Genomic DNA, 144,179 nt, shown 5'->3' with positions numbered 1-144,179 from the left:
AACATAATACGAAAACAATTGATTTTGTGTGGTATGTCTGAGGTAAAACGTCCGTGCGCGGTACTCCCGCGGAAACAACTGACAAACTAGAGCACAATCTACAGCATAACCATGACCCCGACGAAAGCAAATATTCAGTCCAAGCGATATCAAGAATAATGGCTTGCAAATAGCTGCAAAAGAAAAGCAACAGAACAGTTGTTTGAGAAACCCGAGAAAATCATTAAATTGGAATTAGAATTAAGTAGTGGAAAGGAAACAGTCAATGAAAAAGATATCTTGAAGGTCAGGAAGAATATTTACAATGCGAGAAGAAAATCTTTGCCTCCTCTACCTAAAACTTTACTTCAAACTCAACTGGCGCTGGATAGTATAAACATTGAAACCGGCCGGGGAGAGAACTTTCTATTAGACAACGATAAGTAAAATAAAATTGTGATATTGGGAACAGAGAGAAATATAGAAATGCTAAAAGACAGCGACTTTGCTAATGGATGGAACCTTCAACTATTGCTGTGACAATTTCAAGCAGATGTTTACAATTTTTGCAGCGAAGAATGGACACTACATCCCACTTCTGTTTACCCTACTTCCTGATAAGAAGGAAACAACATATGAAGTTCTTTTTAAGAAGATTCAATCTGCAATGGGTGACCACTGTACTTACCTTTGGTTGCAGATTTCATCTGACCCAGAGTTGTTAACTTGTTTACAAATTTCCTTAATGGATCTAAAGTATTATGACCGTACCAACGGTAGTAGAACCGTAGATGCCGTGTTAACAGTTACTGTAAGTACGCGTGTATAACCTTTAATTTTGGTATCCTTAAAGGCAAAATTATTAATAACATTGATAAACACTATTGATTTTTATACCTACAAGATAATGAGTTACTATTATGATATACTCGGTATTTTGTTATAGAATATTTGTATGTGTTTACCCTTTGTGAGTGAGCTGGTGTCATTCCAAGTATGTTAAGATCAATAGTGTGAAAGACAAGCCACGGGTGAATGGAGGGAAACAGTACAGGAAGAGAAAAAACTAAGTAAACCTTGCAAGAGAACGTTATTTGAGTGGTGCGATTTCGCGGAAATACTTCGTTCAAATTGCTAAAAATTTCGCAAATTTGCGATTCGCAAAAAAATGACGGACTTCGTTCATGCTTCGTACATGTGACAAACCTTAATCATTTTCAAGAGTTGATTTTGATATTTTACCTACAACCGTTTTTTTAAATGCCGTTACAGTTCAGTTCTTAAAATTAAAAAGTTTCACATAACAGCATTGGTTACTTACATAACATCATAGTTTTAGTTAACTACTCGGGCAATGTATCAGTTTATTTTAGTTAACTACACGGGAACATTACTTGACCAATGAGGGTCAAGAATTAAGAGAAAAATTAAAATAATTTAAAAAAAGTTAAATAATTATTGTAATGCTTCGAACTTTAACTAACCATCTTTTTACCAATTGAAATGTTAACGATAGGTGTATTTAGTAATTGGTACAACGAGTCGTCGCATCTATGTCAGTGGCAATGAGAGATTATACATAAACAAAAACATAACCTCTTCTGGAAATCGGGTTTAGTGATTATTAGTAATTAAAAACCGGTCGTAGGTAAAGTATTCCAAGAAACTCGAGTAAATAGTATTATTTCTATATTGATACAGTAACTAGTACGTGTTTTTAAAATGAGTTTTTATTTTTTCATTTAGTATTATTGATTATAAAGAAAGTTTAATTATTTTCAAGGGTTTATTATAATGTTTGCTTTGGAAAGTACAGTGTTGATTTTAAATGGAGAATATCGATTTTTCTATATTGTTAACTAGTATATTTTATTTTTCATAATGAACATATTTTTTATAGTGAACAATCAAATGTATGCAACAGCCAAGGGAGAACAGTTTACTCACAACCGCAAGGAAGGGATTAAGAGATTAGGTAAGGAATGGAAGAGTACAGTCAAGACAAGCATTTTGCACGACGCACTCGCTGGCGTCCCAGGTACGGGGGAGCAGCTTACCTACGCCCCGTTGTATAGTAGTATAGTTCGTTGGGTACGGAAGTGGTACGGCGCAGTCCCATCAGTTCAGGAGAATGCTCATGTGAAAATCTGTTAGCCTTCTAATGGTGGCAGGCTTCAGACGGAGTCACCGACCCTGATACAAAGTATAGATCACTGACCTGGTCTAATTAAGGCTAGCATGTCCCAGAGTCCATTTATATAGTTTGCACTAGGCCTGAATAAATCAAAAGAGCGCAAAACATTATCTTTACCTGCAGTCAGCGACCACATTTTTACAAAGTTGTTCTCGCATAGGCTAGCTTAATAAACATGGTTTTTTTGGAGAATAGCAACATGATCTCACATGAATAAAAATGCATGAATGTGCTTGCTTACTGTTCACAAGGTAAAGGACAAACAAAATTGATTTTTAAAAAGGTCATTCTCTTGGCTAGGCTACTAGAATTGATCAGAGCAAATATTTAGGCTAGCAAAATAGTTACTAGCACATACAAAGTTAAAACTACTTTAGAAACTTTTAACATGATTGGGTCCATTCCAGCTCACAATAAAACACAAAAATTACACAAATGACTCAAAATGACACAGAAATAATATTAACGCTTTACTAACTTGATATTTTAACCTCAAACATGAAAATAGGCTCACCTTAAAATATTACTTGTAAGTTACTGACAAAGTTAACTTAACGAGGAATGCACATTGTGTTATCTAGATGGACTCGAAACTCTCAGAAAACAGTTCAATTGACATTAATACAACTCTGGAAAACATTTCTGAACAATAGTGAAACAGGAAAAATGAAACAAATGAAATAAGCGAGGACTTGGCCTGGCGAACTCAACTTACCCGTGGATGATGAAACTCTAGCCAAAAACACACTCCATTCTTGTGCTTGGTGAAAACGGCCTACGAAGAAAATCGGTAGGGTTCTCAAAAGGAAAACTCAGCCGGAAATTGAACCCCATATTTGGGAAACTCTCAAACCCCGAAAATATTGAGAAACGGTTGACACAAAAATGTTACTAGACGAAACGTCCGGCAGACGCAGCCAGTGAGTACCAACTTCCCAACAACTAAAACTGTGCCGTTGAGCGTTGAGCACGTACACACGGCACAAGACCTATGGCAATAGCTACTTCCCTATAGGTAAATCCGCTAAAATTATAACTAATAATAACAAACAACATCTTGAAGACGCCACTATTAAAAAAAATCTTGTTGGTGCTCATGCTAAATGCCACACTAATAAAAATTAAATTTAAATTTCTTTCCCAGTGGTAAGAATTAAACATTTAATTTTCGTCATTTCGCTTTAAAAACCACAAATGCGTTGAGATTCAAAATTTATTAGTTTAGTCTTTGGATGATAAAATATGTTTGATGATCGTTATCGTACTAGGTAGTACTAAAAAGATCGTTCTTGATGATACTTCTGATTTGAGGTCATCATAAATCAATTACAATTTATTCGATTACAAATAATTGCAACATGCATTGTTATTATCGAAACATTCATTGTTGTATTGTTAGTGATTGTTATTAGTTCTGCGTTTCCCGTACACCGCTGGTGAGTGTCACGATGGGCGAAGTTTATTTATTTATTTATTTATTCACGGTAACACCATTTATACAATAGTAGTTAGCATAATCAATTACAAGATGGCATAATTTGCAACGACACTACATTACTAATACAATTATATCAAACAAAACTGAACTTGAAAAAAAAACGTTGGTTAAGTATGATATTCAATAAAAACAACAGACAATAATAACAGGCAATGCAGACAAAAAAAAAAAAAAAAAAACAATCAATACAGGCAATGAAAGACTAAATACCCCCGCCGCAGCAAACCTGCCGACTAAGCGAATTTTCATTTGTCTGAATTGATTTTAAATTAAGCGCGCGTACAGATTGGCCAATGGTTCGAGGGTCTTTTCTAACATACAGATTGACCAAAGGTCCAAATGAGCAGGGTCAAAAAATGGGGGAGGAGCTTACAGCAGTGATGTGTGTGGGGGAGGAGCTAGTCTATTCAAGTAAACTGTTTGTTAACGTTTTCTAATCTTACCAGATACAGAGGTGGTCTCTTTAATGCTATTGAATATCGTAGAACCTACTTGTGTAGTTGAAAAAGCTGACATCATTTTTTAATTCATTTTAAATATGAATACTCATAAGGTTAACATGGGAAACTATGGAGCCATTGGGGCAGAGCCCGAAATGATTTTTGTAATAAGAATATGTCTAGATATGTTAATCGGGAATGTGAGCTATATTCATACTAAATTTTCAACCCGATCCGACCAGTAGTTAATGCGTGATTGGATATCAAACAAACGAACAAACTCACAAAATTTCTCAATATTAGTACTACGATATATTGTAGTTTTTAAGGGTGAAAACATGATGTCTCATCATATTTCTATTATATTCATTGCGTGCGCGATCTCTTCAAGGCAACTTAGAAAGATTAACTAATGACACATACTATGAAAACACAAAATCTAACGTAAACCATTTTCTTCTTTACATTTTATACAAAATAATACAACATTTTCTTGATTTAACTTAAACATCACCGACTTACAGATAACCCAATTTTCGTATGGATGAAAACAAAATTGTACTATGGACATATGTTTTGATGTAAACAAAATTGCATTGTAAACTTGAAAAAGTTCAAATGATTGACAACAGAATTCAGCACAAACTTTGCAATTTTAAAAGCTAATAATGACGAGGTTATATGCTTTCACGGGATATCATCCAAACGGAATAATGCCTCCAATTTGGAGTTATTATTTTCTTTTAGCGGCAACTGAAAATGTAGCTGACTGAATATTAATAACAAATTATTATTTATTTCAGGATTTTAAGGCAAGATGTTAAGAATTATTTGAAGTTTAGAATTTTAATTTTTGGTTCACGTAAATGTTGAATAAGTGAGTAGATTTTTATACTCTGTGGTAGAACATTTTATTCGGGTTATTTCACTTCCAATGGAATATCTTTTTCCTTTTTTTAACTTTTGTTAAAATACTACTCCTATAATGAATATTGCTAGATTGGTTTTGTGAACTTAAAAATGAACATCGTGTGCGAAATACTAAGTCAGATATTCAAGGTAATTTTCAAACAATGTGTATACACATAAAAACGAGAATGCTTATGCTTTGAATCTTGAAAAAACACTTCAGGTCTTTTAAATGGTAACATTATCCTAATTGCTATAACTAAGTCAAACAAACTAACAATTTCGTAACCAACTCGACCTCCCAAAAAATGTACTTTGTGTACTTGAAAAGAAATTGATAGTGAGTTTATAAGCAACTAGCTGTACCCGCGGGCTTTGCCCCGTTTAACTTCATATGTGAGCTCGTTCGCATGGCTCAATCACGTCCTGGTTGAAGTTCGTTCGCTGCGCTCACACGTCCTGGTTGAAGTTCGTTCGCTGCGCTCGCACGTCCTGGTTGAAGTTCGTTCGCTACGCTCACTCACCTTTACGGTTGGAGCTCGTTCGATGCGCTCACTTGCCTTCAGGTTAGCTCGTTCGCTACGCTAACTCGCCTCCGGATTAAAGTTTGTTCGCTACGCTCACTCACCTTTTGGTTTCAAATTAGCTGTTGTCAAATAAAAAAAAAAATAATAGTGCTGCACTCTGTTGGTAATCCTTGTAGCTTTAATGCTATTGAACATCATAGAACAGAATCAACTTGTTTAATTGAAACAGCTGTTAAGATTCATTAATAATATTTAAATATGAGTACTAATTAGGTTAACATGGGATACTCCAGAGCCACTGAGGTGGAGCCCGAGAGTCCGATCAGAATAAAAACCACTTAGTTTTCCTATTTAATGCCTAAAGAATCAGTGTACCAAATTTCAGCCTCCTACGGAAGTGGGAAGTGGGAGAATTAGTGATGAGTGAGTGAGTCAGTCAGTGAGTCAGTGAGGGCTTTGCCTTTTATATATATAGATTAGTTAGATTTTATAGCCTATTATTTGTATTAGAATACCGCACTGTTTTGTTTAAGCTACAGTTGAATGTAAAAACCTTATTTGTTTACTTAACAGTTTACATTAAACTTAGTGTTTTAAAAAGTAAAATTCGTCTCCTGAGTTTGGCCACCTCTGTGACTGGTAAGATTAGAAAAAGTTAACAAACACTTGACTTGAATAGACAAGCTCCTCCCCCACGGGACATCGCTGCTGTAAGCTCCTCCCCTATTTTTTGCCCCTGCTCATTAGGACCTTTGGTCAATCTGTATGTTAGAAACGACCCTTAAACCATTGGCCAATCTGTATGTGGCCTAAATTAAATATATTTAAATAACATTAGGTTTAACGAGTACCTAGGTTTGCTGCTACAAGGAAACTAATAATGTGTGTTTTTAGTGAGTTATTGATAGCTTAGTATAAAATAAATAAATTTGCCAAGTTTGATCAAATATCCGTAAACAAGCAAACTGCAACATTTTACAATATTTTCCATAAGAATAACATGGGAATTTTAAATTTACAATTTTTTAAATTTTCTCCTTTACCAATAATTGAACAAAAATACTTTTATATACTAAATTATTTGTTTTTTTAAGCTCATTAAAAAGGTCCAAAGAGAAATTGGGAAATTTTGTTGTTTGGGGTAGAAAAACCATTTTTTACCCCATAAAACCCCCCGTAAAGCCCCGTTCCCATGGTACGATCATGCTGGTTCGCGAACTCATTCAAGTTTATCCCACTTTACACCTTTAAACCAAATTTCATTAAAATCGGACAAAAATTACTTAAGTTATCGCCTTCACAGACGTATATATATATATATATATAAATATAAATTTGAACAAATGGTGTTTTTGGCCTCTGGGGACATCAAAATGAAAAAGTAAATCGGTCCCGGGTCTAAGTCTTACCGTGCCACCTACGGTAATAGCTACTTCCCTATAGGGAAATTCGCTAATACATGCTATAAATACAAGCTATAAATACGTCAAGCAATAACAGGCAATGAAAGGCTATAATGACAGGTTATAAATAACAGGCTATAATACGAGCTATAAATACTGAAAACAATAACAGGCAATAAAGTACATGCAAAAAATAACAGACAATAAAAATACAGAAGCAATAGAACAACAGGCAATAAAATACAGAGGCAATAGAATAACAGGCAATAAAAAAACGCTCAATAGAATTCAGACAATAACGTGCAATAAATAAATACGGACAATAATACAGGCAGTGGATGCAGTTAACGATGGTGTCCTTTCAGATTTATGTAGATTTTTTGGCGGTCATAACTGAGATGTTCCAAAGGTCGACGTGAGGGGACAGGAGGTTCCCAATCCTATGGAGACGGGGGATCACACTGTTGTGCTCATAATTGTTGGCATAGGCTTGAATAGCGAAGAGGTTCCTTGAGCGAGTTCCTACCGGAACTCGAAAGTTGATCCGACCAAGTAGCTCAAGGCACATCACCATTTAGAAGATTTACGAGAAAAGAAACATCAGCTAATTCTCTTCTCAAATGTAGAGATTGTAGTCCCAATTGAATTTCGATGTCGCTGATGGGAATTGTTGCGTAGTTATAACCCATCTTGAGTCCAACAACTCGAAGAAACCTTCTTTGGATTTTCTGTAGGTGGCCGATTTGTCCAAGTGCATATGGAGCCCACACAATGCTGCAATATTCAAGTACTGAGCGAACAAGGCAGATGAAGAGATACCTCAGCGCTGTGATGCTGAGACCATGTCTAGAGGTTCGAATAATAAAGCCCAGTGCCCTTGATGCCTTGCCACAAACCAACTCCATATGGTCAAGAAATGTAAGGTTTGATGAGAACACCACCCCGAGGTCACGAACTGAGGTCCTCCTAGGAATATCACTGCCATTGATGGTATAGTTGAAGATAATAGGCCTCTTGCTACGGCTAAAGGTGATTGCAATACATTTCTTGATGTTGAGACTCATATCGTTTGAAACACACCAGTCGCATATCCTCCTGAAGCAGTTCTGGAGTGTTGTACAGTCTTCAATGGAAGAAATGGCCGTAACAATCTTAATATCATCAGCAAATAACAGTTTATCCACATCAATGAGTTCTATGATGTCATTAAGATATAATGAGAACAGAAATGGACCCATGTGTGAGCCTTGAGGGACGCCAGATGTTGCAGTGAAGGGCTTAGACATTGATTGTTGAAACTTAACAATAAGTTCCCGGTTATTCAAGTATGAGCGGAACCATTTCAAGAGTTGTCCAGTGACTCCATAACCAGCCATTTTGGAAAGTAGTATCTGGTGGTTAACACGATCAAAAGCCTTCTGGAAATCCAAGTAAATGCTGTCAACCTGAAGTCCCATCGACATATTGGAAAGAAATTCTGGTAGATTACTAGGTTGGACGAGGTTGACCTGCCAGTCGAGAACCCATGCTGGTGAGTTGAGAGGAGGTTGTCAAAAAGGGCTTTAATTGGTCTAAAACGAGACTCTCAAATACCTTCCCCACGGTGGGTTGAATGACAATCGGCCTGAAGTCACTTACATCGGAAGAGTTTTGGACTTTGGGAATGGGGACGACAAAGCTGGTTTTTAATGTATTCGGAAAGATTCCTTCTTGAAGTAAAAGATTGAAGATGTGCGTCAATTGAGGAGCCAGTAGCATATTACAGTACTTCAGTACAGATAGAGAATTAGGTCAGGCCCCGTTCCCTTGTAAGGATCGAGAGATGCCAGCTTCTTTTGAGCATCATTACAACTTAGTCTGCAGGAGTTCAAATTCAGTTGAGTTTTGAAATCGTAAACTGGAGGAGTCACTGCTGGCTGCTGGTAAACTGATGAAAACTAAACTCCAAAAAGGTTGGAAATATCTTCAGGACGTTCGGCCTTCTCATCGTGGTAGTTGAAACAATCAAAGCTGCTAATATTTGATTTAAGGCTGTTTACAAAGCCAAAAAAGACCTTATGTTAAGTGGAATAGAGTTATTAACTCGATCAATGTATTGTGCATAGCAATCTCTGCTTAAGGTCTTACAAAGGCGACGAACACGGGAAAACTCTTCGTAGTCATGCAGTGATTGAGAGGCTTTAAATTTGGAATGCATGGCCTTCTTCATGATTGTGAGCTGTTTCAATTGGCTATCGAACCAGCAAGGAAATTTTGATGGACAAAGTATCTTCATAGGTGTATGCCTTAGGATGATTTCACGGATAGTGGAGACAAATGAGTCAAAGAAGCTGTTTATATCAATAATATTGTAGTAAGTGGTTCCAAGCTCTCTACTGAGTTCAATGTAGACAGCCTCGACATCACACCGCCTGAAGTCCGGGACGAAACCAGAAACATTGTGAGTACTATCCATGCATTTGTTGACTACAAAAGTAAAAGGAGGGTGAGCCTCTTCAACAGGAAGTAAAATGTCTTAAGCAGCCTTAACAGTTGAGTTGGACGACGAGGTGAGCACCAAATCAAGCAGCACGCCCCTGGAGTTCAGGATGGTATTAGTTTGTTTCAGCTGATAAGATGTCATAAGATCTATGAGTTATTGATGGGATCTGCTAGGATTAACAATTGAACCCTCCGGGGACCATTTGGCATCCGGAAGGTTCAAGTCACCCATAAGGTATAGAGAAGAGAGATCGTTGGAGACAGATAACATGACTTCCTCAACTTCCTCGCAACATCCCAGGTAAAGATCTTTTAACGATTCGTATCGAAATATAATAGAAATAGCCCAAGAAATTCAAGGATGTTTATTCGAACCACAATGATTGGCTCGAAGTGATCTACTCAACAACCGATAGTTATGAATGAACCGAAGCTATGCATGTGCAACAAGGTGAAAGATATATTTGAGGTTATAAAGACACAGAACGTTAATTTTACTTTTGTTTTGATTTAAACCTTAAGCTTTTTGGCAGTATGACGGAAAATATCACTTGGATCAAAAGTGTCTTTTATACTGACTGATTTCCCAGCCTCAGCTTCGCCTCAGCAGATAAACTGGAGCTCGTATTAAATAGCTTATTTCCTAAATGGGAAATACGCTAAAAGATCCACTTTTGATCTTAGTGATAAAATGTACTACCTATTATATTATTATGAAAGAAAAAATACTGAAAAACAAGACAACCTAAAATAACTTAACATCATCTCTACTAAAAGTAGTAAGAACAGAGGTTCATAATAAGTCATACTAAAAATTGCATAAACTAGTTTTGGACCCAAATTGGTTGGTGTGTCTCCGTCCTAAAATCATCCCTCCCTGCCAATAAATATCAAATAGAGAATAAGTTTAAGTGTTATCTAAGCTAAAGGATGCTGTGTACGGAATATTATACCCATGAGGCTGTCCGAGCAGATATTCTGAGTGCATTTAAAGTGTTTTTGATCAGGGTTGAGAGCTTCCTCAATAATGCATAAACGTCTTCGAGTCTTCTACCACAATATTTGAGTCAATATATTACAGAAAAGGTGATGTCTCAATAGAACTTGACATCTTGTGATAAATATTGGTACCATGGGATTATTTTATTGTCTTTAATAAAAAAGGCTAATATTAAGGTACTTAATAGTTTTCCATTTTCTGGTTGTAATTAATTACCAATAGTTATTTAAGATGTCAAGTTCAAGTTGACCAAGTTGGCAGCCGGCACTTTCGTTGGCCAATGGGATATTAGTAGGGATGCCATAATAACTTATTGTCATTCAATTATCGGATCAATTGATGATTGGAGTGTCTATAGTCCTTGCTACCCTAACTTGAGGCAGCCCAAGGCTGCACGCCGTATATCTAGTGCAGCCTTGGGCTGCCTCAAGTTATTTACCGTCTTTTAAATGTATTTACCATCTTGTGAGTTAAGTCTTGTAAGTATTAATACGTTTCAAGAGTGTCATTAAACGAATTTTAGTTACTTTCTTTTTAAGTTCTCATCAAACCAATTCACATAAATAATTATTTAATACAAACGGTTACAAAATGTCTTCTTTTTTAATTGCTCAACTAGATTATGCCTAAACTGAAACCTAGTGAAAGATGTTTTCCTAGAATGATTATATACACAATGATATCTCAACTTGAATAAATTAAAAGTCACCATAATAGTATATCATAAGTCCTTGAGTTCAAAATAGATGTACTCTTTCGCAATTTAGAAAATTACGAGATTTCCAAGCTGAAACAAATTTTTCCATGAATAATTAATATAGAAAAAGAGAGAAGTATTTGATTTATATAAAAAAAATTATGTAAATGCGTAATCGTTTCTGTGACTTAGTGTATCCGTTCGGGTTTTCCATTAATCACAGCAGCTGACTGTTTTCTACAAACAACTCAACATTGAGTAGGCAATGTGGAATTTCTTGGTGGATCTTTAATTCCTAAATTATTTTAAATTTATGACTTTGTCTCGTACTCAGTATTCTTCTATGAATTTTCAGTTGATCAATTATTATGGTGGGGATGCCACCTAGGTGTACTTTCTAACCCAAACATGAGTGAAGGATGCGTGTAGAATGTTGTGAGATGATATGTGTAGCTTTGTTACTGACTTAAGAGTGAGTGTTTTCATCAGTCCGGATCATTTATTCAAATTCCAATGATCAGGAATAGCTGGGTCCAGTTATGAACCATCAAAAAGCTACTGAATTTTCACTGGACTGAACCAGTGACCTTGTAATTGTTTGGCGAGCACTAAAACCACTCAACTACTCAAATTTCTTTTTATGAAATCTTTTTTTCATACAGAGTGTTAAGTAGTTAGTGTCAAAGACGTTTGGGAATTGCTACAAACTGCGGTAAAAATACGCAATTTGAAGTAAAATTAAGGGTTATTTATTCATACAGGCAATGTTAGGGCCACATGGTCCTTTCTTACTCATAGCCTGTACGTAAATGTGATACAAACAAAACAAACGGCATTTTTCAATAAGGTCTTCAGTAACAATTTTCAACTTCAGACCCCAGTGAACATATGGTATATGTTGTTTGTCTCACAACACATTCTATAAATGTATAGTTAGTTTGGGGAACCATTATTTCTATAATAGTTCAAGATTCTGGATTTGTTCATTTCAGATGACTTGAACTAATTATAACTTATATCATACGCTGCATTAAAAAATAAAAACGAGAAAACAAAGGACACAGATGCAATTACTTCTTTGAAGAACAATATTGGAAAAGCAATTTTCAAGGACCTCGGACGAATGGAAATTCACCCTTCGTATAACACGTGTAGGGCCGAGCACCCTCGCAACCTGGGATAATAAAAACACTTTAGCGTTCGGAGTTTGTTGTTTGATCAAATAAACACAATATATATATAGTGGAAATCACAGGTAAATGTTTAAGATTAAACATGATTAAAAATAAAAATTAGTTTTCAATGGTAAACTTCACAGACAGCATTTAGGCGATAAACATAATAGTCGTAAATTTTAACATGATTTTTATTATATATCAAGAAATGCTTAGTGAAATATATGGGCTTAATCTATTTCACAGTAAGCGTAAAAAAGTAACTTGAGTATTGAAAATACTAACAGTAAAACCCTTATCTATATATATAAAATCCAATGTATGTTTGTATTTATGTTTGTTTGTATGCATGTTCGTTTGTTTGTCCTTTATGGACTCCGAAACTGCTTGACAGATTGTAATGAAACTTTCAGGCATTATTAAGCATTATTCAAGGATGGTTTGTGTGAAGTTTGGTGCAGATCCGTCAAAAGGGCTCCGCCCCAGTGGCTCTGAAGTTTTCCATGTTAACCTTATGAGTACTCATAATTAAATGTAATTTAAGAATCTTAACAGCTGGTTCAATTAATCAATTTGATTCTGTGATGTTCAATAGCATTAAAAAAGTTAATAGGTTTACCTTCAGGGTGCAAATCAAATCAAATCAAATCAAATCAAAATCCTTTATTTCGTATAAAATAGACAATATTTACAAAATGTAATATATGCAATAGAAATAGGTTTTAAAATGTATAACTAAAGTAAACGAAATTAATCCCACATGGGATAACCCGTGCGTGGGAGTGAGTCTTATGATGTTTGATTGGAAAGAATTGAGAAGGTTTGATAACAAAAAACAGGTACTTATACTAATAATTAAAGTGCGGGCAAGACTCCAAAGCGCCAGCGGAGTCATGACATAGTAGATTAGGCCCACTATGTACTTTTAATCTACCATGTAGATAACAACTATCAGTGTCATAATGACCTACCCCACCCCTAACCAACCCGATCGCCCCCCCACCCTCCCCCACATACACACACACACACACACACTTGTACACACACACACACACACACACACCATCTCACACACACACACACAGCAATGTCACGCACACCTGTATCAGCTGTCAACCTATTGTCTGTATATAGAAACTAATAAACTATTAGCTCCATCCCTACCAATGAGATTAAGCCAGTGAACAATATGTTTTTTGTACGTTGAAATTGAGTGTCTGCCGTATTCTCGTAAGTCTAGTGGAAGGTTAGAATAAATGATGTGTGCAACATAATAACAGTTAGTGGTAGAAAATGTCTTTGTAAGTCTGGGTAAGCGTATACCTTGGCCTAGTGCACGTCGAGTATTATGGTCATGTTGTGGACGGTCAAAGAGCGTCTCATGGTGTTTGTAAATAAACAGTGACACTGTTCTGATGAAAAGTTGTCTTACATCAAGCACATTCATTTCAGTGAACAGAGTTTCAGAAGGGTATTGCCTACACCTGCCGAGTGCCGCTTTTATGATTGCCTTTTGTGTTACAACGAGAGGTTGTAGAATACTGCTGTAAGCACAACCCCAGGCAATTATCCCCCCCTCAAGCAGCGACTGTACATAAGCAAAATATGCATTTTTAATTTCATCTTTTTCAAGGAATTGGTGTAGTTGACGAAAAGCAAATATCAACTTTCTTAACTTTTTGTTTAAATATGACACGTGATCTGTCCATGACAGTTTCGAATCAAATACAACTCCAAGATATTTATAATTTTGAACTCTATTTATTACTGGACAAATACAGTTATTTCCGGTTTCTTGACCACATGAATGAATTTTGATTTCGTTGCGAAGTGTGTCACTTCGAGCTCTTAAGGAAATTGGAATGAATTATGTTTTGGTGACGTTTAGCATTAAAATATTCTGATCAAACCATTTTTTTTTCGATACACCTCTTTCGGCATTTGCAAAAGCTGAGTCCCAAGTTTCGCCTTGGAATTGCAGCACTATTATTTTTTTAAATAATTTATGACAACAGCTAATTTGCAACCAAAAAGTGAGTGAGCGTAGCGGACGAACTTCAACCTGGAGGCGAGTTAGCGTAGCGATTATTTTATAGTCTTTTAAGGAAAACTTAATATTTTTCCATTTTCTGGTTGTAATTAATTACCAATAGTTATTTAAGATGTCAAGTTCAAGTTGACCAAGTTGGCAGCCGGCACTTTCGTTGGCCAGTGGGATATTAGTAGGGATGCCATAATAAGTTATTGTCATTCAATTATCGGATCAATTGATGATTGGAGTGTCTATAGTCCTCGCTACCCTAACTTGAGGCAGCCCAAGGCTGCACGTCGTATATCTAGTGCAGCCTTGGGCTGCCTCAAGTTATTTACCGTCTTTTAAATGTATTTACCATCTTGTGAGTTAAGTCTTGTAAGTATTAATACTTTCAAGAGTGTCATTAAACGAATTTTAGTTACTTTCTTTTTAAGTTCTCATCAAACCAATTCACATAAATAATTATTTAATACAAACGGTTACAAAATGTCTTCTTTTTTAATTGCTCAACTAGATTGTGCCTAAACTGAAACCTAGTGAAAGATGTTTTCCTAGAATGATTATATACACAATGATATCTCAACTTGAATAAATTAAAAGTCACCATAATAGTATATCATAGGTCCTTGAGTTCAAAATAGATGTACTCTTTCACAATTTAGAATATTACGAGATTTCCAAGCTGAAACAAATCTTTCCATGAATAATTAATATAGAAAAAGAGAGAAGTATTTGATTTATTAAAAAAATTATGTAAATGCGTAATCGTTTCTGTGACTTAGTGTATCCGTTCGGGTTTTCCATTAATCACAGCAGCTGACTGTTTTCTACAAACAACTCAACATTGAGTAGGTAATGTGGAATTTCTTGGCGGATCTTTAATTCCTAAATTATTTTAAATTTATGTCTTTGTCTCGTACTCAGTATTCTTCTATGAATTTTCAGTTGATCAATTATTGAGGTGGGGATGCCTAGGTGTACTTTCTAACCCAAACATGAGTGAAGGATGCGTGTAGAATGTTGTGAGATGATCTTTGTGAGATGTAGCTTTGTTACTGACTGAACAGTGAGTGGTTTCATCAGTCCGGATCATTTATTCAAGGTCCAATGATCAGGAATAGCTGGGTCCAGTTATGAACCATCAAAAAGCTACTGAACTTTCACTGGACTGAACCAGTGACCTTTTAATTGTTTGGCGAGCACTAAAACCACTCAACTACTCAAATTTCTTTTTATGAAATCTTTTTTTCATACAGAGTGTTAAGTAGTTAGTGTCAAAGACGTTTGGGAATTGCTACAAACTGCGGTAAAAAATACGCAATTTGAAGTAAAATTAAGGGTTATTTATTCAAACAGGCAATGTTAGGGCCACATGGTCCTTTCTTACTCATAGCCTGTACGTAAATGTGATACAAACAAAACAAACGGCATTTTTCAATAAGGTCTTCAGTAACACTTTTCAACTTCAGACCCCAGTGAACATATGGTATATGTTGTTTGTCTCACAACACATTCTATAAATGTATAGTTAGTTTGGGGAACCATTATTTCTATAATAGTTCAAGATTCTGGATTTGTTCATTTCAGATGACTTGACCTAATTATAACTTATATCATACACTGCATTAAAAAAATGACAGAAAACAAAGGACACAGATGCAATTACTTCTTTGAAGAACAATATTGGAAAAGCAATTTTCAAGGACCTCGGACGAATGGAAATTCACCCTTCGTATAACACGTGTAGGGCCGAGCACCCTCGCTACCTGGTAAATTAAAAATACGTGCTTTAGCGTTCGGAGTTTGTTGTTTTATCAAATAAACACAATATATATATAGTGGAAATCACAGGTAAATGTTTAAGATTAAACATGATTAAAAATAAAAACTAGTTTTCAATGGTAAACTTCACAGACAGCATTTATGCGTTAAACATAATAGTCGTAAATTTTATCATGATTTTTATTATATATCAAGAAATGCTTAGTGAAATATGTGGGCTTAATCTATTCCACAGTGAGCGTAAAAAACTAACTTGAGTATTGAAAATACTAACAGTAAAACCCTTATATCTATATATATAAAATCCAATGTATGTTTGTATTTATGTTTGTTTGTATGCATGTTTGTTTGTTTGTCCTTTATGTACTCCGAAACCGCTCAACAGATTGTAATGAAACTTTCAGGCATTATTAAGCATTATTCAAGGATGATTTGTGTGAAGTTTGGTACAGATCCGTCAAAAGGGCTCCGCTCCAGTGGCTCTGAAGTTTCCCATGTTAACCTTATGAGTACTTATAATTAAATGTAATTTAAGAATCTTAACAGCTGGTTCAATTAGTCAATTTGATTCTGTGATGTTCAATAGCATTAAAAAGTTAATAGGTTTACCTTCAGGGTGCAGCACTATTATTTTTTTAAATAATTTATGACAACAGCTAATTTGCTGGAGGCGAGTTAGCGTAGCAAACGAGCTAAGCTGTAGGCAAGTGAGCGCAGCGAACGAGCTCCAAACTAAAGGTGAGTGAGCGTAGCGAACGAACTTCAACCAGGACGTGATTGAGCCATGCGAACGAGCTCATCTTGAAAATGAACGACGTCTGACGGGCCAGCTGGTACTTAATACAAGTAACATCCTCTGTAACATCCTTTTTCATATGTTCTACTTAACTGATTTTTACGATTGTGATGTCATTTGGAAGCGCACCTGCGAATGGTAATGAAAAATGTAATTTCCTTAAGGACTTCCTCCCCTTGCTTTTGAAATTATATCTAGAGTTTATTTTCAAAGATCCCGTGTTGCTGACAAACGTTCTGACGGGATAAATATGAGTTGTAATCTAACAGCTGATCCTTTAGTTAGGTGCAACCATAGACTAACCAACACAAGTAGACTTCTCATCCCATTGTAAATTTTGAAGCTCGTTTTTCATGTCTAGTTCATGTACGCCACACTGGGCGCTAGTGTCGACGAAATTTTGTTTCTATTATTTTAGGGTTAATTTCTTGATTTGTGCTTTACTGTTTGGTTAAATAACTAGGGGACAATTTATTGTTTATGATTAGATCGTATTATTTGGTTAAACGAGGTTTTAAATGACTGTATTAACGGGAAACAAATTGTAAACAAAACACGACCTCTACATAAACCGTACAGAACTAACAATAAAATTGGCTTCAGCTGTTCCATTAGGATGAGAAATCTACTAAGGGAGTATGTTTTATGTTTTATCTATGGTGCAACACAGATTGAATCCTCCTGCAGATAATAATACATGAATGCAATACTAGACACCGTAGTTCGGCAGTAGTGTCTTTTAACGTTAAGCCAGAACTTTGTGTTTTGAGAACAGGTGTAGCTATGTATTCACCACTTGCTTACGCTCCTTTTTCATTTCTCAGTAATGAGTCACCCACTTTCTTAGCAGTAGACATACTGTAAAACTATGAATAATATTGTATACAAACCTATATAGAGTTTCTGAATCAAATTCATATGGTATGGTCTAAATATATTTTTAATTGGATTGAAAGTTGGTATATTTGAACTCGATCACTTGTAGGTCCGGACAATGTTGAATCCTCCTTGTAAATAATACATGAATATCTCCCAACTCTGTCCCTCGCTGAATTACAAATGTGTTCTAGGAGATTGATTACATCTCAAATGTTTTCACAGATCCGCACACTCCAGCGCCTTTTCATCGACTTGGTTTGAAATATTAAATAAAAACGTTTATAACCGTGCTAAAACGATCAAAAGATCCGATTTCAGATCCCAAAACGCCGTCAAAAATTGGTTTTTATTCATCATTATAAAAAATGTCCTCATCAATCCCTAAAATACCATCCATCCTCCATTACCAAAAATGCCTTCATACAATGATTTTGACTGGACCAATTAAAATTTTTGCCGTATTAGCTCACTTTATTAGACTGACTGCAATTTTTAAGGATAAAATATACCCTAACTTGTTTTATAAATTAGAACAAAAATTATGCTTGAATAAGGCAGCTGGTACTTTAGTTAAGTCCTATCGTCCATAAAATCTTGACCTGATATGAAGATTATTTATTATTATTTTTTATTTATGTGTCTTTCAGGACAAAAGTTTAGTTTGATTAGTTGCAAAACTAAGATAGAAAACGGAAATTTGGTTACTTACTGTGATGTAATAACTAGTGTAGAGATCCAGTAACTTTGTAGATCTGTTTGTTGCGCTCCCTTGGTTGTTGTAACTTTGAAGTTTGTATGACCGTCTTGGGAAGTAACTGAAGGTATCTTTAGTGGGGTAGGTTTAACTTACCTTAATCAATCAAATACTTTTTATATTTGTAGGGATCATTTTTACACAATAAAAATAAGAGGTAATAATGTATATTAAGTACTTATGACATAAATTAGGCATTGGTACCTTGGGCACTAAAATGACGAGTGTTACCCCCCCTTCCCAAATTATTTCATGAATACTGCAAAATGTCACCTGATTTTAGATAAAATGTTTCCTTTACTTGCGGTACAATTGCTTTAAACGTATTTTTTTTTCTTTTTAACAAAGTATTTAAAAGTTGAATGAAAGTGTTTCCACTTTAAAACTTATAAGGATCCGTATTGAGAGACCATATTGGACTAAGACGTATACAATTCAAAGGATAACTTATTTTATGGCTTCGTATCTTACTAGGTTTGCGTTATATTTTCATATATCGCTGAAGAAAGAAATTAATTCAAACAAAACAAATCATAAAAGAATTCACTAATTTAAATTACAGCGTTGTTATAAATGACCTGTAAAACTACACCATTAATAATTTTCACTGCGGAATTCTAATTCCAATATTTCAACATTATTGCACCAACTCATTAAAGGCAAACCGTTTATCCTGATTCTGATTCGTTACTAATTGCATTCAGGAGTTTCATAAAACAATTTCATCTATATTATTTCACCATCAAAGTTAAACTAAGTGATATTTTTTCAAGAAGGGCATAACTTAAAGTTTTGTTTCTTTAAAATCAATGACTGTATAGTATTAATTTGCTGTCACCAAAGTTTGGCAGTTACTATTTTAATGGTATATGATTATATAAAAGCTGTAATGCAAATTGGTTAATATGAAGTGTGGTAGTTGTATTTCATTTTACCATAATGTTTTGCTATTAAGTTCACTAAACATACTGATTGGTTCAATAAAGGTTTGCCAAAATACATTTACTACTGAAAGAGATCTTTAGAATATAAAATTTTTAACAACCCCTAAAACTAATCCCATGCTCTTGTTTATATGAATATACAATTCCAAAACCCTGGTAATATAATAAAATGCTGTTGAAAATGTAATTGTTTATGTTTTATTTGGCAAACATTTGTTTCGTATTGTGCGAAAAAATAAACTTTTGCATTCAAAACCTAAACTACTAATGAATCGTGTTAAAAGCAATAAAAAGTTTACACTTTTAAGAGTAAGTAAAATCATTTAAACCACGCAAAACAAAGATTTTAAAGACTTTTTTAATACAATCTTTAATAGGTTGGCATGGAACAAAATAAATGATTACGTTTAGCTTAATTAATTAGTTACCAAAGTTTTATCAATGTTTTACCTAAGCCACTAAGATAAAAAGATAATATGACTTTTAATGGGAAAAATCCACGACTTACACTTAGAAAGCGTACATTATATACTGTTAATAAACTATTTCATTATAATACTACTTAAGAAAGCTGCAGCGTACATTTTAAAATTGAACATTTACTAATAAGAAAATTCGTATTCAGGAAGGGAGCCGTTCTTTCGATGTTTAAAGAGAACAAAGTCATGCCTACTTTGTTTCAGTGATAATGTTTGAACTTTTCTCAGACAATTAGAATTTCAATTGGAATTCAAATTTCCATAAAATAAAACTTGTTTATAAAAAGTTTATTTTTCTAAGCTATTAGTTCAAAGCTAATATACAATTCGTTTTTTAAAGTTAGCAAACAAAATGGATGATATCTTGTGGGTATTTTTCATTTAAGTTTTATTTTGATCCATTAAGCTGATTGCAATTTTTTTACTTATTTCCGTTCTTACTTACGCGTACACCGTACCTCTACTTTATCGATAGAAACAACAAATAGGTTACATTTTCCCCTAAACAAAGCAAACCTTTAAAACAGAAAAAACTTCATATACAGAGTTTAGTTTTAAATTTATTTCCATACATACATTTATTTATCATATAGCCTGCTTATTCTATTTTTATTTCTACAAGTTCTATGATTCTTCTATCAATAGATCGCTTTACTGCTTATAAAAAAGCATACCATTCAATCGACGAACCCGTTTTGTTTTAATGTTCATGAAATCAATAAGTGACGAGCAGTTCTAAATGCTACACGAAGAACACCAAATTATCCTTAATACAATGAAGTTTTTTTTATAAAAGTCGTAAAATAAGAGCTCATACACACGAGAGGATTGTCAATACGCAGTGGAAAGAAGATATTTTATGGGAGAGGGTATCCAAAATAAATGGAGTTGTCGAAGTGTATAGGGCAAGTCAATTTCTTATCTTCTTCTGCAGCTCGGTTTCCACGACTTCACCTCAATATCCAGACGTGTAAGTCTACCTTAACATTCTAAAAGCGTATGTTAAGTTTTACAAAGAGTATAAAAGCAAATGGGGCTTACCTTGGTTATACCTAATCGCTTATCATAAAAATTACATGTTTCTCTCGGTTTCTAAGGCATAAAATGTTATGCAATTTCTTTCAAATACTGATATTACTTTCTTATACGTACGACGTACGATGATTAAGCAACGTTTGCTAAAGCAAAGTAATACAGTACAATGTGCGAGATATAAAATAAATACTTGTAATATAGAATTGAGTTGTTTGTTTATTTGATAGTTATTAATTCATTGAATTGAATACACTTTATTATTTTCTAAATTATAACATTTTAACGCATTCTAAAAAACTAATTTTCAAAGGGATATCTAAATCCAAACGAATTTAATTCTGATTTGAAATAGCATTTTGACTACCTGAAACAAGTAAATATGAATTTTTGAAAATTCGTAAAAAATAGTTCTCTGTAGCTTTGGTATGGTTACACATTTCATAGTGTAACAAATAGTCCAATAAATACAGGAAATTAAGTCTTATCATATGCTCCAAACAAACTGAATCTTAACATATGATTTTTGGAAATCCATAAACGAATTTTAGGTCATTCGTCCAGAACTCTCATTTAATAGATACGTCAAGTTATCTCGTCTGGCTTATATGACGTCATAAACCAAAGACGTGATGTTTGGCCCATACCTTAGCATCAACATGGCTGAAGTCTGTGTTCGTGTTAGTATTAAAATTATGAATTCTATCCACCATGACTTCCCCTATCTTAAGACTCAATTATAAAAATGTAATACAATTTATTATTATTATTATTATTTATTTTTATTACAAAATATATAAGACTAGCTGTAACCCGCGGGCTTTGCCCCGTTTAACTTCTTAATTTTCAAGATGATCTCGTTCGCATGGCTCAATCACGTCCTGGTTGAAGTTCGTTCGCTACGCTCACTCACCTTTAGGTTGGAGCTCGTTCGCTGCGCTCACTTGCCTTCAGGTTAGCTCGTTCGCTACGCTCACTTGCCTTCAGGTTAGCTCGTTCGCTACGCTCACTTGCCTTCAGGTTAGCTCGTTCGCTACGCTAACTCGCCTCCAGGTTGAAGTTCGTTCGCTACGCTCACTCACCTTTTGGTTGCAAATTAGCTGTTGTCATAAATGTAAAAGAAATAATAGTGCTGCACCCTGTTGGTAATCCTTGTAACTTTAATGCTATTGAACATCATAGAACAGAACCAACTTGTTTAATTGAAACAGCTGTTAAGATTCATTAATTCCATTTCTCATAAGGTTAACATGGGAAACTCCAAAGCCACTGGGGCGGAGCCGATTGGACGGATCACGAAATTGATGGTGTATAAACCTATTCCATGAAATTCTACACGTATGTACCAAGTTTCGTGGCAATCGGTTCAGCGGTGTCTGAGTTTATCACTGCCAAACAAACAAATATATAAATATATATACAAACATCCTCTTTTATACTTATAGATATTCATAGAATTAATTGATTACAAAAACACTACTAACAGCCAGTTATTGGTTTTACCTACTCCTTTAAAAAAACCGTCGAACGTTAGTTGTTTTGAAAAGAGATTTACTAATAGACTTTAGCAAAAAGGATGTTTGGATGAAAGTGTACAATTAAAAAAGTGAAATTTAACCTAGTATTATCATTGACAATTGAATACTGAAGTATACATTCTATCTATAAGGACCAGCTTTCACCAAGTTTTATTGAATAAGGACATAGTTGTGTGAGTCAGCCACAGAATGCACTATTGTCTGAAATTCGATTTTGTATCTTTTATTTTGTTCTTGACGTAGTTTGTGAGTCATAACAGTTTGCTAACAAGAGTTGCTCCACCTTTCCGACTTGGTAAACAGGTTTTTGTATTGAAATTATATTAGTAATTTTAGATCAGTGCAATCTGTCTGTGGCTCACATAAACTACATGAACTACGATTTTGATCAAAACAACTGCCAACAACTTTAATATGAGGATGGGATGTCCAGTATTGTAGTATCAATACTCGAAAGTACTACATACACAGGTATTTGATCATTGAATGTCTAAAACTCCAACTCAAATGTCAAAGGTCTTGAAAAGTTTATTTTCATGCAGTAATCGTTATAAAAGATTCAGCAAAACATTTTGTCGAACAAATAGCTTTTAATCTGTAAGGTTTAAAATATTACTTTGTTTGTTGTGCGACACACTTTTCTCGCACTCGAAAAAAATATTAAGTGGTAATTTGGTTAGCTAATATAGCTTACATAATTTTCAGTGCTCCTTATACAGTTTGTGTGACTTAAATTGACCAATGAAGTAGTTATTTGTGTTGTTGATCGTTTTATTCCTACATGTAAATACTATTCCCGAAAACAATAGTATTTATATATTTTGTACTTTCTTTTTTACCTATGTGACAAATAAGAAAATGGGAAACACATTATGACATTTCATAACATTAATAAAGTAAAATTATTAAAATACAGATTTTTTGTAAACATGTTTTTTAATTTTTTTAGAAGATGGTGTACTTTATATCCACACAAATAAATTACTTAGTTGTTACAATTTTATATTTTGAATATCATGAACAAGAGCGCTCAAAAACCTTATTCATGACAGATAAAAATCAAACTAAACCTCAACTTGGTAAATACATTTCGTATCGTTTGTCAATTTTTATTCATTATTCTAAGAGGAAACAAAATGTCACCGTTTTTGTTTTATTTATAACAAACCTTCAAATCACTGGCGCTAATGCCCAAACATTGAAAACCGATTAGGCAAATATAATCAGATTTTATGTGAAATCTGATATTGACAGCAAGCAAAAAGATTTGATGGTGCTAGGATTGTTTTGTATTTCGCTGACAGAAACTGATTTAAATTTTCAAAAGAAATAATGTGTGAAATAGTTGAGAGATATAAAAAAAGAATTATTTTTGCATGGATTTCATATACTATCTTAAATGTCAATGTAACTAAATGATCATACTTAAAGATTACACTGTAAATAAATATATTTTTACGTAAATTTGTACAGTAATTCCTCTTGTTTTGCAAGAGATGTGTCGTGTGTGTATCAATATGCGCATATTTAGGGTAGGCATATAGCTCCCATGTGCTGCAGTGTATCTATTGAATATATGACACAGGCTGGCTTTGTTTTGTATTCATTTTCTGCCAAATATTCTGGATGGAATCATAAATAAATCTTTGGTGGAAGTATATTATTCTAAGAATAAATTTCATTGTCAGCAAGTTGAATTTATGTTCATTTTTTTACCTACACAATATTCCTAAGTGAAAACCATCAATTAATATTTGGTCTATTATATGTGTATTATTTTAAACTTTTTCTATCTTTATAATTAACAAAATTATATAATATTCGTCAAAGGCTACATTAATCAAGTGAAGATAAGGAAATTTTATCTGTTTTCACAATAAATACGTTATTGTCGTAAAATGATTTCATCATTGTTGATTTATTATTAAGATATATTGTTAAATATAGTAATTAAATTAAATTAAGGTTGTCCCTGAGTATTAAAAACTTTGATTTTCATTTAGATAACATCCAGTTCTTAATTGAATAGGGGCTATAAGGAACAAAAGTTTGAACTAAAGGTCTTGATTCTCAAAATAACATCTTTCCTTTGTCCTTTAATCTGTTCAATGTTATTGTGCTTTGTACTCTCTTGTTGTGTCTGCCCTTCATTTGCTTCTACTTTATTAAACAGTTTAAGCCTAATGAGATTTTTGAAGGTAATAGCTTATTCCCTATATGGGATATTCGCTAAGTCTGGGGCATTAGGAAATGAGACGTATACCAGCATTAAAATATCTGCCAACGACAATAATAGAGCCCATGTAGGTGCAGGATTTTCTTTTTGTTATCGAATAAAACCTTAAAATTCGAACATGGAAAAAACTGGTACCTTAAACAATTAATTTAAACTGTTATTATATATGACTTCAGTATAAATTATCTTTATGAATCTAGTGGCATGCATTTTTTACTCATATTGTTGTTTCCAAGGTCTCGGGTTAAATTTTTGCCATTTACCAATGTATTTTAGCTATAATAAAATGCATCAACCTTCTAGAAATATTCTGAAGTAATGTGTTAAACGATTTTGGGAAGTGTAGTGTTCCAGTATTCTAGGGTGGGGAAACGATTTACTATTTTTACTCTAATAAGGTATTAGGTCCATGCACCTGATTTCGTTTAATGTTTACTTTCTAACAAATTACTTCTTTAAGCTTAACTGGATGTGCTATAGCAGTATATAAAAAAAAACTAAAATCAAAGAGAGTTGTTTGTTTTATCATGAATTTGGTTTTTTAATAATAATCATCAACAAAATATGATTAATAGAAAGGATGTACTGACAATTATAACATTTTTTATCAAATCACCATTTTCAAATAATATGAGGATGTAATTTATATACTAAATGTTTGATCAAACGCGGTTAATATTAAGGGTTCTAGGATTTAGCAGGAGAACAGGAAGTTCTGGGGTAAAAGAGCTGTTATTGTAAAATAAAACAAAGATAACGTAATATTCCCATTCATCCATAAAATATTTAAAAAAATGTATAGATATGTATGAATGTATAGATTTGTATTTTGCAGAATAGTTTGTAAAAGCACCTAAAATGACCAAGTACTGTATATCTTACAATCTATATGTTTTTTTATCTATTCAAAACTTCGAAGATATCCAAGAGGGTATATTTTTATATAAGTTAGTTTAACTGTGTTTTTCTAGTTTTATTTCGTGAATTAATAATAATCAGACAATTTATTTTTTTGTTAACTAATAATTTTTTTTATCATTCTGACTCTCAACTTTCCAGCTGTATCCCAAACGTTAAATATATGAGTCTATTTATTTACAATAGTAAATTTTTTATCAGTAATAAAATATACATCAAAAATTAATCATATAAATTTATATTCCATCTGTTTGCCTGGAAATATCCACAAGTCTGAGTAGTATTTGTTACCAAATTTTAATTGCATATTATACATTTTACAAAACTCACACCATATATTTATAAACCTTAAGAATTATAAGAAATATTAACATCCTTTTAAGTTCATATTGTAAGAATATTTTATACAAATTGAAAAATTTTATTTTCTTATAAAACATTCTTGGCGATAAATGGAATAAATGTTTAACTTTGTACCTTTAAAAGTCTAGACCAAAGCATTAGGCTTGTTATTAAGAAGGTAAGGCCTAAACAAATTAAATTTCAATTCGGTAAAGTTAAGCCGAAGATGTTTATATACTACAGTTTTTTTTATTTTTGTGTGCAGCAAATCGACCCTTAATTATTTGTTTTTTTAGTCATATTGGGTATAAATTTAAAGCTCTTATCCTCTAGATGTGCCTTTTGCGGGTTTAGATGATATCTCGCGAAAACCCTTCGTCCTATAGGCAATTTAAAATATCATAGTTTGTACTGAATTCTGTTCTAAATAATGGTGTAAATACCTGCATTTATGTGATCAATGTGTTGCTAAATTGCAACCGGATTCGACTCACAAAGGAGTCATCGTCGGGCCAGTACAGATGTCTTCTTGCTTCTTTCGAAGGTCGTCAATATAATGAATTATGTTGTCAATCATCTGAACTTTTTCAATTTTACATTTGTTTACATCAAAACAGATGGCCATGATACGATTTTGTTCACATCCATACGAAAATTGGGTTATTTATAGTAGTTGGCGTTGTTTCAGGGATTAAAGCTTTTATTAATACAGCTGCAGTGTCTAATAGTCAACGATTCAAGTAAAATATTGTAATGTTATTTGTATTAAATGTAATGAAGAAAATTACATACGTTAGATATCGTGTTGTGAGAGGGTTTTGTGTTTTCTTAGTGTGTTTTATCGATCTTTTAGGTAATTCACGTAAAATATTGTAACGTTATTTGTGTAAAGTATAAAGAAGAAAATGACTTACGTTAGATTTTGTGTTTTCATTGTATGTTTATTTAGTATTTGTAATTTTTATAAGATGCCTCGAAGAGATCGCGCACGCAATGAAAATATTAGGTCTCGCAATGCAAATAATAGGGATATGATGTGACATAATAGTTTTCAACCTTATCAACTATATATCAAATATATAATGGATTTTGAAGTCATAAAGTGACACCGGTTTCTAGTTGATAATTAATGACAGAATGGACCTAAAAGGTAAGCTTGAACTGAAAATAAAAAAACTCAAAAGAAACTTAATTCAAATCTTAAAATGTGTTTCTAACTAATGCATTACCAACTCAAAATAATTGTTGATTACACAACAATCATTTTTATTTAAAGGAAGGTTATATGATCATAATATTTATCAATAAATCATTCAGTAAATTTGTTGATCATACTTACACAGATTTACTACCCTACATTTTCTTATATACGTATGGTGATTATGTTGATATGCTTTATGCAACGTTATGTTGAGATAGAATTACTTGTATTGAGGGGTTTTATTCTTATTTTTGTTATTCAAGCCCTGCTTCTGGTTTAAGTGGAAATATGAGCTAGTTTGATATTTTAGGTGTAAGGTTTAAAAGAATAGTAATATTTATAACGAGAAATACTAGGTAATCTGAAATGGATATTACACTTGTACTGTTACTAAACATAAGTTTTAATCTATTGTATAAACTTCAGGGGTTGGTAGACTTATAAAATAGAGGCTTAGTCTTACCTAGGTATTATTAATTAATGCATTAGTAATATATTAATAAATATAATTAATAAAAAAATATGTATTATAAATTATAAGAAATACATTAATAATTAACAATTAATAAAACCAGCAAGTGAGTAATGACATGGAAAGGTAATTGAAAAAATATGTAGGCCTACTTTAATTAAGAAATCTTTATAAATAATTATCTACAAAAATCGGACGTGCCAATTTCAGAAAAGGTTTGAACATTTACCAATAGAGAGACTTGAGACAAATGTTCTCGGTCAGTAAAAAAATGTGTTTCCGGACAGACTTGGATTTTCCTGAATAATACATAACGCTTTGCCCCTCTGTTGCCTGCGATATTCCGAACCCAATTCATGTGTTTTACTTTGTCTCAGATTTCACCCCTGAATTATCCTCCCCCCCCTATTTTTTCAGATAGGGAATTCATCTAATTTTATTAATTGGATTCCTGGCATAGTATTGAAAATGTTATTTTGGTAAATGTAGAGTTCTGCTACATATTACGACTTGCGAAATTATAAAAATTCAAATACTAATCAATTTATGATTCACATATTTGACATTGACTAAGAAATTCATTGTAAAAGTGCAATACCTCCATGAATTTCTTGTATCTTTCTTTTTTCTTGTTTGATGCAAACCTTAATGTCTATAGTAGAACCTACGAATACTAGAACAGAGCCAGTACATAAACCTAAACCAATGGTGTTACTGGCCCAAAATGAATATTACTGTATTTAACATCTGTTAAATGGTACTTTTAAAACTACATTTTAATGCTACAGTATTGGTATAGGACTTGAGCCAGCAACATAATTTGTTTATGTTTATTCTCCTGTGGTAGCCTCTTATGAATGATAATTTTACCGTAATAATATATTCAATGTAATATACTAACAGAAATATACGTATTTCCTTATGCAGCCTTTATATAATGTGCATTTAATGAGTTTTTTCACAATACCTGAATGCGAGGTACAACACGTTAGAATGAGTTTTTGCTACGTTTGCATAACGTGATTGAGGTTTACTACCTTTGAGGCATTTTGCAGCCCGGAAGAAATAATTTCGTAAGGTTGTGGTAGTCTCTTTACTGTCTTTAGTCAATGACAAATAAGTATACTTTGCTTCAGTTTCAATGTGAAATTTCCTTACACTCTACTTGATATTTACTATAATTAACATTACATTAATTAGGTTTAAAAAAAAACTTTTGCGTGAGCAAACCTTAGAGTCTCCCAAAAGTTTTAACAAAAGTTAGACACATTATTAGTTGTATGAACTATGCTAATCGTGTGATGAGTGCAAAACATTGTTAACACTACAAATCCTGACGTCACAACGTTGATAATTAACGAGTAAACTCTACTCTCACGAACCATTTTTACTCTAATTGTTAAATATAAGAGCCTAAACCTTTATACAAGTAGTACTAAAATGAAATGACAGTTTTAAATTCCTCAATGTCGCAAATGAATTTATAGAACAACTTATAACATTCCCAAAGATAATGACCAGGTAAATTGGGGACAGATCAAAATTACATTAAATGAAATAGTTACGTTTGGAGCTAAACTTTTACAATGTAAATCCAAACTTTACAGTTACTTTATCATTAGAAGATCTAACAAACATATTGTACAAAATCCGAACAAAATCCGATAGAAGAATTGTAAAAATTCAGTAAAAAGGAGATTTGTTCAAATATTAGACTAAGCACAAGTCTTAATTAGAAGATGATAAACATAATATCACAAGGTTTTGTTTGAGCACTATAACGAAAATCAATTCTAAACATGACGTACTTAAAATTAAAATTTCTACGATACTGAGAACAATTATAAAATCCTGCTTTATAAAAAACGTTATATGCAAATATTTAAGCACTAAAGTGCTCAAAAAAATATATATCTTAAGTGTTTTTTTATGCTTTTATATTCTAACAAAACATTCCTCGACTGGTACATTCAGGTTCTTTTATGTGGTCGTAAACGTAGAACATAAACCAACAGAGAGGAGATCGAAAACCTTAATGTTCTCTTTGTGGTTAAAGCCAACATTTCATTATAGAACTAAGTGAATTCATCATGAAGGTAGTATACGATGTACTATCAACCATATTCCCTGTTCATAAATAAATGTTTTCTAGGTGATAAACTCTTTGAAGTTTATTAAATATCAAAATGCGTATAATAAATGCTGCACACCTGTTATACAGGCATGATACCTCAATGGGTTTACATACATTGTACGCATGACCACTACTTCCATATTTTACAAATTGTTTGTTACTTGAATTTAATTTTTTGAAATACTTTAATATATTTGGAATTATTCATGCACTTAATGACCGCACAGACAGTTGCGGTCTGAGCGCCGATGAGGAAGGACCTCTTATCTCGTCGTTCCAACCTTATCTGAACGCGTGCCTAGTCCTGCTCAGTGCCTACATTACCGTCTGTTTTAGGTTATGTAAGACTTTGCAACACATGTTATTTATTTAATTATTTATCTCGTTTTTCATTTCTGTGAGTCAGCATGAGTGGCAAATGCGGAAAGTGCGACGTCTTATGTTCGTCCGGTGAGACTACCGCCAAGTGTACCGCATGCAAGTCTACGTTCCACGCCACGTGTGTGCGCGGCTTTACTAAAACTAAGACTCGTTCGTGGAAGTGCGAAGGGTGCAGTGAAGAAGCCTCGTCAGTGTCATCCCTCGACAAAGACTCAAGTGAAGATAAGTCATGGTTTCTCAGTGCCCTAGATGACCTAAAAACTAAAATCAATTGTAACACAGACGAAAGGGTATCAGCTCTTCAACAACAGCTGTCTGAGTTTAAAATTCAGTTAGACACCATAGTCCGGCGTACAGACTCCGTGGAGACGTCTCAACAGCATCTGGAAGAGAGATGTACCAAGTTTGAAGAGGAAAACGTGCGGCTTCGTGACGAGCTCCGGACGACGCGCATGCAACTCGCTGACATCGAGCAGTACACCCGTGTCAACAACCTCGAGATCACCGGCATTCCTATAACTGCGGAAGAAGACATTTACACCTGTCTAGAGATGCTAGCCAATGTCATCGGCGTTACATACAGGAGGGCGTTCATCTCCATTGCTCATCGGCTTCGTTTGTTCTCGGATAAACTCGACCACCCTCCCATCATCGTACAATTCACCTCGAGAACAGCGAAGGACGCCTGGCTGTCAGCGGCGAGGCGCAAGAAGACCATCGAGACCAGGGAGATCGCCGCAAACCTTCGTCCAGGGAAGGTGTACGTCAACGAGCATCTGACACCTCTCAACAAAACCATCCTGGGACGGGCCAGACGTCTGAAAAAGGCAGGGAAGCTGCACTACGCGGGATTCGTCAATGGCAAGATCCTCGTCAAGCTGTCCGAGGAAGCAGCCGCCATCCGGATCCAGCAGAAGGCAGACTTGGATAAATACGATGATGTTAACAGTAATTAGGTAAAACTACCATTTTTTTCATAATTTATTTTAGGCATGCATAAAATATACTACAAATCTACTACAAAATAAAAATTTATAATATTTTAATTTTATGATAAACTTATATGTTGTATTCAGTTATGTTTCTTTCTATGGTTAAAGCTAAAGTAGTTTCATTTTTATCAAAATATTTATTGATCTCAGTTCAGTTAGTTTTGCTCTTTGAATTTTTTTTTTAGAATCACTTTTTTAATGTTTCATTTAATCAAGGTCGTTGTTAATGTTATGTTTATGTCTATCACATTTTTTTTTTAAAGCATGATTATTGCAACATAAATATGTTTCATTATTCATTAACTTTTATTTATTATTTGCAAGTGTTGACTTATTTTTTTTACCAGCCTTTATCACTACTATTGAGAGAAAAACTAATTATCTAGTACTCTAAAGATCATGTGTTGAACAATTGCATGTAGTTTAATAAGTGAAATATTTCATTAAATTATTTGTTACCTCAGTTCAATCTTTGTAATAGCATGTTTCTTTGCATGTAAAATTAGTAGAATTATTTATTCAGTATTTAATTGAGATGCAAGGGATGCAAGAAAAGTCCATTAGTTACTTTATAATATTTATTACACCAAAATACCATTAATTTAATTTAAGCTATTCAATAACAATTTTATTTATTTAGTTCCAAAAGAAATTTATGTATTTAAGTGTTCTGAGGTAAAGCAATCCTAATGGTAAACTTTTCGTGTATTAACTCATATTATATCTAATTCAAGTAATTTTCGATGATTAGATTTGTATGGTTTGATTAATAATTGCATAATTTCATTTTATGTATGTAAATATTAATTTATTATTTAAGTTATCAGGATAGGCACGGGCAGGGGGGCCTATGCGGGACGATGATTGGCAACATAGATGAAAATACACCTTTTGAATACGATTCTTGCTTGGAGCTGGATAATGTTTTTGAAAGCGAAATTTTTTTTAATGAACCCCCAATAAATAGTAGTCTTAAAATATTTCACACGAACATCAGAAGTTTCTCAAAAAATTTTGACAATTTATCAGTGTATTTACAGTCTTTGAATGCTAATCTAGATATCATCGTCTTATCAGAGTGTTGGTTGAGCGGGGGGGAGGTGGGTCACATGGACTGGTTTGACTGTACAATGACAGATACACAAAACAACAAAAATGACGGAGTCATTGTTTTCATCAACAAACAACTGTCTGCTACCGTAACACAAGTAAACATCAACAGAGTTTTTGGTATTTCTTTGGAATTCAGTCTTTTTAATAAAACATTCAATCTGTTAGCTGTTTATAGGACTTTTGATTGTGAAATTGATCATTTTATATCTGGTTTGGAATGCTATTATAATCGCATAAGTAAAGATACTAACTGTATCTTTTTGGGTGATATTAACATCGACTTACACAAAACTGATGCAATAACGGATCTTTACTTAAACACTTTACTAGGCGCTGGACTAGTCCAGTGCATCGACAAGCCGACCAGAGTGACACACAACACATCTACTTGTATTGACCACATTTTTGTCCGTTTCCAAGATATGAGACGAGTCAAATCTGCTGTCATACACTCTCATATCACTGACCATTACAGCACTGCTCTTACAATCACTAACACCATTCTGACGCCTACAGGAACTGGAACTGACACTCTGCCACAGAACCAATTTCGCACCTACATTGATCACGCTACATTAACTGAACATATTACAAAAACAGACTGGAGTCCAATCATGAGCAATCACGAGGTTAATCAGTGCACAGCATGTTTTTGTTCGACACTGAGTAACTGCATCAAAGCCTCAACTAAAACAATCAAACATCACTCTACAAGATTTAAAAAAATAAAGCCTTGGATTACCGTAGATCTCATAAAATTAATTCGAAAACGAGACAAGCTAAGTAAAAAGATCAAAACCCAACCGTTTAATTTATTACTACTAGATAGATTCAGGGCCCTGCGCCTATCTTTAAATCAAAACATAAAAATTGCAAAGAAAAATTATTACAGGGGTAAAATTTCAGAATCTAACAGGGATCCAAAATTATTTTGGGGCATAGTTAGTGAAATATCAGGCAGGAATTGCACTAAGGACCATTTCCCATTTGAAAAAGTTTTACCTGGTTCTTCGAATAATGCGAACATTAAGATTAAAATAGCAAACGATTTCAATAACTTTTTTACATCAGTAGGTTCTAAATTGGCCAACTCAATAAATTCAGCTGGGGCTCCAGTCGTAAACGACGCTGACTTTTCACTTGACACGAATTTTACATTCAACACGGTCACACACGCTGACATAGAACGTTACGTCCAGGGTCTGCGCGGAGGGTCTGCGCCGGGCCATGATGGTATCTCGGCCTTTGTTCTTAAGGAAAACATCCACTCTCTATGTGCTCCTCTTCTGCACATTGTCAATATTAGCCTGACATCTGGTATATTCCCAAACGAGCTGAAATTGGCCAAGATCATTCCATTGCACAAATCTAATGATTTCACAGACATGAATAACTATCGTCCGATTTCTTTGTTAAGTGTAATTGCTAAGCTTTTAGAGAAAATTGCCAAAGACCAACTTGTTTTTTACCTCCACCAGTGCAATATTTTAAGTGAAAATCAGTATGGTTTCAGGAGTGACAAAAACATATCTGATGCTTTATTTGATATTAATAAATACATTAACGAGGCAATTTATGGCAACAAACGAAGCATGTTAATTTTCTTAGACTTGAAAAAAGCTTTTGACTCAGTGGACAGAAGTAGATTGTTGCGTAAACTTGAGCTTGTCGGGGTGCGTGGCACCTCGCTCGCTTGGTTCAGCAGCTACCTCTCTGATAGGCTACAAACTGTCGCACTTGGTGACGTGGCAAGCGATGTATTGCCAGTGGAGTATGGTGTAGTCCAGGGTTCGACCCTTGGTCCTGTTTTATTCCTCATTTATATTAATAATATTTCTAAAATTCAAACAGAAGGAAAATTAACATTATTTGCTGATGATACTCTAATATTTGTAACCGGAGCATCCTGGGAGGAGGTTAAAAACAGGGCAGAATCAGACCTCTGTTTACTAAAAAAATGGCTTGATCAAAATGTATTGTCCCTTAATATATCTAAAACAAAATTTATGCCAATTTCATTACGCAAGATAACCGAATACAAACTTGATAACCTAACTATTCATGTCTGTGGAAATCATTTCAATAACTCTTGTTTTTGTAGCAAAATTGAAAAAGTTGATTCATACAAATATCTTGGTATTGTTTTTGATTCAAAGATGAAATGGTCGGAACATGTTGAATACCTAAAAAATAAATTACGTAAATATATTTATGCATTTAGGCAACTTAGTGATATTCTCGAAGAGCAAGAAATTAAAATAGCATACTATGCATATGTTCAATCATTGTTGTCTTTTGGAATTATTGCTTTTGGTGGTGCTTACAAAACTATCTTGCAACCTGTTTTTGTAGTGCAGAAAACAATACTTAAAGTTGCTTTTAAAAAACACTTTAGATATTCAACTGACGATCTTTTTGTAGAATCGGGAGTTTTGACAGTCAGGCAGTTATTTTTAAAATTTATTTTAGTTCACATGTACAAAAACTTTGATAATATTTTTGTAAAAATTACTCATCCCCACAATACGCGCTTTTCTCGAAATGTTGGTGTAAGTGTTCCACAAACTCTCAAATCATTTTCAAATACGAATTGCTTTCACTTAACCCAAATCATTTATCGTAACATGTGTAACAGATATCAAAATGTCAACATTCTAAATTCACCCTCTCTCTCTCTATTTAAGAAGCATGTTGTGGGGTGGCTTGTTGGTCTGAGTACAGAGGACACCGAGGCCGTTATCGCGTTGGGTGGACCTGACCGTTGACCCTACACAATCACTGATACACCACTTTCACTGACTGACTAATACACTACACCCCACCTCTCCTCTTCAATCTTCACCAGATATTATAAATTACCTCTGTTTGCACAAAGAGTTTTTTTTTACCGTCAATTTATTCCAGAACACTAAAAATTCAGCTTCAAGCAAGATAAATAAAAAAAGGTTTAAATTATACGATTTTTTTTCTCCTATATATTTTTTACTTCCCATTTAAATTAATCTTTTCGCAACTCAGTCTACGCACAGGCCCTGCCTATGTAGACTTTTTCCTTTCTTATAGAATGTATTTTTTTTTTACACTTTTATTTACTTATTTCTACAGTATATAATTTTTGTTTTGTTATCTAGTTAGTAATATTTTGCTGTTTTATATTTAAGAAAAGAAAAAAAATACAATGTACTTGTCTGTAAATAATTAATGGGAAATAAAATATTATTTCATTTCATTTCATTTCATTTCATTTCATTTCATTTCATATTTCACTTGTTGCGAAACACAGTCTGTTAAAAAAATCTATAAAAATAGTAATACTATATTCATGTTAGCATTATAAAATTTTACCTAAAATTAAAGATGCTTTACTTCGGTAGTCACCTTTTGTTAGTGTATTATCAAAATTTACTATTACAATTGTTTGACCAAAAGTAAACACAATTTTCAGAAGATAAACTCAGCTTTGTTAAAGGACATCGGTGAAAATCCCTCAAATCTTTTTCCAGACCATAAATCGAACCTGGCACCACTCAAGCATAGTTTGTACGATGCAAGAAAAACAATTAGGTTTAGCCAACTAGTTGTACAAAAAAATTAAATATTCTCCTCATGAAAACACTAATGCTCATCTTTGTGCTTGATTTTATTTTAACGAGCCAAAAGATGTTTCATAAATTACTCTTTAAAAGGCACTTACACCCCTGCGTTAAGATGTGACGACCATTTGACAAGATTAAAAGAAATTCGAATCAGTGTTTTTTATTGTTCACCAAAATATTTCAATGAATAACGGTTTTCTGTAGACTACTTATTTGTTGTATTGTTAGTTTAAATATCCGGTTAGAGTAACTTATTATTTTTTTGACTTCTACCAAACCCTGAAATATACGAAATTGTTAACATATCAACTGATTAAGTTAGTGAATACTAAAAAAGTGTGATTTAACCATATAAGTAAAATTGAAAAAGCTTTAGCGTTCGATGATAAAACTGTTTTTACCAAAACAACCTGACATTAAAACATATCCAAAACGGTATAGTATCATTTTGATCGTATTTTAATCACAAACTAGCTAAATGTGTTATCTAATTGAAAATTAACAAGCTGGCAGCAGACTGCCAAATTGCTCTTAGTTAAGCTTCCTCAGCGTGATCGTACCCTGGCTGGAACTGGAAACAAATTATAAACTTTAGGGTGGATAGTTTGGCGAAGTTTATTAGGGCTGTATGTCCCTTCGGTTTCATTTTACATTATGTAACCAAACATCTACTAACTACATGTTTTTTTTTAGATATTGTTTTCAGAATAAAATATGATGTCATGTTTAAAATAGTTCTGCTTTTGTTTCAAAAATTTAAGTAACATTTTGTGATGCTGGATTATTTAATTCTTTATAAATATCTTTCAAGCTCAACAGTATTGTTGAAGGCAATTTGATAAAAGTACTTTTTTAAACATGAATTATATTTTATATGCTTTTAAAATGAGTTTTTAGACAAAACTAATACATTTCTGTCTACTTTAAAAAATTTAAAAGTGGGTTTATTCAAAAATAACAAAAAACTAATTAAATACTTCGACATTATTGACATTTTGCATAAAGCAACGATGTTTAAATAATATTTATAATTAAATTTCAAACCTAACGTTTTCACTTTTACTTAATCTTTTCATGAAAAATAAAGTTTTGGTTGAATATTTCTTGCTCACTACAGTTATTGGGTAATAAAATCGAATTATATTATCATAAATAGTTTATCGTAAATTTTATTCTGATAAATTAGTTTCTGAACTTTGTTTAGAAACAAAAAGAAATTACAAAAATACATACCAACGTATTTAAGCAACCAAAAAACTATACATCATCAACGCTTTCAAATTTTTATCGAAACTGAAACAAACTAGTTCTAAAACTCTACAAACACAAATATAATACCAAATAAATGACAGCCCTAATATACGAGTACAATTTTACTAAAGCACACTAAATTACAAAATATTCATCTTTACAAAACTTTCAAGAAGCTCTACAGGCTTGTTGAGAAAGTTACCCTTCGTTCCCTCCAAAAGTGTTTACGCGGCAACACAGGCGTTCACCCTCTATCAGCTGACAGCGAGCACGTCTCACAGGTGACACGTGACCTGATAAGCATGACACGCAGCGGCCATCTTGGAATACTGATTACACCAAACCTAGAATATATCAAACTCATTGCTGCCACTGCATGCGTTAATTAGTTTTTGGCTTTTTGACAAAATTTCGTCAAATTTGTCTAAAGTTTTTCGACTGACGAGTAAAGTATTTTATGTGGTTACTATTCTATTTGTAATTAATGTTTGGCCTTCTATAGATTCATCATCTTTTTAATATGTTTTATTACTCGGTTTGGATAAATTAAGTAGCATTGTCCAACTTGGTCTGTAAAATAGCATAATAAGTGTTATGCCGTGCTGATAACATTTTAAAATTCGCTGTTGAAGAATTTTTGAAAAGAGAAAATGTTTCTTAAGAATTCAACCATCTTGGAATAATATGATTTTAATAATTACCAGTAAACCTTCATCCAAAGAGTCTCTATTTCACTTCAATTAAATATAAGGACTATGTCTCAGCACGGATTTCCCCCAAATTTACATATCTCAAATACCAGTAGGGACATATAAATACAGTGATAGATTCGTATGTATTGTATTAACGACAGGTAAATTTATCATGACAAAACAAGAAAAAAACACTAATTGAACAAATCCAGCGCAGCTGTAGGCCTCATGTTTACGCCTAATTACCTGCCTGTCGATGTGACTTTTTCATTTCAACCCTAATTAACACATGTGTAAAACGCCATGATTATTAAATTAATATTTCCAAAAAATCCAATACTATACACTATTTATTTTTGAATTGATTACAAACTAACTAACTTCAAACAGAGCAGTTTGTGTTTTGAACTATAATCCCTCCTTATACAGGTTTTAAAAAGTTCAATAATTATAAAGTACACTCTAACACGTAACTTGAAGTTCAACCATTTAAAAAATATGAAGCAAATACCTTAAAACTGTACAAATACTTAAGTATATTTGTTATCATTGAAATATACATTTCTAACTCAGAGTATTATATATTTAAAAATGTTATTTTGAGGAAATATGCTACAAAAAAGGACCTCTACTACATTATAGTAATGACTTTAAAACAATTTTACATTATTATTTTTTTTCCATGTTTTGTGACATTTTTTACACATGACGACGTAGTGTATTTTTTAAGTTTCATTAGTATTTCACTTTTTTACTCGTTCTTTTCATCCACGTTATTTGTAACGGTAACCACAAATACGTAATCCATTTTTCTGGTTATACTTAGTGGAATGGCCACATATAAAAATATAACTATTATTACGGAAACAATGTTTTTCAGGAGTAAAAAGTACCTGCATTTTTGTATTTTATCCTTGTGCTGTAATGGCAAACAATTAATTCCAGCTCATATTACGACTTGATCAATATCACACAAATACCAATCACAGTGCTTGTACAATGTCACATAAGTAGGGAGACAATGCACGTTGATGAGGTTTACTGATGGAGCGATGACGTAGCATACTGACTAACTTCCATCCGAGTAAATCAAGGGAGAAGTAAGGGCAATTGTGTTAAATATTCCCTAAAAATGTCCAATCGTTCCTAAACATTTTAGACGTCTAAGTCTCATGAAGTATACTAAAATTTTTAGAGGTTTAGGATTTAATGTGATTGGATCCGGTTAAGGTTACCACTTTGCAGAGATTACAAGTGGGGAGGTTCCACTGCTGTAAGGATTCGACAAAAACAACCACAAAAACAATACATACAGCCATGTAATAGCTGTATATTTGACGCTTAGTTTTTATAATTGTTATTAAAATAATAATTATGTTGTTCCGAGATTGATTCAAAGACTAAAACAAGAAACTAAAAAAGAATGAGACATTAACTTGTTCAAATATACAATAACAACATCTTACGATGATTATAACTAGCACATTTGTTTTTACCTAATAATACTTACATATAGTACGCGAACTGTACGGCATAGTGCTTAAATCAACCAGAACCCGTTGTCAAGGACTTATTGCATGGAGATAACAGACGATCCCTTTCTGGTGTCACAAAAACAACAATTCCATAGTACTTTAGGCAAGCTAGTTATTTCACAAGTCTTTCCAAGACATAGACAAACCGAGAGCCTCATTAATTTTTCCTCCCCATTTGTTTCCCTCTGCCTATTCTTGTTATATTAAGAGATGAGTTGATCATAAATAACATAACATTTTACAACCGTTGTTATAAATAATACAACAGTTAGGTATAATAGAGTAGAGACCTACATTATAAAATAAACAAATGTATTAAAAGACAAGTAAATCGTTTTAAGCGCAGTAGTAATATTTGCCAAATTGTGATAATTCATACTGCATCAAAATCCACCCCTTATTGTAACTGACCATCGAGTTTTTTGGAAGAAATTAAATTAAACTGAGCAATTGATTTCCTTTTCTAAAAAAAATAATAGAAAGAGGAGTGACTCTGTTTTTTTAACAATTATTTTTACATGGATTACAAACGATTTATAAGGTCATAGGGTAATCATCTAGGTCAACAGAGTCTGTGATAGTCATCTTCTCTATTTCTAAAAAAACTCAGTTTTGCATGCCAGGTGGTGCATGGAATAATTTATCATATCGCAGATTATTTTTGTTTGCACTTAATTTGTGTCAACATTGTAATTTACACCAATTAAATTGTTTTTCTTTTTTTAGTTTCTAACACACTACTTAATAAAAGTTTCTTATTAGTCGAAGCATTAAGATGTTACTTGAAGAAATATAAAATTTGCAAATAAACCTTACTCAGATGGTAAAAGTAACATAATGTATAAAATCAGGAACTAGAATATTTAGTGTTAAAAGGATTTCGGTGAAAATATTATAGAATATGTTCTCAACCGACTGTAAATTCGATTGAACAAAATGGTTTAATTGTGCATAATTATGTTTTACTGACATCGTACATTGATATAATTAAGTAACTAAGTAAGCTACAGTATATTCAGCGCAATACGGACTCATTTTTAAAGTTTGATTAAACTTTACCAATCCCAATAAATAACTCTTTGTGATATACGGTACAGATATATATCTTTTGATGTCGATGGGAGGCAAACCACCACTAACAGAATCATTCTCTAACGTATCCCCGTTCTTCACGCTTAGCTCACATTAAACCTACACCTACACTATCCCCGCCAAGTTTAAACATCATAATTAATTTCAACGCAGTAAAACACGTCACCATCCGGTCGAGGATAAATTCTCGCTTATTTGTGCGGGAGCCGCAAATCATAATGGTATCTGCAGCAGAGCTGCGACCGCTCAGCCGTCGTGCATTGTAATTATTCAAGGGAGGCCTGAGGGTGGCTAGTGGGAGATGGGAGGTGGGAGGTGGTGGGAAACAGTGAAAGGTGGGGGAAGCAGTACCAGTTGAGGGTGAATTTTCTCCGCGTAAAGTCGCGTGAGTCGATACAATGCCGCTGTGGTTCCAGCTCACTTGATTTCCGTGGTGCAGTGTAGTGAATAGTGTTGGATAGTTTATGTGGTGAATTTTGGATATCGTAGCATAAGGAGTCTTATACAACTACCTGGTAAGAGTAAAATGATATATTTGTTGTACCGGTGTATTGTAGAATTTCCTGTGGTCAAGCTGACAGAGTGAATAGTTCTATAAAGATTTTGGTCGAGAGTTGTATTGACAGTTTATAGTTAACTTACGCAGAACAGAATAATTCCTGTGCCAGCCCGTTGTTGACACAGCTGCAATGGCGTGCATTTACAATACGGGTCGAATCGTTCATTTCATTGTAAGCAGTCCCAAATTTGATAATGGGTAAAACATTAGGAAGAATGTTCGTGTATGTGTATTTACCTCCTCATTGCACTGTGTTAAAATACTAAACACTTAGTTGTAGTATTAAATCCCGGGTACAATTTGCTGTTAGCTGCATGATTGACATGTTTCATTGGTTGACCTTAAATTAGCACCTTGCAATATTAACTACAGTTCCATTCCAAATGTATAAATAAAAACATAATAATAATATTTGGCTACTTGTACATTAATGGTGTATATAAAGACTGGTGGCCTACAATTATTTCCAATTTGTTATAAAACCAACAAGGAAATACTACGATATTATATTATATAAGTGTATGTTTCATGCTCCTAATGATCCGATTACCGTGATGCATATTTTAAGTCGTTTATAATCGTATTTTACACGAACTTGTAACACAGTACCGTTAATTTATCTGTTCCGCAAAATTAACTTATTACGTATTTAATGATAAACATTTTTTTAGGGTATTAAAAAATGTTAAACATACTTTAGTTGAATACAGATCACAAAAGTGTCTGTTGAAGTTATTATTCTATTTTTATATTTAAATCAACACCAGCTGTAATATTTCTCACAATTTTAAACAAATAATACTATAACATAGAGTGTCAGTCATAAGATTCGTAATTTCTTATCAGATAAGTGAATAAATAATAAGAGAATGTTTCATGCTGCACTTGTTTTCCATATAATTGATTAGAAAAAGGCTAAAACCGAGAAAAAAATACTTTAATACATCGTTTTCTGTATTAATTATTTAAATTTGCTACCCAAAAAAATTAATCAAGAGGAAACCATTGTATGCGATATTTTAATGTAGTCTGCCAAGTGTAAATAGATACCCAGCAGCCACCACTACCGGTTTCACAATAAATTTGTTTTAAAACATTTTGACCAAAATTTAGTAGGTCCTTTAATTTTATAGATTTAAAAATATTAAAAGCAAAGACATCGGGTCGATGAGAGCTTGGCCACGTGGAGTTGAATGGTCTCGTATTGATCTAACTTCCACCCCCAACGCCCTACCGCATGACTCATACAACTGAGGGAAGTCATACAAAGATAAACTCATCAAACAACACTGACTGTAGGCTAAACACTCTTTGGCATCATCTGATATAAACAACAAACATCGACCATCAGCGCCCTACCGCATGACTCATACAACTGAGGGAAGTCATACAAAGATAAACTCATCAAACAACACTGACTGTAGGCTAAACACTCTTTGACATCATCTGATATAAACAACAAACATCGACCATCAGCGCCCTACCGCATGACTCATACAACTGAGGGAAGTCATACAAAGATAAACCTACCAAACAACACTGACTGTAGGCTAAACACTCTTTGGCACAATATGATACAAACTACAAACATCGACCATCAGCACCCTACCGCATGACTCATACAACTGAGGGAAGTCATACAAAGATAAACTCACCAAACAACACTGACTGTAGGCTAAACACTCTTTGGCATCATCTGATATAAACAACAAACATCGACCATCAGCGCCCTACCGCATGACTCATACAACTGAGGGAAGTCATACAAAGATAAACTCATCAAACAACACTGACTGTAGGCTAAACACTCTTTGACATCATCTGATATAAACAACAAACATCGACCATCAGCGCCCTACCGCATGACGCATACAACTGAGAGAAGTCATACAAAGATAAACTCACCAAACAACACTGACTGTAGGCTAAACACTCTTTGGCACAATATGATACAAACTACAAACATCGACCATCAGCGTCCTACCGCATGACTCATACAACTGAGGAAAGTCATACAAAGATAAACTCATCAAACAACACTGACTGTAGGCTAAACACTCTTTGGCACAATATGATACAAACAACAAACATCGACCATCAGCACCCTTCCTCATGTCTCATATAACTGAGGGAAGTCATACAAAGATAAACTCATCAAACAACACTGACTGTAGGCTAAACACTCTTTGGCACAATATGATACAAACAACAAACATCGACCATCAGCACCCTACCGCATGACTCATACAACTGAGGAAAGTCATACAAAGATAAACTCATCAAACAACACTGACTGTAGGCTAAACACTCTTTGACATCATCTGATATAAACAACAAAGCTCGACCATCAGCGTCCTACCGCATGACTCATACAACTGAGGGAAGTCATACAAAGATAAACTCATCAAACAACACTGACTGTAGGCTAAACACTCTTTGGCACAATATGATACAAACTACAAACATCGACCATCAGCGTCCTACCGCATGACTCATACAACTGAGGAAAGTCATACAAAGATAAACTCATCAAACAACACTGACTGTAGGCTAAACACTCTTTGGCACAATATGATACAAACTACAAACATCGACCATCAGCGTCCTACCGCATGACTCATACAACTGAGGAAAGTCATACAACGATAAACTCATCAAACAACACTGACTGTAGGCTAAACACTCTTTGGCACAATATGATACAAACAACAAACATCGACCATCAGCGTCCTACCGCATGACTCATACAACTGAGGAAAGTCATACAAAGATAAACTCATCAAACAACACTGACTGTAGGCTAAACACTCTTTGACATCATCTGATATAAACAACAAACATCGACCATCAGCACCTTACCGCATGACTCATACAACTGAGGGAAGTCATACAAAGATAAACTCATCAAACAACACTGACTGTAGGCTAAACACTCTTTGGCACAATATGATAAAAACTACAAACATCGACCATCAGCGTCCTACCGCATGACTCATACAACTGAGGGAAGTCATACAAAGATAAACTCATCAAACAACACTGACTGTAGGCTAAACACTCTTTGGCACAATATGATACAAACAACAAACATCGACCATCAGCGTCCTACCGCATGACTCATACAACTGAGGAAAGTCATACAAAGATAAACTCATCAAACAACACTGACTGTAGGCTAAACACTCTTTGACATCATCTGATATAAACAACAAAGCTCGACCATCAGCGTCCTACCGCATGACTCATACAACTGAGGGAAGTCATACAAAGATAAACTCATCAAACAACACTGACTGTAGGCTAAACACTCTTTGGCACAATATGATACAAACTACAAACATCGACCATCAGCGTCCTACCGCATGACTCATACAACTGAGGAAAGTCATACAAAGATAAACTCATCAAACAACACTGACTGTAGGCTAAACACTCTTTGGCACAATATGATACAAACTACAAACATCGACCATCAGCGTCCTACCGCATGACTCATACAACTGAGGAAAGTCATACAACGATAAACTCATCAAACAACACTGACTGTAGGCTAAACACTCTTTGGCACAATATGATACAAACAACAAACATCGACCATCAGCGTCCTACCGCATGACTCATACAACTGAGGAAAGTCATACAAAGATAAACTCATCAAACAACACTGACTGTAGGCTAAACACTCTTTGACATCATCTGATATAAACAACAAACATCGACCATCAGCACCCTACCGCATGACTCATACAACTGAGGGAAGTCATACAAAGATAAACTCATCAAACAACACTGACTGTAGGCTAAACACTCTTTGGCACAATATGATACAAACTACAAACATCGACCATCAGCGTCCTACCGCATGACTCATACAACTGAGGGAAGTCATACAAAGATAAACTCATCAAACAACACTGACTGTAGGCTAAACACTCTTTGGCACAATATGATACAAACAACAAACATCGACCATCAGCGTCCTACCGCATGACTCATACAACTGAGGAAAGTCATACAAAGATAAACTCATCAAACAACACTGACTGTAGGCTAAACACTCTTTGGCACAATATGATACAAACAACAAACATCGACCATCAGCACCCTTCCTCATGTCTCATATAACTGAGGGAAGTCATACAAAGATAAACTCATCAAACAACACTGACTGTAGGCTAAACACTCTTTGGCACAATATGATACAAACAACAAACATCGACCATCTGCACCCTACCGCATGACTCATACAACTGAGGAAAGTCATACAAAGATAAACTCATCAAACAACACTGACTGTAGGCTAAACACTCTTTGACATTATCTGATATAAACAACAAAGCTCGACCATCAGCGCCCTACCGCATGACTCATACAACTGAGGGAAGTCATACAAAGATAAACTCATCAAACAACACTGACTGTAGGCTAAACACTCTTTGACATCATCTGATATAAACAACAAAGCTCGACCATCAGCGTCCTACCGCATGACTCATACAACTGAGGGAAGTCATACAAAGATAAACTCATCAAACAACACTGACTGTAGGCTAAACACTCTTTGGCACAATATGATACAAACAACACACATCGACCATCAGCACCCTACCGCATGACTCATACAACTGAGGGAAGTCATACAAAGATAAACTCATCAAACAACACTGACTGTAGGCTAAACACTCTTTGGCACAATATAATACAAACAACAAACATCGACCATCAGCACCCTTCCTCATGTCTCATATAACTGAGGGAAGTCATACAAAGATAAACTCATCAAACAACACTGACTGTAGGCTAAACACTCTTTGGCACAATATGATACAAACAACAAACATCGACCATCAGCACCCTACCGCATGACTCATACAACTGAGGAAAGTCATACAAAGATAAACTCATCAAACAACACTGACTGTAGGCTAAACACTCTTTGGCACAATATGATACAAACAACACACATCGACCATCAGCACCCTACCGCGTGACGCATACAACTGAGGAAAGTCATACAAAGGTAAACTCATCAACCATCATGACGGTAGGCTGAACATTTGTTTACACCTCGTATTCAAGAAGGTGTTGTGTCAAGTAAAACTTGTATTTTTCTTTCAATTTGAACAGTAAATAGAGTAAAAAAGTTCCCTGTTTTCTAGTATTCAAACTACTAAACAAACAAAAGCATATCTAAACCTCAACAGTGTAGCATATGGTGGAATAGCTTATAAAATGGCACAGTTTTTAACATATTTGGACACCTTCTTGTATACAGGGTGTAAAAAAATGCAATAGACCAATGTTATTAAATGTTTATCGAACACCATAATTTTTTTCTTTGGATCCATTTACAATGGACATTTTTCTATTGATCCTCCATCGTTTTCTATTAATCATATTCAAAGTTTAATTTTGAACACGAAAATGGTATTATCTACTCAAATACATTTATAGGTAATTGATAAATTGCTGTATTAAGTTTAAAAACATGGTTATTTTAGAAAAACTTAAAATAATTATTTGGGAAGCCAATTTTTTGAGTTGGGGCCTCTTATATGCATCATCACACTTCAATTACTTTTTACTTACACCAAAACAATTTCGTCACACTGAGTACCAATCACCCTGTATTTCATAATTTAATAGAATAAACAATCTGCAACATTATATGCATAAACTATATTTGTCAACTACTGGTAGTTTTCAGCTTCGTTACTCAAACTGGCTTGCGGCATATTTAGATTACATCTCTGGCTGTAGAAAACCATTCTTTTCAGTAGAAGGTTGTTTACTTTGAAATACATTTCTTTAAGATTTAAATTGTCATTAAAAACATTACTTTTTTCAGTCTAATGATAAATATAGCTTTTAAGTACATTTTTAGCTCATACGCTATTGTGTACTTGTAGTTAGGTCTATAGTACGTAATTATACATAATTAATGTTCTTTTGAACTCTTAAATGCCTTTAAATTATATCCTCCTTGGATTTGTTTGTTCAACAAATACAATATACCGTATAATAATTATAATTTTAATTTTAAATTTCATACTATGGGTTTCGTACTTTTTGCGAATAGAAGTAGTAATAACTTTTACTTTGCTTGATTGTTATGAAGAATTGTACCAATTTATGCAATGTTATAACAAACTTTTAAAGCTGTCAAATAGGTCGATAAAATATTGATGGAACTGCTTTTCTGATAGCAGGATGGTTACACTTTTATCCGTATTGAGAGCAAAGTATCATCCTATAGGCCATGATAATATTATATCAAAAGGAATGTAGAGTCTTTCAAGTGCATGCACTTACAAATAAAATGTTAACCATGAAAATAAAATAAATAAAGCATTTTTATTACTCACTCAAAAATTAATACATGTTAAAAAAATTATAGTCAACAAATTGTCTATAAAAAAATTTTTCTTTTATCTTCAAAAGAGCTCCGCTTTACACGGACAACGTTTGCTAGTCAGCCATCAACTAATCAAACATTTCATGCATAGGTAGATCCTTTGATACTTTGACATCGATAAACTAAAAAGGACCCCCTTTAGTCACGCTAGAATCGTGTCGGTTCCCTTCAGATATTGATTCAGGGCATGGGAAGTAATTTATAATGTGTAGTAGTTCTCTTTAGTTTATGTGTTTTCCATTAATTAAACATGCCTGAAGAGGAATTAGAGACAATTTATCACTGATGTAGGTTTTAAATGTATGACGGATATATAAGACAACTGTTTAGTAATTTATTACTATTGCCCTTATTATTTCAGAATATATGTGACAAAAATCGGCGATTGGTATTTTATTGTTCTGGAACAAAACACACTAACTGTAATGTGGTGAATCCTATATTATGCATGCTAACGTAAGTAAAAAAATGAAACATTTAGATTTTAATCTAATATAAGTTTGAAGCTTCCTTAATTATGCACGTAGGTTCATAATTATTTCCTCCCGTGGTCATTAAAACTTTGAGATTCTATTTAAAACTTGTCGTATCGTGTTTTGAGGGATCTCATCATTCAAAGTCAAGTTTATAAATTTACTTTTCTCACTCCGGCTCTAAGTCTAAAAAAATTGTTGTTATCTACAGTGAGTTAAATCTTACTCACGCTTTAAAAACTAATGTGTCCGTAACTTGTGGTTGTTTTAGGCATAAAAGTACACTTCACACGTTTAGAATATTTAAAGTCGTGTTCACTTGAGGCAAAAGTAAGTGTTATATACTTGGTGATTCCATATATTTCAGTATCATGTGCTACATTTCCTTCCAGTGATGTTTCAGTCCAGTGAGCTGAAACCCTACTGGACTGAGGATATTTTGACGAACCATATAAGTATCTGAATACGGTACATAGGATTGTTCTGGTTTGTTTGCCTTTGTCGGTGACTTCAGTTCGGTGTTTATTTTAAACGCATGTTGGACATTTATAAGAGCAGTTACTCTTGAATTAGTAATAACCTTCATATCCTACGACGGTATACTATATACTCTACTTAACCTTTTTACTGGCTAGTTATGAGTTTGATTAGTTATAAAATACATAAAACCTCTCAAGATATTCCCAGAACCCTCGATAAGACCAATACATATGCTGGAGAAAATCTTTTCTAACTAATAGATTTTAAAATGACCCATTTGTTAAGTAATTTATTCCAAGAGACTAAGGCAAGTATATTAAGAAATATTTTATAATTTTTCAAACTAAATTTCCCATAAATTTAGTTTGGTGTAATGTATTTTTTACCGTGAAAATATTGTTACTTTCACATACTTTCATTACGGTGTGCTAACATTGAATGTCCAAAATAGTTCAACTGAACATAATCTTTATCATGTACGACTTGTCCTAGAGTTCATACAAATAAAATTCATCATCGAGAAGATTGTACATCCCCTAGTCTTAAAAATAACTGTTTCAACAAAAAGAAAGGTACAAATAAAACAAACTATCTTTTGTATATATTAATTTGATATTCCGAGTTTAGATAATCATAGTGAATATAGCAAGGACATTTTCCAGGGTCAGAATCAAATCCAGTTAATCACATGTATATCTTTTTAGTTTTATCAAGTAAAATTTACTTTTGGTGACGAAGTAGCTCATAAAAAGTAAAAATGTAGGATCATCCGTTTTTCTAAAAAAAGAATAACTCCCAGGGAAAGCTCTCTTTTAAAGCAGGTCATCCTTCAATCAAATCTGGAAGATACATATTCTCAGTTTATCTTTACAATTCAACAGATTTAACGCTAAACTCTTTTAATTAAAAGTAACATCAATTCCACACGTCTCAGGCCTGTTAACAGTGATCCTATTGTATCCTATTGTTTCACCAAATACTATTCCCGAGTGGTACAACATTATCTCCTTTGTGATGACCGAGCGAATGAGATTGCCAGAACCAAACTACCCAAAGGCAGTGTTTGAGTTAGCCTTAGTGTATCTCAGTGAAGCCTGTGTTAGATTGTAATCAACTACAAGTTGTTCTAGTTAACAACAACAATTGATAGAGCAGTAAATTAATAAAAACCAGTGACATCAACAGCAACAAATGTGACACAATAAAAACTATAATAACAATAAATACTATAATGGATTTGCACTTTATGAAACCATGGTAGACCAACAAAACATGGCTGTAAGTTATTTCAAGAATGTTACTTATGTAAACCTGAGAAATTTTTGTTTGATTTTGAAATTTAATTTGAAGGTGTGAGGTGGGATAAACTTGAATGAGTTCACGAACCAGCATTATTAGACCATAGGAACGGGGTTTTATTGGGTAAAAATTGGTTTTTTACATTTTTGACCCTCAAAACATAATGTTTCCCAATTTATCTCTAGAACTTTTTAAAGAGCTTAAAAAGAAATAATTCAGTATATCAAAGTGTTTTTGTACGGTTATTGGTTACGGCGAAAACTCAAAAATTTTTAAATATAAAATTCACATGTTATTCTTAAGGAGAATATTGTAAAATGTTGTAGTTTGCTTGTTTATTCGAACGTACATTTTGATCTAACTTGGCAAATTTATTGATTTTATACTATATTTATTTTACTTAAACACACACTTTATTAGTTTCCCTGTAGCGGCAAACCTAGGTACTCGTTAAACCTAATGTTATTTCAATAGATTAATTGAAAATCTTTTCGTTCAAATGGAAATTTGCTTATTTCTAGTCAAATATTGGTGAAGCTGGTACATATAGATGGGACATCTACTTCATTATCAAACGGTCAAATGTCTTACAACGAATTCTATTTAATTTTTCAATCAGACGTCTGGCAGTGTTGGGTAAAAATTCATTTATTTTATCTTGCAGGATTTATGTAAACCAATCGATACTGTAATTATCCTAGGAGTAGTACGATTATCTTGGCCTTAGAAAGCCATTAAAAAGATGACGGAGCTTAGTACCGAAACAGGAGGGGAGCGAGCTGGCGTAGTGGTTAGATCGCGGGACTTCAGTCCCTGAGGTCCCGGGTTCGATCCCCGCCAAGTCACCAATGGATTTTATCCAAGTGATAATGCCGCAACCCCTAGGTCTAGCCTGAAGTATAGTGAAAAACAATCCCAGGCTCGTGCCTAGTGTCCCAGGACAAAAAAAAAACACACACAAAAAAAGTACCGAAACAGGATTTACAAGGAAATCCTCCCAAGAATATGTGGAACATAAAAAAAATAAAGCAATCAGATGAAAAGTCCAGTAATGCATAGGTGACATACAGACAGTAAACGTTATTTCCTGTCATAAAATTTAGTAAACTACTAAACATGATTCCCAACTACAAAAATGATTCCCCAGATATAAAATTTCCCCTTATCATTTGTTTCGCTTTATGTTGTACCTAATTTAAATATTATTTTATAGAATATTATTATACAATATTATTTTAATATTATTTAATAATATTAAATTTAATCCCAAGAAAAATATAATGTATTCTAAAAGAAAAAGCTCACACAATTTACGTTATAAAGTCTTAAGTAGCAAAACATCTACATATCCCATACTTTCCCGAGTTATATTAAAATTTTCTTTGTAAAATCGTTAATTATGCCATGAGCAAACAAGATAAAAATTAAAATATATTCTCTTTCAACCTCAGTTGTGCAACCCGCATCTTTGATGTTGAAATTTACATTTAAAGCCGTTGACAAGTCCACCCCATTTCTGCTGCCAAGCGAAGGAGCAAATGTATTCATGTACGTAATAAGGCAGTGTCTTGGATGGGGGTATAATAGGCTCCTAATTAGGGCCAATCTCAAGGGAGCACCTGACGCAATGCCTCTTGAAATATGGCCTAAGTGGTTAAGCTTAGACATTATATGCTACGGTAATGAGCTAGTTGGAAAAACCAGACATAAATCACATTCATACTTTAATAGGGTATAGTTGGTATTTATTTTAAGTATTACTGATACAAATCACTTTACTGTTTTACTATCGGTTAAGTCAATAAGGACCTTAATAGTTGAGAGGTACCTTTAAAAAGGTGAAATAGGTCAATAAAAACTGAAACGCCAGAAATATGTTTCTATAACAAAGTTTATTTCATGATTTCTTATGATTATTACTTTTAGACACATATAGCTACGTAAAGGATTTAAATGTGTTTTCGCTACACTACTTTGAAATCATCAGTTTCCGTAATATGTTTATCACCTGCAAAAAAATAGTATTATTATATTATTTACTATACTAAAAGAATGTTTCCTATGCAAAAGAAATTTTTATTATTTTTAGGGGATTTTGCCGATGTAAACAACCAAAGTAATCTATTTGCTACAACCAAAAATTTACAATCAAAGTAAATTTAAACGCTGAATCTAGAAAAAAGTCATTAGTTTTACATGTTCTTAACTGTAGTAAAGAAATATTTCAGAGTATATTTTTAACTAAAAAAAATAATTATTTGCTGTAGTATAACGAAAGGTAACGCTCAAACACAAGTGAAAGTTAGTCATTATATAGAGACCATATGTTTAATGAGCGAGATTTATGGAGCCTTTTAAATATGATCGAGACCACTGGACCGCTGGAGGTTGCTGCAGTGCATGTCGAGGAAGTATTACTAAAGCTGCCATATCTCAGTAAATAATCGCCCAATCTTAAAAAAAGGTGTCAATCAATTTGTAATTAAATGTGCCTTGAAAAAGTTACCATACACTCTTTGTAAAATCAACGGTTTTTGAGTTATTTAAGAAAAAAGAATTATAAATTGCCACCATTTTGTTTTATGAATTTGGAAAATGTTCATAATTTATTTGTAGCTTTGCCTAATTGTCATAAATGTTTGTGCTAAGTTTCAATTTCGTGTGCTTGAAAAAAAAGTTAATAAGTCAATATAACAAAATGGCAGCCGTGTGAGTAACTAAGGACTCCCGGACAATCTAAATATGATATTTAGGTATGTTTCTTACCCACGAACAATGCTCTAAAAAAATTGGTAGAGAGTTCCGGGACACCCTGTATAGTGATATGAAAATAATAGCTTAAAAAACCTTAATAAGTAAGAGTATCTTGAATATTTGGGAGAGTTACTTATTACTCCATACACCTTTTCGTTCGTTAATAGTAGTAAGAGGGAAAATGTAATCATGGATTCTCATTATTTTGTTTTCAGAATTTTTATTAAAAACGATTTTCTGTGGCCAGATGTTCTTTGTGCTCCTGATTGTGTCTTACAAAAGATTGTGGTTTACAAAAACATTGTTCATTACAAGGCAATTACCTGGGGAAGACGGCCTCAACAATGATATTGGATTTTCATTTTCTTTTTCGTTTAGTAGCTTAAAAACTACAAGAAAAAATCTTTAAAATATTTCACCTACGGTTCTTTAAAGTAACTGTTTAAGTTCAGTTCTTAGAATTGAAAAGATTCACCTAACACTATCGTTTACTTACTTAACATCATTGTTGTTTTACTTCAAAACACGGGTAACAGACCAATGAGGTTCAAGGATAGAGAGAGAAGAAGTAAAATTGTATGCTTTAAACATAAACTAATCAGCTGTTCAGACAAATAAAATTGTTGTGATACAATTAGTGTTGGTACAATGATTCGTGCACTGTCAGTTGTACTGACAGGCTGTAAACGAAAACATAACCATTAGTTATGAGTAGTGATTGATAGTAAAAAACTGTCACAGGTAATACAGTGTACGAAACTCATGTACATATTCTTAACGACACCCATAGATTTTTTAAGGCACTCGCCAATCCTTAAATTTGTACTCGTGTGGTTAACACCATCTTTAAGGGATCTTTGCATAAACTATGATTATGTACATCATTAGATTCTTAGGTCCTCTAGTAAAACATTTAGCACTGGATATTTTGAAAATAGGTAAAGAAAAATACTGTATGTTAGAGCTTAGATTTTAACCGATTTCACAAATAAAAAAATATTCAGGTCAAAAAATCCTATTTAAAATTACCTTTGCAATGATAAAACTGTTATTTTAAGTGTGGAAGTTAAACATAATATTGTTTAGTTTTTTTTCATACATGGATAATGGTTTTAAAAAGAAGACCAACACTGAAAGCTCCCTAAAATATTCCATTAATACTGTCTTTTCTCTTCTTCAACTTAATTAGTCCCAACAAAGCACCCTCCCAATTTAATCATTGAAATTATTCACTGGTTTCGTTTACATTGGCAAGATGAATTACTGTGGTTTGCCAGTGACGTTTGCCTCTGAATTTGTCTTTCAACTTGAGATGTATGATAACAATTTTTATATTAAAAATATTTTATTATTCTTGTGAACTTTACAATGGTTTAATTGCAAAAAACACATAGCTTGATTGGTTTCTAAAATCATTGTTGTCGGAATAAAAGGTTAAGTTATATTTTATTTGTTTGTTAAAACTAGGCAATATATGAAATACCTTCACTGCAGCAAACCTGCAGACTATGTGAATTTCCATTTTCCCCGGGGGATTTACACTAAAATATTCCCTTAAAACTTTCAGATTTATTACCTTTTTATATAACATTAATTTTAGTGAGTACTTAGGTTTGCTACTACGAAGAAGATATTGAGGTGTGTTTATTTATTCAAATGTTGACAGCTTTGTAAAAGATAAACAAAACTTGAAAACACAATACTGGCACTACTGTAATTCATTATTCCCATCGTTTAATTTGGGCATTTACGCTGCATTATTCTTACCCTAGGGCTATTTTTTTTACCGTTTATGGCTAGTGAAATATAAACTAAACAGCGCGTTAGTTGACAAATATCATCGATTGACACAGGTAAATAGATAACTCCTAATAAATGTAAATGGCGTCCCAAACTAACATAGATGATTGCTTTCTTAATTCATTGAACTATATAATACAATAGGAAATTTGGAATAATATAAAATTCCCAGAAACTAAATCAGTGTTGCAACTACAAAGAGTTGTATTTTGTTTTATTAAAGAAATTCTGTTGTAGCTAAAAATATAAATTAATGCCTGTACACTTATCAGCAATATTTTTATAGACATATAGGTATAAGAAAGATTTTTTTAACACCCTAATAACTCATTTGTGGTTGCTTCTTTGAATTCTCACTCAAACTGGCTTACAACATAATTTGCACTTGGAAACCCGGTCCACACTATTTTCATAACAAGTAATTGGTTATGTTTCCTACAGTGGAAAACAAACAACTCTTGTTTTGATATAATTTTAAAAGCCAACATGAAATAATTAAGCAACCTACAATGTTTTGTTACCTAGAGATCTATAAACAAGCAATGCACATAAATTATTGAGTGTACCTTTCCTAGGGAAACATTAGAGACGTGCTTTATTCAGTACTTTTACAATCTAGGTAACAGTAATCCTTGTACAGTAAATAGGTTTTAAGCTGATTTTAATGCAAACTAAAAATAATTAAAATAAAATAAGAGTTGGGTAAAAACGTACATGAAAAATATTTATTTAATAAAACGTTTAGTTATACAATGGAAATCTTGGGTTTATTAGTGCAACATTCAATTCATCAAGCTGTTTCCTACCTTGATAGAAACAACAAAAAGCTAAACATGTCCAATTGCTGACAAAACAAAAAATATTCAAATTTGTTTTTGCATTCTTTCATCTTATTTCACCCCGACAAAGGGGTAGCTTTGTTGGTCTGATGCAATCACGCTGATTGCTCTCTGGTTATGTTTACATTGGAGGGGTAGGTTCGGTTACATCTTCTCCCCCAAGCTGTATCGTCTGTTCCTCCTACTCAGATATATTTATCTCGGAAAACTGGAAATTTGGAAATTCTATATATAGTTTTTGGACCTAGATTAATTTACATGTGTTAGCTGAAATTAGCAAGTAATCTTTTGTTACGTTGGTTAATTCTTTAAACATATTGATGATCGATTTAGATTTGAGACACCCCCAGGATGAATCATATCAATTAAGGTGGTAAATACCTACGTACAATATAAACAAAATAATTATAAATCTACTTTATATCATATAAATTAATCGCGCGTAAATGATACAAAATATTTTTGAAATCAAAATATTAACATTAATGCCTAAACTCTGACTTCCTTGCTGGCTAACCTAGGCCCAAGCTTTGTGAAGAGATTGAAATATCAAATAAATTTAAATCAAGAAATATTGACTCAAAAATATATCATACCCTTAATAAATAGGTTTCATTGATAAATGTCTCTAAAATTCAAATAGTTTATGTTAAACATTAACTATTCAGTCACATGTTATATAAGTTTTTTTGTAGATTTAATAATAATCTTTCATAAGGAGTGATTCATTTTGTTTAGAGTATTAACTTTTAACCTGCTGTTAACATAATTATCTTAACATACTATCCAAAGATGAAACGTATATTCCCTTGCTTGTCTTTGAATTTCCGTTTTTTCTAATGCCATGCCTTCTTTATTCATTCTATCTTTCTTTTATTATGAACATTTATCAATAACAATTGTTAAATAACTTAAGAAAATCGAAACGTTAATGTTAATCTGATGCCAAAATATTTTAAGTCAACGAAATTAATAGACCTTCAAGTTTAAATATTTTAAAAAAACCTTCCAAAAGTAAATAATGAACTTACTCATGTCCAAGAGGGATGCGTTAGGTTGATACAATGGGATGTTATTTTAAACCTGAAGGCTTTTGTCCTCCATTAAGCAATTGTAGATCGTGAAAGAGATATTTCCCCTCCATTCTCTCTTACCCAAACCTCTCCCCTCTCACAATCACCAGCTAAAGTAATTGTTGCGAGAAGCACCAGGCATCGATCCCACATTGGGTAAACAACTTCGGCGATGATCGGGTTTAATTCTCTTTAATTTAATCAGTTTCGATGGCGTTTTACATTATCGGTCTGAAAATTATACATTATATGCCAAAACTATATGAAAATAAAGTGCATTACGTTTTGTGTTGGTAATAGGCCTAGATATAAGAAAATGGTAGTTTTTATCACTATGAGCGAAAATGGCTCTTTTTATTACGCAATCGTGTTTAACTTTGAGCTAATGTTACCTTTACGTCAATGGTATCTGTTTATCATAGGTCATTTATACATACAAGTTAACTATTGAATTAATTAGAATCGGTGAATGAATTGCGAGTTGAAAAGATATAGAAAACCCAGGAAACAGAGAGCCACGCCTCAGCATAAAGTCAATCCTCGATTATGTGCGGGATATTTCATAGCTATGTGCAATAGTTTTGTTTATGTAAAGTATATCACAATACTAGCAGCAACATACAAAATGCTAGCCTTTTTGTATGGGATTTCATTTACGAGTGTAAGAAATGTTTGCTATTTATACAATTATAACTACAGGTATGTTGGATCGAATAGGACAAAGACTACTAACATTTCATGTAGAAATGAATAAACTCGTAGGGCTATGTGGTTATGAATACCTGTGGTGATTAAACACATTTTTATTTTGAAAACAATAATTGGGTACTCGTAAGATTGTAATTAGTTATTACTATCAGGTGTAGTATGGGTTTTAAAATGTTCCCTTACATAATTTTTCAAAAGAGCCCTACTTATAAGCTAGAGTCTGAAAAATACAAATCTTCAATACCTTTTACACTTGATTTCAACCGTGTGATAAATGTCCAAATAATTCTTAAGGCATTGGTTAAATTTACTCTAAAGAGGTTCGTAGGAATATCTTTTCAAAATATATAGTACATATATTAATCGTAGAAACAACGAGATTCTAAATAGCCAGCAATTATGTAGCCTTTTTTATTAAGATTAATAGTCCAGTGATTCATTAATTTAATTGTATGTAAATGATATACTACAGCACGAAAGAGTAAAGTAGATGTCTCATTTGTGTGAATTATGAAACCGGAGGATAAGCAATTTAGAAGGATGAATTAATGAGAACGGTTTATGCGGTAGGGAGAAAAACAAAACGATTTTCAGAAGAGATGGAGTTGAAAGGGAAAAGAAGGGAAGGAGAGGAGAAGTGGTAAAAGGGGGGCAAACAATCAGATGATAATGTTCTAATTTCCAGCCTCCCAAACAGTCTCTGATTTAGAGTGAAATATCACTCTCAGCTCTCTACAAAACGATCTTACTTCTCGTTGATTGTGAGGATAGTTATTAATGGATGCAACGGTTAAAACTGCAAAACTAATGAATCTTAGGAATTAATTAGCTTACGCCAATGTTCATTCAGCTCACAGTTTAAAGCGTCACTCGCCTAACAGCAACCATGTAAATATACATCACTTTAATACAATAACTTTTGTATTGAAACACTTGGAAGTAGCAAGTCTCTCGGTTTGTTCGGAGTTTTTGTTTCACCACTGTACCAAAAGATCTTTAATCAGTATTTAAGAATTGTTCGTACAAACTTCAATTTAAAAACAATTCACACGCTTCTTATCTTAAAAGATTTCTAGCATTCATTTGAATGAACTAAAACTGAAATATTTTAACATTGGTGGTTGATCAAATCTGCTTGTACAACTTAAAATCGTTGAAAACTTAAGTTAACCTCTAATGTGTAGTAAATAGTATATTGATATTGCGTAATACAAAGTGCATTCTTGTTCAGTGAACAACAATGGTAAGATTAGGCGTATGAAAGTAAAGTAATCCCTACTTCTATTCGGTACTTCTTATTCTCGCCATTTCTATGAATGTAAGTAATATTTATATAGTTTAGTCAGTCAAGTCTCCCTAAGTTAGGTGGGTAGCACGACTAATGCTAATCGTGTTTCCATTTTCAAATAATTCCTACTTACATTTAAAAATTTAGATAATTTACAATCTGTTTATTAAGTTTACGTAACTCAGCCTTATATGGCATAACCTTTCACTTCACAATCAGCGACAAACAGTTTATGTACATAAAGAATGGAGGTAAACAATTAATATATTATCACTCTTAATAGCTTATTAAAAGATAGTCTACTTTGCTACAAGAAAATTACGTTAGTAATCAACAAGTTAGTTAGACACAGAATTACAATGGTATTAATTACAATGTATTTTAACAACTTATATAAGTCTTATTATTACATTATATACAAAGAACGACTATAAATAGCATAACTTATTATCTATACAGTTGCTTCTAAGTTCAACGATTTATGCATTACTGAAAGGGCAATGGAAAGGTCAGCAGTTTGCTCTTCATATCCCATTAGTTGATCAATGAACATCTCGTAGCTAACCTCTATATAAAGGTTATCTCGCGATCAACAATGTATTGTTTATCTATTCAAGCGTTATTTACATGAATGGAGCGATTAATAATTTTCATTGGTTTGTATGTTTGTGTAACAATATAACTTTTATATTTAAATCATTTCTACATGTTTAGATGAAATTATTGTAGCGTTTTAGTCTTGAATTCATAGCTAAACAAGCTAATAACCTCCAATAATTTTGTCCCAACATGTAGAAATTATATAACTATAAAATTTGAGTCGTTGCACAAATATAGAAACCGATGAAAATTATCAATCGCTTCAGTCATTTAATCTAAGCTTAAATAGATAAACAATAAATTTGTGATATATCAATGGGCTATTATTTATATTTGTATTACTATACTTAAATGAGTATGATCATATGATTTCTTTATGATTTTGATTTCCTTATTCCGAGATTATTTTATAATGTTCACTGTGTGCTATACATAGGTAGTTTTAAAAGGAGTGTCCCAGTACTATTGGTCGAAAAGCTTGGAGTTTGAGTGTTATTGTGCTATATATCGTTGAAATAATCGTTTATGATGTGCAGTATAAAATTAACACTTTAAAAATTGCATCAAAATACAAAGTTAAGTTGGTACAATCACAATGCGATAAATTAAAAAAAAACCTCTATTTCAAGGGATTACAAAAATAAATAAAACCATAAAATAAATGCAGAACATAATAGATATATTTTCCGACTTTTAAGACTTTACATTATGTTTTCCCACACAATTTAAAGTTGATGTACAAGACAGTGAAAATGTTTGAAATGTGTTGGATGGTGAACATTGTGGAGATAGATTTATCCAACACACTCAAGATTTGTCATATTTACTTTCCTAAATAAGTAAAATAAAACTAAATATTTTACAAACCAGAAAATTGTTCCCCAGAATCTATATAGATTTATCCAACACACTCAAGATTTGTCATATTTACTTTCCTAAATAAGTCAAATAAAACTAAAGATTTTAAAGCCCAGACAATGTTTCCCCAGAATCAATAGATATTGCAGTTTAGTAATGCAAATGTCAAACTCATTTCACAAAAGCCAAACGTTCCCCTGTTGAGTCGATAAAGGTCTGCCAAAGAGTAATGAGGCGTCGTATTGAAGAAGCGAAGCGTCCACCAGTCGAACCTGACCAGCCTTTGATGTTAAAGTCAACATTTGCATTAGAGAAGAGGTTCAAAGGTTTGATTAACACTCTTCCCTACATTTCACAAAACGCAGTCATTCAGAACGACCGTTGAGAGTTTATTTATCCATATTGGCAAACAGTATTTATTGGTTTTGAAATAGTGTATATTTCAGTCAATTTACTTTTTGTTTTTTAGGTTATCTTCCATATTATGCTTAATTATATGTTGTAGAGATCACATCTTCAACATAAAATTAAAGTTTTGTCCCACAAAAGGACTGAAAAAGAATAATTGAAGAGGATGATGTTATCGATGATTCGATGATCAATACTTTAGTACTGTATTTGGTGATTGATTAGGTAATCGATTATTGATCCATACTCATTATATTCTATTCTGCGTATTGAGGTACGCCCCTGGTATTCTTTCGTCAATGGGAAAGTCGAGCTGTTGTAAGAAAGCATAATTTCAATGACACATGGAATCTTAGTTTTGACTTAGCTTAGAATCGAACCAGCAGTCTCTAGATTTGAAAGCGAACACTATAACCTTTGGGCTACCCAGTTATCAAGGGAATCATGCTCAAAAGATCTGTGGGATTAATATAATTTAGTACCCACTCCTTAGAAAGAGCCAAGTATATAATATGTAATAACGTAACGTGTAATGCTATGTTTATGTAATAGCTGAGTACAGAGCTATGTACACAGAGAGTGTTGTGTATACAGTGTGGGTTTGTGTACATCAAGTTGTAAACACAACTCCCACCCACCACTGTTCATAGACAGAACCGTTCACGGAGGTGTTTGTGTAATACAATTTACATGTAACGTATTTGAGAGCTCCATTTGTCAGTACTGAGTGATGTATAAAAACTAAATTGCTTCTACGACCTTTACAACGGAAATAAAGCTATAGAGAGTAAAGCGTTGCATGTTTATGGTTAAATTGAAAGTGTTTGTGTACATAAAGGAAGTTGTAAAATATATTTTAGTACATGATATAATGCCACTTAATACTATAAATACTGCTTTAGCTATATTTAGCAAAGTAGACTAAATTTGTTCAATAGTATCAAACTGTAAAAGTTTAATTTGACTATTTTACAGTAATCTTTGTGGACGCACATTTTCATTATGTCCCATGTCTTGACTTTAAATTTGTCTGAATACGTTTTGTGGCTTCTCATATAATCTTGCTTAAGAATTGTTTTCTAGAAAATAAAGAATATGTTTAAAGTCGTTCATATACTCGGCTAATATTTTACTATTTACTGCATCTAAGGCTCCTATCACATATGATAGAGTAACCAAGTAACTAAAATATATGCAACTGTATTGTCTCTGATCCTATATTTTTCAAACTGAACGAAAACATTAAAAAAGGTATAACAATTAATGAAACAATTAGATAATGTATGCACATAGTACATCTTATATTAAATCAAGATTAAAAGTATATTTTTTAGTGAAATTCATCTACAAAACTGTATCATCTTTAAAAGGTTAAAGTAACAATATTATTGTTAAGTTTACGCATCAACTGAGATAAAATAACAAACAAACTCGTTGGTAAGAAGCAGAACAATTACGTAATTGCTTGGAATCATCCCCGGGCTTGGGATGATCCTTCTTTTCCATCACTAAAGGTTGCCAGAACACTGGCTTAAACTTTGCTCTTTTAACGTAACGAAGGGTATATTAGTAGCTTTAATATTTTATCAACGCGTTAGCACTGAAACCAGATGTTAATTATAATATTTAAATTAGTTAAAGTGATCTTTGAAAATTATGTATATCAAAGAAAGTGGTAGTAAACCCCAAAAAATTTGAAAAAACTTACCAAAGTCCTAAAATGACAAAAATATATTTAAAGGACGTGTCACTTGTAGTTTAGGGGTTTTCTTAAAAACATTTACCAAAATTTAGTCCACGTACTTAACTAATATCTGTGACTTATTGAAGTTTTAGGGAACCACCCTGTACAAAAATTAACAATATATTCCACATACATATGTATATATTGGTGGAGACTAATAAAATATGAACTTTTTTTCAAATAGAATCTTTGTTGTTCTAGAATGTTATTTAAGAAGACATTAGTTTGATCCCTCATATCACTAATCAGTGTCACTAATTTTTTTACCACTGTATAGTTAGGTAGTGACAAAGGTCTTTGGTTTATTCGATCAAAACTTAGCACTATATAAGCCATGCAAAACCTAGTATGCAAAAAATTGGATAAGGAGCTTTGTAGGTGTCAAAATGTCTTTTTGAATGCGTAATATATTTTTTTAAATTTTATTATTAATCCTAGCAATTAAAAATGAATATTAATCATTAATATATTACCTATTCGTTTTATATTGGTACATGTAGACCGGTCGGTCTCGATTTCACATCCACCGAGACAAACACAAGATGAATCATTCATCTCAAAAACATATAAACCCTAAATTAATGTGTCTTAGTACAGACTAGGAATTTCAATCTAATGAAGGTAAATGGGAGGCTCACAGATTTCGAGTAATCTTAAATTATGACGTGAGAGATATTGTTTAACATCAAACAATGAAATTGAGAGAATCAATTTACATCTTTCCTTTCAGACGGTATCAGGAGATTATTTGCCTCAAACAGTTCGAATACCTCTACAATCAAATTATTTCTCCCCAACCAATGTTTAAATAATCTTGGCCATTTGTAATCAAATAATTTAAGGTTTTAGTTTTTCTTTCATATTTGTGAAGCTGATTAATATTTTAATTTAAAAACTGAGAACATCAAAACACACGATTTACTTTGAAGGCATTTTGTAAAACTGCGACTTCATCAAACAAAAATGTCTTGTTGGTCTCTATAGTTTAATATTTGTTCGACTGGTTATAAAGTTATATAAATAAAAGTTAATAAATATTTCTTTGAAGAATTATTCTACACATAGGCCTATCATAGATTTTTCCTAAGGTTTTTGCTTATAAAACAAATACATTCTAGCAAATATTTGTGAAATGCAAATTTTTTGACAAAATCTTTACTGTAGCTACTCTTATGACTATCAAAAATATCTTTAAATGACGGCTATTTCCAATTACGCAGTTTTACTGTACTGTAGAATCAATGCAATTCACGCAATTGCCAAATACATATACAAAACACGTAACAGTTATTTTTTCCGTAACTCATTGATTGTGAAAACTTGAAAACACAATTTACATAAAGACTCTTATAATCATTTTCAATTTCTATGAATTGTGGTTCAGAGAGACGCACATATAATATGAAAATACGTTTCAATCATCATTTTTTTAATTCAACACCTTAGACAAAAAAGTGTTAAAGACCATTTAGAACATGGAAAGGTTTACTGATTATTTAAAAATAATCCTCCCCTCATATCGAAAATAAAATGTATTGCTATCGATTATTTAGAACTGTGGAGTTAAAAGTACAATACTTACATCATATCGCTTCGTATGGATTTGCGAGTAGTAGCCTATGTTCTCTATGTGTCAGTTCACTTCCGTGAAAGAGGCCTGTCTGTTTGATTTATACATAGTCTACTTCAAAATACAGCTATTACGAATAACCAAAAACTACAACTAAGTTACATTAGTTTTACACAAATGTAAAATTATATAATTGTCAACTTCAAGAAATGCATAACTGCAAAACGTTGAATGTTCTTCAATGAGTTCTGATTTTACATTAGGTTATTTCTTTAAAATTATATATAAATCGCTAAGGTCAGTGGACATGTTGGGCGGTAGCGTGGTAGTGAAGCGGGGAGTTGCTATGGAAGCGTTTGCCAAGTTATTGATAAGCTTCTGTGTGGTTTCGAGTGACTTTGTACATTTGTGTATAACACCAAACCCACGGTTTGCCTCTTCATACAACATTCAGTGGGTTTGGATACATGTAGCATTGCTTTTGGTGATGGGTCATTGTGGTGTGGTTGGTTCAAACAACAGAATCTTTCGTTTTATTTAAGCACTCTACTGCTTCACATGGAAATCGATGTTTGTCAGTGATCTAAAAGACTTCATTAGCCTACAAGTTTACGAAATCACAATAAAGGTTTTAGAATGTGTTTTATACAAACGTTTATGCTCATTTCTGGAATGAACAAAAATAATTTATTAATAAAAATAAACACGTCTGCCTAAAAAAAGGTTGCCAGAGAAAAATGTACACTTAAAATATTAAATGATTATAACAGCTATAAGACTGATTAAATTGTATGTTTACCATGTAAATAATTTCTCTTTATAGTCAATGAACCCCTTAATGCTTCATGTACACTAATTTTCGAAAAAGATCTGTCCAGTGTCCAAATCATATTATTTCTAAAATTTCACGAAACATTTTCATAATAAATTAGTCGTAGGTCTTGCTTATATGGTCTCCTTCATCCAAACCCTCGCCCCATTAACTACATGTCTTCTCAATGTTTAAATACAAGCTGTGTACAATGCACTTGGTAGATCAGGTAAAATACAAAATACAATCCTGAACCGGTGCTGTGACTATTTTGTAGTTATTTAAATGACTACTTGAAATGTATTTAATAAAAGTATAGCTTTCATGGATCGCTGGAAGTAGTTGACAAAGTGATCCAGTTTACAACACTGTAAACCTTTCCTGATATTTTATCACCCTTTAAAACCAATGATATGTTGTCAAAGATTATTTGAAAATGTTCAAAGTACACAAATATGAATTATCAATACAAACTGAGCATGTAGATTCCTCCTGAGTTCAACAAAATTAAAAACAACCTTCAACAAATACATTTGAGGTTCGAAGACAAAATAACTACACATTTTTGTGAGAGCCTGAATGAGTAGATGGGGCTACCGTGTCAGGTGCAAGGTAAGATGATACGGAACCACCTCGCATAGCACCTGTCTCACGGCCACCTTTGCCACCTGACGGTTCAGGCGAAGCTCGATGTCATATGCAAGGATTGGTAATTTGATACCAATAAAGCGATTCAATTTAAACCCTGATACTTAAAACGCGTTCGCTCCGACGTGGCCAATGGTGGCGCACGAATTAAATTTCAGTCCAAAGTAAATTTGTGTACAAATTACCATAGACTTACTATAAACTACCAAAATGAAAATGTGTTGATAGGAATAATTAGATATAGTTAATTATTCATCAAATGTACACTACTTGTACAGTTTAAGTGACAAAATAAGGTAATAGTTATGCTAATTAACACGTGTACCACCCGTGGTACACACCAACCTGTCATAATTTCATCATGTTGAAAACTAGTACATTCTATGAACTTGAAATAATAATTTCAGTAGAAAAAATTACTTTTTAGTTCAATTGTTTATATATAAAAGTTGTTGAATTTTTTGTTGCAATGGATAAAAACACAATTTTTATAACACGGTGTTTTATTATTAATGTACCTGAATTTGTTTCGTGTGGACTCATTTTATGTGGCTTCGACAAACACGAATACATAGTAAAAATACTCACAAAGACTCCAAAATGCCATTTTGTTGCTTTTAACAGTGTCCACCGGTGGTACATGTCAGAGTTTTCAAAAACTTAATGAATTGGAAAACAAATTATCGGAACAAACGTGTTCTCAAATCACCTATAGTATCATCATAAAAGTAAGTTAAAAATAACATTGCTTCCTAACAGTAATGTACTGAATACGACAGTAACATTTTTTTTTGTCCTAGGACGCTAGGCACGGGCCTGGGATTGTTTTTCACATTACTTCAGGCTAGACCTAGGGGTTGCGGCATTATCACTTAGATAAAATCCATTGGTGACATGGCGGGGATCGAACCCGGGACCTCAGGGACTCCCGCGCTCTAACCACTACGCCAGCTCGCTCCCCAATAAACATAAAAACATTAAATCATTAAATCATAATAATATGTGAATGCAATATTGCAATAATACGACGATATTAAGACTGTTGATATGAGTTCATATGAGCTGTTGATATGAAACTTCGTGCAAAAGTTATATTTTTATGCATGTAGTTGGTTGTTAAATAAGTGTTTTATGAAATACCCTTAGGACACCTAAAAGGAATATTAATAAATCTTTTTGTTGGTTTTGAAATTATTCTAATATTTGCCACAAATAAATCTGTCGTGGTTATAAACATTCAATTACGAATTATATCAAAGATTTTAGTTATTGGAATATATGGATGTACGCGTTTTAATAATGAACTAATTGTTACGTTCCAATAACAGGTTGTTACAGGAAATAACGAGCTCGTTTTATAAAATAATATAGTTCTTTCTAAAAATATGAAAATCAATTTTGATAACATATGAAGGGTCAGTAAACAAACAAGATGAATGGAGTTTGCCGAATTTATTTTAAGTAAAATTGCAAGAAATAGGTGTTCAATTTAGTTCTGTATTTTCATTGTTTAAGGCAAAGAAATCACAACTCGATTGCGTAAATCTTCACTGATTGTGTGTTTCTAGAATCAAAGTCAAGAGGTACAACAATTGCAATAAGCTCTTTGTGCGGCATCGGGTAAATGTAGTTTTACATTTTCATGAACTTATCTCCTGAAAGAATTCTCTAAAACACACAGTTTGGAAGGATGTAGGAAAGATTATTACAATTTGTGAATTTAGCATAATCTTTTGCTTCTTTGGTTTTAAATTTTATCTTATTAGGTATGGTTTTTAGACACATTTTTTATGTTTTTATTACGTACCATAGGTTACGTTCCTTAGGCATTATACACCTTAGATAGTGAAATATGATGTAAACAATTGTTAAATTTTATAAGGCAATTTTAATCTTTTGAACTTTTGGTCAACGCACAATTTTCTCAATAAAATTTTACTAGAGTCTAAAGTTGAATGGGATGTAAACTTTTGTTTTGCTATATAAAAAATGTATTTTTCTTTTACATTTTTCAAATTCCAATCCATGATGTCACAAATTACAATAAAAAATTTCTTTAACAGTACAGGATGATATAGTTCTGCTCTTAGAAACCCGATAAATTTGAAAAATTAAAATAAAATATTCTGGTTCCAAACACACGTGACCTTGAGTTGGCGTGGTTAATATTGATCGTGAAAATTTAATTTTTATAGATATTTAATCTTTGCGCTACAATAAACATGTTTCCGTTCATTTGAAATATTTTTGCAAATAAACGCAAATGCAAATATAGTGCTGCATTGTTGGTTGTCTATATAGCATTAATCGAATCTCTTGACTATCTCACTTCTAGTTAATATTTATAGCAAATATGTAAACGACAAGAACAGACATATTCATCTATTACCCATCAGAAATCTTTCTAAACAAAAATTAAATTGAATTGTAATTGAATTGCCTAACCAATATGCATCAAATACAAAACAATTACACAACTTTACATTCTAACGTTTTAATCTATGTATTTAGTTAGTACACTAATGTAAGCTTTACTGTGCAAACAATGTTCTTCTTTGACAGTAAAACTTGAATAACATTTTTTCTTCGTCTAAATAGAATTAAAGTAATTTTGTTATGTAGGAAAACTCTTGAATTTTATTCCGTCCAACAATAATATTTCCAATAACCTCACGTCTTTGTTTGTGCAGCCTGAGGCAATCAGCTTGGGGAAACAAAAACACAAGTTATGTTTCCCCAAAGTAAATAGCTTTGGGTTTGTCCCGGCCGTCCTGGTCCCGGCCACCAAGGAATTCTGTTTTTATTCCGTCAGATGTTTTTAAATTGTAGATTCCTGCTCCGTGAATTTGTTTTCGAAAGGAATTATTAGATTGGTGAAGATGAAACAATGAAGGACTTGACTTGTATTTCATTTTATTTTTGGCGGTTACAACTAGGAACACTTATATTTTGAAATGTTTGCGTTTTTTGTAAGGGAATAGTCCAAACTATTGACTATAATGGCGGCATTTGATCGAAAGCACAACGTTAAACGGCATAAGGGTTCAGAATTTATCTCACTTAAATAGGTCAGTAAGAGATTTTAATCGTACACTTCCACGAAACAATTAGGCTAAACTCGATGATGTTATTCTAACGTTGTTTCTTAACACTTCTTCACAGTTAAACGGATATAACATCTAATGTTACATCTATATTTCTCTACGCCTAAGAGATACATCCATACAAAAGTCATAATGAGAACTTAAGACTAAATAAGATAATTAATTAACATCCACTTATTGATTGGGGTTGAAAAAGTGGTATACTGTACGACTATTTATTATAATTAACCGACAAGTAAGTAAACAGGGATGTAAGTTGGTCTAGTTTTTAGTTCGGGGCTTTAGTCACACAGGTCCTAAGGTTCAAATCCCGCCAATTGCCTATAATTTACAAAGTGATAAGTGATAGTGCAGAAACCCTCTAGACGCCTATCCTAAAGTAATGTATAAGAGATTCTAAGATAGATCCTAGGTCCTAGGATGTGGAGGTGGGTTTAAATAAGTTAAGTAAACAATATTTGTTATGTTTGGAATTTGATGTAATATTCAATTCTTAAATTTGTAATATTTTATGTTTCAGGTCCTGTAGAGTAGCGCCATGTTGCTGTGGAGATCTACCCTCGTAGTCACGGCGTGTGTCTTATCAATATCACATGCTAAGGTGAGGGAAATTACAATTCTAGTGATAAACTAAGATAGTACAATCAATTGACAGAATAACAAGTAATGAAGACGGATAAATAATTACGATACAAATGAATAAGTTAAATAATACAAACCAGTTCATTTGAAATCTTACAATATTATATAATTATGTTTATATGTGTTTTAAATGTTTACTGGGTCAACCAATCCCAAGATGATAAAATATTATTGAAAATAGAGTTTAAACATGTATGAACATTTAATATAGTTATTATTTATATAAATAACTTGTTATATTTACGTCAATTACACATATTTTTTAAAAATTTAAATGATTGATTATTGAAATATATAATTTTTTACTTATTTTGGAGAGGGCAGCTACAATTTTGTAATTAAAATATTTCCTAATAACTAATAACAGAAGAAATCCGAGATATGTATCATATGCTCTTGCACCTTGTATGTATGTGCTACACAAATAAAGTATGTGTAGAGTAATTTACCATCATAACAGTAAAGATTTGTTCAAAGTCACATTTTGCTAAGTATTAACAAAACGCCTCTACCATGCGAGTCTTAATCTAATTCCCCTTTCTCGCTAAACTAATTTTCTATATAAAATGTTTTTCATGGACGTTCTGAAATCTTATTAACATAATATTTTTGGAAAACAAGAGAAAAGGTCGGCACGAAACGAGTCTTAGGGGGAAAGTATCAACTTAAAGGGGTAATAAAGGCACAAGAGTTCACTTTCTTGTGACTGCTCGAATAAAGAAAGTAAAAGTGTGTTTTTACAACTCAAGGCTTTTACAAATGTAACTTGAAAGAAAACCACTACTAAATGTTTTGGGGAAAATTACTTGTATGTTAATGTTAACACTTATATTATGGTTATATATAAATTCGAGTTCGTTTGCTACTGTAAAACAATGTAAGTGTTTCCATTCTGATTAAGTTAAAAAAATATTGTGAAACATATGATAAATGAATATAAAAAACGAAATAAAATATTTCAATGCAATTTTTAAACATTATTACTTGTATGATGCAAGTAATTTAATGTGTTAATGGTAAGTTTATTTACGGTAATAATACAATAATAAAAATACTAAATTATTACATAAAATTACACTATACCAGAATATTGATTACAAAGATGGATATGTTCAACATTTGTTTGCAAATTTTTTAAGTGGTTTTGCAACAGAACGACCTAGGCCTTATCCTACGACAGAATCAAAAGCGGACTGAAAATGAACTTTCCTTTGTTACTAAACTTACCCTCAGGGCTATATGGGTTGCTTCTCTGTCCACAAAAGAACAAAGTTGGCATTGTGGTAAAATACAACATGACTGAATTCGCAACTCTGCTGCTTAAAACATACAGTGAAAAATGTAGGATTTATTTAACAGCAGTAAGCTTAATGCTAATATACACATTTATAAATTTATTCAAACGCAGCTGGTAAATTATTTTAAGTCAATGGTATTAGGTTTCAACCCGTCTTTGTGGTTTGTTTTATGTTAAATGACTACAAGAAAATATAACTTAAAAATTAGGTTACAGTAGCCATTGGTGTATTACGAGGGCAAAGTACGTCATTACAGCTCAAGCACTGTAGATTGCCGCACGAAGCTTTAGCTGAGTGTCGCCGTACATTTCGAGAGCGGCAATGACTATTTGTGCTCGTAATACACGTAAGATTTATCTTACCACCGTAATTAACTCCACATAGCACACAGATTAACTTTTTGAATGTATGTATATAACGTGTCATTTAGGTTATGTTTGCATTTATATGTTTTATTTGCTTACCTGTTTTAACGTACCTGGTCCGTGGCCGTGATTGGTGTAGAAACGACAACAGTGAAATCAGCTGATCAAGCAAATGAGAATTGCCCATTCTAGATCTAGAGCTAACAAGAACTAATCCTTAAATAAGCCATTTTGCATCCTGTTTACAGGTATGGCAATGTGATAATTTTGTAATGGATCGTTTGACACCTTTCCAAATGTTCCCGCACTTCACTAAGTCTATACATTGATACATTCAGTGTGGTAGTAGGAAAAACATATTTATATCTCATAATGCTACAAACAAAATCATATTCTTGTCTTCTATTGTGGGAATCTATATATTGTACATGGTGGACCAAATAAGGTACTCATCATTTCCCGGCAATGAATTATTATTTATTAGCTGTATAAACCACAACAATATTTAAAAATAGTTGAAAACATGCAAAGACGAATGGAATATTTAATAAACAATGGTGGAAAACATGTAGAACACTTAGTTTTAAGAAAGAGTAAGTTTGTACAGCTTATAAATAATACAGTATTTAATTGGTGTGAAATGATGAGTACCTTTTATTTGGGCCACCCTGTAAATTCTACAGTTATGAATATAGAAGAGTTGGTATTTTTTTAACCAGTTTAATTGGGTTGGCACTGCTGTAAACTCTTCCCAAAAATATTTAACCAATTTCTAAAAGTTTGTCACAATATACTGTTTTAGGTTTTTTAATCCGTTTTGGCTAGAATACACCATTAAATTACCTACACTAAATAAGTGAAATAATTTATTCTAGAATGTAAAACCAACCACAATGTAATAGAGGTATTGTTCTATTTTCATCTTGAACACGTAGAGATCCGAGGGGGATAACAGTGTTGTTCCAGTATTGATTGCTGCTGTGTCAGTCAAGGTGACACTATCAACACCTAATACCTACTCAATTTATCACGGATTCCAATCGGTAATCTATGCATAGTATTTCCTTAGCAGTATAAGATTAAAACCCTAATTGAAAACAGTGTGATGGTTTTTGAATAACACTAGCTCAAATAAAGGTACTTTCTCTCTTTGTTTTAAATTGAATAAAAACAGTTATGGATTCTATATAAGTAATAATAATATATCATCAGTATATTATATTATAGGGTGTCCACAAAGTCTTGGCCTGATAAGGAAACCGCATAGTATGAAAACGAGTGATAGTAGGATAAAGATTTATTTACAGATATAACAGGTTACTTCTTAAGATTTTATAACCATGTACAAACGTAACACAACTCTTACGTGTGCGCCTCCAGTGGCCTGCAGATCTTCTATACGTTTCAGTTTGTCCCAGGTTTAGTCAGCATATCCCGGGTTACAGACGCCACAGAATTCCTAAATCCCTCCCACAAGTGTGTGTAAATTATGAACCGGGGAAGAATAGACAGTATCCTTGCCAAATACCCACAGCAAAAAACCCCTGGGGGTTACAGCGGGGGAACGAGATGGCCATTTGGTCGGGCCATCACGCCCGATCCAGCGACCAGGGAAGTGAAGATTTAAAAAATCCCTCACACATTTAGCCCAATGAGGCGGAGCACCGTCTTGCTAAAAAATTATCATAAATGTTAGTTATTATTATTGAGGGACTACATACAACTCCAACAAGTAAGCAAACCCATTTACATTTTCTTCCGCAAAGAAAAATTATGCAATGATTCCATCATGAATTACACCGCACTCAATTATTCATCTTTGGACTGGCCTTTTCATTTTCAATCACGGTCCTGGGAATTTAACTCCCCCAAATTCTACAATTATTGTGTCTGTTAACTTTCCCACTTAAATGGATAGTCGATGAACTGCTATAGGGGATTGAGTTTCGTGAAACAACAAAACAAACTGTGATATTCGATATCTCTTGTAAACTCACCATTTTTTATTTGTTATTATATTGAATCATAACTGTATTGTTGTCACTGTGTTTAGGTGTTACCAATTTCATTAAATGAAACTTCATTAAATTACCTTCAAAACAATACAAGTTAAGCGTGGCTCTAATTGTTTTCGTACAGCAAAGCTATTAAATTAGACCAAGACTTTGTGGACACCCGGTACCTATTTTCACGTCTGTAAAGTTTATTTGAGTAAAAAGTAAAAAGATTACACGTGTGTTTACAATGCTGGATGTGAATTTAAAAACATACCAGTTTTCATTGACTACTGGCAATTTAAATGTTAATACAAATCTATTTCATGACAATACAATTTATTTTCACAATATTTACAGCTGCATAGACTTTCCACGTGGACCAATTCTCTTTACCTCTTCCTTGGTCTTTGTCCTTCGTAGTTTTTCTTTACATATACATTAAGAACTTTTTCCATTTTTTATATCTATATATATATCTGTCTATGTGGTAAATTTATACTCTTATAAAATATTTACATAAAAATTAATATTTACTGGATATATACATTAATGATCGAATTCGATCATGCACACCAGTTATCAACAGTCATAGTCATAAATTGAGACAATGAACACTCTTTTGTACAATAATTGGTCGAAGAAAGTTTCAGATACAAACTCCGATAAGCTCCAGTGACATCAAAATAAGCCAATTAATTTATTAATTAAATAAATTGAATAATACTTTAGAAACTTTCTTCAAGACTTTGTTATATACATTATCCCATTTATATGAAATCCCTTTTCGATAACTATTCGACATAGCTATAGCTATAGACCTATGTGGGATTTATATTTTCGTTTTTGAGTTAGCCATATTACCATTATAAAAGTATTTCTCGAGTTGATCCTTGGCGAACAGGCTTAGCTAAAAGCATTACCTGGTTTCTCTTGAGGTAAATTGACTCTCCTCGGTATCCTCTCTCTTGTATTTAACCATCTAGACTTGGCCAGACTTTAACATAGCCTTAACACATAGGCCTCTCTAAGACAACAATTACAGTTTTCAAATAATGGCCACAGTGGCTCACTTATATAATATAACTAGGTTGTTAACTAAATTAGTGAATTAGATTTTTAACAATATTGTGTTCAAGCCGTAAATATTTTATGAAGATAAAATTAGTAAAATATGATTTTTACATTTATCCATCCCAAGCTCTGAAAACACTTGACTTTTATTTTCTAATAGTTTATCTGAAAATACAAAAATATTTTGAATAAAACTTAATTTATTTACGTTTTATATTTAAGTTACTACAAAAATATATAGCATATATATAAAAGACATCTTTTAAAATATATTGTTTATGTATTTACACATCTTGCTGTCTTGCGAGTAAACAGTATAAGTGTAAATATTATTATTACAAGTGTTATTTGACGTATTTTTGTACTTTCAGCTAATTTAATAAAACGTATGATGCTAATCAAGAAATTGAATAGTTTCTCACTCAAGTTTAATTAAATTACAATATTGAAAAAAGATTCTACTAAAAAAATATTTACCTAGTGATACCTAAAGTACTGTACGTTTGACAACCCCCAATTCATCCCCTGTCCCCTGTTTTAACCCCGGATTTACCGGTTATTCACCCCCTACTGTCACATGCGGATGATTGTGTTGGGTGGAAATTGTGTTTTCATCATAGAGGATTGCGGTCTGAACTATTAATCTCTGTAAACCAGACACAGCTGTGGATAATTCAACAACACCCCATCCCACAGTGCTTACATTGATTAACGTTTTACGTTTTTACGTCTAATAGTTAAGTATGCAACCTTAATGTACTACTATTTCGCCCTTCTTACTTTTGTATTCAACTTAAAAAAATGTTTGGTATTATATTGACCACACCGTATAAATTGGGTTAGATTCGACACCTAGGTTAGTATCGGAAGATAACCTAACCAAAATGGTAACCTAACCCAATTTAGGCTTGGTCTGTATAATACCAAAGTATCAAATATTCTAAAGATTGACTGTTAAAGAATGTTGTGAGATTAATTATCAACGTACATAGTTGTATTAAAAATGAGCTATTTCAAGTTTTTAAGAGTGAAAACTTGACAAAAGAGAAAATGTCGGTTAATTTTTGGTCCAATTATAAAGTGTGCAATTGTGTTAAGGAAAAAAGACTCAATATGTGAACTATAGTTCGGGTACACTGATTGTGAATTTTAACAACACACACTTAAATTATAGTAACATTATGATACAAGTATCAGAATATGGTACAACCTGCTTTACTATGTTTTAAATATTTAATTAGATTAAGAAAGAAAAACTTTGATTTTAAGGTTTTGTAAAAAAACTTAACTGATCTCACGAATTGTGTTATTTTCCCAGGTAATGTCGAGGAAATATTAAGATCATTGCTTTGAAGTTTACATTAAATATTGATGATAAGGTATGTTAAACATAAATCTGAATGTATATATTTTTTGTAAATGAGCTTAAAATGTTATTAAAATAAAAGTAAATTCATTCTGATTATGTATAGTTTCCAATCAAACATTATTACAAACAATGCAACATAACAATCTAATACTTTAGAAGTTTATTATAACTTGTAGGATGCAATACAACGGAATCGGTGTCAAGTATAATATTGCTTCCGAAATACCCCTTCAATACATAGAGTTGTTGCAACTGATACAAACACTCGGAGGGGCTTTGAAACATAAACACCGATCTGTCAAATTGTTCTGATAGCTTTCAATATATAGACTCAGTGAAGTGCAGGAACATTTCAAAAGTTGTCAAACACTCCATTACAATGTACTCTTTTGAGTGGAAACATAATACCGAAACAGAATATTTTACATTACGAAAATTAAAAAAATAACAAATAAATAATTTTATTTTTATCGAAAGAAATGTTTAGACACAAGTCATTACATTCGAATATAAACTTATAAGCTTTTACCTGTATTCCATACAATTACATACCGTTTATGTATGTAGGGTATTGACATTATCTACCTTCCAACTGTTGATTAATACGTAAATGATCATAAAAAACTGTATTTGAATACAATTGTAAGAACGATGACAAAATCCCTCCACACCGTTATTCTACATAACTTCAATACTCATGAAGAAAAGAATTAAACACATTAGAAAGAAATCACGATTCAGTTACAAATTGATTAGGAAATGCAATAAATTTATGTTTTGATATGTAAGTATTTTGTGCTGCTTTTAATGACTCTTTATAACAGTTAACATAATCATTATAATAAGCTACGGAAGATGTCGTAATCGGACCGACTAAATATTTCACTTATCCTACAAATGTTAAAAGATAATGTTCAGTTCTATATTTGAAAAAAGCCTCTCTATACCCATATTTGTAATAGTATATTTCGTACCTAGGGCCGAAAATGAGGTTTTGCCGGCTCGAGATAGTTTTTAAGTTCGAGACGAAGTCGAGAACTTAAATCGATCGAGAGCTGCAAAACCATTTCGGTCCGTGGTACGAACGCTATTTTTCACCACACTATACCCTATTACCACTATAATAATGCACACTGATAGTCAGCACAATACAACTTAAGGTTATGTGAAGAAATCATTTGAGGAATCAGCAAAAATAAAAGTAAATAGTTGCTAGGCAACGGTGACAATAACACAATTCTATGGATTTTGATTGTGTATTTAAAATGCATGTTTTAAGTAAGTAAGCGGACAGCTGATTTTGCGGCCCCGGCCTGTAAAAACCTGCTCGGTCCCCAAATTACGATGACAGCTGGCATGGCCAGCAAAACGTAACTTTCAACCACCAATTGTATGTAATACAGCCAAAAACATCATAGTGTGGTGAAAAATATTTTATTTCGTAGGCTGTGATAATAGAACTATTTCTTAAGATGTTATAACTCTTCAATAAAACAGTGTCTACTAAAAGCTCCTCAGACCTCTAAAGGTAAATTGACCATCCCTTGATATTCTCTGCCTCCCACATTTAGAGCCTGGGGCTCTATCTTGATTGGACACGACTATACTTTACCTTGAACTCGGTAAAGATGAAACTTATTTTATCAAAAGTCTTTCTATAAACTTTAATATTTGTTTTTTCTTCATTCACTTATATTTTTACATAAAAAAATGTCTACAGACAGTCATGTTAAACTAAATAAACTTTTAAAATCTACAATAGATAATTTTTACAGGCTAAGCTGTTATAACTTATACCTTAATACTTTAATACTTTTCTTTGAAATAGCAACCATACAAAGTAGGTATTTTAAGCCAAGTATGAATGGAGATGAGTGTAAAATGAGTGGACCGATCTTGTAGTCTTGTTAGTGACTTGTTCCTTAGAAACAGCTGTTAACTAATAGTCCATTCAGCTAATGGCAACTAAGGGAACTACAGTTTATAGTGGAACCTGAACCACATTTATGCGAATATATACGAATTGGTCTATTTATCAGGATAGCACTGCGGATAGTCGTAGTAATCACTCGTGCGGACGTTAATCCACACCATGGAGTATCGCATCCACAGTGCATTCCTATAAATATCCACAATTCGTAACCTCCTAGTAGCTGGATTACAGGACGACGCCACCCGTCCCAGTTATGGTACAAGTATTAAAGACTTAACCTTTAATCCAATCAGTTAAACACACCCATGGCAGAATTTGTTATAGGGGTAGCGCGAAGCGTGAGAAGGGTAAACTGTAATGGATTACCCTGAAACTTTTACTCTTCCCTCCAATTTCACAGAGTCAATATGGCGAAAGCTCCAATGGCGGGATGTTTTGACTGATCGGTGTTTATATTTCGAAGCACACCTGATATCAAATGTCAGTCGTACCAACTTGCTCTGTGGGAAGTGATGATTGTTGTGGGTGTTATACAACTTGACAGTTTGCTAATGGTTTTGCCGTATAGATTCCTGTGTTTTACGCTCCTATATAATTAGTATATACAGGGTGAATTTTAAATGAGTTCCCCCCCTACTTTTTTCTACATTTCTTAAGATATCATCTCCGGACCACGTCAGATCATTGTTGAGTAGTAAGTACTTCATTTTGACTGGGTATACATTTTTGGCCGCCATCTTGGATCCGCCATATTGGATACAAAGTTTTTTTTTCAAATGTAAAGGTAGGGTTGTGACCCATTATTTCAAACTAAAATTTTACGCTGATTACAATGCCGCAATTAGTTTTTAAAAATCTTGATCCGTTCTAAAGTTATGAGGACTTTTTATAACTTTATTTTTAGCACATTTTAACATTGTGCATTTACAAACTAAGACCATAATCTCAAAATAGTGCTAGATAAAGATAAGTATACACCACCATTCATTGCCGACATATTTTCACTTGGTTATGACGGATGTAGTTTTTTCAGCCGCCATCTTGGATCCGCCATTTTGAAATGTGATCAATTAATTTAAATATGAAGGTGGTGTTGTGACCCATCATTTTGAGCTACCTTTTTATGCTGAACTCAATGCCGCAATCCGTTTTTCATTTGCATCTTTGGTTTTTGAAATGTTGAGATTTTAAATAAGACTATTTTAATATTTCATCAAGACAGCTTGATAACCAAAAACGGATTGCAGCATTGAGTCCAGTATAAAAAAGTAGTTCAAAATGATGGGTCACAACACCACCTTCATATTTAAATTAATTGATCACATTTCAAAATGGCGGATCCAAGATGGCGGCTGAAAAAACTACATCCGTCATAACCAAGTGAAAATATGTCGGCAATGAATGGTGGTGTATACTTATCTTTATCTAGCATTATTTTGAGATTATGGTCTTAGTTTGTAAATGCACAATGTTAAAATGCACTAAAAATAAAGTTATAAAAAGTCCTCATAACTTTAGAACGGACCAAGATTTTTAAAAAATAGTTGCGGCATTGTAATCAGCGTAAAATTCTGGTTTGAAATAATGGGTCACAACTCTACCTTTACATTTGAAAAAAAAACTTTGTATCCAATATGGCGGATCCAAGATGGCGGCCAAAAATGTATACCCAGTCAAAATGAAGTACTTACTACTCAACAATGATCTGACGTGGTCCGGAGATGATATCTTAAGAAATGCAGAAAAAAGTAGGGGGGGAACTCATTTAAAATTCACCCTGTATATTTAGAGTACTTTCTTTGTATTCATTAAACACAAGTATAACTTAGTTTCCTACGCTCAATTGTTTAAGTGCAAACTAATGAAAAGATCATGCTATTAGTGTGCTTCAGTGAGTTGTACAATACACTTTGAAACATTTAAGCTTTTTATCAGAATAAAATTAAAAACCAATAAAATCCAATAAAATGTGTAGGTTATTTTTTTTAAGGGAGAGGAGGTAAAAATGCTTTAACGCACAAAGGTAGCCAGCCTGTGTAGGTAAACAGTGGATCTATCGAACAGTAGAAGAGTGTAAATCAAATCCATTTAAGTATTAGTGACAAGATTCGATGTAACGAGCAAACAAATAACTCCCTTAAAGAAACAGGTATTTATGTTTTGAATCTCGTTCCAATGGGAAAACCAACTATTTTGCAAACTTGGTGAATTTTCCTTTTCATCCTAGTTTTTCCATCAATTGCTAAATATTTCAATCAGAAAATGGTCCTTACATTATTTTATACTTTATAACATATATTCATCAAACAAATCTATTATTATTCTAAGGTTTGATTATTATTACAATTAAATCTTTATTTTCTGTTCTAGTTTGATCTATTTTAAGCAAAACTAGTTTTTCATCCTTTCCCACAAATATATTTACATTATGGATAGCGTGTTGATACTCGTATAAATATGGACACTTGTAACGCAAGTTATTTCAGTGCCAAAAGGTCAGCTCGATAATCTGCATGAGATAACAATCTAGTTACAACATTAACGTAAATGTAGAATGACACGGGAGCGTGCACATTGTGGTACCAAAATTAGAAAACAGTCGTTATATTTTGTATTCATTGAGGGTGTTTGCTTAAAAAATGTTATTTAAAAAGTCTAAGTTGACCAAAATAGAAATGTATATTACTACTTTACATAACCCTTTGTTGTGGCATGTTTAATAAGGTGTATAAATCTTATAATAGATAACTTAAAATGCTTAAATGATCCCAATTACTTACCTTGCCTCCATCATTCCGTTGTGATCTTAGTTTTAACAATACAATAAAGTAACATTGAAAGCAAGAATGTTTAGAAGACTATCTAAGTAAACTTACAACATTTAGTTATTAAATAAAAGATGTACGTATTAAAATTAACTATCCAAAGTACATATATAAATATTTTCTCTTAAAACCTTCGTCATTGCAAGTTCAAGTTCAGTTAGAAATGTTTATTATAACTTTTAATTAACTGGCAAGCAGATATCAAGTTTCAAAACGGTGTAGTTATTGATAGTTCAATAGTTTGAAGATACTTTAGGTGTTGCGAAGTTTTGCTGATGACTTTACTATTACACTATTACACTTAATTAGTCCTGCTGCGTTTTCATTAAGTTAGCTAAGTTTTTTCCTACGTGACAATTTGTTACATACTATTAATTAGTAATATTCTATCATTTTCTGGTAAAAGTTAATTGATTTGTTTAGTAGTCATATAGAATAATAATACATTTGTAATTACTATCAAATGCTATTATTTTACAGTAAATATCCACGTAGAATTTTAATGCCCCGTTTTGAATCTTACATTGTAAACATAGTTTAGGTAAACATATTTTAGATTTTATTTTGACGTTTAAACTGCTGGGTTATATTTTGTATTTTAAGTGCATGTCCTCAACCTACGAAATCCATCTTAAGAAGTGATACGGTAATACGCTTTAAGGTCGTCTTCGACTTTAAGCGGTACTTGGTGTACAATGGGGCTCTTAAAGCTCATTGTTACGTCATGTCTGAGACGTTTCAAAACTTCTTTCATTCAAGTTTGTTGAACCAACTGATAAGTATGTTGCACACATTGCGTGTCGAGAAATTTTAGTTCAATCTTTATTGTTAGCTGAAAATATAACAGACATTATAACCGGTGTATGTTTTACGATTTGTTCCTGCTTGTTGGTTGACATTCACCCCGTGGTTCCAAAATCAGTACTATATTTTTAAGTTTAATGCCTAAAACTCCATCAAAAACATAAAAAATTCACATTGTAATAGTCGTGATTATTACTTAAGCAGTTTTTCATTTGATGACTATCTTGGTCCATTCAATTCATGTTAAAAGCTTGGTCAGTCCTCTAAGATAAATTGACCATCCCTTGCTATTCTCTCTAGAGCGGCTTATACACTTAACGGCCCAAGTCTCTATCTTGATAGGATATGACTTTACATTAGTTTGGACTCGATGAAGCACAAAATCTAAGCTTTTCTCTCAGATTTCGTCCTGAATGTTTTATTTATACGTTATGAAAATGATAAGGGTGATAAAGTATAATAAAATAAGGAGTAGTTTAACTCTATGTATGGTGTTAGTAAGTTGTATTGCTTTAGTTTAGGTTCAGTTATATTGTAAAAAGTTCACGTTAGGATATCTATAGGGCTAAATGAAGGAAAGTGCTATTTGGTGTGTTGAAACAACTTTATTGTTCTTATACGATCAAAAAGTTGGCGGAGGATAGGAAAAACGTTTTAATAACAATGAATACATATATAAGTTTAAGTTTTAAGTAAATAAGTAGACAAATCAATCAGTTAATTACTTGTTGATTAAGTAGTGAAATAACTCTATTAAGATGAAACATAAAACAATTAAAGTAAGATAGAAAATCAAGAAAATAAACTAAAAAAATTATATTAATTAACATACCAAATATATTTTATACTATAGAGAAAATAAATGTTGTAACGGATTTACACCTAACATAAACAGAACTAACTCTGTTCAGTTGGGAAGTTCAAAACACACTTACGAATCATCTGTTTATGATAGTTAACTAGTTTTCAGTTTGTTCAGCTCGTTGGGAAGTTTCAGAAATAACTTTGTTGTGTCAATATCATTCAAGTTGTCGTAGGTTGGATTGAAGTTTAATTTATTTATCTGCAGGTTGCAGTGTTACAAGTCTAAATCAATCCCCACAAAAACATTTTGATTACATAATGTAAATGCAATAGTCACCGGATATGATACGATGTTTATGTAGTTTTCTCATCATTTAATTGCAGTGTTTCTGACTATATTTGTTAACGTAAAACGAGTTAACCAATATTACTGAAAAGGAAAATATTAAAATTTATTTTATGTCACAAACTTGCAAATCATTTAACAAACTTGTTAGGTCAGAAGAATTCAGCTAAGCTTTTAGACCTATCTTATCACTGCAGTCTAACTGACTTTTCATAGTAAAACTTGCAATCTTTAGACAATTAGTTTTTCGATAAATTAATATGTGAACAGTAGAATCACAATATAGACCAGTTTTCTTTGTAAATAATTAAAGGTAAAAACAAAAAATGAAAGTTTTATCGCATTTGTGCTCGTTACAAATTTTCCACAAATTTTGTGTATCAACAGCAGAATTCTCTGGACTGTGGATATATGATAAGTTTTACTGTTAGTTTGTCTCGAGGCCCTGAGTGCTGTTGCTGTCAGGTCAAGTTTGGTCGTTTGACAGCTCTTGACAGGCTCTAGTCACCAGGGATGCCCTTTCAGTTTACGTTACTTTAACTCCTAACTTATGTAAAATTAATGAGTTTGGAGTTTAGAAAAATTAAAGAGGATAAGAGCAAAATTAAACAATGTTGTTTTGGGGTAACAATCTATTAAAAGGGGTTTTGCTTGTATGTATTACCATGAATGATATTTTAAATTAATGAAAGTAGTTTTTTTTAATGCGTTGTGTATTTAAATATAATGTAGGCAACATTTTTATTTACCTTTCAGGCAGTTGTCACGGTAAATAAGATTATCACGTAGATGGTATTATATTGTCTCTTAATCTTGTAATTGGCTATACAAGAAAAAGTAAACTCTTCGTAACCCTTGTAGTCATTTTGTAATAGGTTGACACCTCTGGTTTCTACTTATTATCCTCCACCAAAGGGCCTCGAAAATAATATGTCACTTAATGGGGTTTTAAATTTTGTATATGCTTCCCGAAAAAAAACACACATTTCCACTTTGAGGTCCTGGTAAAACATAGATCCCATCCTTATATTTGCCTAAATCTCATAATTAGAGTACAAATCAATTGGTTTTGGTGAAAGAAATGCCGATGGTAAAAAAATAGGAGCCAGTTGGCAGTATGATTCCAAGAAATATATGTGTGTCACGGAACAGTATTCCTTATATTTTATTTCACAGCAATGTGAGTGTATATAACTTAAACTAATTAAAAACATAATTTAGTACTTTAGAGCTTAACATTTGGCAAAACCTTACATAATATGGTTATATTTATTTAATAAATCATAATTAAATGTATAGATAAGTATCACTTCATCGTGCATCATTAACATGTCAATCCCCTCCTAAACCCAGATCGATAAAATACACCTACAGCCATTCCAAATCTGCATTACCAATTATTCCTCAACGGTTTCAAAAAGAGGGAGGCAATTTAACCCTGTAATCCCATTGAGATAATTATTCAACCAGTTGGCTGTGACACATTAATTACTTTTCTGCGGATTAAACAGTATTCAGTCTCGATAGAGTTGTGGCGGAGATTAAAGATGCCCTCGGGGGCGATGATCGATAAAACTCTTTCATTTATGACCATTTAGGGCTTCCCAGCTTTGGCTCTGATGAATGGCTTCACAATGGCCTTTGGTGATTACAGTCGTATTCCGGTGAACTAGGACGTGCTATGTTCACTGCCAAGCTGTAGATTTAACTGTGTAATGGTTTTGGATGAGCAAGTGTTTGATTTGTAACGTATTTTAAATACCAAAAATAACTTTTTTTATTTACATTGACAAAATATATATCAGGAAAAACTACAACTAACGTACTTACTAGGTACAGATTTTTTAGAATATAATTTGACAAGGTAATATTTCTCAGCAAATCGTAATATTTGGTTTCGTCAATGATTGATTCAATATAATTAATTAATATAATTACAATAATTAGTTAAAATAATTAAACAATGTGTATACATATTTTTTTTTACTGAAAAACTTTTTCGCAATTAAAGAAAATGGCATTTTTATTTTTTTAAATAGGTGTGTGGCTTACCTAAATTCATATAAAGCTGAAGAGAGAGGTACTAGCGAGGAATGTCTTCCATAAAATGCTACTGGTTGGAATAGCAATAGTATTTAAGGTGATTGTTACGTAAACACAAAAACTTTTTATTTAGATTTTAGTTTAGAGTTCCTGTAAACAAATACTGTATATCTTCTGCGATATAAATAAAGTAAAAAAATTCTCTGCCAGCGTTATACTTACATTTACTACTGATTCAAAATAGAAATTTATATATCACATATGGAGTCATATATTGGAAAAAAAACCTAAAACCAGATATTGCCAAGTGTCTTTTTACCAGGTTAAAAGTAATCCCACAAAGTAATGGACTCTCTAAACTTAAGACATGTGTAAGGGGAATTAAATCAAATAAAAAATGATTTGAGTTGTTTAGTAAACAATTTTTCTTAACAGTTCATTGTTTTTAGTTTAGTACTCAATCATACATGTCTAATTTAAGAGACAGGTTTTCTGTTTATAATTAATTTCTTACATTACTTTGATATTTTACAGAGGTCGAGGCATCGAAAAGAAGCCTCTCCACCACAACTGCCAATAGTGACAACGGTAGTGCCAGAAGACTATGTAGACAGCGTAGACTCTCTCACAGAACAAAGTAAGTCATGATTCAATGAGTAATGGAAGCTTTAGAATAGTAGGTAATAAATATGTTGATTACAAGTACTGTAAGACACTATGACGATGACACAACAAGCTCATACGTGTTTTATTTATGTTTTCTTTACTTTATTGCTGATGGCCTGAAATGCATTGTTGTGGTTGTCTGAGATTTAGTGTTATTGGAAATTTTATGTAAATGACATTCAAAATGGTGTTTTACAAGCTCAAGTTTTGTACGTTTAAGTTTGTTTTTACAGATCCGGTTTCTTAAATTTGGTAAGTCCGAAAATAGTTGTTTTACTTGAATATACCACTAAATGCTTTATTTCGAACATATCTTTGCATGATACCAATACAACAATACATTCTTTTTGAGCTTCCTAAAACGACAAGTTGGTTCTTATTCACAGAAGTTCTCCCCCGTAAATGTAATAGCTATGCAACTTTGAATAATGGCTGATCAGAAAATAAATAAATAAAACAGGTATACCAACTTGTGAGTTTTTTTTTGTCGTTACAAAGTGTCTCACAGCAGTTCTAATATGTTTTGAGTTAAAAAAAAAACACTCTATGTAACTTTTGATAAAGAATAACATCTAGAAATATATTGCAAAGAAGATATTTATGGAGATAAATATCTCATATCAAAAATATTAAATTCACAGCAGGATAATGTAACGCCCAGGTATTCAGGAATGGAGCTAAACTGGGCTATCGTAGGAACAGCTGGGTTTAAGAGCTGCTTAATATGCTACTACGTCCCTTACTGTATTCCGTTCTCAATAAAGAAGCTTGAATGTTTATTTTACTAGCATGTTTTAGGATTGGTGTGAAATTCTCTCTACCTGTAGAAAATATTATTCTCATAAACTTACAGAAGTACGTGTATATTATTAATAAATGTTTGCACCTTTTAGGAATGGATGTACTGATCAAACATTTAATATCTAATTCGATGACGGATTAACTTATATTTATAATTTCAAACGTATAGAAACAATTAATTATTTCCTGTAAAGGTATATCATGGAAGGTTTAAGATTAAAGAAATAGTTGAATAAACCAGATGAAGGTTTTTAAAGGACTTTAATAAAAAATATATATAAACATAATATATAAAATATTAGATAAAATGAAAAAAAGGCATTGTGTAATGTCCTGTGACCTGTCATGTTTTATAAAAAAAACATTAAGTAATAATATGTAATATTAAAATAAAATATTCAATAACTTACCTGATTTTGAATTGAAATGCAATTCATAAATCTTACCAAATTTATGAACGAACGAAAGGGTTTGAAGACTTTAAATAAATTATGATGAATATGAAAAGGTACTAAATTAATGGGTTCACCAATGAAATAGACCTTATACGGCTTAATTAAAAGTAATAATTGTCACGGCTTACGGTTATAAATAAACTTTAATTTAATTTAACAATGTTGTAATGGTTTTCACATTGTTCTACAAAGAGCCAATTTGTCCTGATCAGTATTTACAGCTAAACGAATCAGATATTGCAGTTTATTTTTACAGTTTCAATTACATAAAAGATTATTTTAGCCAGGTTTAATGCCACAACATTCTCTTTCAAATCACCAAAAGAAATATGTATGTGATCGAATGGTCTTTTTTCAGTGTTTTTGAATTAATTAACAAAATCTTCTTCAAACAATTTATACATCAGTTACGTTTCATGACCAATATTTTGAAACTTTTATTCCTCTATCACAGAATTATAAATGTTGAAATATTTTTCAAATAGTTTTATAAATTAGTAATGTTATGCCAGGCCCTTTCTTTTTTTAAGAAGACCCTTAAAAGGTTCAGGGTTAACTATAATTAGGCCTTTATTGTATCTTTTTCTATTTGTATAAAAGAATAGAGGTCAGAAGCACATAAAAAACTGTGTTTAAATCTGAATGTGTTCCCTGTGAACCATTTACATGTACCTATTGTTTCAGACATATGTCTAGTCCAGTATTGTGGCAAGGGCAGAGAGTGTCATGTAGTGAACGGTGTGGCACAGTGTGTGTGTCAAAGGAGATGTAGTAAGCACCAGAAGACTGTGTGTGGGTCTGATGGTAGACTCTATGGCAAGCACTGTGGAACTAACATATATTGTATTGTTTCAGACCCATGTCTAGTCCAGTATTGTGGCAAGGGCAGAGAGTGTCATGTAGTGAACGGTGTGGCACAGTGTGTGTGTCAAAGGAGATGTAGTAAGCACCAGAAGACTGTGTGTGGGTCTGATGGTAGACTCTATGGCAAGCACTGTGGAACTAACATATATTGTATTGTTCCAGACCCACGTCTAGTCCAGTATTGTGGCAAGGGCAGAGAGTGTCATGTAGTGAACGGTGTGGCACAGTGTGTGTGTCAAAGGAGATGTAGTAAGCACCAGAAGACTGTGTGTGGGTCTGATGGTAGACTCTATGGCAAGCACTGTGGAACCAACAGATATTGTATTGTTTCAGACCCATGTCTAGTCCAGTATTGTGGCAAGGGCAGAGAGTGTCATGTAGTGAACGGTGTGGCACAGTGTGTGTGTCAAAGGAGATGTAGTAAGCACCAGAAGACTGTGTGTGGGTCTGATGGTAGACTCTATGGCAAGCACTGTTGAACTAACAGATATTGTATTGTTTCAGACCCATGTCTAGTCCAGTATTGTGGCAAGGGCAGAGAGTGCCATGTAGTGAACGGTGTGGCACAGTGTGTGTGTCAAAGGAGATGTAGTAAGCACCAGAAGGCAGTGTGTGGGTCTGATGGTAGACTCTACGACAACCACTGTGAACTACATAGAACGTCGTGTCTTACTAACTCAAATATCGTAGTGGACCACTCGTTCTCGTGCATATCCCCAGGTAGGTGTAAAAGTGTAACAGTCGTAAAAAATTACTGCTTGGCTTTTTCCTTGAAGTTTGTGATTTTTTTTTTAAGATTTTATATAATATTTTGAATTTTGACATTGATATATAGCCTATGTTTTGTCAGTGACTTACCCTTTCATGGAATTTTTTTGGGATAAAGATATTTTGTGCAATCAATAATCTTCTTCAGTACTAAATATCGTAACCAATGTTGGTGGTACACCACAGCAATCCCCGTAACTGACAGGCTGATTTAAGCCACAGTAAGTCACTTTAGTTAAGCATCGTACGTGATCGTGTACGTAAGAGAAATAACTTTTTAGTGCTCCCAATTTGAATGGCTGATCAACATTTATAAACTGTCTTAGTCTATAGTAATTTTATCTATAGATGGAATTTCTTCTTCAAGTCTTAATGTTATTGTACACATTTTTCAAGTTTGCCGTTGACTATTCAACCGACTTTTTCTTACTTGCAGATGGGACTCCAATCAAGAAGGCTGAGAACATATCTCTAGTAGAGCTAGAAACAGTTTCATCTACGACATCTCCTGTAACAATTCCTGCTACCAACAGCAGCTTCCCTGATCTTCCCGACGGTAATCCCGAGGACAACGAGGCAGACGCAGACTTGTACTACGACAAAGAAGAGTGCTCTCTGCAGGAGTATGAAATACTTAAGGTAGTGTATATGGTTGTTGTACGTTTAAGGCTTATGCTATATGTATATGTAATGTGGAGGGATGGATAACAAGAGAAAGAAATGCAAGTTATTACAACCCGGTCGCCTTTTAACCATAGTAGGAGTGACAATTGTATAAAGTAGGAGATAGAAAACTTACTAGTGTTGACACAAAGATTAGCCTTAGGAGAAAACGAAGCCTTTGAAAAGGTCAAAAGGAAAAAGGTCATCAAAGTAAAGTTTATATGGGCTGTTTAGGCTCCATCTCAAAAGAAGTCAAATGGATTATGTAATTTCAATTAACATACTCTACTACCGTCACATTACAATTTGAATTAGTTTAAAGTTAAAATATGCGTTTTGAAACTCACGACTTTGGGTAGTTCACTGTAAGCTAACTTGACTCTGATTGTTTAATTGGGTGTATATAAGTTTAATGATGGTAAAAAGAGTATAAAGTTCATTTAGTTATCCTGTACATTAGCATTTTTCATATATCTATAAAAACTATTCTATTTTCACTTCATTTACTTAAAAGAGTCGATGTAACATTTTGTTTGATTATTTTTACTCCTATCAAAAGAGAAATTATAGCAAATTTTATATATTTTTATTAACAAACAAACAATTTATTTTTTTACTTCATTTACACAAAGATTCGATATAACCTTTTGTTTGATTATTTTTACTCATATCTCTAATGTATTCATATTTATATAATAAAACATTTAGGAAACTGGAGCATCTTTTGAAAACATTCTGTATGTATGGTTGTGGATACCAATGTATTCTAAGACCGAACACACAATGAACGATTTTATATAATTTATGTAAATACATAATTCTTGCAGGACAATCTTCTTCTGTTCAACCACGCCAAGATGATGGGATCTGACCCGCGAGCCTCTGGAAAGGAGTACTTGGTTTCCAAGATGTTCCGAATGTACGACGAAAACAACAACGGTCTACTAGATACTGATGAACTGGACCTAGTGAGTTAACGATTATTGCATATAGATTGTAGAACACAGTTTTTAGCTTTAACCCTGTGATTGCTATTAATATTCTATCATTTCACGTCAGTTTAGCACATTCTATCACAGTTAGGATGGATTGACAATGTTTTTGTATAAAAGATTACACCAAATCCCGAAAATCCTAAAAGATATCTTAAATTAACAATAGAAATATAACATCAGCTTAAATATAAACCAAATACGAGTGAAAGACGGGTTTAAGTATTGTGTTGGTTCAATCTGATAATGTTCGTTTAATAAAAGTGATTAATTAAATTGTTGACACCTGTGATTTGTTTATTTAAATTAAAAAGCTGCTGCCTTTTTCAACAATACGTTGGCCTTATGAGTATTAGGGTATATTAGGCAATCAAATTACCAACTCAGCTGCTAAAAATTTAGAACTAACAAATATATAAAGCAAATTTAGTTAATGGCTGAACTGTTTAGAAACCAAACCACTCTAATACTGCGATGATTTAGTCACTTGTAGGAAAACATCTGGAGTTGTTTGACATTATCCTTTTATCACGCATAGTTTCACTTTGATTATCATAATTTTAGTCAAATTAACCCCTTTTTGAACTCTTGCACAATTTATTCGTCCCCGCTTTGCAAGTAATCTTACACGCATCCTCATTCCGTTTCCATTGGAGAATACAGTACACTGTTATTGTTCTAAAGACGCTAGGGTCGATCCTGGGATCGTTTTTCGCATTATTTCAGGCTAGGCCTAGGGGTTATGGCATTATGCCTGGAATACATCCATTGGTGATTTGGCGGGATTTGAACCCTGTACCTCAATGACTGAAGTCCCGTGCTCTACCACTATAAATTGTGGATGTTTATAGGCATGCACTGTGGATGCGGTACTCCCTGGTGTGGACTAACCTTGGCTTAAAATACCTACATTATTAATAATTTTAAAATTATACATTTAAAGTAATTAGACCAGCTCGCTCACCCATTGGCGAAGACACTATCAAATAGGTTTCTTGATACTAAAAAGATTGTTTCCAACAGGTTGCAGAGCGAGAACAGTTGAGCCAGTTGTCCCAAATTTGCGCACTGAGAGACATGATAACATACGATGATGCAGACAAGGACAGTCAGCTTAGCAGGGCAGAGTTCTACGCTGCCTTCAGCAAACTGTACAGTAAGTGCAAAGTACACTTCAACATAAACTGGGATAGGATAAGTTAGTGGTGTCCTAGTAAACTTTTATAAATAAATCCTCAAGTTCTGGAGGTGATGCTTGTGATAGGTCGGTAAAGTTTGATGAGACAATATAGGGATATTTAAACCAGGCATTGAGGGTTGCTATATTATTAATTGGTAATATCACTCCCATCAAATCTATGTTCAGTTTTATGGCTATTTTTTACATTAATATATTTCTCTGGTGAAATAGGCTTGGTCTTAACTTCCATAGAAGTTGTTTTTGGTTTGTGTTGGACTTTTAGTTTAACTCTCGAGGACTCTAAGTATTTTTATAGGGTAAACTATTATTTGGTAAAAGGTATTTGGTAAACTAAATCACGAGTTTTTAGGTAGGAGCACATTTAGTTTCCTACTCGTTTATTATAAAAGTTAACAAACTAAGAGAATATGTTAAGGTATGTTCACAAGTATACTCTGTATGATGGAACCTTTCTATTGGCATTCGACTGACTACCTAGGATTGGACCGTGACTTAAACAATTGGCCTCTTCCCAGGTATATGGAGAATCAGGTGTAGGGCACTCCCCTCCGAAATCATCTGGCTATACCTACGAATGTATCTTGCAGAGGAGAAAAAGGATCAATGCAAGCAAAGCATGACATATAAATAAGAAATTAGTTAGCTATTATTACAGTAGTTATTCTAGAGAATAAATTAGTTTAAAACAGCTTCCTTCTCAAAATTTACACGTAGTTTTAATCCTTCAACTCAAAAGTAATTTATAGGTCACAAAACCCTTAACCTTTTTCAGGCCTATCAGTGGTTTCGCTGGACAAAGCGCTTGAGGTGAACCACCTGAGTGCAAGGGTAGGGGACAACGTGGAGATCAAGTGTGACGTCAGTGGTACTCCTCCCCCTCCCATCGTCTGGAGGAGGAACACAGCTGATCTGTCGTCTCTGGGGGAGGACGAAGTGAGGGTGTTTACGGACGGTTCTCTCTACCTGACCAGGATACAGCTGGTGCATGCCGGGAACTACACGTGTCACGCCCAGAGGAACAGAGATGTTACTCAGACCCACGTGCTCACCGTGCATAGTGAGTGATAACTACATGTTTGATTATAGTTAGCTTGTATAAATGTAATGTGATTAGTTGCTTTCGCATTACTACACCTAAATTGGTAAAATGAAGCCCTTAAGTTAGGTAAGCTTAGAGTAGGAAGATTTTGTTATTTAAACTAATTAAAATCTTATTTGGGAAGTCGATTTATCTGTGGGCATGGTATAATACGAAATTACCCGTTGGTTTGATCGTTTGCTATAAGTCAGTAGTTCGATTAATTAAGTTATTGAAATTAGTTCCATTCTAGCTTTTAAAGGAAAACTACCCAGCACACAGGTCCTAGTAGCTAATAATTGTTGATTCAAATAAGGTATTATCTTGAACTTAGTTGTATTTGTAGAAAGGAGTAATATAGAGGCTAGATTACCTTTTTGTACTTCTCTTGGAAAACTATGAACTAAACTCTTATTTGTTCGTCTCAGTCCATTACGTACCAAACTAGCCTAGTCGTAAAATGTGTTTGGTTCTGTAAAAAGCTGAATGTAAAAGCACGACGACCTTTACGGAATTTTGATTTTATAGTTCAGTAATATTTTCATAACGCCTCATTACTTTCTCTATTCGCCTAAATAATACCTTAACAATACAACACCAAAATTTTACCATGACAGTTCATTAACATCCAAAAATGACTCCAAATATTCTTCCATACAATACACAATCATTACATACTCAGACGATATGAGATCAATTCTGCGATTGGATACAAACATAATATATTAAAAATATATTATATTCAACAAAACGAAACAATGATCATTTCATTTTGTATTTAATTCAATCGTGTGATCATTTAATCGTATTGAAATAATCGATTACATATTATAGTTTTACATTTAAGTAAATTAAACACAGTTTTCATTCCGATTGATGCTTTAATCTATTTACAGTTTGCCTCACAAACCCATTTCATTTATTTAAATTGGAACCTGTAAGCAACATGCTCTTGGCTAATAATATCTAGTAATATTGATATATTGTTTGTCTATTTACGTAACATTCGTTCATGCTGTTAATAAATAAATTAGGATATTATTGATTTATATATATCCAGTATATATAAATTAGCGTTTCAGTAAATTAAACCCATGTAAATTAAACACAGCAACGTCAAAAAGACAGTTTTTGGTCGATTTCATAGTTTTATTTTTATATTGCAGATTTTATCACAAACTAATTTCATTTTAATTTGAATGTGTTAATGATAAGCTCATGACCGTCAATACATCTCTTGTATTGAATGTTTTGTCTATTTGTAAAAACTATTTATTATAATATAAATCAATCGTTATACCTTTAGGGAGAGTATTTATTTAATTGTTTTAAGACAATTTAGATTACTTTTTGATACCTTTTTTAAGGTGTCAAAACTTAATGTGAGCTTAACTATGACGTTAATTTCTTTACGAATTTAATCCTAAAATAGATTATTATTTTAATACTTAGACAAATGTAAAATCTTTTTCGATTCACAACCGTGTATTATTTTCAAACTTGTCTATTTTAGCTATACCTGATGTGAAGGTTACTCCCAGAATACAGTCTCGTCGGCCAGGTGAAGAAGCGGCCATGTTTTGCCACGTAATCGGAGAACCATTCCCAAAGGTAAATTCGCTTTTTTTGTAAATTTTCTGTAAAAAATCCATAAAAAATAAATATTTTGTTAAATGAGTTGGATATAATTTAAGAATTCATTATTTAATATTAAATACAGAAGAATAAGATCCCACTTATCATGGGAAATATTTAGTAGTCCGAAACTTAGAATACTACACTGTGCAGTGAGTGTAAATGTTATTTTCTTAACAGATTTTACGATTAAGTTTATTTATTAAGACCTTAAATATTTTTTGGCTACTCTCAAGATGATTTTAAAATCTTTTGTCACACTATTTTAATACTTTTTTCGTCCTCATTTATTTTGTGAATAACGAATTATTTTTTAAAGATATAAAATAGGATACACGTTATTATTTTCTTACACACTTTATATTGATCCCAATTATTTTGTTCATACCTACTGCACTTACGTTCAGAAGTTTAATTAGCTCTCTTGGTGTCAAGGTTTTCTTTTTTTCTTTTCTTGAATTTTTAATGGCTTATATTTTGATCAAGCTATTGTTTATATGATATTGTTATCCCACGGTTAAACTTATTTTATGATAAATCTATATTTATTAATTTTATGGTTTGATTTAAACTTTAAAAAAATGTGCCGATTCTGTTACCACTGTAGGTTATGTTCTACAAAGTGCTTTCCCAAGTTTCAAAAAGATAAGTTAATCAAATTTTCACAAATCTTTTTATCTAAATCATGCACTTTACACTACTTCTTGCCATATATAATTTTCTATTTGTAATTAATTGTAAATATTTATTATTGTTACTGTTTATTTGTAACTGTCCATTATTTGGCATTACTCATTTACTATTTATTTATTAGTTTATTTCTAGTTATAAATGTATTTTTACTGTTAAGTGGCTATGCTTTTGAAAAATAAAATAGATACATAAAAAAAGATCACCAATACATTTCCTCAGATATTATGGTAACTCTAAATTTAAGCAAATCATTAGTGAAAAATAACATCATTTTGCTCGTACTTTAATCTGTTCTTATATAGGTTGAGTGGCTGAAAAACGACGAGCCTCTCAAGCTGGACTTTCCTCACAAGTACAGTATCATCGGTAACGGTACGGAGTTGAGGCTCCACAACATCGGCTACGCTGACACTGGAGCGTACATGTGTCAGGCGACCAACGTAGGAGGAGTCACCAGGGACATATCATCCCTCATCGTACAGGAGGAGCCGACCCCTAGTGAGTCATAGTGTAGCTTTAGTCCCACCTTCACGTCATAGAACGCTTAAACGTTCTAGGCTTAGAAGGGTAAAGGTTCTTGGTTAAAATTGTGTAGCAGATTACTGCCTGTACCACTTTTTTCCGTGGTTTAAAGCTTGGAGGAGAGTGAAAGAGAGGATTTAGGGGAGGGAGAGTGCAACCTCCTCTCTCGCGGAACAAAAGAGATGTCCGCGGAACAAAATCGATGTTTAGGCCGGTCCCAAAATCTACCTGCTAACCCCCATAACAAAAGTGATATGAAGAAATCAGCCTTTAACTGTGGAACAAAAGTCACACACGCAGATTACTTCAGACTAGAAGAAGAGGATTGAGGTTTTATCACAGAGCTAAGTCATTATTGGGTGGAATTTAAACCTGGCACCTTGGGGATTGAGGTCCTGCTACCTATCACCAGACAAGCTCTCCTAAGTGAAAGCAAAACAGTATATTGATACAATTAATGAAGTCAAATTGAGCTACATCCAAGTCCAAGATGTAAATTACTTAATTGTTTTAAATTCGCAAACCGTTTAATCAGACCAGACTGAATAGACTGATAACTATAAACTTTCCTTTACGTATCATAAACAACAAGAGTATCAAAGAAGAGAAGGTAAAATTTAGACTCGAGCACACTTTGAGAATGGCTTGTCTAAATGTGTCCGTAGTTATACATTGAATATTGCCTACAGTTAGTCCATGTATCTGTGGCGTGTACATCGGTATCAATATGTCAATGATGGAGTTCTTCTTTACTACATTTTTATGTTTTTAAGATTTAAGGAGGGTTTACTATTTTTGGTTACGCACATAAAGACTTAAAGGAAACTATATTTCAAATATTGCACCTTTATGACTAACGGATCCTACAATTTTGTGAGGAGTTAGTTAGTTAGTGTGGGTGGTTATAATGTAGAAAAATATATATATTTAAGCCATGTGTAATCGATTAAAATACACTTTCGGTGTCCATATAGATGCCCTTGTTATACCAACTCACCATTTTATTCTGTATACATTTTTTCACCCCATGAAATTAATTTTCATAACACTCCTGTAGTATCCTCAAGTCATTATTCAAGAAAACTCTCTCTTGAAAGGCATATATAATAAATTATATGGAATTATAATCTCTTTAAAATATATGAGCTCAATGAGAGTATCATGAATCGTGTTGATCATGACTAAATTTAACTATCTGATAACAATAAACCTTTGTTCTACTTGTGTTTGCCCCAGCTGCGCCCAATGAGGAGAGACGATTCTTCTCCTTCCATGACTGGGGAGTGTCTGTGTACGAGCCTACAGCCTGTAGACTTTACCATCAGATACAGTCTACTGATATCATACCCGGCACACAGGTCAGCACTTTGTTTATTCATTTTGTTTATTATATGTTAATTTACATTTGCATACCTATTTGTTTATCTTCATTAGATTTTTGTTTTAATTTCCCTCCCCTATTTAAAATGCCATTAGTAAACGTAGAGTATGTTTATTTAACTTATTTTGTTTTCTCTTGTTTTAATCCATCCTTTACTTGTATTTCAATTATTTTATTTATGTATTTTTTGTCACTTGACTGTTTATTTAACAGATCTATTCATTCTGACATCCATTGTTTTTGCAATGATTGTAATATATTATTTACAATTTTTTTTTAATATACAGTGTAGCTTAGCCTTTTTTATTGAAATATGAACTTAGAAATAAGAATGTAACGTACCTATACGTTCCTGTAAATCCAGAAAATACGCTTTGCTAGGTACAGTTTGTGTGACCTAAATTGGACTCATGGTTATATCTAATTAATTATATTGCATACATTTCTATAGATTTTGAAAAAGACATTGAGGAACATAATTTTTCAAGAGTATGTCTTGTGTGAGTATAGTGGGTCTTTAAATATTAATGGGTAAAATATTATGCTAAAATAGACATTCTGGAAATATTTCAATCAAAATTAAAAATTATATTATTCATTTTAGATGAATAGTTTATTTTGTTATCTTTGCCTTCAGGAGTACGTATGCGGTGATAAGGGTGTCAACTGTAGCTGGGGTCAAGCAATCAACGTTGCCAACAGATACGTGTACGTCTCTCAGCCTCTAAAGGACAGAGTTCTTGTAATCAGCAAGATACAGATGGTCGTAGTGGATGTAAGTGTACCAGAACCTTTTTAGCTGTGATTGGAATAGCCCATAGTTAAATATGCCTGAGTTAATGTGTAATTAAATATTTTTATATTTTTGAATGGAAATATATAAACGATTTGTCGAGTCAGGTGTATGCACAAGCAATAAATTGTATATGATTTTTCGTGTGGTTTTTTATGACGCTAGAATGTTTTTGCCAATAAATGGTCGAAACCATAGTCTTACTAATAGAGTTGGCATTTTATTTAATAGAAGAACCATTGATTGATAGCCCACTAAAAATTACACGTGGGTCAAAGTCATACAATCATTGATATTAACAAATTTGATCGTCAGTACACAGCAATATTTATAGTTTTCTTTTCCCAGTATGAAGGTCACTTGTATAAGTCTAAGTGAATAAGTCCTAGACTTAGATGCCATTTGGTTTTTTGGGCTATCAATTATTTCATATAAACTTTTATCATCAATTTATGGAGTGCTAACGAAAATATTACGTCAAATAGTAATCAAGTTCTGTGTTTGAGCCATTCCAACAAAAACGTAAGTACATAAATAATTTAAAAACATGAAAATATTTCAAAGTAAAAAAAAAGATCCAAACATCAACATCTTCCCTCCAGGTGGTTGTAACCGACAAGAACCCTGTGGCGCTGCACTACGTACCTCACATGGATCAAGTGTGGGTGCTCAACTGGCGCAGTGAGCGAGACCAAGGTGTAAAGACCATCCAGGTCATCAGAGACGCCGCGCAGAAGAGGAAACACCACACTGTACACCCTGAGCCGATAGATGGGCAGTTCGACTTGGTGCGGGACCTCTTCATGCCACCTATACAGGTGAGCCAGTAGAACCAGCTGATTATATCACTGATTTATTGTTCAATTTATGTAAGCTTCAAGAAAAGCGTACCGCTAATAATAAATTCCACCAATGTGTTGGAAAATATTGAAAATAGTGTTGGAGCTCTATAAACATCTTTTGATTGGATAACTGTGATATAATTTGAAGAAGGTGATAATGATACTATACAATGACATTTGGACCGGTTTTGTCAATTTAAAAGTTTTTTATTGTTTTCTATGTTTTTACTCATTGTTTCCCCCCTAGGATATGTCCCACATGTTCAAGTACGGATATGTAAGTCACACCAACCAGAGAGGACTGTACAAGCTAGACCTAGCCAACATGAGATACATTCGTAGTCTGGACCTAACTCCGTACAACTGTGTACCTCACTCCATGCAATTCTCAGCTTTATGTAAGTGTGTAGAATAATTGGATAAGTGACGCACTATTGAATAAGAAAAATACTAGCATTAACATTGATAAGAGTTTTTGAATAACAATTAGGAGTTAGTATAAAATGGTTAATCAGGCAGTAAATTTACTAATCAGTAGGATTAGAAAACGTTTTTTTTCAGTAAAGATTTTATAGGTTGTTTTACCTCCTCGTCATTTCCACTTGGAGTTCTTGAGGAAGTTTCTATTTAAACAAGCATAAGTCACTCATGCCCATGAAAAGTACAGCAGCTATATTATTTGTAATGGAACATTCGCTTGGTAATTTTAAAGAAATAAGACTTGAAACATTTGTCCCCAGCACAAATCCTTTAAGGGGTTGTTTACTGACTTATGTGGATAAAAAACCTGTCAGCAGTAAAAATCTGGGTTTGATATGATTCGGTGGGGTGACTCAGCAAACAACCAGGTAACACAATAAATCCTTTGTGTTATGGAGGATTTTGTGTTTGTGTTTGTGAAGTTGAGTTAATGTATAAGGTAATTACGTTAAAAATAGTATTTTTGAAGGCATATCATGAGAAAGCATATTGAAAAATTTGTAATAGTACACACTTTTCTACAGATGGTTTCGTTATTGTCGAGTGCGAAGAGCCGGTGACAGGTCGAGCTACCGGTCAGATCCTCTTGGACTACCTGACAGACGCTGTTATCAGCCAGAAGGTCGGACTGTCAGGTCGTCCCATGGTCTCTCCCAACTCTAGAACTGTGGTCACCCTGGACCGTGCCAGAGATGGAGTCACTCTGGTAGTGCAGCAAGTCACTGGTATGTTTATATCATACTTTCAAATTGTCAGTACTAAAATAATTGTATCTTACAGCAGGACGACTATAACATAGCTGAGATTAGGCCTTTTCCCTTACAAGATACAAAAAATATCAAATTTAGGTAAAATATTTAAATACGACATAAAACTAGTACAAAAAAGGTACTTACAGAATAAAACATTTATAGATCAAAGTAGTAAGGTCGCCATTGGTTCCTCCCCTTCTCTGGTGTTGGCTGAATTGTCAACATGGCCTTGGTAAGAAGCTAATTTAAATAAATGATTTTAATAAGGTAAAGCTTATGTTAATGAACACTTTTTTACATGAAACGCACTTGTAATTAAATGTTGTTACACCACACTTACCATATAAAAAATACTCAATACGCCTTGTTAAGTTTAGTACGATTGTCAATATTTAATATGACATAGCATCGTAATAATCACAACGAGTTTTTCCATGTAGCTTATGCATATTTCACGGTGGGAATCATGATTAGGCATTTCAATAAATATGCACGGTAAATTACATATAAACATAGGCTATAGAAAACTCTACTTGTAACAAAAACTATCAAAATAAGTATAACTGCATATTTAATGTTACAGAGTCCGGACTGAAGTTTCTGTTCGACGTAAAGACGACGCTGAATGTCAGTGACATGACGTTCTACCCGTCCCAGACCACCCACGGGTATGACCTGTACGCCAGCGCCGTGGACAAAGAGGATATACTGTTCCTCAATCTAGTCACAGGTAATGTAAAATTGTTTAAGCAGATCCTTGAGGGAAACATGCCTTATTTAATGAAAATGTGTGTATCAATAATGGAAATGGAAGTAGGTCTATAACAATTTCCCAAACAATTGTACAAAACATCCATCTTCTATATACTTATTAATTAAGGGGTTTCTTAGTATCATATAGAGTCACTAGATTAGACTAGATTCATAGACTAGATTCACCTATCCTACTTAACCGATTCATACGACTTAGGTGTCGTTTTAAAGCTTATATCCAGCTGAATGACGAATAGTAATTGAACAGGCAATTGCTGTTATGCCTTCTCCCACCCTAGCATTTGTTCTATTTCTGAAGATAGCTTTCGAATGACCATTGGTTGCTGGTAACTTAACCTTAATTTTATCTTAAGTATAAACTTTCTTGTTTCCATTTTTGAATGGAAATTAATTGTAGATTATTAGCTGGCTACCTTCAGTTGGTTGGTTAACAACAGTGAGACTGTAATCAGCAGAACAAAACGGTTAACATTGAAATCGCAGATAAAAAATAAAAAATGCATGAGACAATTATTCAAGTACCCAGACAATTTTTCAGGCTTAATGTTATAAGAAAATGTTACTTATAACATCAATTAAGTATTACGTAGTAACAATCAATTAATCAATTAATTATCTACAGGCAAGGTGGAGATGATCACAGGTGTGGGGAAAGCGATGCACCCCTCCCTCTCCCAATGGGGCAACCCCAACAGACCAATCGCGGCCTCGGGCGTGTTCGGCCACTACATGGTCACTCCGGCCAACGAGGCGCTGTTCGTGGTCAACGGAGAGACTAGGACAGTCAACTGCGAGATCGGAGGCTTGGTGCATCCCCGGGCCGTCGTCTGGGTAACCATGCAGCTACAGTGAGGAACTCGACAGCCCACCCCGTGTACATTGTAAATAGCGTTGATTTTACCGTCACTTTTGATAATCACAGAATCGTGTAGTTTCGTTGCCACGTTTAGTGTAGTACGATACGAGTGAAACAATCATTATTTCGCTGTCGCCGTGTGATATCGCTTTATTTGTTTGTGGTCGTTGTTGGCCTTCCGCTGGAGCGGTGGTGGACAGATTTGTCACCGAGGCTGGTGACACGCTATTCTTTCAACTATTCAGCTTGCAGCACGTGAGCTTTGTATGAATCAAGTTCCTAAATTGAAATCAGCTCTTTGTTTCGGTATGTTTAACGCTATTCGAAATCAGAATGTTGATTTTTGTCGTAGCCTATGGTGTTATTAACACACCAAAATAGCCTGTGGTATTTTCTGTTATATCGATCACACTATAGGTTAGGTAAAGTTAGTCAGTTTATTTGTATAATTAAAAACATGCACTAATAAACCATAATAATCCAATTCAACCTAAAGTTCTTGAAATCAAGGTGTGATTGGTGTAACAAACATTACCAAATTAATTCTGATGTTTTTTATTGAGCTTACTTAAATAAAATTTTTGAAGTAAATGCGGGTAACACGTGAAGAATTGAAAGATGTTTCGCTTGGTTACATAGTATTTCTTCTATAAATGTCTTTCCATTGTTCATATCTTTTATCTTCCTTTAATGTTTGTTGTTTCAATCAACAGATTTTCAAGTCCAAATGATTATAAAAGGCACGGTACACATTCACTGTCCAAGTATTGAGATGCAGTGTTATTCGATAGAATTAATTTAGTTTGGTATTTGGAGAAAAATATTTTTGATAGTCAGTAATAGCGTAAAATGTATAGTCGATTCATAGATATTCACAGACATAGTGGTAAAGCCTCGATTACGACGCTTCTAGTCCTCCTAAGGTGCTGATGTACTTGGCACTTTAAAAATTAATCAATTTTGTTTTATAATTTTTAAAAAATCTCACATTGTTAATAGTAACATTTCTAGTCATTTTATTATCAAGTATGAAACTGTACATGTAAGGAACATGCTTTATATTGTAATATAATGGTTGTAACAATAAATACTTGTATAATTTTATGTACATATGTGTTTTATTACCCTTAAAGCCTTTGGATGAATTTACGAATTAGTTAATTTGTCATGAAGATTATTTTTAGATAAGTTAGGGTAACAGAAACAATATCGTGCGTTGTACTGCAGAAATGAAATATTATAGTAGTATACTGTGTACACGATGTGTGACTACACTTGTTATAACTATTTATCAAATATATTTCCAATATGAACTCATTAAATGAAAAGTATTATAATCTTTAAAATATTACATACTCATCCATTGAAAAAGAGAATTATATATCATCATTAAACATTGAATTTGTATTAACCAAACACGAAATCATATTTATTGAACCCATAAAGATTGTATCAATAACTTGCCGATGTAAAATCTGATTCAAAGTAAAAACGAGACTGCTTTCAGAGAAAGTAAAGATAACGACAAAACAAGAATCTGTTGCCGATATTCGATAAACTTGTCTAAAAAGAGCGTCGATAAGGGAAATAGCTTTTGTGAAGACACTTCAGTATTCTACGTACAAACGAAGCAAAGCTGGATTCAATGAACATTGGAGTGTTTGATATATCTAGGGTTTGATTTAGTTCCTTCCAGCTGAAACTCTGCCTCTTTGTGCAATCTAACTCCTGAAATCTTTTATCTGCTGGATATAATGTCGTTTTAAGAAATAAAATTACGTACAAGATCAATCAATTTTCCAAGTGAATTTTTCTTTTGCTTTGAATAAGTAACAACAACAAAATTATAAATAAAGCTAGTATATTTAAAAATTATGTCTACTATACTTTTAAGTTAAGAAGGCTCAACGTAGCACCGTTGAATGTAAACATCGCATAGATATAACACTTAGGACTGAAGACTACATTTTTATCACCCCATATTCACCTAAAACTCAACCCATTGTTGGAAGCTACATTTATCAATTATTCATGTACAGTAAGTTTTATCGAATGCGTGTAACAGCTATGTGTGTTATCTGTGTTGTGTAGTTTGTGTTTAAGTGTGCGTGTGTTTGTCACAGTATCGACATTCTGTCAGAACCAGATGACAGATGACTTTGTCACACAATAGTGCTCTATATTGCATATCCTGTCATGCATAATACAAGTTGACAAAAGATTATTTCAAATGCTTTTAGTGTCAATACTACAGTTTTAAATATTCCGTTTGACTGTTTGAATCCCATTCGATGGTTTCCAAATCTCAATACAATGATATTACTGTGGGTCAGGCTATGTATATTATATAAGTAATTACTACTCACATTTTGAGTTCAGATACCACTTCTATGGTTAAATGTGCGTTAGTTTGTTTTTAAAAGTCTTGGAGCACTGCAACCAAACTAATTAAATGGGTTTAAATCGATGGGTTTTAGCGAATTTCCCTATAGGGAAGTAGCTATTACCGTAGGTGGCACGGTAAGACCTAGACCCGGGACCGATTTACTTTTTCATTTTGATGTCCCCAGAGGCCAAAAACACCATTCGTTCAAATTTATATATATATATACGTTATATATATACGTCCGTAAACGCGATAGCTTGAGTAATTTTTGTCTGATTTTGATGAAATTTGGTTTAAAGGTGTAAAGTGAGATAAACGTGAATGAGTTCGCGAACCAGCACGATCGGACCATGGGAACGGGGCTTTACGGGGGGTTTTATGGGTTAAAAATTTGTTTTTCTCACTTTTGACCCTCAAATCACAAAATTTCCCGATTTCTCTTTAGACCTTTTTAAAGAGCTTAAAAAAACAAATAATTTAGTATATAAAAGTATTTTTGTTCGATTATTAGTAACGGAGAAAATTAAAAAAAATTTAAATTTAAAATTCCCATGTTTTTCTTATGGAGAGTATTGTCAAATGTTGTAGTTTGCTTGTTTATGGATATATTTTGATCAAACTTGGCAAATTTATTTATTTTGTACTAAGCTATCAATATTTTACTCAAAAACACACTTTATTAGTTTCCTTGTAGCAGCAAACCTAGGTACTCGTTAAACCTAATGTTATTAAAATATATTTAACTGAAAATCAATTCAGACAAATGGAAATTCGCTTAGTCGGCAGGTTTGCTGCGGCGGGGGTATTTTGTTATACTAATGGCAACTGTGGGAATGATATCGTGTTGTAAATATTAACATTCAAAACAGTATTAAACAAGGTCTACTCATAAATAGCACTAGTTATTTTAAACATTATACAACTTTTTTGTAACTAAAATTAAGAACGGCAAGTGTTCTTTTATAATAGTACTTTCTTTTATAAACTTTAACTTTTTTATAGAGGTTACCCCTATAACACAAGGTAGTTAACTGATTGACTTCATATGATCAAAATAAGAATCCTTTATCGATCAGTTAAGAATAAAACACATAACTCCACATAGATTAAAAAACAATACGTATGAAAATCTAATGAATGTTAAAACCTCAAACATTTTTCAATAGGTTTTTTCCTCGGTTTGTTTTGTTTTGGAAATAAAACTACTACAAACATGTATTAATGTTTATATATAATCTATGCGTTACATCTTAAGCTGTTCTGGAATATACCGTGATGCTGTTTGCATTGGTTGCCCAGTTTTTAATGTATTTAAATAGCACAACGTTCATAATGGAAGACTTTTCAATGACGTAATATACTACTAGGGTATATTGTAAATAAAATATCATTAAGGCTAGAAAGGTGTCTTCGGTCTGTGAGTCCGATGACGTAATATTTTGAAGTACCTGCTCCCCCCGCTGGGGTGCAGGACTTGTGTCTCCTGCTACCTTCCTACCTCGACTCAGTCACTAGTCAGTCTACCGCCAGACGCGCCCCCGTAATTCGGAAGTTAGGGATTCGAGTGCAATTGTTTACCTCGGTCCCCTTCACCGAAGACATCTACGGGGTGATTGGTCCATGAATAATAGTATATAATGTACTATACAGGGTGGCTGAAAAGTAACTTGCACCCCTCCTTACCTTTTGAACCTTTTGAGATATTTGGAATTGGTTTGCGGCAACCTTCTTAGAAATGAGGGTCTACAATAATTATGGTCAATTTTGAAAATTTTGCCCTTAGGGGTAGTGGGGGTAGGGGGTAGCTCAAAATTTTCAAATGACAAGTATAGTCATAGATAAAACATACTCCCTTAGTAGATTTCTCATCCTAATGGAACAGCTGAAGACAATTTTATTGTTAGTTCTGTACGGCTTATGTAGAGGTCGTGTTTTTTTCCCCATTAATACAGTAATTTAAAACCTCGTTTAGCCAAATAATACGATGTAATCATAAACAATAAATTGTCCCCTAGTTATTTAACCAAACAGTAAAGCACAAATCAAGAAATTAACCCTTAAATAATAGAAACAAAATTTCGTCGACACTAGCGCCTAGTGTGGCGTACATGAACTAGACATGAAAAACGAGCTTCAAAATTTACAATGGGATGAGAAGTCTACTCGTGTTGGTTAGTCTATCATATTGTCTAGTTTGGTATCATTTTACAGGTATTGATGAAACATAACAATTAACATAAAGGGAACAGAAATCGGACCTTTAATAACAAAATGGCAGTTCAAAACTACTTTTAATGACCATTGTCTTAATCATTTTTGGCTGCAATTTTGTTATTCATGGTCCGATTTCTATTTTCTTTATGTTAATTGTTATTTTTCGTCAATACCTGCAAATATCCAAACTAGTTGCTGCTAACCGATTTCAAATATCTTAAATAGTTCAAAAGTTAAAGAGTGTGCAAGTTAATCTTTTTGCCACCCTCATTGTTATTTAGATTTGAAACGTTTTAGGACGCCATTATGTTCATTAGTGGGCCAATTTTGGTTTTCTTTATGTCAATTGTTACGTTTTGTCAAGACCTGTAAAACGATACCAAACTCAACTATACCCCCCACTACCCCTAAGGGCAAAATTTTCAAAATTGACCATAATTATTGTAGCCCCTCATATCTAAGAAGGTTGCTGCAAACAGATTTCAAATATCTCAAATGGTTGAAAAGTTATGGGGGGGGGGGAGCAAGTTACTTTTCAGCCACCCTTTATAATATATTACTATTTATTATTATCGATAATTCCCCTTTAGGAGAGCGCTAAAACACTATCATCATCCTCATGGTCTCTTTTTCCGTATTTTCGTTCTTTCTTCCCAAACACCTCTCATGTATTCACTGTGTTCTCTCTTCATTTCTTCTGTCCTCTTTTTCCCAATCCTTTTCTTTATAGGTGTTTCTGTGAACTTATGTTTTCTGATTTTTTCTCTATACTCACTCCTGTTCGATATATCTTCTTCAGAGATGTTTAGCTTCAGAGATCTTCCATGGTTTCCTTCATCCAAGCGGTTTTCACTTTACAACGTTTAAATATTTTCTTGGTGAGTCTGCTGTGTAATACTATTTATTATATGAGGGAATGTAATACTATTTGTAATACTAAAATGTAATACTATTATATAATGTAAAATTATATAACAGTAATAATGTTACATTGTTTATATCTTGTATTTTCATACCCTAGATCAAATATTTTTTTAATACGTAAACGGTCTCACAGACCACCAAAGGTGTAGGCTAATCAAAGTCATCAATACTTCTGGGGAAAAGATGCATTATTTTAATTTTCAGTCAAACGTTAAAAATATACGGAATACTGATGGTTTATGTTTTTTTTTTTGTTTTTTTACAATAACTAGTCCATACACTTTCATAATACATCAGTAAAACTTCAAGAAAATTTAAGGTTTTACTTGATCAACTTTTTAACGCATTAGGGTTTGTCAAAAAATGTTTACCAACACTCAGAAGTGTTTTATTTTGCAATAAACCTCATAAGAATGTAAACACACGTGTGAGTTATAATTTTACTCAGTTTTATCTTTTATGATTATAGTAAAAATAAACTGTGATAAATATCAAGACTCCACTCTAGGGTTAAGATATTTACTTTAGCGTTTCGGATTTCAATAGGTGCAGTATCAAAGTGACAGGATGCAATATTGAACCTGTCATTAAATCATAAATCATTCCCGAAAACAATCTATGCTGTCACACGCAGTTAATGCGTGAATACAATGGGTTGTCAATTGTGGTAAAAAAGTTATAATCAATCAATTTACCAAAGATTTGGTGACAAGTGTTTTATGGCTTTTGACAATTTATATTAAAAAATTTTTTTTTTTATACTCAGTTATTGTACTTGCTTCTGTTTGTTATAGTAATACTAAGGAATAGTAAAAGAGAAGTTCGTTGTTTTTAAAACTATTTTTTCCACACAATTTGAAAAAAATACATAAATAAAATTAAAAGCCAAATTCGTGTCATAAAAAAATTTAAAGTGGTCCAACTTTATTCCATATACTTGTGTACATACAGCATATCGGGTGTATTGAATAAGAATGTTGTTAATCTGTATGATGGAACTTGAATCTATACGTGTAGTAAGTAACACGAACTTTTTAGAAAACCGTAAGTGTCACACCTAGCCACCCCTTGAATGAACAGTCTTGATATGAAACAATCTGGGAAATATTTTTCGAAGAACCCTCTCTTAAGGTCTGGAACCATGATTTCAGCTGTTACATATTTTTTCAACGTGTGTTTAATTTGTTCCTGAGTAAAGATGTTAATACAGATTTTCTACATTACACGATTAAAAGAAACAGTACATATTTACTAAGGTGTGTAATAGTGTTTACTTTAAGTTTCAAACATTTTGATATTAAAATAAGGTAAATTGTTTACATATTAGTAGCATTTGTGTTGTGAGCTTTTAAAGCGCATAAATAGATGTTGTTTTGTTTGTTAACGTGAAACAATAACTTAGTTTGGACGAAAACTCATGTATTCTACAGCAAAAAATAGCTCACCTTTGGTGTTTTTTGGCTATTCCTTATCGCCTTACTCCATTCTGACAATACATATTATTTTAATATAAAAAAAACTCATCTAAGAGTGCGTCGCTTTCACAAACAATTGACAGTAATTTATAATTTGTATTTTTACAGTTTATTGCTTATTTAAACCAAGAACAATCGTCCATTAAACTTCTTAAGCAGTTAAACGAAAGGTTCCTGCACATAAGTAAATAGTTTTGAAGCATTCTATGTAAAGTGAACCACCAAACTGGATACTCCATCAACTAAAGCTCCCTTAGCTGTTAGTGTAAGATGGACTAAGAGGTCATTAAATGACAATTTCCTTGTGGACTGATTGCCAAAGGAATCTACATTGCTGAATCAATATACATTTTCAATATACAGAGTGTCCCGTACGTAAACAGACAACCTCTAAATAAATCTTTTAAAGGCTACAATAAAGAGAAAATCACGAATAACATTTCCTCCAAAACGCCGTTTAAACCAGATGTACTTTCCAGCTGATATTTATGACTTGGTATGCATTTTGAGGTAAAAGAAACCTGTGTAAAAGATTGAGTTTATGCAATTTGACTTTTCAAAATGTCAAGAACACCTTTAATTAGCGTTTGACATGTCTTATCACACGATATCTAGTCCAAAAACTATGAATAACAAAATAGCTGAAATATCACTTTAGCTGTAAAATAAGGCAACGTAAGGCTCAGTCTAGCAAGTTAATACAACTAAAATCTTTATTCAACGAAATTATAAAAAATAAGATACATAAAAAGTTTCGGCCATTTGGTTAACAAATAGGTTTTGGAAAAATATAATAGATTTTTTTCTCTTTATTTCGACTAATATAACCTTTTTCGGAAGTTTAGCTGTTTATGAAATACCTATAGGGGGGGTTTTCAGGTATATAAATCCAACTATAAACTTACTTTGGTGAATTTTCCCAAAGGGAAGAAACATACACACTCCGTAGTAACTTACTCTTTCATCTTGATGTTCAAAAATTTATGTAAATGTGTCCATGAACGTGATATAATGCAATTGTAGTCCCATTTTGATGAAATTTTGCAAGAATATTTAGGGCTGGATGAACTTTAGTTATTCTGTGGCTTAGTCGACAGCGTCACAGACTTCGGGCCCAAGGCAGCGATGTCGTGGGTACGGTTCCTGGTCACTGCCGCAATAATTGTATCAGTACCAATCACCTTTGTACTGTACCGACTCCCTCCCTGCTTTTCTGAATGCGATTCACGCACGGGCAGTTATTTTATGTTGGTAGGGAAGTAAATAGTTCTAAAAACAAAAAGGTTTGTTTTAACAAGTTTGTACATAGGAGCGTTGTTGATCGAAAGATCACAGATAAAATTAAAAAAAAAAAAAAAACACATTTGAAATGCTTATCCTTAAGGAGAGTAAATAAACTGTTGTAATTTGCTGGTCTATAAACATACTTTTATCACATTCGGTACATTTATTTATTAGACACTTAATTAACTATTAACATTTTTTTTTCCTTCCCTGCAGAAAACCTTAGTACTCGTTAAATGTTATTTAAATATCCTACTAATATTATAAATGAGAAAGTTTGGATGTATCGTTGTATGGATGTATGGATGTATGTATGTTTGTGACAAGTAAACGCGAAAAATACTGGTCGGATTGGGCTGAAATTTGGTATGATGATAGCTCACATTCCCGATTAACATACAGACGCATTCTTGTCTCAAAAGTCCTATCGGGTTCCGCCCCAGTGGCTCTGGAGTTTCCCATGTAAACCTTATGAGTAATCATATTTAAAAGGAATAAAAGAATTTAGTCAGCTGGTTCAACTACACAAGTTGGTTCTATGATATTGAATAGCATTAAAAAGTTACAAGGTTTACCAACATGGTGCAGTAATAATATGTTGTTACATTTATGACAACATCTATCCTATAAAGGCCATAATGGTTAAATTATGTTTTTAAAAGGCTTATGTGTAACTATTTTATCAACAAATGTAAAGATCAAATTGTTTTTATTTCATGTTCTCTTTCCGTTGCAAAGCACGGGTACAACAGCTAGTAACACATAAAAGGAAATATTTTAGTTAAAATCAGCACACAAATGCAAATTTGTTAAGTTTGAATGTTTGTTGTAATGGTGCTATTTGGTTAAAATAACAACTGAAACAATAATGTTTACAAAACTTTTAGCCGCATGTAAATATGGATATAAACCACGTTGATACCTATCGTGTTCAGTGTTCATGAGCCACTAGTGGTCGTGTTCATACGTCTTTGTCAGGTTAGGCGTTATCAACATGAATTATCAGCTGCACGCATTGCTTTTGAGTCACAAATCAGCTACAAAATATTAGGATAAACCTCCTTTAATTACGAAACTAATAGAAACAAAGAGTGATTAGTCTGTCGGGCTATACTACTAATGAGTATTTGGGAAAGAACTCTGTTGTTGGTAAAAAAGAACAGAATAGAGTAGAAAGATTTTAATACTTTTTGATCAGTTGGATAAATTAGGAGAGGCTATAAAATAAATACATAATTTTCAGGGTATCCACATAATACTCAATAGTTTTTATGCAGTATCACATTTCACTTATTGACTTCGGATTTTTTTTATAAGTTAGTTCAACATCACTAATATCGTTGATGGACTATTAAAATGATGTAAATGTAAATAAGTATGACATGTACGTCAAGTTAAACATATTGTTTTTTTATATTCGAGAATTATTTCATTCAGAATCGTTTGATGGATCAAATATCTGTGCAATAAATATATTTGCTGCACAACTGTAACTATGGCGTCAAATCAAATCAAATCGTTCATCGAGCCAAATTAAATTGTATTGGCTAGGTGATTAACCTAATAGAAGTCTGCTTACATATACTTGATGGTACATATAATTGACTTATTAGAATCATAAATGAATCTTTATCGAGTTGATATGTATTAATAAATGGCTTTTAAAAAAACCTTGGTGATTCAGAATACCAGCCATTAATCCAGTTATTACTAACATAGTAACACAAGTACATAGTACTAGTAGTAGTTTGTTAGTGCCTAACAAACAAATCAAATCAAATAAAAACCAAATCATTTAAGCAATTTTCTTTTACCCAATTCAGTGTACACTTACAGCAAAAGTTTGTAATTTCATCGAACTTGTCTAGTCTTTTTTAAATAACTGCAATCCTTATTGTTACCATCATGCTAATAAAAATGTGATTTACTTGAATCATACAACATAACAAATTGGCCTAATATTATCATGCATACAACATTATGATTGAATAAATATTACATATTAATTATTTGCCTAGCATTTGATGTATTAAGCAGAATCGATTAAATTTTAATTTTTATCCAATGATTACGTTTTCAACAAGCAAAAAGAGGGTCCAATAATCTGCAAGGTCGTCTTTTTCAACCCCTGTGTAAAGCCACCCTCATCCCTACTCTCCCCTCACACATTAGCTGTGGTCAAAGCTGACCTCTCGTGTCACAAGCTCTGTGAGCAAGGTAATCAACAATGCATATCTTAGTTAAGATAAAATAAGATACTATTTTACTGATTCAATAAAGTTTTAGAAACCAACTATGCTGTTTTATTGCTGCTTTACACAAAATCATACACACTTTACCCACACCACTGGACGTCTAAGTCAACTAATGTGAACACGTAAAGCTGGCACACATGTAATGAAGATATTCTCTCAACGTGTTGGTCTAGTGTACTTTCTGTTTGGCATTTAGTCTACAATAATTTAATCATTGAATGATAGTATGCACAACATATCATTATGGAATATAAACTTAGGTTTCTCGTTAAGTATACAATTAAAGATTACGGGAAATATGCCTGTTATCTAATAACCAAATTTAAACGATTAACTATCTCTAAATATGTGCATTTTATACATTGTTTTACTTGTCTGCTAAAATTTAAACAAAACTTGAATTAATGTTAATTGTCTTAGTTTATTAAATGTTTCAAGCGATCTTTAGCCATTGAGTGTTTCTAGCTTTGAAAGAAATTGATGGTAAGGTATTACGTTTAATGACTTAAGTTTTTCTTTAATATAATATCTTTAAACCTCCTTTAAACCTCCATCTCTGCACTTTACAGTAGTTTGTTTTTGACCTACTTAGTTAATGGAGTAGTTCGAGATACCTCAATCTACTTCAAGTTTAGTAAAACAAATAACGTAGCAAATAAAAGTTTTAAAATTTCATTTCATAGCTTTCTTCGTTGTCCTGTTCTATTTCCTAAGAATTCTGTGCGAGTAGCATTTAAAACCTACCTTTTTTTGTGTTTTAGATGGAATGACTTTATCTTATCCCAAGGAACAAGTCCTCAAAATATGTCCAGACAATTTGGAAACACCCTGTATATATTTATAGGAGAGCATGTTTCTTTAAAACCTTTTTTCTCAGCTCGTGTGCATCGCAGGGAAAATCTATGCATACTGTTAGAAAAATATTTTCCTCTTGTTGTGCAGAATTTTTTTATAAATTAAAACAGGTAAAGAAATACACAAAAAAAAAATTAAAACATGAAAAATTAACATGAGCCTTAGAGGTTGCCATGCTGGTGACGAAATAAAAAAAACATGAAAAGAAAAATCAAAACAAATGGAAGAAATTCTAATCACATGTTTTATTAACAGCGTTGCGTGAAAATAGACAGGTCAAATTACATATTTTTGGTAGATGTTTCGACCACTGGACAACCGCTAGTTATAAAAAAAGGGATTTCAATATTGGAATCAAACCAGATAATCTTGGACTGGCAGGCTAGCTTAACAATCATAGAGTAGCAAATCTTTCGAAACCATACGATGGGTGTTTCTCAAAGCACATTAACTATTTGCTATTTGTCTCATCAACGAAGGCTTTGTTCCACATGTTATGATCATTGTTAAACAAAACACCATTTCAAAACTATAATATGATCTATATTTCAATACACGCAATGTATATAGACCGATTTCCAAACAGTGTAAGCTCTTAAGCCGATAATAAGATTATTACTAAGTGCCCGAAATACATGGTAAGTGTTTTGAGCTTAAAATCATGGAATGCATGGGTTGCTTATACGCTTATATTGGGTATTCTTAGATACGCCTATGTCGGCTACAGATAAAAGCATTAGATCTTTTGTTTGGGTAAAAAATTCGAAGCTGAGTAGTCTTCTGTCATGAGTTCAAATCTTTCGAATAATTTTTTTTACGGACGAGCAGTATTTTTATGGATGCAAATTACTCAATTTTTTAATTAAACAGAATATGCGTAAATGAAGTTTTTAAGAGTTACTTGACACATTTATATTTTATTTAATTCTTTTCTACCAAGGTTGTTGCTTTACTTATTAAGTTATTTAGTGAGATGTGTCTCGTATAAAATGAAAAAGTGTGTTTTCTTTTGCCAACATGACAGTATATTTAATTTTGGTTTATTTACAGAACGATGTTCATATTGAGTCGAGGATAAATTCCCAATGAGTACAACATGTTGTACTAAGTAACATTATGTTTGCTAACCCTGGCAGGATCGTTTATAAGTTCGGTCCGAAGTCTCTTTAATATTTATCATTTTAAAAGATCTCATTATATCTCGTCGTCATAGGTAAAACAACTGAAAGAGAGTTAGACTCATATAAATTGATTGATTCACTAAATGGCTCTTAAGAATGATTAAACTCATGTATCACCTTTAATGTTATCCTGAACTGAGCCGTTCACCCTTCCTAATGTTTTTTAGGTTCCAAACAGAAAAAACGTGTGTTTACATTTATAAGTAGATTTTCTTAATTCGTGTAGTGTTTTGAAGGATTGAAATATAGATATTTACCAAGGTATAAATAATCTTATAACCAAGACACCCTCTTGGTAAATGAAAGTCTGTCAGTGTAGCTGTATCAGTTAACCATCTGATGAAAGGACTGTCTCAGTCAGTAATTGATGACGAGGTTTCACCTTTAACGATCTCCACAGACTTGTGATGGTTTCCTAAACTTTTAACATCAATATCTTAATTGTTTTTCCGGTCCAGAAATTTCTACAGAGCGTAACTGATGTTTGCTCACTAGATTGTAATATTATGTTGCTAAACAGTTCTGTAAATATTCAAATGTAAACCGTCATTTTAGCCGATAAAATGTATAAATTTAAAACAAATGTACCGATAGTGCTTGGATGTTGTAACAGCTATGGAACTTAGTCAAGTAGATTTTTGTTAAGTGATGGAAGAAAATAATTATGCGTTAAGCCTTTCTTATTTTTTTCTGTGTACGCATAAATTGTGCATGCATTAGTTGATAACCCACGCATTCTAATGCAAGCAAGGCCCGAACGTCTGCGGCATGTTTCGTCACGCTAAATAATATACAGTAAATATAGGCTATAGGAATACGTCATAAAAACTAGTGAACCAATCATCTTTTTTTTATTTAACTCGAAACGTAAAACTCCTTTGCCACAATTTTAAGTACATTGTATTGGTATAAAAATGTATGTAGGTTTTCTAGAGCTAGTTACGTATATTTCCTTTTACTTGTGACATGAATTAACACTATTAATGTTAAAAACCATATATTTTGGTGGTGTTAACATAAATAATATTGAAATATATCAGAATACAAATCGGTTACATCTGTTAGGTAAATAGTATTTTCATTGACGAAGATTTTTAAACCATATTTTTCATAGAAAAGTTTTAAACCAATTGAAATCCTATTTGCGAAATTTATTTATTATCATGGTTTAAGTACTAAGCTCAAGAGCATTTTTTTGTATCATTTCTTTCAACTATCAACTTACGTTAACTGCTAGCCTGGCCACAGACAGGCATGGCACTATAATCAATTACAACTATCACATTTGACTCAAGAGTGTTATCGGCTACAAAACTATATGAAACACATAAAAACTTATAGTTCATAAAATTGTTCTATTCATCTGCACACATGTTGAACACATACTGCGCGTTTAGTTTGGTTCAATACCACTTGACATTTATTAATTCTAAAATTCTTATTGAACCCGCTATATCATTTTACATATGTATGATTTCTAGAAACAAATAAACAAGAACAGTCAAAGACAAACTCACAACGGTCGAGGAAACATATTGGGCTTTTGGGGTTTACAGTTTTGTCCGATTCAAGAGACTTGTAATCTTTTGTTCAAATGGGACACTTACAATTTTTCATATTTAAAATAGTAAGTACTACAATATGAAAATGTAAATATAGGCAATGTATCTGATAAGCAACGTTGTAATGTATATTCCCCTTTAAAACATTCAGCTAATGTAATCCATTTTAAATCTTACATATTATGTAATTTTTGTATTTATGTGGATTGATGTTGAATCAGCGCCAAAAAGACCTTTATACTTACAGTATAACTAAGTTCCGGGACAAAAACAATTTACCTGAAAATACTATTTCAAATAACACTTGTAATATTATATTTACACTTACAATGTTTACTCTCAAGATAATAAATACACATGGTCATATAAAAGATGGTAAGTGGTGATTGATTTCGATTGGACACTCCAATCATAAGCAGAACTAATGGGCCAAAAATAACTTATGGTATACCCAGGCAAAATCTATTATTGTCTTAATATGCATAGACACTTCCAAAAACTTATGGGTCTTATGGGATGCCATGTTTTCAAGAATAGGACAGTTTAACAAGAACGTAAAACAATGAATCGTAACATCAAATGTTTATGCTAAGCTAAAGAAGTCTAATTAGTGATTAATATCGTTGAGCATACTATAGTACAAAATTAATACAAAGTTATTTCCATACCAAGTGGTAAAACTAATGAGAAGATTGAACTTAATACTTTAACTTATATTCGTTTTTAGATTTATCAGGCAGAAAATTTGGGCTTTTATTTTGACTTAATCTGCTATAAAAAATTAAAAATAACCATAAAATAGTTATTTAAAAAAATATTAAAAATTGCCAGCCCTGGTTATCATGTCAGCACCACATGGGCAGTACAAATTGGTTAACCTCGTTATCGTTGGCCAGGCACGTGACTGGGGTTGGGGTCAAATTAAGGTGAGTACTGGTGAATATGTTAGAATTACGTTAGTGAAAGTTATAACATACTAGAAGGGTAAATAAAACAGACTGGTGCAAAAAAGGTTGGTAGTTATTTTAAAAAGATAAATAATGAGTTAACAAAAGTGATCGAACATATTGGATTATTTCTTACACTTATTACTATGTGTTTTAACAACCGCTACCTTGGAACTGCTGTTATCTTTCCCCAAATACAAAGTCAAGACAATGTTTACAGAAACACGCAGCAATGTTTTACATTGGACATGTGTCACTCCGACATTGGCTAAAGTCACGCTATGGACGAAACTGTTATAATAAAATCTACGGAAACCTTTTTTTGTGTTAGGAACAAAACGTTATTCATTTTAAATACTCTTATAGTATAAAAAATGTTATTCTCTATAAAAGTCTTTGATAATTCAAATACAATTCATGTAATACCTAGTTAACAGATGTAAGGCCAACTTGTGTAGAAAATATTAATAAAAAAAATTGAAGGTATTTCTTTTTTTTTTCTGTGTGTTCTCATTGGGATGAGGGTGTTAACTTTATCTCCAAACAAAATGGTATAGCACTGAAACATATAAAAATACAGTTTACAAGTAATTTCAATTTTTGTAATCTTAGTCATCAAATTGCATAGTTACTCCCACCCCTTCCCTATTATAATTGTTGATGAGAAGCTAATGGGATAAAGTATATGATAGTATTGGATGAATGTAGATGATGGGCTAATATTCAATATCTGGGCTAAAAGTACCAATGGACGTTTGCAGAGGTGGTACAAGATATTTGGTATTAAGAACAAAATTGTTTTAAAGAAAATAAATGTATTGGTTGATAAAATAGAATAAAATGAGAACCGGCAATGAGAAATAGCATCATCAGACCCAATAGGCAAATGACGTATCTCGAAATCGATCACCATTTACACTCTTTTATGTATATTTAACGTCTTGTGAGTAAACAGTATAAGTGTAAATATAGTTTTTAAGTGTTATTAGACAATTTTTTTTTAATTCCCCTAAATTTAATAACACGTACAATGCTGATCAAGACATTATCTCTATACTTTGACATAAAAGTTCTGATTAGCATAAACATAGCTAGTAAGGTCACCATTCTACTGTAAACAGTCGTTTGTATCGGCAAACTGTACAAATACAACAGACGATGTAGAGTCGACGACAAATAGACATTGTTCAGAGGAAACACCAGTGAGAGTACAATGGGAAACCCTACCTTGTATTGTGACTCAGATAATATAGCTGTATAAGGCTGGACATACAGTAATTATGAAGTTTGTTATTATTTGAACGGATAGTTCGAAGCTTAATAAATATACAGGGTGATCAACTCAAGGAGGTCACCATTGGGATATCGGAAACGGTAAGAATTAGAGAAAACTTTAAATGGGGGACATTCCTTTATTTTTTGTAGCTGTTCTATAAACAATTTCAAGGTTGGCCGCCATATTGGAAAATGGCGGCTGAATTTCAAAAAACCAAATTCATATGTTTAATTGCCACAAAAAATAAAGGAACGTCCCCCATTTAAAGTTTTCTCTAAATCTTACTGTTTCCGATATTCCAATGGTGGCCTCCTTCAGTTGATCACCCTGTATATTGTGGTATGATTGTGTTTAGATGATAGTTAAGTTGAAATTTATGAAACAGAATTCAATTCTTTACTATTTTGTTTTATTAAGATTTTCTTACGTTTGAAGATCAGGAGTTTACGCCAACTATTATTTTATCTGCTCCCCAAGAAGTATTCTGTCCCGTATAGCATATTTAAAAAATATAAAATTACTATTAATATAAATTTATATTTTCTGTAAAGGTTTTTGCTGCATGGTAAGTAATTGCTAAAAGTGCATTGGCAGTCTCAGAAGATTGACGCCTAAACAAATCATAAAAATATTATGTTCGTGTGTTATTAAATTCACATAAAGACAAAATGATAAGTGAGTGATTGGTGTAAAGTAGTCATAGAACAGTTAGATTGGAATATTCAATAATATATTGAAATGTTTATTTTCGAACAGAAAAAACCAATCGTACTTAAGGCAAACAAAAAATAGTTGTGCCAATTATGTGTTTTATAGTTTTAATATCAATTGATGTTCACACATGTTTAATTAGTTTCAATATTATGTCAACGAAAACACGCTAAAAAAACTTTCAATCCGTCACTCTTTACCGGGTTCTTTACTAACATTTAGTGCCATATAGAAAAAAGCACATTTTCCTACTAGAATGGTATATAAAACGGTCAGTATTCACTTTAGAATATTACCTAAAACCCAAGAGCATACTTCTGACTTGTAGTAAACGTGGTGTGCTTAGAACTGACTTTCCTTTCAAGCAAATATATCATTCATAATATATCCTGATCAGTAGAAGGTCAACAAAAACCACTGCAGAGAGTTTGTGGAAAATCCCGCAACCATCTCCGCATACCAGCGTGAATAAAGTATTCGCGGTAAATGAGCAACATGAATTGAGAATATTTGTTATGAATTAATATCGATGAACTACACTGGTGTGCTTGATTTTAAAAGGATTGTTCATAAGATGTTAATTAAAATAATTACGTGTACTGGTGAAATTACCTGCTGTCAAGTGATCCTTTTGACCTTGAAAGGCGACCGGTTTCGACCCTCACGGGGTCATCTTCAGGCGGACGTCGTCATCATCTTTTCGTTCTTGCGAACACGTCGTTTTTTTAAAAAACATTGAGGTTTACAGTTTTTAACATTTACAACACTTAACACAAAACACGAAAAATGGGCCAATAACTATTATGGTACCGATCGGTGGAGCGGCGGGCGACACGGAAGTTGAGTCTAGACTGACCGCTGCAAGCCGGTGTCATTGTTTACTTGTCCCCTCCCCTAATCTTTCTTATCAGGTGCACGCTTTTGTTTGTATCCATTTTCCAATAAAAATAGTTGAAAATGGATACAAACAAAAGCGTGCACCTGATAAGAAAGATTAGGGGAGGGGACAAGTAAACAATGACACCGGCTTGCAGCGGTCAGTCTAGACTCAACTTCCGTGTCGCCCGCCGCTCCACCGATCGGTACCATAATAGTTATTGGCCATTTTTCGTGTTTTGTGTTAAGTGTTGTAAATGTTAAAAACTGTAAACCTCAATGTTTTTTAAAAAACGACGTGTTCGCAAGAACGAAAAGATGATGACGACGTCCGCCTGAAGATGACCCCGTGAGGGTCGAAACCGGTCGCCTTTCAAGGTCAAAAGGATCACTTGACAGCAGGTAATTTCACCAGTACACGTATTGATCAGTGATTCGGAGGCTTAACTCAAACAAAATAAAATAATTAGTTAGCCATTAAGCTCGCATAGAAATCATGTATTTATAGTACATGTACAGGAGAATTAAAAGTACCAAAACGTTGATATTGTTGTCACAAAAATACATAATGTTTTCTTTTTACACCCTATGAGCCTTGCAATTACCTAATTGACCTCAAGTGATTTTCATAAAATTCCTACCCAACTTATGCAATTCTCTTGAATAAATTATTCTAGGACTTTTGATGAATTATAATGTAGTAAGCAAATTTCATGGACGCATTTTGGTCTACGTTAAGTTAGCAGAAGTGATTGACATCTCCAAACTGTAATATTTTCTCAGTATGAAACCTTTATTTTAAATAATCTTAACGGTTAGGTATACAGTATTAAAACAGACTACACTAACAACGTCATCAGACCAGCCAACGAGTGTTTAATGTTGGAGACAAAGACGTTATTTAAGTCAGCGTAATGATGCCTGATGGGACACTTTATATCATGGTGGTTACACAAGGAAATATATACCATAGTTATAACTACTTATTATCTCTCAAACTATTAATCAGTTAAAATTACAAACAAACAAGGTTTATTGTGAAAAATCATTAAGGTTTATAAATGCTTATAGCTTGAAAACCATGGATGAGTTGTTAAAAGTTAATAAATTGTTGTCAGAATTATTAAATTTTATTTTTTTAATTGTGAGTCGGTGGCTCAGTCGGTAGCGTCGCGGACTTCGGGCCCAAGGCAGTAGTGTCGTGGGTTCGGGTCCTGGTCACTGCCACTAAAATTTATCAGTACAGTTCACCTTTGTACTGTACCGGCTCACTCCTTGCTTTGCTGTAAACGTTCCACGCACGGGCGCTTAGTCTATGTGGACGGGCAAATGCAAGGTTAAAAGAGGCCGCCAACCTCTTAAAAAACCGTTATAGCAGTTTACGCAAAGGCGAGTGAATTAAAAACATCTACAAGTATCGTTAACACTATTTACCCGAGTTGCGTACACTACTTTACCTACGACAGTGTTTTAATTACTAAACATCACTAATCATAACTTCTAAGAGAGGTTATGTTTTCGTTCTTAACCTTTTTATTACCACTGACAATGATGCAACAAAACATTGTAGGACCAAACACTAATTGCACCACTCAACAATTAAATTGACCTGAACAGCTGATTATTTGAACAGTTCGAATCATTACAATTTTACTTCTTCTCTCTCAATCCTTGAACCTCATTGGTCAATTACCCGTGTTGTTACGAGTAAAACTATGCTGTTATGAAAGTAAACAATGCTCTTATGAGAAACTTTTCAATTCTAAAAACTGAACTGCAACGGCTACTTTAAAAAAACGGCCGTAGGTAATTTTTTTTTTTAGAGAAGTAAACTTATAATTTTAATTGTTTTATTCACATAAAAGGAAGAAAATAATATCTGTTTATATTTTATTTCCATATGATTTTATAGCTTAAAGATTTGTTTACTTCGTGTTTCATTTGGCTTTTACTTGCATTTTCATTATTACATATTACATTATTACATATACGGTATGATTATTACATTATTACATATGATGTACAGCTATGTTGTACAATCCTCGCCACACAATCTTGGTGAAGCAGCTGGAGTTAAGACCACTTAGGAGGTATTAATAGTAATTACAGTGGTGGCTTATAATGGACAGTAATCAAGGCATAAGATCCCATACATTGCCTATTGATATATTATTCTATGTGGCATCTGTATTGCACCATAAATTGCATTCCCATTCTAGCTTGTCAATACAAAACTTATTACTTGTATCATTAATATATGATAAGAAAACTGACATCTGCCTCTTCTGTATTATTTAGTTAAACTCCATAACGCATTGTAAATTGTTCACACTTATTCACTATCAACAAGCAAACAATAATTAATTTTGATGAAAACATTTTATACTTTTTTAAAGAATTAGCATACATGTTTACTACAGCTCACGATGTACACTTGGTTTTCAAAGAACCATTCTTTTCGATAACATTGAAAGGATGTAAGTAAATATACAATATCACTAGAAAATATTGAATGTTCTATTCATATAGGACTTATTACAATCCATTATATCCTATATCAATAGGTTAATATAGTCAGAGTCCAGTAGCAATTTCCCTAGGGACAACAGTAAGTCCAGACACGTGCCATATAACACCCTAGGGACAACAGTATGTCCAGACACGTGCCTTATAACACCCTAGGGAGAACTCCTGTAACTTGCTTGTTGGCTTCTACCATCTATAGAACCCTGAAACGTCCCGTAGAATTCTTTAATGTATTGCGAGTGAAATATAAGGTATATTGTTGACAACCTTTCTCCGTTTTATCTTACTGTTTTTGCTATTAGTTTTTGTACTACGTAACAGTAATTCAGTATACCCCTAGCAAATCCTATTACTATTTTACTTGATTTAAAGTCTCCGACATTCCTTTTTTAGCCTTATCACCAGTCTACTACTTTGTTTAAGGTTTCTGGATTAATTTTGTTTTAATTTCTTCTGTCTTTACTTCTGCCCTTTCATCTCGAAACGTTATTGCACAAAAATGTATTATTTTAAGGTGTTCTCATACAAAATAATATTTACAACATTATATAACAAATAAGTATTGTATTTTTATTTAAAAGACAATACACAGTAACCTAGTGCTTGTTTATTTAAAACAGTTTTCATTCCATTCCTAGTAAAGCTAGCTTGAATTTGTAAATGTTCATAGCTCTATATGCAGTTCCAAAATAGCTTACCTTGAGAGAATATGATCACCCTATCGAAAAATAAGTTGTAAAATTGCCTAAGCAAACATTGTGGTAAGTAAAGTATCCAGAAAAAGCAATACTTTAATCATTTCAGAGGATCCGAACCAATAACAGAAATTATATACAACCATTTGATTCTACGCATTGACAACCATTTATACAAAACTTTTTTTTTAAATAGTAGAAACAAATATAGGCCGTAATGATCATAGTATAGAAGGGTCTTTATGTACTTTCATGTAGTGAAATAGTACATAAGTTAAAATGTATATACTGTAGATTAAACTATAGATTATAACAGATTACGGCCGGCACACGTCACTGAACTGGTCGACGACGATGACTCATCGTACACACTGAGTCGACGCACGGTCGACACATTGAGTCATCGTCGTCGACCAGTTCAGTGACGTGTGCCGGCCGGCCAATTATGTTAAATGTCTACCGTGTTCGTGTTATGTTTGTTTGTGTGTTCGATGTATTTAAAAGATTTGACGACATTCAACGAATGTAATATTTTAACGTTCCGTCTGTGATAATGACTACGTAGTAGTCGAAACTATAGTCAACGGATACCGACTAAGGAATTGTGGACGTCAAGGTACGTAACCTGTTATAATTGATTACCAATTCCGGAAGGCTTCAACATGAATAAACTAAACTATAGAATGCATGCTGCAACACTAAATTATGATACTTTAAAAATTCATGTTGTAATAAAGCATTGTATTCAGTTCTTTTAAATGTAATCCTATTTTCCATATATCCTTACTAGTAAACTAGTTTTGAGTTGGTTTCCAGGGTGTTTAGTTAAGATTCTCTGAAATTTGTCTAGTTCTGCGTGAGGTAGGCCTATATTTTGTCATAATTTTGTACACACAAATAACATGTGTAACCATAACATCATGACATTTAGAGATGTTATCACGTATAAAGATAAAATTAATGGCCAAGTGCATTGCATCAATTAAAACCAGGTCTCCCAAAAAGAATTTATCAAAATTAAACGGTATAAACAGCGTTCACAATTTTACTAAAGATAAAAATTTTACTTAATGTATAATCTTTCCTTAACCTCCTAAATTTTTCCTGTCATGGTTTTACCGCTTAACTTCTACATGGTCTCCATTATTTTTTTGCTCGAAGAAATTCAAGTCAGTCTTCCAGCTGTCAGAGCACATTGTGATAGATTTCATTCGATATTTTTCCAAAGGCTTCCCTTATGCTTTAAATTAATCTATGTTTCAGATTGGCGAGGCGAGTGATACACTTGATCTTTCACAAACTCCTAAACAAAATAATAACACATATTTCGTCCCTATACACCATTGAATACACTGTTTTTTCAACTACACCTCCATATTGCAACTGTATGTTATGAAAATTCAAATGTGCTAACAACAATGGAACAGCTGATTACTGTTAAAGGGTACTAAACAAAACTTAATGATGCAAGCTTTACAATTTAGCCATTAATGACTTTACTACGATCCTTGGTAACAAGAATATTAAGCTGTAGATTTTATCCATTTTTTTTGTGACACAATGTAATGCATAATATAAATAAAAAAAGTGTAATCATCTTGGTTGATTCAATTTTAGATTACCGTAGTCGACAATTATTTATTTCAATACTAAAATTCACGAGATTCAACTATCCCTGCCTTAATCAGAATGGCATGGCATAAATTAAATCACAAGTCGTTCCCTTCTACTCTGGGTTTAATATTTCCCAGCAAGACCCACCAGTGATGTAGAAGTGAGATATTACAAGCAGATTATATCAGTTTAACCCCTAATTTCGTTATCTTGGCACCCAAGCCTGTCACCCAACCAGATGTTATTGGATGTTATACCGTCTACGAGCATCTCATATTATCATACGTCTTTTACCTGGTCATTTTACACAGGAAATTATATGAATAAAATTATTTTTGTGTTTCTGTACAAAATTATTTCTCATTCTGATCGTTATCCGTTATTTAAAAAAGTATGATATGATAGCAGTAGATACGCTCAATACTTGGTAAAAATATATTATGAAAATTAGTACAAAATAGTGATAGTTAGTACAGAATAGTTATCAGAAATCTAACACGTATTTTGTCCTGTTAGCTTGACAACAACACTTATCAGGGGCAAGTAACTGGTACTTGGTAGGGTAAGTAAGCGGTGGAAGTAACTGTGATATTTTAAAGGGGATATCCAACCGTGCCAGCATTGGAGATAATACAATTTTGTTTATACTATAAGGACCATAAAATACTGAATTTAAATAAAATTTGTTCGAATAGCTTTTAGTTAAAATCTAGTTTTTCAACTTTCGTTAGTTATTGCGGGGAAATTACAAACAAAAAATCAAAACATGAAAATAAATAAAAAACGGTAAGAGATACCATGCCTTACTTCATAAACATTGGAACAAGGATGTAGTCTGTAGCTCGGTACACATCCACACAGGCATCACTTCGAAAATCCTTTTGTACATTCAATACGGATATTTCCATTTTTGGATTACTTGACCTGAAAAATTTTGACGAAAACAATACTTTTTGCATATACTATTTACAGGAGTAAAACTTGAAAATCAACACGACTTTAATATAATAAAAGAATAAGCTGTATAGTTACATACACTTATTGTAAGTGCATTTAGTTATTTACTCACAGCCATTTGTTTAAACCCCTATTTCAATTACCGGACAAAACGAATTACGGTGAGTGAAGTAACATTTGTCTCATGACGTCACAGAGCTCCAGGCAATTACTGGACTTGACATTGACTAATTACTGACTTGTCTTGTAACTTCTCTGAGCTGAGGAATTTGTGTCACGGAATTAATTACTTACAAAACGTCTACAAGAAAAGGTCAGCAGAGGTACTTGCATATTTAAATACATACTGTGTAATCAAAGTATATTAAAATGTTCTTGCACAGATTATTAATTAGATCAATCGTATGATACAAATATACGATCGCAATGATAAACTATAAGTAATAATAAGTAGTCAATAATTATTAAACGGATTACAATTTAAATAAAGTAATATAAAAAAACCTTACCACTAGGCAACTAGGAAAAACACACTTCAATATCAGAAAATGTAATACTATTTTTTATTAAATATTTCATGATTATCACTTACTTCAACTCTATGAAGATAAGTGGCTAAGAAAGGAAACAGAGACATTAACGCAATCAATTGTTTCTGTTACTTCTAAAGCTATCTTTATTAATAATGAAATATCCTCTTGCAAAAAAATAAACTTTCAACGACAGGTTTTACGTAAAGGAGGTGCAATACTTTGATGCTGGCAAGTTTAAATTATACCTCACTCATACCATAATGTTAATCCAAAAATGTAATACTCTGGTAACTTGAAACAAAAGAAAACTATAAGAGTAAGCTTTATTCAGATGAATTCATTTTACAAGACCACTATTAAGACAAATTAATTTTACAAGACCACTATAGTGAACGACCAAAACATTACAAGACATCATGGAATCTATTATTTCTTCGGATACTTGCCAATAGTTGGTATCTACGGACACTCCTGACGGTGTACATGGTCGACAAATCACCGTATCTCCTAATCCTCAACATGAGTGACAGTAATCCTAAGACAATCACAACGAACACTACTGATCTTGAATACAACCATTATATCACGTGTTAGTCATTCAAGTATGCAAGTTTAGTTTTTTATTCAATAACAATACAAAGGTGAGTTTAAATAATTTTCATTTTATAAAATCATTACTTACCATTCACATTCGAATTTTTGCAATTACATAAGTGGATAAATGGCATTGTGCGTAGGAAGTTAACTGTGGCTGTCATTAAAAACTTACATTCTTAATGTTTTTACATCTCATGCCAGTTTTAAAATAAACAGCAAAACAAGTTCGTAAACAAGGGAGAAGATTAGATTGAAAGTATAAAGCTGTAGTCAATTCCCACAAGTCCCCAGCGTCATCAAGTTGAGGATTCCACTGAGAGATCGGTTCAAACAATGTAATGAATATACGAGTTTTATTGTACTGAATTATCAATAAATCAAGCGTTGTTTTAGGAATAAAATGTATTCAAGTTATTGCTTAGGCCTACCGCACACGAGAGACTTTTTGTCGGCCGACTATTTAGTCGTACTCGGGGGTCAAAGTCGGCCCCATAGGGGTAAATCTGAGCGCGCACACGGGCCGACCCCAGCAGGACAGTCGGTAGACTGTCTGCAGACAGTCGGGGCAGTTTGGTGCTGACCGATTTTCCCGCCGACTGCTCCCCGACTCAACTGTCGTGTCTTATTGATGAAGGCATGGAGATAAGTTTGAACGCGCACACTGACGACTAAAAAGTCTGTCTGTCTGATAGTCGAGTGCGTTGTTATCATGTGTATTATTATTGTTAAGTATTATTATTTGTGTGTTATTGTTATTATTATGTTTTCTAAAGAAATTGCGGAATCTTTTGTTTTTATCGTTAAAAAATGGGAAAACCTCATTTTTACCCGATAAAACCCCCCATAAACCCCCGTTCCCATAGTCCGATCATGCTGGTTTGCGAACTTCTTCGTATAAAATGCATGTAGGTTTACACGTTTGTACAAAATTTCAACAAAATCGGATAATTTTGTTTTCGAGTTATCGTGCTAAAAAAACAAAATATTCCGCAATTTCTTTAGAAAACTTTTTGCAGAGCTTGAAAAACAAATAATTTGGCATGCTAATTGTTATCATAATGGTTACAGGGAAATTCCAAAATATTTAAAGTTAAAATAGTCATGTCAATTATATGTAGAACAAGTAAACCGTTGTAGTTTGCTTGTTTATGGATGTATTTTGATAAAACTTGGCAAATATATTTATTTTATACTCAGCTATTAATGTTTTGATAAAAAAAACACCCTGAATTCTCTCCCTGTAGCAGCAAACCTAGGTATTCGTTTATTATAATTTTATTGAAATAGATTAAATAAAAATTAAATCAGGCAAATAGGAATTAACTTAGTCTGCAGGTTTGCTGCAGAGGGGGCATTTTTATTTTTATTATGACTCCATGCCTTTATCAATAAGACACGACAGTTGAGTCGGGGAGCAGTCGGCGGGAAAATCGGTCAGCACCAAACTGCCCCGACTGTCTGCAGACAGTCTGCCGACTGTCCTGCTGGGGTCGGCCCGTGTGCGCGCTCAGATTTACCCCTATGGGGCCGACTTTGACCCCCGAGTACGACTAAATAGTCGGCCGACAAAAAGTCTCTCGTGTGCGGTAGGCCTAAGCAATAACTTGAATACATTTTATTTCTAAAACAACGCTTGATTTATTGATAATTCAGTACAATAAAACTCGTATATTCATTACATTGTTTGAACCGATCTCTCAGTGGAATCCTCAACTTGATGACGCTGGGGACTTGTGGGAATTGACTACAGCTTTATACTTTCAATCTAATCTTCTCCCTTGTTTACGAACTTGTTTTGCTGTTTATTTTAAAACTGGCATGAGATGTAAAAACATTAGTAATGTAATTAAATTTATTTATGAATCTATTTTTTAATACATTTGGTTATTATGGCTAGTTTTGTCTTTATGTTAATATACTATACTTTTTATTGCGTTTTCAGGATATGAATGATTAGCCTATGTACGTACATTTAAACTAAAATCTGTGAATTCAAATCCTACTAACACAATTTCAAGTACAAAGACAGTGAGGGTTATCGTTCAGAATATGTAGTATTTAGTTTGTAATCACTTCTGTTTATATTCTTACTTGTAAGGTTTTTTGAATTTGTTTGTGGTAATTTCTTCAGTTGAGATTTAACAAAGCATACAGTTTTCCGCAATATAGAAAATCTTAAAATCTTGACACTCAATGTATGTGTTAATGGCGAAGAAAAATATTAGAAAACAAAGTCAGCCTTTAGATTTTTCTAATTTACCGTTGAAGTCGTTCTAAATTTTATACAGTTTCCTTGCAATCATTTTGTTTTCGTGAGGTTAGACCTTTTCCTTCTGTGAGCTTAAGTTAAATTACATCTGACCCACATTTTTCTTTTTATTGAAAGTGGTTTTAACGGTAAGGTGGCAGTAGCCAGCAACAAGACGAGAATTTTGGCCAAGTTCTTTACAAAGGCTCAAATATATTCTTATCTTTACTTAAAGATCTTCTTATATATATAAAAAAATTGGTTTTTCTTTTCCAAGTTCGTTTGGCTCTTCTACCCGACCGATTTTCATGATTGAGGTCTCAATATGAAGGTATCCACTCACAGATTTGTCATCAAGCATCGGCATATACGAGTATTTATCTATAATTCCACTCAGCTTATACGTAAACGAAATTTGCTCCCATGTATTTCTTATGGGAGTTGAAGTTTGCTTTTCAAGGATTTCACATCAAGCTTCGGCATATATTTACTTACTGTATTATTCGACCAAAAAACATAATTTGATTCATTTTTTAATTCATACTTCAATTTAAGATGTATTTCACCAGTTATAATTATATAATCCTATATGTTTTGGTCTAAGAACCTTCAGTGAAATACCGGCTTTCATTTAAGCTATTCGTTATTCAAATCAAACGAGTTTCAAGCAAACACAAGGTGAATAACCAACATAAATGTCTTTTCATAAGGGTTTTCTATGATTAAAAATCAATTTCTCCGGTATTGTTTTTGTTTTTTATATGTTTTAGACTCAAAATAATCAGTAAATTATAGGCATTAATTTGAGCTATTGGTCGTATGAATCAGTTAAGCTCAAGATACTGGTTTACTCGATCAAAAATCATAAATTTGATTATTTTTCGGATATAAAATTCATTTTAACGCTGAGGAGCAGCATAGGTCCCTTAGTTTTATTTTTAAAAATACTCTTGTATACACATTTTATGCGTTTCTAAGGCGACCGTTGGAAGGAAATACGTAAAAACTTCTCAAAACAAAATATCTAATCATAAAAATGGTTCCAGTTACGTACATGTACTAAAGAACAATAGTATATTAAAGAAGATTTGTTATTAAATAGCAACAGACAAAAATTAACCAAAGGATCAAGAAAATCAATCTTTCTAAATATTTTGTTAGTTTATTGTTTTTGTGTGGTGTAAGATAGATGAATCCACGACCACAAGATAAGATTGAATGGTTCCACGAAACAAGAGATTAATGGATAGAGATGTGGCTGTGGTGTTGTGAGGTAGGGAAGTAAGACATTATATTAGAGATTTAGGTAGGGTTTTGTAAATACAATAAATCGATTACATGTATTTTCTAATTAACATCATCTTTATTTTAAAACTAAACGTGATACGATTTTAACACCTTTGGTCAATTTTAACACGTTCCCTACCAACGATCACATTCCCCTATATCTGAGGGATGAGTAGTATGGTGGATAAGGTATTATATTTGTTATTTCTACGCGTGTTTAATTAAGATGTCTTTATTTAACTAATGTGATTTTTCAATTGTTAGTTATTTCTAGATCTTATTGTCCGTACCGGGTTTTAATTTAAATATTTATGTATTTACCTAAAAATATTACATTCGGAGGCAACGAACGTATTTCAATATAATCAGGTTAATGTTTAGTTGGATTTACACAGTTTATGTACAAGCCAAACAAATGTAACAAAAACAGTATATATGGTGCAGTTATCTTTAGCCAAATAATTATTTTTTACAATTTATAGGGGATACATTCACATAGTTATAAGGACATAAGAAAAATCTTGTATAATAGCTTAAAGGGTTTGCAGCAATGTGTTCTACTAACTAAGACCTTTAATTTGACACCAAACTCGACGTATGGTGCCGTTTAAAAATTTTACTGACTCCTTGTGGGGCGTCCCTCTGGATAAAAAAAATATAATAGACCTTATAAAAAAAGGGTCAAAAAGGGAAAAAATAGACCAAAAAAAGGGTAGACATTTATGGCTATTTGTCATATGCTTAAATAATCAGATGATTATTGTTGATATTATTGTTATTGTTTACATTTTATCTTTTGTGTTGAATTAGTTCTGGAATAAAGCTTACTAATTAATTTACGTGTATTTAGTATATTTTATGAAGATATATCACTATTATTAATATACCAAGTCTCATTTCTTTATCTATTGTGGTAAGAAATATATTACGCCGTTCCAGGACTTTTTAATCACACTGTATAGCTTATGTAATGGACGAAAAGAAGCTTTCAATTTGTTTGGCTCTCCAAAATTTTGTTGGACTATAAACACAATAAATAAGTTTGTTTTTTACTTGAGTATTAGATAATATTACAAATTTTAGATGTTGTTAACACGTCAGAAATTGTTTTAATATGCAATTTTGGCATAAACAAGTCTTGATAACCTTTAGAAAGCTATTCATTTGTGTAATAAACATCGATGGTTTTACTATTCAAATTTATAAAGTAAATTGAGTTTGTTTTCTAAGACATGTCCTTTATTAAGCGTACCGTATGCATGTTAATATCCCACCTAGAAACCCCCCCCCTCCTAGAAGCCCACCTAGAAGGTTCCAAGAAACACACGTTGTTGGTTTCACCACAATCAGTCAAGTAATCAGTCAGTGTCCCGACCAGTAATTGTCTAGCATGTAGTAGCACTGATGTATCTGACAATATAGAGGTTATGTTAGTAAGTTAGTATTAACAACAATAAATCTTATAACTCACGTTTTAATATACAGGGTGTTTCCAAATTGTCTGGACATATTTTGTTGACTTGTTCCTTGGGCTAAGACAAATATAAAATGCCATATAAGTATGGGTCTAAAATGCCTGGATTTCTGTTTGTCGGCCTGTTTGTAATATTTAAGAGTTACTTTATATCTTAAGCATTTTTCAAGATAGAAATTTCAAAATTGGTATAAATGTGTGTTTTAGTAGGTAAAAAGAGCGTACAAAGTTTCGTTCTAATATCTCAAGCCGTTTTAATATGACGGCCATTTAAAATCTGTAATACCAAATTTCATAAAAAAACCGTATATATTAAGAAAATAATTTTTGTTCGGATCAAAAAGGTAGAACATTTAAGTCCAAATCAAATGAGACCTTGTTTGTCAAACTCAGATGACAAACAACCGAGTTATCAGTTTTTTTTTCTACATTCAGTTATGCAATTTGATAGGACTACCATAGGTACTTCTCTGTAAAATAACAAACAAACAATACGGAAGTCCTATTAAATAATCCACCAATGGTAGTCAATGGTAGAGCTTATTGGTTAATGTGTTTTTATCTCAACAGGTAAACTTTAAAGTCACAAGAAATCAATCCACATACAATTTTTAACATTAAGCAGATTGAAAGATTTCAACCTTTGCAGACCTTAAAGTTATACAGTAAAATTGTTTAAGGATTTTAGATCCAGTAGCTATATGGTATGTATAAGATAATATTTAACGGAATACTTTTCAGCAAAGAGCCTTGACACAGTTGGACCAATATATCAGGATCAAGATTGAAAGCCTAAATACCTTAAAGGACATTGGATTACTGTCACTCTAGCCGAGGCTTACAGGAGATTCTGAGGCTGAGCTTGATGTGTCTCTTAGAGGTCCTACTTGTGTTTCAATGGACCAAGTATTGACATACTATGCTACGGATGACTATGAACACATGGTTAGCAATAAATATAACTACAATTATCAGTTATATGAGTGTTGTAAACATTACTGCTTGAGGTGAAACAACACTTCTCTTAATTCGACAAGTAAACGTAGGTCTATTCATTATTTATGTCTCTTTGAAATATTTCAAATTTAATAGGGATTCAGACAAGACTGTTCAATTTTAACCATTTTTTGTTTAATGTAATCCGTTTTTGCCTTGGTTACATAGGAAGCTAACTTATGTCCACAAACCATCGCAACATTTAGAGTATCGCCTAAGCTAAAATTTGTATACTAAATTTACATATATTCTTATGCTGTTTTGATTAAAAGAAATCTTAAAGAAAATGTTAAGTCATTTCTTTCCAGTTGTGAGGTTTTATATAATTTAATATAAATATATTATTTTATATAAGTTTAATATAATTTAAATCTACAATGCTTAGCATTACATCATCTGGTGTTTAGATCACTACTTACAGTTATGGTTAGTAAATGGAACAAGAGACTTTTATTACTATTTTCAATATCATCATTTATAACTATATCATTAATCTATGTTTGAACATTTCAAAATAAATACATTAGACGATTTGTGCAAGTTTTCAGAATATTTAATGAAAAGTGATTACTGATCATCAAGAACTCATTTTATCTACTATATTTTATACTCCTGTAGGTTTCACCGATTCTCAAAGTTAGTTCTGTTCAGCAACCACGTAATATGTAGAACCACAATGTTGTGGTTTGTGATTAAAGCAGACCAGAGACTACCAGAACCTCCCTTGTAGACTGTGATCACAATTTGGCTACATAAGTGGTCAGAAACAAACTGCAGCTAAAAATAAACTATACATGTATAAATTGATGAATAAGTAGTAATATGACTACATCAAATATAAGACTATATGGCTGTATGTAGCCTACTTGCTTGAAATTCTGAAGACGGCTACGGAAAACGAGAAGTGTTCTAAAAAGTACTACAAAAAACTACTAAAAAGTACGTACAATCAGAAGGACCTTGAAATAGAACAAATATAAAATAAAACTACTCTCAACAGATAAACAACTATGTAATAGAAATGCAGCGCAGTAGTAAATATCCCAACTGGATTACAGTTTTTCAAATAGTGTCATAAGCAAATCGATTATTATCTGTCCGGTTGGGATGTTTTCTGAATTTACATATGCATTCAAACTGTTCACATACAAATAAAAAAAACGCTGCAAATAAATTTTAAAATAGCAAATGTGTGTAGATGTAGGCTACTGTGTTTATACGTAAATTTGTGGAACAGAATCTATCTTTCACTCAATGGCAAATGTCATCATTTAATCTTTTATGGATTTCAAACATTTCAGCCAGAACGCTTTTAGGCTATATCCTGACTGAATAATCAAAACATATCAAACATATCATATAATATGTTATATGATATAAATGTTATATAAATGTGATATATATGTGTAAATGTTATATTAAACATTTTATATAACACATAAAATCTATATTTCCTGAAGCTCAGAAAAACTCTTACTTCTTGTTAAGTGCATTTATATTAGTTTTGGTATAAAACTAACACTTAAATAAGCTTCAAATCAAATAAACTTAAATAAGCTTTCAAATTTTAAAATAGCTGTAATTTCAGTTAGGAATGTGATATTAACCTCCAATTGTACTGCTTAATTTATCTTGATACACCCTTTAAAATCACTTGATAGGGGTTTACTTATGAAAATTTGGGCCTGCCCCCGGAATACCCCATTTTGGGGGCAAAAGCTGTGACCGTGATGAAAAAGTGCAGCTTTTTATTTTGTAAACATGTGCCAAGTTTGGTTTTCCTACTGCAGACCTTTGCCTAACCCTATATGTCATGAGTGTTTTTAAAATTTATATTCATGTGGTGTTTGGATCATTTACATAACATTTTATAATTACTTGAACATGAACACTTGTACATCAAAAATATGTCTATGTATATAGGTAATCTGCAATGAGCCAGAAGTTCAGGTTTTGATGAGAATTCCACATCTGATGAAAATTCCTGCATAATTCCCAGGGTGGAATGTAATAGCTCTGTCTGTACAGTAGCATTGTAGTAGTGAAAGTGAGGAATACATTTAAATCAAAATTAATACATTTACTCTACATATAGTTGTGTGTTACTAGAACACTAACAAATTTATTGAAGTATTTAAGTATAAATTATTTTCAGCGTATTGATACACTAACAAATGAAGTTTTCAATTTTAATTTTAAAGAAATATGATTACTACTGAGACTTCCTTCATTAAACTTTAACAATAGTTTATTGTAATACATTTCAGATCTTTTAAGTTGATTTAACCCAGTTAACATTTTATCAGTGATGTGTATACTAAAACTAATAATATAATAGTATAAGAACAGAGCGTTAAACATTACAAAGTTAACAACGTCTAAAAATATTAAAATTGATCTTTTTGTAAAGGCTAATTCTAATATCTATGCACTATAAGTTAATGTATTGTGTCACAAAAATACCATCGAATTATATTTGTTAATACAACCTTTACATTTTAAGAATCTGTTTACACTAAAATAGGTCAATACAATCTGCACCTTTTAATTCATACCATTATTTAGCATGATGGTTTATAAATGTAGCACGGATCGAATACTGATCTGTTATAATTATTTTAGAAAACCTTTACCAAGATGAACGATTTACCAGAGCTAAATGTATAATTTTTAATTAGCTCTGATCTTGTTTGACAAAGCTTTGTTTTTTTATTTCTTTATTTATACTCCATGCCTGTCTGTAATAGTTTTCAAATACATAAAAGAACAACCTTTTAAGGCTATTTGGTTAAAATACATGGTTTTCATTAAATGATGGTGGATGTTTAACTGTCTGTAAAACTATTATAAGACAAATTTAATATTTTATATTGATACCCCTTGATCCGGTAGCAGGTTTATTTACTTACATTAATTGAACCAGATGTATTGATTTAATACTTTATTGGTTGTTGTGCTAATCGACAACCTACTTATTCTTTTAAATAAACTTCAAGTTGTATATTCTTATAAACATGTTTTCCGTCAATAAAAGGCTAAGTGTGTAACTATGTGAACTAAATTCAGTGACTCTAGTATAACGGTTATTTTGGATAACAAAAACATAGTTTATTCTTAAAAAAAAACTAGAGATTTTTGCCTATTTACTGGAATGAACCAGGGATGCAGTCCCTTCATGTGTCGGCTGAAATAGATCATTTCCTGGACGTCTATATAGCAAGCTATCGTTTTCAAGGTGAAGCTTATTAGCTGCGTATAAAACCTTTTACATGTCAGGAATTTAACAAAGTAGACCTTTTCATATTTTCTTGTTTTCTTTTTAATTCATAACTACACCCCACCATCATTTTATGAAGACCCTGGACTTTGTAATTGCATTTACATTAGATGTAGTTTAAAAGCTCAATTATAAAAATAATACACATGCTGCTAAAATCATTTTTTGATGTAAGAATTAAGTTTCAAAATAAAACTATAACTTACAATAGTTATGGATTATAACGTGATAAAATATTACCTGAACAATTACATAATGGTATATTTAACAAGATAAAACAAATCTAATTTTATCCGTTAAAGACCATTTCTGCTAGGACAATGAACAACAGAATTAAATAGCTGCTAAGTATGTAATATTACCTTATTTAATGTTTAACAATCATTCAATGAAAACTCAACTGGTGTCAACACTTGAGCCGTTTTCAAATATATAATGTATTGGTGCTTGCACGCCACTGTTAATATTTAACATGAGTACTTTGATAAATCCTTGTTAGACGTTAAGGGGACACATTAGTTTTGACATAGCTCTTTGGAAAATATAATATACGATTCACAAAAATAAATAACGTTGAAAAGCTTATATGGCAAAAACTATAATCCTCAGTCTTAATCGTCAAGTAGACAAAGTATCAAAGGCTTATGCAGTAACCTCCAGCTCAGAAGCCAATATGTATGATAATGACGTCATGACAATGATGGAGCGCCTGGTAGGTCTACCGTGTAGCGAGTGAATACTTAATATTGTGGTTGAATATTTAGGCGAAATATTCAAATGGAAATAATATTTCGGTACCCAGAATATGATGTCAAATTGTAAACAACAGGTAAACTCAATTAATTGATATTTTATGGAAAAAGTAGGTAGCCTAACAACGAAAATTCTGATATTACCTATTTTAACACTACGTATGTCATTTGTTGTATCAGCTTATAAGTCAACTATCTGAATATTTAGTCAGCTGTTTTATGCTCATAGCGATAGAGCTTTAAATATTTCTTAGCTAATTGGTTCCAAGGACCGTTTTGTAAAATAATGAGTTTATGTGTCTATAGGGTAATTAACCAAACGTGAAAGTTGCCAAAACCAAAATAATAAACAGTTTAAACTGGTATATTTTTGTAAATGCATTACCTTGGTTTTTTGTGTTAAAGTTAGATGTAATATGATACGTTATAAAGGCAATCAATTAATCCCAATTCCGCTCGTGTATAACCTGTAAAATGTATAACCTCGTGTAATTTTGTAGGATAATTATTTCAACTAATTGAAAATATAAAAGATAACATCTTTAAATATGTTTTAAGTAAATGAACTTGTTATGCTGGCTCAAATGCTGCCGGACAAAACGTAACTTTTAACTTGTAAGAAAAATATATAGCTCATGTTTTGCTTTAAAAATATAGAATAGAATGTTTTAACGATCCAGGTATTGTTTTCAGGATGGAAAAAAGTCCTGGGACGGTTGAATATTCCCAAAAGTGATGAAGATATAACCTCAAAACTCGGTACACAATTCCTGGGCATTAAAATATTTATAACACATTATTCAGCGATGCGCTACCTTCTCAGTGAGACGGTAGGAGTCCGAGGAAAATCTTAAACGTAAGCATAGCTTGATATGCACACCATTTTAAAGGCCTTTACTAGTTGAATACAATGTCGCAAACTTCAACTCAAACGGTCAACCCGAGTTAAAAATTGTAACCGTTTAAACATTTCTTTAATCTGCCATTTCGAATCTTTAAACGGGGCCTATCAATTGTACTCATTATTTCTTTTGAGCTCAATTTTGCGGCATTGTATTCTACTTGTAAAGGATCTTTAATTCGATGTGCATATCGAACTGTGCATACGTTTATGATTTACTTCCGACTCCTAGCGGGTGCCTCCCCGAGGAGGTGGCGTGTAACAGCAATGCAAAATCAATGCATCTTTGAATAGCTGTAATTTTTTACTCGGTAGTCCGATGGAGTTCAAGTTTACGGCATTGCATTTTAATAACAAAGACCTATTAAGTTTTGAAATATTTAACCGTCCCGGGACTTTTTTCCACCCTGTATTAACAACACTACTATTCTCCTATAGCCATAGCCCATCTCCTCTCACAAGCCCTCTAAACCACAGACACAACCTAAGGATAAGGCTAATTCATACCACCTAGTCATGATTAATTATAAGATACTGTTAATAATAACACTTTCAAATGTTTCTTGATGCTTTGGACTATAAGGTTCAACAATTCACAATAAAAGATGTTAATATTTTATTTTCATTTGCTATAACTTTTTGTCCGTCTCTTGATAAAGGTTGATGTATGTAAATTTAATCGTTTTCTATATTCAAATAAATAATTCTGTAACAAATAAACCTAAATATCTTGTTGCTATAACAGTTACTACTTAATTGTACTCAACGATATAATATATTTGCGTTTGAAGGTAACATACATCCACACAGAATTATATTCATTCATTGAATTGAGAATGAACTGAGGGGATCATAGATACTAGAGGTCGTCCAGCGGTCGAAAACTCGACTTCGAAAAACCTTGAATGAAAACATTTTCGATTTATCTTTGTATGTAGAATGTGGTTATGTATAGCCAGTTCCGAATTTTTGTGACTCCCTGAATGGATTGTAATTTTTCCAATAAACCCATTTTACAGATTTATGTAAATTTAAATAATAAAGTAACGTGGTCTGACTGTTAAATCTAGCCAATTGTAAAATATATCAAACAACTTGGTGCTGGCGGCTGAGCATCAGTGCTTAGTAAAACATTCATTGCTTCTTTGAATATCATTTGAAGCCTTCAAGCCATACTAAGCTTAAATTTAGAGGTGCTAGCACTTTCTATAATAAAAATTAGTAAACAACTTTAATTCTATATCCAAAACTTTTATAATATTTTTATTTTTTGGATATTAATTTATAAGTTATAAAATCTAATTTTGAAATTTCAAGTTATGACGCATAAAATATACATTTAGAAGTCACAAGTTTAATACGTTTTTCGCAGATACAACATTTTTCATTAATTTTATGTTAATTACATGGTTAATATTGATCTTGTAATATATTTTCATTGTATTGTATATGCTACCACATGTACATCACCACCTCACAAAAACATAATAATAATACAAAAAGGTGATCAGATAGCCAGATATTGGATATCAGCAAGATTTTAAGGAAGATAATAAAACATATTGTATTCTGGTTTAGCTGTCATACACACATAGTTTTGTGTTCGACATATTTATAGAGTCAAACAAAAATTAAATAATTATTCTATCTGCAAAGTGCAAGACCTTTTTCATGGATATTAGTTTCAATAATATCCATAGGTATCAAAACATATAAATTTTACGGACCCAACTACTTAGATTTTGAAGCATGGGAGCTCCTTGAATACATTTTTATGTGTTTCGAGTTGGAATTGTAGGTCACATAAAATACATTTGAGTACTCTTTCCTTTTTTATCCGTTTTATGGTCTTTGGTCACTTTATTACAACCAATATTGTCTGAAAACCTAAACAAATATATTGAAATTACATTCTAATCTTGTTAGGTGACGTCAAACAATCCCAATGTTTTCTATTTTCATCCTGATTTTAATAGTTCAAATACAACAGAAGTATTAAAAAATCTAATATTTCTTGTAGGAAAATATTATGGGTAGGGAAATTATTAAAGAAGCTTTTAAGTTGTATTTGACAAAGTAGGGATACTACATTAAATTCGTTATTCTTGTCTACAATGTAGGCATTTATTAGATGAGATAAAAGAGAGTAATGTTTAAACGCTTGTTGGAAAGTGGTCCAAAGGCATATGCGTTGTGGGCTTGCCGGAAATCGAACCCGGCCCGCAGCTCCCACACCGAGACGCTAACCACAAGTCTAGCAACACACCCAATTTGGTTTGTATTTTGTAAGTTAATACAAATAATCTTTATGGGTTACTAGCTGGCCCGACAGACGTCGTCCTGTCCTAATGTGGTTTAATGTCAAAAGCTCGTTTATTTTCAAGATGAGCTCGTTTGCATGGCTCAATCACGTCCTGGTTGAAGTTTGTTCGCTACGCTCACCCACCTTTAGGTGATAGCTCGTTCGCTGCGCTCACTTGCCTTCAGCTTAGCTCGTTCGCTACGCTAACTTGCCTCCAGGTTGAAGTTCGTTCGCTACGCTCACTCACCTTTTGGTTGCGAATTGTCATAAATAGAAAAAATAATATTGCTGCACCCTGTTGGTAAATCTATTAACTTTTTAATGATATTGAGCATCACAGAATCAAATTGATTAGTTGAACCAGCTGTTAAGATTCTTTAATTCCATTTAAATATGAGTAATCATAAGGTTAACATTGGAAACTCCAGAGCCACTGGGGCGGAGCCCTTTTGACGGATCTGAACCAAACTTCACACAAACCATCCTTGAATAATGCTTAATAATGCCTGAAAGTTTCATTACAATCTGTGAGCGGTTTTGGAGTCCATAAAGAACAAACATACATACAAACAAACATACATTGTTTTTTATATATATAGATAAAACATAAAAATCTAACATAGCGTATACTATCAGTAACGTGCTGCAACAACCACTTGTGATATTGAACATTTTGGTTCCGGATAAACGTTATAGGTTACTGTTATGATCCATATCACTTAGAGAGACGACCCAATATCTCTAGAGGCTTATATGAGAGGTTTGGTAAACTGGGAAATGGACTGAACTAATCGTAGAAGGATGGGGATTTGTGGTACTTGGGAAAAAGAAATACTGTAATGGGTAATGTACAGTATAGGGGCTGTAATTAATTTTTAAATATACTGATAAAAGGATTATTTACATGAATCAATAACAGAATAAATTTAAATAACTTATTTCAAAAACAATCTTACGAATTAAGATCGACGAACATAATGTATTTTATACAAATAATTAATTATAGAATTCATTCTTTTTAAGTCTGAAAATGCTGTATACAATACATTATGTGTTAAATTTACATATCTTAAAGTAGTGCGGTGGGAAAACTAGTTTAGACCACCAAACGTCAACTTAAAACTTGAAGTGAAAACCTTGAGTCGATATTAGGACCTAATTTAGTCTTCAAAATAGCTCACGGGCTTGAAATTGTTATAGATGGTTGTTTTGTATAAGTATAGAAAATGCACTGTATTTCAACTTATGCTTCTGCACGTTTAAGTAAAGATTGTACAAGTCCAATTACAAGTACACTATCACGAAATGTTTGGTGGAATTTATATCTGCTAAAAATGAAAAACTAAAAATGAATTTTGCAATAACTTTATTGATATGTCTTATGAGCTCAAGACTTAAATAGAAGTATAAAGGCCCAAAACACCATGAGAAAATTAATTTGAAGCGTCACTCAGAATAACTTTACAGGTGCTTCACAACTAGGCTTGGCAAATCTATAATAAATTCTATAAATTTTGCGAAGAGCGAAATTACAATTTAAACAATATCCTATATAATTAATTGATATTATAAAGAACGACTAAGTCTAATAAGAATTGTTAATCTAACTAAGTGAAAATTAGTTGAATTTTGTCATTGTGTTACTATAAAAAATGGACGAGCCTAACAACGAACACCATCCGCCACTGATATAAGCCTCTTTTCCAAAATCAGTAAACCTCTCTAAGCTGATTTATTTTACAAGAAAACGTCGAAATCCACTTTAGCAAAATATTGTAAAAATACAACGGAATTTGTGAATTAGTCAAACATAGAGTTTAAGTAAGAGTGCGATAAAATATAACGTCTATAGTTATTTATGTAACTAGTGTGCGAAGTGGCAGCAAAGGCTCTTTGCACTCGCATTACACGTTATATATTTCCTACAGTTACTATGAAGCATATAAATAATAATTAGTCTTTCAAACACTATACAACACGTTTTTCGGTTAGATTAAATCCAAACATTGAAAGGAATGGTAAACACTGCACAAGCTGATGACGATCTGCTTCAATATAGAAATCGTCATAACTTTTAACTTGTAAGAAAAATATATAGCCCATCTTTTGATTTAAAAATATAGAGTAAAAATTTAGAAATATAGACATGAAATATAGACATATTTATTTAGGGTGGGTACGTCGACTGCGGTTGTAGTATCTTTAAGTGTTGCCAAATCATTTTCAAGCGTACACAAAATTACGAAAACCACCCTGTTTTGTGTTGTTTGGTTGAAGTACTGGAGTGCGGCAAATGTAAAATGAGTGGGAAATAGTTATTTGTGAAACTAGTGAGCAAAGGGAGCAATTGACTCACTAGAGAGAAATACTTACTCACGAGCCGTAGGCGAGTGAGGAATAATTTCTCGAGTGAGGCAATTGCACTTTGCACTCGAGTTGCACATTATATTTTTCCTACAGTTACCATAAAACAAATTAATTGGTAAAAAACGTGACATATTTTTTACACAGAAGTCAACTTTTAATTTTACATTTATTTTAATGATACAACAGTACAACCACTGACCAGTTGATTTACAACCAGTGCTGCCAACGAATTTCGCGCGCATAAGACCTTGTCTGCATGTTACGCGCTCACTATTTCGTGCCTTCACGTTGCAAATCTGGAGTGAGTGAGACAAAGTAATTTAGAGTGAGACAATGTTAACGTTGTCTCACTGATGAGCGAATTGGCCACTTTGCTTTCTCAAATCAGTGAGAGAACATGTACATTGTTAGGTAACTGTAGGGAAAAATATGTAAATGAAGCAGTTAGCCACTTGGCGTACTATACTCAGTGCAAGGAAGGTCACTTTGTCGGCCACATACAGATTGGCCAATGGTTTAAGGGTCGTTTCTAACATACAGATTGACCAAAGGTCCTAATGAGCAGGGGCAAAAAATAGGGGAGGAGCTTACAGCAGCGATGTCCCGTGGGGGAGGAGCTTGTCTATTCAAGTCAAGTGTTTGTTAACTTTTTCTAATCTTACCAGTCACAGAGGTGGCCAAACTCAGGAGACGAATTTTACTTTTTAAAACACTAAGTTTAATGTAAACTGTTAAGTAAACAAATAAGGTTTTTACATTCAACTGTAGCTTAAACAAAACAGTGCGGTATTCTAATACAAATAATAGGCTATAAAATCTAACTAATCTATATATATAAAAGGCAAAGCCCTCACTGACTCACTGACTGACTCACTCACTCATCACTAATTCTCCCACTTCCCACTTCCGTAGGAGGATGAAATTTGGTACACTGATTCTTTAGGCATTAAATAGGAAAACTAAGTGGTTTTTATTATGATCGGACTCTCGGGCTCCACCTCAGTGGCTCTGGAGTATCCCATGTTAACCTAATTGAGCGGAGCGAGCGAAGCGAGCGAAGCTCTTTGGGATCAACTTCAATGCAAACAATATAACACCATCACTCAATAACGGCTGAACACATTTCTGCCAAACTTAACAAGACTACTTAGGCTAATAATGAGATGGTTTGTAAACAAACAAATTTCAATTAGATAATGCTAATGAAATTTAAAACGAACTTAAAATTTCAAATTTTTAACATTAGGCTTATGGGACTAAAGTGTAGCTATGACAGTTTTTTTGTTTACAAGAAAAATGTAAACAAGAGAATCATAAGGTATTTCTGAACTTTCTATACTTTTATTTTTAACGTTTTTAAACCATTCCTATGATTTTAATAAACAAGAAAATGCCGTGAAAACATTTTTTTAAGGCACGGAATTCACTGAAAATCGAGAAAATATACGGAACTACTTTCTCAATGCGCGGAGCATAAACAAGGAGCGGAGGGATACGGACCGGTGACTACTTTCTTGGGAACCTATTTGTGCTGCCAGCTGATTAGAAACAGCCAATGTTAGAAATCAGGATTTAATAAGCGATATATCGAACCGCATCGAAATCTGTATTTAATCCGATAATACCTCATAGGTTATATTATGTTGAATTACATCGACGGTACAGTAAGGTATTACACTTATTGATAAAACGCAGATTGAACACTGATCTAATTTACGCATGTGGAGAGGTAGGTCGGGGTTTATGAGAATTAGTGACTACATTAAGTGTTTTGAAGTAAGGTTAGATTAGGAAGGTAAAGTGTAGGTTATAGGTAAGTGATCGGGTTGTTTATTTGTGTTGCACCATATAATTTTTATCTTTTGGAATGGAATAGTTGGTTAAGGTTACACGAGGAAACGATTTCAAAAATGCTTGCATATGGTCTTAACTTAACAAACCATCTACAGTATTCTAGCTTTGACTTTATATAAAGTCAATGGTTCTAGCAAATTATTACATACTGACCAAAAGAAAAGAGAACATTTGGATTTGGACCTTTGACCATAGCAAAACTAACATATAATTTATGGAATGTGAAAAGTTGTATATCATTATATACTATTCTGTATTATTAATAATTGTTTGGCAAATCCTCATTTTAATGGCTCGGCTGAAAATGGAATCTGCATTTTTTGAAACAGTAATTTGGTAACAATTCAGTCATTTCAAATGTTGATAACAGTAGCCTATCCTATATAAATACTGTTATTTGATTGCCAAGCCACGGACTATACATACGTCCAGTTACAACCGTAATAAGTAAACCTGGGCTTATAGAAGTACACTTTTAACCACGGTATGGATAATTGTCTAGGCCTGTCCAGAAGTAGGCTACTAATTTCTAATTATATTATCTACATTGTATATTTAAGGCATGTCTTCCATACTTATTATATTATTCTGTTTTCACTTAAATCAGCTAAATGCGATGTTGACTTATTACTTATGTCTATGCCTACATTTCAGCCATCTTATTTTATTGTTCAATAAGAAAGTCTTTTTGCAGTTTTTACGTTTTTACACATTGAAATACATGACTGATAATTCAGTTTATTTTAGTCTTTTAAAGCCGTTTTACATTTGAGTCTTACATTAAAATAGCCCTACATTTTTTGTAGGCCTATTTTTTATCTTTGACTATCAATACAACTAGACATTCCATCCCCATGTTGAATTTGTAGCAAGCCTTTTCATCAAAATCTACTATTATTATTATTAAGGCCAGTATTAAAATGCCGTCGCTAAATCGTCCTAATAATGACAGAAGACCTACATTCCAGTTACATTACAATCATATCCTCCATCAAGAATACTTGGTATTAACAATCATAAATTATTTCCAGCAAAGAAAGCTGAGTTTAACCGATGTTTATGCTGCACAGTTGAATTTAAATGTCACATTTCCTCTCCTGTTGTTATACAATACTCGTTTTTAATAGGTACTGTTTTTTTAAACTTAAATACTTTAACCAATTGTAAGGGTGAAAAATGAAGTCCAATGTTTTTGTTGTAGGCTACAGTTGAATTTGAATGTTAAATTTCCTTTCTCTTTTTTATACTTCAATGCCCTTTTTGGATGTTAATATCAGATTCCAACTACTGTAATATTTTCCTGGTCAAAACTACCATAATGCACTTCTCGAAGAGGTAAATTTGAATTATTATAATTTTAATCTTTAAAACCAGCATTAGCAAATAAATCTATTGACCTTTTTACATTTAGTTACTTATGCAAATATCAAATCACGTTTGTTCCGCTCAACTGGCTTTCACCTCTCTGAAAGCAACCCTAGTTAGTACTCATATTTAAATATTATTAATGAATCTTAACAGCTGTTTCAATTAAACAAGTTGATTCTGTTCTATGATGTTCAATAGCATTAAAGCTACAAGGATTACCAACAGAGTGCAGCACTATTATTTTTTTTTTATATTTGACAACAGCTAATTTGAAACCAAAAGGTGAGTGAGCGTAGCGAACAAACTTTAATCCGGAGGCGAGTTAGCGTAGCGAACGAGCTAACCTGAATGCAAGTGAGCGCATCGAACGAGCTCCAACCGTAAAGGTGAGTGAGCGTAGCGAACGAACTTCAACCAGGACGTGTGAGCGCAGCGAACGAACTTCAACCAGGACGTGTGAGCGCAGCGAACGAACTTCAACCAGGACGTGATTGAGCCATGCGAACGAGCTCACATATGAAGTTAAACGGGGCAAAGCCCGCGGGTACAGCTAGTTGCTTATAAACTCACTATCAATTTCTTTTCAAGTACACAAAGTACATTTTTTGGGAGGTCGAGTTGGTTACGAAATTGTTAGTTTGTTTGACTTAGTTATAGCAATAAGGATAATGTTACCATTTAAAAGACCTGAAGTGTTTTTTCAAGATTCAAAGCATAAGCATTCTCGTTTTTATGTGTATACACATTGTTTGAAAATTACCTTGAATATCTGACTTAGTATTTCGCACACGATGTTCATTTTTAAGTTCACAAAACCAATCTAGCAATATTCATTATAGGAGTA

At 32.8% G+C, this 144,179-nt stretch overlaps 1 protein-coding gene across 1 annotated transcript; it reads left to right on the top strand.

Moving 5' to 3' along the window:
* The first annotated feature begins 40,867 nt into the window (after positions 1 to 40,867).
* LOC128989111 (follistatin-related protein 5-like) lies at positions 40,868 to 100,710 on the top strand. Its single transcript, XM_054410976.1, has 19 exons — positions 40,868 to 41,012; positions 68,449 to 68,529; positions 83,960 to 84,062; positions 86,203 to 86,322; positions 86,374 to 86,610; positions 86,716 to 86,931; positions 87,416 to 87,618; positions 88,470 to 88,610; positions 89,658 to 89,790; positions 90,608 to 90,892; positions 92,427 to 92,524; positions 93,544 to 93,739; positions 95,000 to 95,121; positions 95,782 to 95,919; positions 96,540 to 96,755; positions 97,027 to 97,177; positions 97,784 to 97,984; positions 98,595 to 98,741; positions 99,408 to 100,710. The coding sequence occupies exons 2-19, from the start codon at positions 68,467 to 68,469 to the stop codon at positions 99,635 to 99,637; spliced, it is 3,000 nt and encodes a 999-aa protein (XP_054266951.1). The 5' UTR covers positions 40,868 to 41,012; positions 68,449 to 68,466; the 3' UTR covers positions 99,638 to 100,710.
* The last annotated feature ends 43,469 nt before the right edge of the window (positions 100,711 to 144,179 follow it).

Source organism: Macrosteles quadrilineatus, unplaced genomic scaffold, assembly GCF_028750875.1.
Source record: "Macrosteles quadrilineatus isolate MER2022 unplaced genomic scaffold, UCM_ALF_1.0 Scaffold_3__2_contigs__length_128488019, whole genome shotgun sequence".
In the NCBI taxonomy this organism is placed as follows: domain Eukaryota; kingdom Metazoa; phylum Arthropoda; class Insecta; order Hemiptera; family Cicadellidae; genus Macrosteles; species Macrosteles quadrilineatus.
This window is presented reverse-complemented; position numbering and strand designations above follow the sequence as displayed.

Coding starts and splice junctions, on each gene's coding strand:
- LOC128989111 (XM_054410976.1), top strand. CDS start 68,467: ATGTTGCTGTGGAGATCTACCCTCGTAGTCACGGCGTGTGTCTTATCA. Junction 87,619..88,469: donor AGGAGTATGAAATACTTAAG/GTAGTGTATATG, acceptor TAATTCTTGCAG/GACAATCTTCTTCTGTTCAA. Junction 95,920..96,539: donor TACAGATGGTCGTAGTGGAT/GTAAGTGTACCA, acceptor TCTTCCCTCCAG/GTGGTTGTAACCGACAAGAA.